The 112633-nt window shown below is 44.8% G+C and overlaps 2 protein-coding genes and 1 non-coding gene across 3 annotated transcripts; 1 reads left to right on the forward strand and 2 right to left on the reverse strand.

Moving 5' to 3' along the window:
- On the reverse strand, positions 2855-42597 carry CAGE1 (cancer antigen 1). The gene is made up of 11 exons (XM_018039048.1): positions 42505-42597; positions 37018-37538; positions 24373-25377; positions 21623-21770; positions 19285-19397; positions 13296-13376; positions 12997-13104; positions 9438-9542; positions 8767-8837; positions 4116-4184; positions 2855-3536 (listed from the first exon to the last, which is right to left on the reverse strand). Exons 1-11 carry the CDS (start codon positions 42515-42517, stop codon positions 3488-3490), a joined length of 2283 nt encoding a protein of 760 aa, XP_017894537.1. The 5' UTR covers positions 42518-42597; the 3' UTR covers positions 2855-3487.
- On the forward strand, positions 43030-67332 carry RIOK1 (RIO kinase 1). Its single transcript, XM_005696894.3, has 17 exons — positions 43030-43246; positions 45918-46122; positions 46879-46969; positions 47824-47893; positions 49260-49302; positions 51046-51138; positions 52320-52432; positions 52539-52619; positions 53825-53911; positions 54286-54423; positions 54828-54931; positions 55141-55247; positions 55500-55565; positions 56792-56911; positions 58995-59048; positions 60267-60419; positions 61455-67332. Exons 1-17 carry the CDS (start codon positions 43176-43178, stop codon positions 61563-61565), a joined length of 1707 nt encoding a protein of 568 aa, XP_005696951.1. The 5' UTR covers positions 43030-43175; the 3' UTR covers positions 61566-67332.
- Positions 106298-106371, reverse strand: TRNAP-CGG. The gene has a single exon. It is a non-coding gene; the product is annotated as a tRNA-Pro (tRNA).

Consider the following 112633-nt stretch of genomic DNA (forward strand, 5'->3'; position numbering starts at 1 on the left):
GATTTCCCTCAGCATCATTAGATGCTGTCTGTTAAACCCTGGTTTTTGTTCTGGGGTGTTCCCCCAGGTAGCAGAGTAGCTAAAGAACTTTCTCCTGGTCTTAAGCCTTAGCTCAAGGACCACCTCCCCAGTGAGGCTCACCCTCACTCCCAGCTTAAAATTACTCCCCCCAGCCCTTCCCTTACACTCTCAATTTCTTTTCTCTGTTCTCTCTCCTTTTTTTTAATAGCTCCTTTTGTCTTCTAACACAATATACAGTTTATTCCATCGCCTGTCTGTCACATGTTGGGACCAGGGATTTTTGTACCTTTAGTCAATGATATAGAACAGCCTGACACTGTGGTAACTCAGAAAATACCTGTTGCATTTGTTGTACTATTACAAGTGACATCTTTCCTTCACAAATTTGCAATCTAAGTTCAACTGTAGACCTAATAAGAAGTGAAAAACTATCAAGCAAAAAAAAGTTACGTTTATTATATGCAAGCAAAGACTTCTGTGTTCTTTCACCCAGCAAGGACGTCCTAACCGCCTCCCTGTTTCACTCTCAGAGCTAAAGATCACCTGTGCTTTTCATTGTCTTTGAAATCGCTTTGCATACGTAACTTCCCTTTTGCTTCCTCTGTCACTATTTTTGTTTCTGGCCTCCATTTTTCTTGTAGCATCTTATCTGGTACTTTGGTTCTAGCATCACCCACCATCACTACACTTCATACATCACTATCCAAAATGCATAATGTTTTTTTTTTTTTTGGCCATGCTGCATGGCTTGTGGGTCTTAGTTCCCCGACTAGGGATTGAACCCAGGCCGTTGGCAGTGACAACGTGCAGTCCTAACCACTGGACCGCCAGGGAAGTCTCTCAAAATGCATAATCGACTACATTACTCCTCCACGTAAAATCGCTCAGAGCTTCTCACAAGGACAAGGTTCACACTTCTTCAAATGGCACGGGAGATTATTGATGATCATGGTCATCTCCTGCTGTATGAAGAAGGCAGGTTTTAGATTTTACCTGTGGTTCAGAAAGTATCACAGGGTACCTCGGGCTGCTGTGCTATGTGAGAGGAGCTTCCTCTTCTGTCTACCTGGGGAACATTTAGTCAGCGAGAAGGATCGGGCTCAGGCATCATCACTTCTGTAAAACCTGCCCTGAGGTTTTCTCATCATCTAGTCCAGGGCCAATTCATCTATGCTTCTAGAGCATCCCAGAGGGTCAGACCCATGTGCCAATCCAGAGAAGAATCAATATCCATCTCCCTCATACATCGTGTGGTCCTTGGCCATCTCTGCCTGGCTTTTCATGGTACCTTTGGCATCTCTCAGTTGGTAAAGAATCTACCTGCAATGTCGGAGACCCCGGTTTGATTCCTGGATTGGGAAGATCCCCTGGAGAAGGGAAAGGCTACCCACTCCAGTATTGTGGCCTGGAGAATTCTATGGACAGTCCATGGGGTCGCAAAGAGTTGGACATGACGGAGTGACTTTCACTTTCACTGTGGCATCTAACACAGAGGGTGTTCACATGGTTTGTGGAAAGTCACTAAATGTTTATAGGGAGAAGCCCTGGGTTAGATGCTACATCCCTGAGCCATGTGCCAAAGGAGGTGTGTTAGCTGTGAGACAGCCTGGAGGTAAAGGTCATGAGCACCTAATAGCACACGTGGCGAGTGCAGCACTTGGGCACACAGCCCTGCTCGTGGACAGCCTGTGTTAACCCGTCCCTTCCAAAGATCTCACCACGTGTGTGTGCAGATTCCAGATGCTTTGTTAGCCATCACAATGTTTGTCTTTCTTGTAGCACACCTCAACTTTCCCTAGAGAACCCCATGGAACTAATAATAATGTCTCTTTTTAAGACTTGATCACTTCCCAAGTTTTCAGGGCTTACATTTTTCAAGTGAAGCATGATTGTAGCTGCAACTTCACGGTTTGTCTTAAAGTGCATTGCAACTTCTTAAACTTGAGAAATTAACTTTGTTTCAACATTCATATAAGATATCTTATAAAATTCCTCAACAAAAATAATATCAATAATAATACTTTTTAAAAATTATTCATCACTTCCTTTGGGGCCAGATATAGATTCTCCATGTATTTCCGCCTTGTACTTACCTGCCTAATTTAAGTGCAAAGCCAATTTCAGTGAGATAAAATAATTTCTTCCCCTCCATTCAAGGTATATCTTCATTCAATAATTATACCTCCACCCTGGCTCTGGGATTTATCAAAAAGATAATATATTTGTTATGTACATTCATTTTTCCAATACATATTACAAAATCAGCTTCTCTGGTTCATTTTTTTAAACTCAGAACTAATTCGTCAAAATATGTTAAGGTAGAAGTTACAAGGGTGAGATCTCCTGTCACCTGGGTTTTAATTCCAAACGATTTCAGCGTTAGTCTTTTTAAATTTGATTGATAGTGGGGAGAGTGTGCCTGGCTAGAGAGGAAAAAAGAGTTGGGATGAGATAAGAGAACAATTTCATAATGTTATTAAAGGCCTGGCAATAGGCTTTCCTGGTGGCTCAGTGGTAAAGAATCCGCCTGCCAATACAGGAAACGTGGGTTTGATCCCTGGGTCAGGAAGGTTCCCTGGGTCAGGAAGGTCCCCTGGAGAAGGAAATGGCAAGCCACTCCAGTATTCTTGCTGGGAGAATTTCATGGTCAGAGGAGCCTGGCAGGCTACAGTCCATGGAGTTGCAAAGAGTCAGACATGACTTAACGTCTAAACAACAATAATACAAGACTGGTGTGCTGTAAGAATGAAAATTGGCAGATATTCAGAAAAGAAGACACTGTATTCACTTGTTTATGTTATATTAGAATCTATTTGATTGTTCACAGGAAGAAACTAGAAGAAAAATAATCACATTTTTTTGGATTGTAAAGTTTCACTACTTATACAGATTTTAATGTATCATTTGTGTGGATTGATCTGGGTACAGTACTCAGTAATGACTCTGCTCCTGGAGAGGCTGACAAAAATGATTAACTGTTAATCTTCAGTTCTGTTTAATCTAAATCATTTCTATTTCCTTCTAAAATAACTGGCATCTAAAAATGAAAGGAAAAAAATGTTTCTTAAGTTTGCAGGACAGACATTTGGGAACAGAAGAGCTAACTCTTGATTACACGTGGAATTCTTGATCACATACAGAACTCCTATTCCATAAACAGTGCGTTCTTGATTACATACCAAAAAACAGGTGTGAGGAAAACCTACAGATAAACTCCACAGATAATACTAATACTATATTTTAATCAACATTTTTGTTTCAAACCGTTGGGACATCGAGGGAACTAATACAATTAAGGGAGGGGCTTCCGATTGCGGGACCAACTGTAATCACAGCCCAGAGGCCCTTATCTGGGGAAGAGGGGTAAGCTGTGCTGAACATTACTGAAATATAACTTTAGGAACTCTTATTTAATCTTGTGTAATTTGACAATGACATGGAAATATCGCATTCTTTATAATGATCATCAATCAGTATGACCTACCACGGTCAGGAGCTTCGGATGACTTCTCGGTCTGCAGGAAACAGAAAGAATAACGTCAAACAAAACAGAAACAGGTGGGAGTGGAGGAGGGTTAAAACAGAGAACTGGTAAATGTTGAATTAGCACCTTAGGAATTGGGCCAGAGAGAGTTCCATTTTAACATCCTACGATGGTCCTAATCAACCCCTTAGCGTTTGGGCATACACCTTATAGCATCGAATACTGAGAGCTGAGGGTCTTCTATTAATAACATAACAGATTATGAGATTTCATATCAGTGGAAGAAAATCTGATCATAAGATCTAGGTAAGCTGTTTTATTGTAAACTAAATCTTAGTTCATTATCTGTATAGTATTTTTCTTAGAAATGATCGTACGTTCTCTGAGGGCAGTGAACTTTGCTTTGCAATTCAGGTCCTACAAAAAGACATGGAGCAACTATTTCATGCCAGGCAAAATACCAAGCACTTTTACATAATTTATCTTGTTTGTCTCAAATTAAGACAAGGAAAAAGATGTTTTTTTAAAAATGTTTAACATTATTATGCATATATTCTAAAGTTAAAGACATGATCTTTAACTTTAGAAAGAAAGAAAAGAAACAACTTACCTTGGTTTTCTGACTCTCTCTCTGGACCTTCTAATGAAATCTTCCAACTGTTTATTTCTCTCTTCTAAACTGAAAGAAGAAACAACTGAAGTTTATGATTAAAATGGACTTTTCTAAGCTAACTTCACTGGAGGATTTGAGTAGATAAATTTAATGACGGTCAAGCTTTCTATACATCACCCACCCATCTTGTGTCTGCTCAGGCGTTCAGTTGTGTCCAGCTTTTCGGGACCCCATGGACTGTAGCCCATCAGGCTCCTCTGTCCATGGGATTTTACAGGCAAGAATACTGGAGGAGGTTACCATTCTCTCCTCCACATTTTCCCAACCCAGAGGTCAAAACTGTGTCTCCTGCCTCTCCTGTTTGGCCGGCAGATTCTTTACCACTGAGCCACCTGGAAAGACAGCTATATGGGAACATGGAATTCTTTCCTAGCAACTCAAATTATTTAATTAATTTTTCCCTTTAAAGTTTCCAGTGGTGAAGAAGGAGAGTGATCCCTCCTTCTCAGCCCTCTTTGCCCCCACATCCTGGACAACCACTTATCTGCTTTCTCGCACTATAGTTTTGTACCATCTAGAATTTGCTGTAATGAAATCTTACACTCAGCCTAATTATTTTGCAATTCACACACACTGTTGCACCTACCCAGAGGTCATTCATTTTTTTATTGCTGTATAGAATTCCACTGTGTGGCCAGGTCACAATTTGTCAGTCATCTCACCATTTGAGGGACATTTAGGTTGTTTCTAGGTTGGGGCTATTACAAATAAAGCTATCTTGAAATCCTCTTTTGTGTTAACACATGCGTCCTTTCTTCTTGGATCGATACACAGGAGTGGGTCGGCTGAATCATACATTGGGTGTATTTAACTTTTAAAGAAGGCACCAGATTGGTTTTTAAGAGGTTGTTCCATTTTACACTTCCACCAGCAGGCTATAAACATTGCAGTCGCTCCATGTCCTTGCCGATACCTGGCATGGTCAGTTTTTCAGGCAAGCTGATAGGTGTGTAGCGGTCTGCACTGGGGTTTAATTTGCCTATTAATGATGCTGACTGTCATTTCATGTGCTTACTTGTCATCCGTATATCTGTCTTCTTGGTGAAGTGTCTGTTCAAATCTTTGCCCATTTTAACGGGGTTGCTTTCTTATTCTTGGGTTTTGAGAGTCTGTTATATATTCTGGTTACAAGTTCTTTACCAGATATATGACTTGTACATATTCTTTCACATTAGTCTTTTCATTCTCTTAATAATGTCCATGGAAGAGCCAAAGTTTTTAATTTTGATGAAGTACGATTATCAAAATTTTCTTTTATGAATCATGTTTTTAGTATCATATTTAAATCACTGCCTAACCCAACATCAACCCAACATCAGAAATTTTTTCCTATATTTTGAGAATTTTTTATACTTTAGCTCTTTCATTTAGGAGAAGGCAATGGCACCCCACTCCAGTACTCTTGCCTGGAAAATCCCATGGGTGGAGGAGCCTGGTGGGCTGCAGTCCATGGGGTCACTAAGAGTCGGACACGACTGAGCAATTTCACTTTCACTTTTCACTTTCATGCATTGGAGAAGGAAATGGCAACCCACTCCAGTGTTCTTGCCTGGAGAATCCCAGGGACAGGAGAGCCTGGTGGGCTGCTGTCTATGGGGTTGCACAGACTCGGACACAACTGAAGTGACTTAGCAGTATCCATTTTGAGTTACTTTTGTATGTGATACAAGGTATAAATCAAAGTGTTTTTGTTGTTTTGTTTGTTTGCAAATGGATGGCCAACGATTTCAGCATCCTTTGCAAAGAATGTGTATATATATATATATATATACATACATATATGTGTATATATATATATATGTATAACTGAATCACTTTGTTGCTCAGCAGAAATTAACAGAACATTGTAAACCAACTATATTTCAATAAAACGTATTTAAAAGGTAAAAATAAAATCTAGATCAGCTTGGGGAGAAATAAGTCTTAACAATATTGAATCTGAAGATTTCTGAAATAACTACGCCTCCTTATATATTTGTCTTTATTTTATCTTTATATTATTGAATATATTATTTTGTATTTATATTGTCTTCTTTATTTTTTTTACACATCAAAGATAATTGTTTTATTTAAAAACAGAAATATTTATATGTTTGTTTGTGTTGCAGCCCTTATGGAAAAAAAATTTTTTTTAAGTCTTTTGATTTGAAATTCAATGTAAACAAGTATACAATCTTAAACCATAAATTCTATTTTTTTTCCTCTGTGTTTAAATGATTTGAAAGCTTTTGTTCTGTTCAAAGGGATCTGTGTATTTGAATTACAGTAACTTCTCAGTAACTTCTTCACTGGTTTTGTTTGTTTAGTCACTAAGTGGTCTCCAACTCTTTGGCGACCCCATGGATTGTAGCCTGCCAGGTTCCTCTGTCCGTGGGATTTCCCAGGCAAGAATACCGAAGTGGGTGGCCATTTCCTTCTCCATTCTTTATTTTTTAGTGAGGTAAAATTGGTATGCCAAAGAATGCTCAAGCTACCACACAATTGCACTCATCTCACACGCTAGTAAAGTAATGCTCAAAATTCTCCAAGCCAGGCTTCAGCAATACGTGAACCGTGAATTTCCAGATGTTCAAGCTGGTTTTAGAAAAGGCAGGGGAACCAGAGATCAAATTGCCAACATCCGCTGGATCATCAAAAAAGCAAGAGAGTTCCAGAAAAACATCTATTTCTGCTTTATTGACTATGCCAAAGCCTTCGACTGTGTGGATCACAATAAACTGTGGAAAATTCTGAAAGAGATGGGAATACCAGACCACCTGACCTGCCTCTTGAGAAACCTATATGCAGCTCAGAAAGCAACAGTTAGAACTGGACATGGAACAACAGACTGGTTCCAAATAGGAAAAGGAGTACATCAAGGCTGTATATTGTCACCCTGCTTATTTAACTTATATGCAGAGTACATCATGAGAAACGCTGGACTGGAAGAAACACAAGCTGGAACCAAGATAGCTGGGAGAAATATCAATAATCTCAGATATACAGATGACACCACCCTTACGGCAGAAAGTGAAGAGGAACTAAAAAGCCTCTTGATGAAAGTAAAAGAGGAGAGTGAAAAAGTTGGCTTAAATCTCAACATTCAGAAAACGAAGATCATGGCATCCGGTCCCATCACTTCATGGGAAATAGATGGAGAAACAGTGGAAACAGTGTCAGACTTTAGTTTTGGGGCTCCAAAATCACTGCAGATGGTGACTGCAGCCATGAAATCAAAAGACGCTTACTCCTTGGAAGAAAAGTTACGACCAACCTAGACAGCATATTCAAAAGCAGAGACATTACTTTGCCGACTAAGGTCCGTGCAGTCAAGGCTATGGTTTTCCCAGTGATCATGTATGGATGTGAGAGTTGGACTGTGAAGAAAGCTGAGCGCCGAAGAATTGACGCTTTTGAACTGTGGTGTTGGAGAAGGCTCTTGAGAGTCCCTTGGACTGCAAGGAGATCCAACCAGTCCATTCTGAAGGAGATCAGCCCTGGAATTTCTTTGGAGGGACTGATGCTGAAGCTGAAACTGAAAGTCCAATACTTTGGCCACCTCATGGGAAGAGTTGACTCACTGGAAAAGACTCTGATGCTGGGAGGGATTGGGGGCAGGAGGAGAAGGGGACGACCGAGGATGAGATGGCTGGATGGCATCATGGACTCGATGGACGTGAGTCTGAGTGAACTCCAGGAGATGGTGATGGACAGGGAGGCCTGGCATGCTGCGATTCATGGGGTCGCAAAGAGTCGGACACGACTGAGTGACTAAACTGAACTGAACTGACATTATATAAATCTCAGGTGTATGGCATTATAATTTGACCTCTGTATGCATTACTACAGAGCATTACCACCGGAAGTCCAGTCACCATCCATCACCACACAGCTCACCCCCTTCACCCGTCTCGCCGGCTCACCACTCCCTTCCCCTCGGGTAACCACCAACAGGTTCTCTGTATCGATTTTGCTTTTGTTCTGTGTGTGTGTTTTATCTACACTTTCTTTCAGTTATCTTGTAGTGAGTTAGCACTGTTTTAGGGGGTGTAAGATCAGACCTTTTGCTTAAGCTCTAATGACAGCAAGCGCTGTACAAATGAAATTGGGAGAAAGGTGGAGGAAAGAGCATGTAAGAAATAAAGAGAATAAATAAGTGGAAAAACTTTGCAGAGTTAAAAACACTATATTTGGAATATTTCACGCTGAATCTCAATAAATGAGAAAGTCTATTTGGTACGTGATACATTTCATTTGGGGTGCATTCAAAACCTTATGTGGATAAATTCTAAGGATAGCAAGGTTATTTTACTTGAACACTGCGGTGATAATCTTCTAAAATTCTTGGATGTTTCTCACTAATTCCTTAACCTCGCTCCCCACCCACCCACCCCCACGTCAAAGGGAGTTCTGAGAAGGAAAAGGAAATTCTGGGTATTCAAGTAATCCAGACATTAAACAGAATACATACATTATTGAAGAATGGTCTTTTTGACTTACAAAATGGCACATTTCCCTCTTTGTAGGAGTCTAAAAGATGAACTCAGCAAGTCAGAAAGTGACATACCAGCAAATGTTTACAAAGTTAAACATGCAGTTTTGGACTCACTGTGCAATCCGGGAGTGGGATATCACAAGCCTTTGGTCAGCACATTTGATGATTTCCTCATAAGATGTAACCTTGGGAAACATTAGCTAAGACAATTATTCTGTGATCGATTCTAGGATATTTACTTAGTTTTGTTCATTTTTTTTGCTTTTTAAGAATCTGCACAATTTGAAGTTCAATTATATGACTCCTGTGAATGAAGGTTTTACCACTGGCAGAACATCTTCCTTGTATTTTGAAATCAGGAATATGGATACAAATAGAACTGAAAAGTGCCTGTTCACCATGCTGGAAAAGTATCAAAAAATGGACAACTGTAGTGAGACAACTGTGATCCATACAAGTAGTATATGTGCCAACCCAGGGTCAGAGTCCACAATGCAGTTTTAAAAGGTAAACCAGAACACTCTGTTGGCAAGATTTAGAAAGACCCTCCAAGTGAAGTGGTAAGGCTAAGACTAAGAAATTGCTGATAACAGAAGGCTATATGCACACATACAGTTCTTTGCTAGCTTTTAACTAAAAGGATAATAACACAAAGTCATGATGAAGTGAATGGAATTGAGACAAATGTGTTATGTCATCCCTCAGATCCCTTTTTTGCATCCAAATTCTAACATTTTAATATTTGACATAGTTTAAAAAATATATGTGCGTAAGAAAATCTGTACCTTATTTATTAAGTTGCCTAAATTTCTTTGATACTTGTCATTTTCTTCAGTGAGTCTGTTGTAGTGGTCTTCTTTTGTCTCTAGAAGATTTCCCAACTTTGCAATCTATGGAGCGACATTGGCAAAAATGATAACTTGGAAACTGCCGTGAAAACCATGTATTGATGTTAAGAACAATGAGACCAGTGAGCTATACTTTATTTCAATATTCCCTTATGCTGATTTGTACCATAGGTGAATTGAGAGAGGCTGTTAGTTAGACTGCAGTTAGAACACATGAACAGAAATTTAAATGCTGTTTCAGCTTTTCTACATTTTAATACAATGAAATAGCTTTGCAAATAATTAGACACTTGCTAGTTAATACAAGTAGTTATTAGTCCCAAGTCTTTTCTTTCCGTTCATAACCAATGGATAGACTATCTTCCTTCCATATGTAACCAATGGATATTTGATTCTCTCTGAAGCACTGATGCGCTGCTTGATGATACGTTTTCAGGTTTCATCAATATTCTCACGTGTATAAATGAGAGTTTTTAAAAGGTCCAGCTCAACGTGTGTCACATTCTGACTTACGGTCCAATTTTTTTTCTTTGTTTTTGGGGTTTTTAAATTTTGGGGGGGGTCCAATTTTTATTTGCAAAAAATTAACATTAACAATTTAGACATTGTATTCTTGCATTAATAATTTAAAATTTGTATTTCTAAAAATGATATCTAGGATAAATTACCAAGAAAGAGTATTCACAAGTTCCCCCGCAGTTACCTTAATTTTCAAAGCAATTATAGAAGAAAAAGAACAGAAATGTCCCCTTTAAATAATAATGTTAAGAGTGGCCATTGATTTTCTAATGTTTATTTAAACATATTTATTTACATATGTTTACATGTCTGCCCTACAGGAAACAATGGCGGAACAAATTTTCTGCAGACACGGCAGCTTTCTTGCTCTTTCCCTTTACATAGATGTATTAATGGCGACCATATCAAATCGGGGTCCCATTCCTCTGCCTGCACATGTTATTTAAGGCAGGGAGTACAGATATTAACTCAGTTTAACAGATAAACCCAAGGTGACGAGAATTTAAAACGCTTTTTAAAGGACATGGCTAGAAGTAGAGAGAAGAGGGCGGCAGAGGCTGAGATTGTTTGCATCACTGACTCAACGGACATGAACCTGAGCAGACTCCGGGAGACAGTGGAGGACGGGGAAGCCTGGCGTGCTGCCGTCCATGGGGCCGCAAAGAGTGGGACACGACTTAGCGACTGAACACCACCACCTTGAACCTCTGTGTCTAGAGCAGCTCTTCCTTTCCTCTCCCTCCCTTTCCGTGTGCCAGTTCTTTATGGATTAGTATTTCTCACGCTTGGAGTTTTTGTCACGGTCAGCTTAATGTGCTTCTTTATCCTCTCAGGACTTGTGTACTCTCAAAGCTTGCTTTCAGATGGGTTCAGGTGAGACACCACGGACAGTGCCCGTTCCATGCCTCATGCAGTCAAGGGCACACCTCACCAATGCGGTTAAGCTGGACAAGAGGGCGCTGGTGTGGGTCATTAAAAGTTTCTTGTAAGTCTTGAACTTACAGGTTTTAGCAGCCATTCCTTATTTTATTCAGGGATGCAAGATGCAATTTTCTATAGGTGTGTCTTTCTGCTTTCTTTTAAGATTTTTTTTTTTAATGTGGACCATTTTTAAAGTCTCAGTTGAATTTGTTACAATACTGCTTCTGTTTTCTGTTTTGATTTTTTCGCCCACGAGGCATGTGGGATCTTAGCCCCCAACCAGGGATCCAACTGGCACCACCCTCATTGGAAGGCAAGGTCTTAACCACTGCACCATCAGGGAAGTCCCTCTTCTGCTTTTAACAGCTTACATTCTCCAACGAAGAACTCTCCCTCATCAGTTATTCGGTTCCTCTGAAATACCGTTTGTACAAGAAAGTCTGCAGCACATGTTAGAGGCAACATAGTGTGTCTGAGACACTGCCATTTGTGAGCGTTTTCTCACTTCAGCTTCCCACCCCAGGGGAGATCGGGTCCACTCCAAACCTCTTTTGTGCCTGAAGCTCAGAAGCTGCCGAGAGGGCCTGCCACCATTTCATCCGCTCCCTGCCAGCCCGTGAGCTCTCCTCTGGGCTTCTCCCACCTGGATGTCATGGGCTCCTCCTCTTTTTAAAAAGGTCCCCTTTAGTCCTTGCAAACAGCTATCTACATATCGCACCTTCTTTTCTAGATTCCTGGGAGGCAGGGCTTCTGTTTGATGTAACTTTCCATCAGTATCTCCATACTGACTAGCCTTGCTTACCCTTTCAAGGAAGTCAATAATTACCTATATAATGAAGAACATTAATGAAGCAGAAAGGAAGGAAACTGTAAGCCCTCACAGCATGGGCTTTTCCCTCTCTCTTATGCAATGAATTTAGTACAGAATGCTGACCTGTAACAATTTAGAAATACGATAGACTTCTCTAACCATGAAAAAAGAAATTATGGGGGCTTCCCTAGCGGCTCAGTGCTAAGAATCCACCTGCCAGTAGCAGGAGACACGGGTTCGATCCCTGGTCCGGGAAGATCCCACGTGCCGCGGAGCAACTAAGCCCGTGAGTTGCAACTACCGAAGCTGTACGCGCCTAGAGCCCGCGCACCTGGAGTCTGCTCTGCAGCAGAAGCACCGCCGCTGGAGAGGAGGCCCCGCTGGCCAGGACTGGAGGAAAGGCTGCGCAGCAGTGAAGACCCCGCGCAGCCAGAAAGAAACGAACGTTCCCAAAACAATTAAGTTAATTAACCTCTTTTTCATTATATAGTGGGATCCCATGGCAACCCACTCCAGTGTTCTTGCCTGGAGAATCCCAGGGATGGGGGAGCCTGGTGGGCTGCCGTCTATGGGGTCACACAGAGTCGGACACGACTGAAAAGACTTAGCAGCAGCAGCAGTGGGATCCAAATGGATTGTCACTTTCTAGATACCAGGATGTTTTAATTTTCTTCCCACAGATTTTTCCTCTTTTATCTGCTTTTATCTTCTTTTTTCCAGCTTTATCGATATATAGCTGATGCAACCGTTGCATAAGTTTCAGGTGTACAGCGTGTTGATTTGATACACTGATACATTGCAAAATGATTACCGCCATTAGCTCCATCCCTCCCACAATCACCACTCCCCTGTGATCGCTTTGGGTGCCATCCAAAGGACGTGTGCCGTTTCCCTGGCACCCCCTTAATCGCGATTGCTGTAAACACCTACTGCTCTAAGAATGGTGGTCGTATGTGCCACAATATAAATGTTCTTCATTCACTATTGGAAACTTGCACATACTTGAAAATTTCTGCATTTTGAAAGAAAAAAAACTTCTAAACAGAAATCAGGCGGGACAGTATCTAAAATTTCAAAACCCGAGAGTGCAAACTTCAGTTCTATATTTGTGGGGGTGAATAATACTGCTACTATGCCAGCATGTGACGGGAGCAAAGTTTTTGAAGGCAGATCATTTCCATAACTCGTTATTAAGACAGTGTTGTGAATAAAAAGGCTAGCAAAGCAAGGAAAGGTGTTCCTTACCAAAAAATCAAGCTCCTTGCTTAGGTTGTGGTGCCGGTTCAGTTCGGCTGCCAGGGCAACAGGCGCGTCTCTGACGTTCTTGGCTTCCTCGGAGTCACATCCTGTAACCTGCGATGAAACATGCCTGTGTTAGCTTCCAATATGTTCACTTTCCTTGGGACGTTTGACAGCGAATATGCTATCAGTGAAGCCATCAGAGAGCTCTCCAGTGGCTTCAATAACAGAAAGCTTTCAATGTAAGATCTAAAATTGCATTTTTGTATGTTAGAGAAACAGGACACAGTGAATGTTTAACTCACCCCAGGAACCTGATGTTGACATGATTTTTCATTAGCAAGTAACTCTCTGAAAGCTGAGATTTTGTCTTTATGTTTCAGCAGCTAAGGAAAAAGGCATTTTCTATTTCAGAGACAGAGAGGAAATAAGACTACATTCAGTAACATTTCTAATAAAATCATCAAACCATGCACAGCCCAATCCCCGTCTCAAAGGTGTCTTGTATTTTGAGCTCCTGTGTAGCAGAGTTCATACAACATGCCTGAGACTGCTGTCCCCAGAAAGGCCTGCTCGCCAAGGTGCCCCCTGACTGGCTTCTAGGAACCTGGATTGTGGGAGGGTCTCCATCATTTCCCGATATGAAGTCTCACTGTGTCTAAGCTATTTGCACAGAGAATGTGGTTTACGCTGAACGTCTCTTTCCGCTGGGAGAGTCTGGGATTTCGGTACGTGGCAGGCAGAGGGTGCCTGTCTACGCGACCAGCCTCCGATAGAAACCTTGGACACTCAGTCTCCAGAGAGCTTCCTTGGGAACACTTCACATGGGCTGTACCGCTCACTGCCAAGGAAGGGAAGGGCACCTGGTTTCCTCTGGACTTTGCCCCACGTGCTTTCCCCTTTTGCTGGTTTTGCTCTGAATCCTCTCGCAGTAATAATACCTCATAACTGGGAAGATGACTGTGTGCTGAGTCCTGTGAGTCCTGTAAGTCACCAAACATGAGGGAGGGCTTGGGAGCTCCGCAGAGCTTATCCTAATACCCAATTGCTTTTATAGCCAGGCTATTAAAACTCTGCTTTAAAGAAAAAAATTAGCCAATTTTTTCTAGATACAATTTTGTATCATCTCTTGTTTGTTCCATATAACAATGATAGATCTTTAATATTCAATATCCTACCTCCTCCATATATCAGTGATAAAGTATGCTGTACAGAATTTTTTTTTATTATGAACAGTTTCGAAAAAACTTTAATGAAGCCCCATGTAACTATTACTCAGCTCCAACTATTGACAGTTAATGATCAATCTTGTATCATTTAATACCCCAAGCATTTGCTCCTCCCTGCAACTCCCTTCACTCAATCAATGGCACATCACATTATTTTGTCTGCCAATATTACAGTGCTGACACAGAGATTCACCAGGAGAACATAAATATCTGAAACTGTATTTCTGAAACATCCCTCTTGGGCTTCCCTGGTGGCTCAGATGGTAAAGAATCTGCTTGCAATGTGGGAAACCTGGGTTCGACCCCTGGTTTGGGTATGGCAACCCACCCCATTATTCTTGTCTGGAGAATTCCCATGGACAGAGGAGCCTGGCGTGCCACAGTCCATGGGGTGGCAAAGAGTCAGACACGACTGAGCAGCTAAGCACAGCATCCCTTTTGAACCCTCAACTAGGCTTCCTTTTGAAGGCTGGTTTAAGAAGTGGAGACCAGTAGCTTTTCTCCGTGCCTGTTTATCCTTGGTCCTTTTCTCCGTAGGTTAGCCAGAAGGTAAGTTCCCCAGAGCACTTGCAACAAATCTCCTGTCCACCTCACAGTTCAGAGAAGTCATTTCCTGCTAGTACAGAATTGAAATTGAATCCCAGATTTACTATTCAGTCAAGTAAACTGGTCACTTCTGTTTTCCTCTCGATTAAAAATGGCTCCTGTTCCAGCCCTGTTATCACTTTCCCTACTGAGAGTCACAGCATGCTGGCAAAAGTCCTTTAGAAAGAGGTTACCATTACAACCATTACCCCGACCGTGGTTTGGCCTCAGGCTAAACTACAGTGAAGGAACACAGCCCCACCTATCAGCAGAACATGGGATTAAAGATTTACTGAGCATGGCCCCGCCCACCAGAGCAAGACCCAATTTCCCCACAGCCAGTCCCTCCCATCAGGAAGCTTCCACAAGCCTCTTATCCTCATCCATCAGAGGGCAGACAGACTGAAAACCACAACCATGGAAAACTAACCAAACTGATCACACGGACCACAGCCTCGACTAACTCAATGAAACTATGAGCCATGCCATGCAGGGCCACCCAAGAAAGACGGGTCATGGTGGAGAGTTCTGACAAAACGTGGTCCACTGGAGAAGGGAATGGCAAACCACTTCAGCATTCTTGCCTTGAGAAACCCATGAATAGTGTGAAAAGACAAAAAGATATGACCCTGAAAGATGAACTTCCCAGGTCCACAAGTGCCCAGTATGCCACTGGAGAAGAGCAGAGAAACAGCTCCAGAAGGAATGAAGAAGCTGAGCCAAAGAGGAAACAAGACCCAGCTGTGGATGTGTCTGGTGGTGAAAGCAAAGTCCGATGCTGAAATGAACAGTATTGCATAGAAACCTGGAATGTTAGGTCCATGAATCAAGGCAAATTGGAAGTGGTCAAACAGGAGATGGCAAGACTGAACATCAACATTCTAGGAATCAGTGAACTAAAATGGACCAGAATGGGTGAATTTAACTCAGAGGACCATTATATCTACTACTGTGGGCAAGACTCCCTTAGAAAAAATGGAATAGGCCTCATAGTCAACAAAAGAGTCCAAAATGCAGTACTTGGGTGCAATCTCAAAAATGACTATGATCTCTGTTCATTTCCAAGGCAAACCATTCAGTATCACAGTAATCTAAGTCTATGCCCCAACCAGTAATGCCAAAGAAGCTGAACAGTTCTATGAAGAACTATAAGACCTTCTAGAACTAACACCAAAAAAAGATGTCCTTTTCATTACAGGACTGGGATGCAAAAGTAGGAAGTCAAGATACCTGGAATAATAGGCAACTTTGGCCTTAGAGTACAAAATGAAGCAGGGCAAAGGCTATCAGAGTTTTGCCAAGAGAACCCACTGGTCACGCAAATACCCCCTTCCAACAACACAAGAGAAGACTCTACACATGGACATCACCAGATGGTCAATACCCAAATCAGATTGATTATATTCTTTGCAGCCAAGATGGAGAAACTCTTTTTAGTCAGCAAAAACAAGACCGGGAGCTGACTGTGGCTCAGATCATGAACTCTTTATTGCCAAATTCAGATTTAAATTGAAGAAAGTAGGGAAAACCACTAGACCATTCAGTTTAGTTCAGTTCAGTTGCTCAGTCATGTCCGACTCTTTGTGACCCCATGAATTGCAGCACGCCAGGCCCCCCTGTCCATCACCAACTCTCGGAGTTTACTCAAACTCACTTCCATAGAGTCGGTGATGCCATCTAGCCATCTCATCCTCTGTCGTCCCCTTCTCCTCCTGCCCCCAATCCCTCCCAGCATCAGAGTCTTTTCCAACGAGTCAACTCTTCACATGAGGTGGCCAAAGTACTGGAGTTTCAGCTTTGGCATCATTCCTTCCAAAGAACACCCAGAACTGATCTCCTTTAGAATGGACTGGTTGGATCTCCTTGCAGTCCAAGGGACTCTCAGGTAAGGTAAGGTGAAGTCGTTCAGTTGTGTTCGACTCTTTGTGACCCCGTGGACTGTAACCTACTAGGCTTCTCCGTCCATGGGATTCTCCAGGCAAGAATACTGGAGTGGATTGCCATTTCCTTCTCCAGGGGATCTTCCCGACCCGGGGATCGAACCTGGGTCTCCTGCATTGGAGGCAGATGCTTTAACTCTCAGGTATGACCTAAATGAAATCCCTTACGATTATACAGTGGAAGTGAGAAATAGATTCAAGGGATTAGATCTGATAGCCAGAGTGCCTGAAGAACTATGGACAGAGATTCATTTAGAAAAGGCAGAGGAACCAGAGATCAAATTGCCAACATCAGTTGGATCATAGAAAAAGCAAGAGAATTCCAAAAAAGCATCTACTTCTGCTCCATTGACTACGCTAAAGCCTTTGACTGTATGGATCATGACAAGCTGTGGAAAATTCTTAAAGAGATCAGAACATCAGAGCACCTTACCTGTCTCCTGCAAAACCTGTATGCAGGTCAAAAAGCAACAGTTAGAACCAGACATGGAACAATGGACTGGTTTCAAATCGGGAAAGGAGTACGTCAAGGCTGTATCCTGTAACCCTGCTTATTTAACTTATATACAGAGTACATCAAGCAAAATGCTGGGCTGGATGAAGCACAAGCTGGAATCAAGATTACCAGGAGAAATATCAGTAACCTCAGATATGCAGATGACACCACCCTTATGGCAGAAAGCAAAGAGGAACTAAAGAGCCTCTTGATGAAAGTGAAAGAGGAGAGTGAAAAAGCTGGCTTAAAACTCAACATTCACAAAATGAAGATCATGGCATCAGGCCCTATCACTTCATGACAAATAGATGGGGAAACTATGGAAACAGTGACAGACTTTATTTTCTTGGACTCCAAAATCACTGCAGATGGTGACTGCAGCCGTGAAATTGAAAGACACTTGCTCCTTGGGAAGAAAAACTATGACCAACCTAGACAGCGTATTAAAAAGCAGAACAGAGACATTATTTTGTCAACAAAGTTTTGTCTGGTCAAAGCTATGGTTTTTCTAGTATTCATGTATGGATGTGAGAATTGGATCATAAAGAAGGCTGGAAGTGTTAGTCGCTCAGTCATGCCCGACTCTTTGAGACCCCATGGACTGCAGCCCAGCAGGCTCTTCTGTCCATGGGATTTTCCAGGCAAGGATATTGGAGTGGGTTGTCATTTCCTTCTCCAGGGGATCTTCCCAACCCAGGGATTGAACCTGGGTCTCCTGCACTGCAGACAGATTCTTTACCGATTGAGCTACAAGGGAAGCCATAAGGAAGGCTGAGCGCCGAAGAATCGATGTTTTTGAACTATGGTGCTGGAGAAGACTGTGCAAAGAGATCAAACCAGTAAATCCTAAAGGAAATCAATCCTAAATAGTCACTGGGAGAACTAAAGCTCCAATACTTTGGCCACTTGATGCAAAGAACTGACTCATTAGAAAAGACCCTGATGCTGGGAAAGATCGAAGGTGGGAGGAGAAGGGGACGACAGAGGATGAGATAGTTGGATGGCATCACTGACGCAATGGACTCGAGTTTGAGCAAGCTGCGGGATCTGGTGATGAACAGGGAAGCCTGGCGTGCTGGAGTCTGTGGGGTTGCAAAGAGTGGAACACCACTGTGCAACTGAACAACAACACTTAGCTGGCTCTCCTAATTCTCTCTCTCCAGCTCTGCACCACTAACCAAGAAAAGACTGAGTGAAGAAGTCCCAAGGGCCTTTTCCTTACTTGTCTCACTTGAGAAATAAAATCTGTTTCCAATGTATCCACTATTCCAAGTGATAAAGTTTGTAATAACTGTGTGCTGTGCTTAGTCGCTCAGTAGTGTCTGACTCTGAGACCCCCAGGCTCCTCTGTCCATGGGATTCTCTAGACAAGAATACTCAAGGGTTGCAATGTCCTCCTCCAGAGGATCTTCCTAACCCAGGGATCAAACCCATCTCCCGCATTGCAGGTGGATTATTTACTGTCTGAGCCCAGGAAAGCCCACGAATACTGGAATAGGTAGCCTATCCCTTCTCCAGGGAATCTTCCTGACCAAGGAATGGAACAGCGGTCTCCTGCATGGCAGGTGGATTCTCTATCAGGTGAGCTATGAAGGAAGCCCTCTGCTGCTGCTGCTGCTGCTGCTGCTGCTGCGTCGCTTCAGTCGTGTCCGACTCTGTGTGACCCCATAGACGGCAGCCCACCAGGCTCCCCTGTCCCTGCGATTCTCCAGGCAAGAACACTGGAGTGGGTTGCCATTTCCTTCTCCAATAGGAATGTCAAAATATACCTATCTTCAGGAATCAGTGGTACCATTAAAAGTGAAAAGATACTCATACCAGTTTTTGGGTAGATGAATGGGATTTTCTAATACATACTTAGGTCATAAAACAAGTCAAGTGTTGAACAAAAGGCCTTCTTAGAGTCAAAGTAAAGTTAATCTTGTCCCCTGAAATAATTATTTTAAAAAATCCAAAGTTTTAGGAGCCTCTTTATACTTTTACAGTAGCTTTTTTTTACTTTTTCACTAAAAATGATATAATTTTTAGAATGAAGAATACTTACCTCTTTATCTAAAATTTTCTTTTTAAGATGAAAACTCTTCAATTTTTGTGGCATGATATCACTAACTTTCTCATTCTCTTTGAAATGTTCAGCATCAGGATTGATGAAGTCCTAAGGGTAACATTTTGAGAAGCTCTATTAAAAAGTTTTCGGTAAAATTAAAAGGATGAAGAGTGGAATACAAATTAAATGTCCTGTGCAAAAGAAGAGGCCAAACAAAAGAAGGAAGAAAAATATTGAACTCAATTCTTCAGTTACTCATCATAAGACATCTAATAACAGGTTAATGCGGAAATAATTCATTTAGATTCACATTTGCATATAAATTGTAAGTGGGACAAATTCAGATAATTGCTGGAAGCTAATACACATCGATAATAACTATACATGACTACACACTCATAGATACATCTCCTCTTAGCCTAGTTAGTTTAAAAAATCCAAATTTTAGACTAATTGTTATACCTGACACCAGAACAATCAGACATCTTTAATAATATTGAAACTCTAGACATTTCAGTGGCCTCCGGAATGAAGATACTTGTACAGTGAAGACCCTTGTAACCTAAGGGGCAAAAGTGCACGCATTAGAGTCAGACTACCTGGGTTTGGATCTGAGTTCTGCCAGTTAGAGCTTCCCTGGTGGCTCAGTGGTAAAAAATCTGCCTGCCAATGCAGGAGTTACGGGTTCAATCTTTGTGCTGGGAAGATCCCCTGGGGAAACAAACGGTGATCCACTCCAGTATTCTTGCCTGGGAAATCCCATGGGCAGAGGAGCCTGGTGGGCTACAGTCCATGGGGTCACAGAGTCAGACACAACTGATAGACTGAGCACAGCAGAAAGCGTTTACTGCAGCTCTGAAATGGAATGGAAATTCATTCTGCCACTTAACTTATGCGAGACTTTGAACAAGAAACTCAACTATTCTAAGCCTGTTTGTTTTTCCATGTTAAAAAAAAAAGCCTGATAATATATATATTTTTTAATGGTGTAAGAGTTGAATGAGGTAACCCATGAAAAGCAGGGTCAATTTAAATGCCTCCAAGGACAAGGTGGGCAGCCAGCAAATATTTGTCCAGTGCCTATTAGAGGCTTACCCTGTATTAGCAGAGGGCATATCACATATCAAGTCTCTGATCTTGAAGCCTTGAGCAAACAGGTATTTGTTTGGCCTGGAATGAGATCACTAAGCAGAGGGCTGATGGATGGTTCACTCCATCACTGAGGGGTCTGGGAGAGAAGCAGCAGCCAGCAGATAAGACTGAGAAAGAACAGCAGCATCCACTGAGATGAGAGAAAATCAAGCAGATATGGTAAGAAAGCAGATGTCTGAAGGCCCAGGGGTGATGGAAGAGGTTCTAGCAAGAAGCATTGGTGACACGTTCAAATTCAAACATTATAATATAAGACAAAACTTCAGGTGGATACAGTCTTTGGGCTGTGATCTCAATTTGTGATCTCTGCTAAAATGACTTAGCTTGGTTTCCAGCCTTCAATAAAAGCTGGCATTCAACGAATTTCAGCTGAAAGACAATAGGAATAAAGGTTGTGTCAGGTCAAGAACACAGTGAACCCACATTGCCAAATTTTGGCTCAGAGGAGTGTATGTAAGATCAAAGAAATGTACAGTAATCAGAGGGAAGAGGAAGAAAGGGAGTTCAATGATTTGAGAAGCTGTTCCAAACATCATGCCCTTCAAATGTGCTCTCATTAAAATGTAGGGTTTGTCACTTCCCAGGGCAGCAGCGAATACCACTTCAGCTAAGGCTGAGAAAGGAAAATTTCCTTGGCCAGGTCACACAGCCAAGAGGTGGAGAGACCATGTCTGGAACTCACTGGACACTAACTTGATTTTTCATTCTTCCCGTGTACACAGCTCCACACTGCCCACCCTGCCCCAAAGCTGCACTTTAGATCAGACTGGGTAAGCAGCGCACTCACGGGAACTCATCACTAGGAGCAGCCGGCCTGGAGCCCAAGACTACTGCTCGGAGGGAGTTTTCCTAACATGTGGAAAGCACTGAAGAATGGGTTTTGCCTGAAGTTCTTATTTTTTTCAGTCCTCGTACGTTATCTTACTATTGATTTGTGGGAATTAGGTGATGAAAAAAGACAGAATGAAGCAGTGGGAAGAAGGAAGGGCTGGTTGGTTGGTTGAAGCATCTGTATCAGTCAGTTCAGTCGCTCAGTCGTGTCCGACTCTTTAGAACCCCGTGGACTGCAGCATGCTAGGCTTCCCTGTCCAATCTGTATCATTCCTTCCGTAATTTTTCTTTCATAACCTGATTGTCCAACCTTGATATTTCTAATAAAAATATGATTTTTGTATAATTAGCTGATGTGGGAGAAGTTCTACCATCAGACCCAGAAGATTGAGAATTCTGGATGTTGGCTGTGAAGTTCTTTTCATGTCTGGGGGGTTTGTGCTCCCTTCTTCACAAGGCGAGTGATTTGGGAACAAATTAAAATGTGTCATCTTTGTATCCTACATATACACAATTCAGACTTGTCACAATAAAGACAAAGAATCTGGATTACTTTTTAGGTAAAATGCTGAATAAAATATCACTCTTCAAAACTCAAAGCAGTGGTTCTCAAACTTTTTGATTTTCAGGATGCTTTCATATTCTTAAAAATTATTGAGGATATCCCAAAGCTTTTGTTTGCTAGGCTGTATCTGTCAATATTTATTGCATTAGAAATCACAGCTGTGAACATCAAAAATATTGATTTACAAATTCATTTAAATAACAATATTTATTGTATTAGAAATACAATATCTACATTTATAAATATTTATTGTTAGAATTTATTTTATATTTATCAGTATTCATTGTATTAGAAATTACAACTGAGAACATTCAAAAATATTTATTTACTAATTCATTTAAACAACAATAAATCTATTATGTCAGTATAAGTGACAATTTAATACAAAATTACCACATTTGTCAAAATGAAAAATTAGTGAAAAGTGGGAATGTTTACACTTTCTGCAAATATTTTTAATGCTGGCTTAATAGAAGACAGCAGGACTCTCCACTGTGCTTTTCACATTCCATCAGCCATGAAAGCAACTACACCGTCACACGGCACATGGCTTCACTGGAAAACTCCACTGTGCACTTGGGAAAGAATGAGAGTGAAAAAGGCAATGATGTCTTCATATTACCATGAAAATGCTTCAACATCAAAGATGCTCCAGAACACACATCGAGAAAATGGACCTAAAGTTTAATGAAAAGCAAAACTAGAAGTTAAAAAAAAAAAAAATGGATTAGTCAAGATGGAGCAAAAAAAGAAAAGTGAGTGAAAGTGAAGAGTGAAGTCACTCAGTCATGTCCGACTCTTTGCGACTCGTGGACTGTAGCCCACCAAGCTCTTCTGTCCATGGGATTCTCCAGGCAAGAATACTGGAGTGGGTTGCCATTTCCTCCTCCAGGGGATCTTCCCAAACCAGGGATCGAACCCAGGTCTCCCGCATTGCAGGCAGACGCTTTAACCTCTCAATCACCAGGGAAGCCCTAAAAAAAAAAAAAGAGAAAGAAAGCAAGCTCAAGAAAACACTGTATAGTGGATAAACTGCTGCACAGTTATACTGATTTATTCAGTGTTTACTAATTCAAAATTCGTCGTGGTTTCGTTAACAGCCAAACTGAAGGTCATCTTTGCTTAGGCTGAAAGTGAAAATGAAAGTGTTAGTCGCTCAGCTGTGTTTCGATTCTTTTTGACCCCATGGACTGTAGCTCTCCAGGCTCCTCTGTCCATGGGATTCTTCAGACAAGAATAGTGGAGTGGGTTGCCATTCCCTTCTCCAGGGGATCTTCCCGACCTGCTTAGGTCAGTAGTTCTCAAAGCATGACCCTGGGGCCAGGAGCATCAGTGAGACCCCAAGATCTTCCTGGAGATGCAAATCTCCAGGCCCCACCTCACACCTGCTGAATCAGAGACTCTGGGGTGGTCCCTGCAATCTGCATTTTCATAGCTGAGGCTGATAAATGCTAAAGTTTGAGAACCACACTGGCTTAGATAATCCTTCCTTCTTTCTGGAGAAAAGATGACAGAGAGAATTTTCAGTCCCATGAGAACAGTATTTTTCTAAGAGCCATTAAAAATAATAGGATCCTTGTCTTGCAAACAATACTTAATACTGATTAGAGATTCACAAAAGAAAGTCTTCTAAGGACATCTTTGAGCAACAAATCAGCTCAGTTTAAGTTATTATGACAAATATAAAAATAAACGTATACATTTTTCTGACTCAGATTAGCCTTCTAATAATTAATAAAGTTGCACTACAGATATTTTAAGGCAGGCCTACAAAACCGGAATAGAGCAGATGTGCTCTGGCTTGTGAGGATTATCACTACCAAGACAGGCTTCCAGTTGTCTGCCAAAAAAGCCATCTGAACTGCAAATACAAAATACAGGTTCTCCAAACACATTGATACGAGGCTCTCATGTTGTTCTTAACGATTGTTAATAGATATATTTGGTGATCATTTTGCAAGACATACAAATATTGAATCTTTATGCTGTACACCTAAAACTAGTGGAGTATGCTATCTCAGTAAAAATGTTTGTAACTTTACAAAATTACTGTGTGCTATAATGTAGATTTTGCCTTGTAAACCAAATATGCAGCTGTATTATCTATTTTACTGCTGAACAGGCAGACATGGCATGAAAAGGCTGAGATCCCACTCAGAAATTCTTTTCTCAGAGGAAGCTTTGGATGATCGGTCATGTATGCGTGCCTGCATGTGAGCTAAGTCGCTTCAGTCGTGTCCGACTTTTTGCGACACTATGGACTGCAGCTCACCAGGTTCCTAGGTACCCACAAAATTCCCACATTCATTTGCAACTCTACCAATATAATCGCAAGAGGCCAGGAATGGCTGTTCTTTAATGTGAGTATCTGAGACCCAAAGAAACTCGTCCAAAACTGTGGCACCTTCTCCATTGTTTCTTTTTGGTTAATTCTCTCCGCCAACAAATTAGGGTATGGGCCACGCCCAAATACGCCTCAGCAGACTATTAGAAACTCCTGAAATTCTGCCTTAGAGATTCTGAATTTGTGATAATACCTTGGCCACATCTGACTCTATTACATCCTCTAAGATCTCCTTGAGTTGAGCTATCTCACATTTAGGGACGCAATTTTGCTCCTCACTCCTTGCAACCTGCTGCTGACGTTTTGTGTTTTCATTTTTTACTTTGTCGATCTGCTGCTGGAGTTCTGCATTCTTAGCTTTTTCACTGTCGGATAGGAATTTGACCTTCTGAACCTGAGCGACCAATTTCTCGAGTTTAGATTTCAGATTCTCTCTTTCATCCAGGTGTTTCCTTTCACGTTTCTGAAATTCCTCCCGTAAAGACAGGAACTCTCTTCCGGTCTCTCTTTCCCTTTTCAACGAGTCCAGAGCGGCACTGGTGGCCTTTTCCAGCTCTCCTTTGAGCTGCTGCAGGCTTTCTATCTCTTCTTCTTTCTTGCTCAAGGCGCTGTCCATCTCCATGCAATGAGTCATGTACCTTTCCTGTAGACTAACATAATTGCCCTTGAGTTTCTTAAACTCTACCTGTAAGGTTTCCTTCTCACTCCTGCATTCCTGAAGGTGGTTTTGGGTGGTAACTAAAATCTCGTGCAAACTCCGCAGTGTCTTTTCTGTATCACTCTTCTCCAGCTTTATTCTGTACTTTTCTTCAATTAACTCTTCGACCTTCTCCTTTAGCTTATTGATGACGTCCACAAACACGTGCTGTTTAGTGGCATTCATCTGTAGTTCCTCAACCTTCTTCTCTAAATACGTGTTCTGACGCTCTAGGTCTTGGATCCGAGTTTCCTTTTCTTTGTTAGTACATTTTAATTTCCGTACGACTTCATTCAAAGCCATGTCCTGTTCCAGAGGTTGTAAGCTTTCCAAGCTCTGCTCTGAGTCAGGTATCACGCAGGCCTCCTGAGAAGCTCCACCGACCCAACAGATGCCTGTAGGAGCCCAGGCTGAGCCCGTCTGTGGACTCCACCCGCCTTTTTCTGGGACTTGCTTTTGGTGCCTGACTGACATCTCAGGAATATCCATAGAACCTGCAATCTGTAAATTAGAGTAAATAAAATAAGTCTGAAATAGTAGAAAGATCATGAGCTTTGAGGTCAAAGAGAGCTGCCCTTGAACCCTGGATCCCTAAATTTGGTTTTCTCAGCTCTGAAATAACAGGGAGGATGTGTACGTCCAACACTAATATCTAATTAACAAAAATACTTAAGTATTAATTGCTGAATGTTATGTACTGCACTTAGCAGCAGAGCAGGTATGGTGTATGTATTATACTTTAAAAAAAATTACATGTTGATATTCTCACCATCTTCTATGACACAAATTTTTCTGGATACATACAAGATATTTCCTTTGACTTCAAATGAATTAAAACAAAGTTATTCATTACCCTAAATCTGCAAAGACATTTTTAAAAAATTATTTTTGAGGTAATGTTGGTTTTCAACATTATGTAAGCCTCATGTGTACATTTCTACTTCTGTTTACACTACAGCATACTCATACTCACCACTAAACATTTAGTTTCCGTTTGTCACCATACAGTTGATCCATTTTACTCATTTCACTTATTTTGTTCATTTATTTCTTGGTTTTTATTTGCTTGGGTTTTTTTGTATCCCATACATGAATGAAATCATATTTGTTTTTCCCCATGTGACTTATTTTACGTAGCATAATACCCTCACAATCCACCCATCCATTTGCCACAAATGGCAAAATTTCATCTTTAAGACTGAGTAGTATTCTATTGTAAATATATGAAATATCTTCTTTATCCATTTATCCATTGATAGGCACTTAGGTCAGAGAAGGCAATGGCACCCCACCCCACCCCACTCCAGTACTCTTGTCTGGAAAATCCCATGGATGGAGGACCTGGTGGGCTGCAGTCCATGGGGTTTCGGAAGAGTTAGACACGACTTCACTTTCACTTTTCACTTTCATGCATTGGAGAAGGAAATGGCAACCCACTCCAGTGTTCTTGCCTGGAGAATCCCAGGGACGGCGGAGCCTGGTGGGCTGCAATCTATGGGGTCGCACCGAGTTGGGCAGGACTGAAGCGACTTAGCAACAGCAGCAGCAGCAGCAGCAGCAGCAGCAGCAGCAGCAGCAGCAGGCATTTAGGTTGTTTGCAAATCTTGGTTATTGTAAATAATGCTATGATGAACATAGGGTTGCATATATTTTTTCAAATCAGTGCTTTTGTATTTTGGGGATAAATACCCAGAAGTGGAATAGCTGGATCATATGTATTATTTTTTGAGGAATCTCCATAGTGTTCTCCATAGTAGCTACACCAATTTACATTCCCACCAACAGTATAGGAACATTCCTTTTGCTCCACACCCTCTCCAACATTCATTACTTGTAGACTTTTTGATGAGAGCCATTCTGACCAGTATGAGGTGATAAACTCACTGTGGTTTTGATTTGCATTTCTCTAACAATCAGCAATGTTGAACACCTTTTCATGCGCCTGTTGGCACCTGTATGTCTTCTTTGGTGTCTATTCAGCTCCTCTGCTAATTTTTTAATTAGATTTTTTTGTTGTTATTGAGTTGTATGAATTCTGTATATATTTTGGATACTAACCCCTTATTGGTTATGTGGTTTGCAAACGTCTTTTCCCAGTTGGCAGGTTGTCTTTGTATTTTGTAGATAGTTTCCTTCACTGTGCAAAAACTTTTTAGTTTGATGAGGTCCCATTTATTTTTGCTTTTGTTTTCCTTGCCTGAGGATATATACCCAAAGGTATTGCTAAGGCCAATTCACTAATTATACTGCCTACGATAAATTTCAGAGAAGGCAATGGCAGCCCACTCCAGTACTCTTGCCTGGAAAATCCCATGGATGGAGGAGCCTGGTGGGCTGCAGTCCATGGGGTCGCTAAGAGTCGGACACGACTGAGCAACTTCACTTTCACTTTTCACTTCCATGCATTGGAGACGGAAATGGCAACCCGCTTTAGTGCTCTTGCCTAGAGAATCCCAGGGACGGGGGAGCCTGGTGGGCTGCTGTCTATGGGGTTGCACAGAGTCAGACATGACTGAAGCGACTTGGCAGCATGATAAATTTATTGTTTTTATATGTCCACCTTTATCTCGTTACCTTTTTTGGTTTGGAGTTTGGAGTCTATTTTGTCAGATATGAATATAGCTACACTCCATTTCTTTTAGCTACCATTTGCTTTGGACATCATCTTCCATCCTTTCATTTTGAGTCTACGTTTATCTTTAAAGCTGAAGTGAGTTTACCGGAGGGAGTAGACAGCTGAATCTTGTTTTTAATATATCTCTTTTGGGGGCAGGGAGGTCTTGCTTTTTAATCCATCCAACCACTCTTTTTTTTTTTTAAGATTTATTTATTTATTTTTGACTGTGCTGAGTCTTATTTGCTGCACGCAAGATTTCTCTAGTTTTGGAGAGCAGGGGCTACTCTTTGTTGAGGTATAAGGTATGAGGGCTTCCCTCATAGCTCAGTTGGTAAAGAATCTGCCTGCAATGCAGGAGACCCTGGTTGGATTCCTGGGGTGGGGAAGATCCTCTGGCGAAGGGAGAGGCTACCCACTCCAGTCTTCTTGGGCTTCCCTGGTTCCTCAGTTGGTACAGAATCTGCCTGTGATGTGGGAGACCTGGGTTCGATCCCTGGGTTGGGAAGATCCCCTGGAGGATGGACAGGCTACTCACTCCAGTATTCTGGCCTGGAGATTTCCATGGACTGTATAGTCCATAGGGTCACAGAGTTGGACACGACTTGAGTGACTTTCACTCACGCTTATTTATTTTTGAGTGTGCTGAGTCTTATTTGCTCCAGGCAAGCTTTCTCTAGTTTCTCTCTGTTGAGCTGTGCTTCTCATTGTAGCAGCTTCTCTTACTGAGGTCCATGGGCTCTAAAGCACCTGCTCCACAGTTGTGGTATATGGGATAGTTGCTCTGAGGCATGTAGAATCTTCCTGGAGCAGAGGCTGAAACCACGTCCACTGCATTGGCAGGTGAATTTTCAACCAGCGTGCCACCCGGGAAGCCCCAACCAAGCTGCCTTTTGATTGATGAATTAAATCCGTGTACATTTGGGATGATTCCTGACAGATGAGTACTTGGTTTTATCTTTGATTTTCTGATTGCTCTGTGTCTCCACTGTTTCTTTTTCTTGTTCTTCTGTCTGCTGTTTTGGTTTCGTGGTTTTCTATGATGTTTCTCTTTTCATGTTTCACATCTTTGCTCTCAATCTTTATTTTGTGGTTATCATGAGGTTTGTATAAAACATCTTATAGATAAAACAGTCCTTTTTCTCTGCCGACAGCATCTGATCTTCACATGCCGATACAGGTTCTGTCCTTTCCCTCTTCCTCTTTCATCTTTGCTGTCTCAAATTATCCTTTAGTGCTGTAAATTTATTACCAATTTGAAGTAGTTATACTTTTCCTGCTCTTTTTCCCCTTGACATTTATGGTATAATACAGTGTTAATAATCTATTCTGACATAAAGTTGCAATTTTCTGACTCTATTTATCACCTTACTCAAAGTTTTGTGTATTCTGCATTTTTATTCTGGGCTAAGAGCTCATTTCAACATCTCTTGTAAGCCAGGTCTAGTGTAATGAACTCCTTCAGCTTTTGTCTGTCTGAGAAAGTCTTTATTTCTCCTTCATATATGAATGATAACTTTTCTCTATAAAGTATTTTTGACTGACAGTTTTTATCTTTCACTATTTTGAGAATTTTATTCCATTCCCTCCTGGCCTATAGTTACAGCTGAAAGATCTGCTGATAGCCTAACGGGGGTTCCTTTATAGATAACCATCCTTTTTTCCCTTTTTAAAATTTTTTATTTTTAATAAAACTTTTATTCTGGAATAATTTTAGATTCATGAAAAAGTTATAAGCATAAAGAGTTCTCTATACCTCTCACCCAGGGCCCCTGAATGTTAATGTCTTATATACCATGGCACATTTGCTAAAACAGTACAAATGTGATGCTACTAACTAAACTCCAGATTTTACTAGTTTTCCCATTAAAGTCCTTTTTCTGTTCCAACATCCAGTCCAGAGTATCACATTGTATTTAACACCTCTTTGTCATTGACTTTTGACAGTTTTAATACCACATGTCTTAGAGAAGATCTACTAGCAATGATTTCTTAGCTTCATAGATTTGTATATACAGTTCTTTTCTTAGGTTTGCTATTTTTTTAGGTTAGCTATTTAAAAAACAACCTTAATCTTTTTACATCTCTGATATGTTCTTGGTTTTAATAATCCTATTTCTATTTATTTTTTGGCCATCCCTTGTGACATGTCACAAGGAGTCAGACACGACTGAGCGACTGAACTGAACTGAACTAACTGTGACATGTGGGAGTTGGTGATGGACAGGGAGGTCTGGAGTGCTGCAATTCATGGGGTCGCAGAGTCAGACACGACTGAGTGACTGCACTGTGACATGTGCGATCTTAGTACCCTGCCCAAGGATTGAACCCATGCCCCCTGCACTGGAAGGGTGAAGTCTTAACCACTGGACCATCAGGGAAGTCCCTTAGCTATTATTTCTTTAAGTAAACTGTTCCCTTCTCCTCTCTCTCCTTCATCTCTCCCTCTGGGATTTCCCATTACCCTGCTGTTGTCCTTCCTAAAAGAGTTGTGCAGCTCTCACAGAATTTCCTCACTTTTAAAGATTCTCTTTCCTCTTCTACCTGCATCACCTCTATTAGATTTCTATCCCTAAGCTTGTTAATCCTCTCTTCCAAATAGTCTGCTTTATTTCCAAGGCTTTCTAATCCTTTCATCTTGTTAATTACTGAGTCCTTCAGCTCCAGAATTTTTTGGTTCTTTTTTCGGAGTTTCAACATTTTGGTAAAATGTTCCTTCTGTTAATAAACTTGATTCCTTAGCTCACTGAATTGCCTTTCTGAGCTTTCTCATAGCTCCTTGAGTTTCTTTATGACAGCTATTTTGAATGTACTGTCAGCTAGATCTCAGTATTCCATGGACGTTAAGTCTAGTTTCTGGAGAACTGCAGTTTTCTTTTTGTGGTAGTGTTACTGTGGCTAGCCCTTGGTGCCTTAGTTGTTCCTCAGCACAATGAATCTGAAGTAGCAAAAAACCCTCCTTCTTTAGATGAAGATGCTTTAATTTTTCTTGATTCTAATGACTCAATGGGTTAGAAATTAGAGGCCTTTCTTTTGTTTGCCAGGAGGTGGCATCTATAGTTTAAGTCTTTGGTTTCTCTTTCCTACGCTAGCTCTGGTTACCTTTGGCAGTTGGTACTGCCCACCCTCATGTCTCTGACAGGAGTCCTTGTTGTCACTGCCTGTACCTCTAGGGTGGCTGTGCCTTGCTGCTGTTGATGTCACCGCCTGGGCTCTGGGGTTCTTCTTCTGCACGGTCCAAAATCTCCTGAGTCACAGGCTCCACCGCATGCAGGGAGGGGGAGAGCTGGGAGGAGTCGGGTGTCATCAGATTCCCGGGTGCTGCCACTGTGGTCTGGATTGATGGGGGGAGTTATGGGTGCCTCTGGAGCTGGAGAGATGGTCTCAGGCCGCACTTCCACTGCTGCCGGTCATCCACGATTGGCTAGTGGCCAGGTCATGGGTGCCACCTCTCCTCCTGGTGCTGGGTTCTTTGAGGCTGTGGGGTCAGCTGCCACCCCGGGGGGATCAGGATCGCAGGCACAACCTCCACAGTCGCCCAGTGTGGCCTCCTCTGTGTGCTCCAGTCCACCCTCCTTTAGATGTATAGACGTGTGGAATTCTCCAGCATCCTGGTGTGTTGGGGAGAGCCACATCTGTTGAGCTGTGGATGTTTTACTAATTGTAGATTGAAGAGCAGAGACAGAGAGAGTATCTCAATCTACCATGATGCTGACAACCCTCTCTTGTGAGCCCTCTTTTTTCTTCCTCTCTAAACACTTATTTAAAAAATTAATTTAATTGGAGCATTACTTTACTAATTACTTTACAATATTGCAGTGGTTTTTGCCAAACAACGACATGAATCAGCCACGGGTGCACATGTGTTTCCCATTCAGAATCCCCCTCCCACCTCCCTCCCCATCCCACCCCCAAGTCATCCCAGTACACCAGGCCTGAGCACCCTGTCTCATGCATCGAACCTGGACCAGCAATCCACTTTACAAATAATACACACATTTCAACACTACCCTCTCAAGTCATCCCACCCTTGCCTTCTCCCACAGAGTCCAAAAGACTGTTATTTACATCTGTGTCTCTTTTGCTGTCTCGTATATAGGGTCATCATTACCATCTTTCTAAATTCCATATGTATGCCTTAATATACTGTATTGGTGTTTTTCTTTCTGACTTACTTCACTCTATATAATAGGCTCCAGTTTCATCCACCTCATTAGAACTGATTCAAATGCATTCTTTTAAATAGCTGAGTAATATTCCATTGTGTATATGTACCACAGCTTTCTTATCCATTCGTCTGCTGATGGACATCTAGGTTGCTTCCACGTCCAGGCTATTGTAAACAGTGCTGCAATGAACATTGGGGTACATGTGTCTCTTTCAATTCTGGTTTCCTTGGTGTGTGTGCCCAGCAGTGGGATTGCTGGGTTGTATGACAGTTCTATTTCCAGTTTTTTAAAGAATCTCCATGCTGTTCTTCATAGTGGCTGTACTAGTTTGCATTCCCACCAAGAGTGTAAGAGGGTTCCTTTCTCTGCACCCTCTCCAGCATTTATTGTTTGTAGACGTTTTGATAGCAGCTGTTCTCACTGGCGTGAGATGGCACCTCATTGTGGTTTTGATTTGCATCTCTCTGATAATGAGTGATGTTGAGCATCTTTTCATGTGTTTGTTAGCCATATGTATGTCTTCTTTGGAGAAATGTCTGTTTAGTTCTTTGGCCCATTTTTTGATTGGGTAGTTTATTTTTCTGGAATTGAGCTGCAGGACTTGCTTGTATATTTTTGAGATTAATTCTGTTAGTTGCTTTGTTATTATTTTCTCCCATTCTGAAGGCTGTCTTTTCACCTTGCTTATAGTTTCCTTTTTTGTGCAAAAGTGTTTAATTAGATCCCATTTATTTTTGCTTTTATTTCCATTACTCTGGGAGGTGAGTCAGAGGATCCTGCTGTGATTTATGTCAGAGGGTGTTTTGCCTATTTTCCTCTCGGAGTTTTATAGTTTCTGCTCTTATATTTAGATCTTTAATCCATTTTGAGTTTATATTTGTGTATGGTGTTAGAAAGTGTTCTAGTTTCATTCTTTTACAAGTGATTGACCAGTTTTCCCAGCACCACTTGTTAAAGAGTTTTTTTCTCCACTGTACATTTTTGCCTCCTTTGTCAAAGATAAGTTGTCCATAGATGCGTGGATTTATCTCTGGGCTTTCTATCTTGTTCCATTGATCTACATTTCTGTCTTTGTGCCATTACCATACTGTCTTGATGACTGTAGCTTTGTAGTATAGTCTGAAGTCAGGCAGGCTGATTCTTCCAGTTCCATTCTTCTCTCAAGATTGCTTTGGCTATTTGAGGTTTTTTCTATTTCCATACAAATTGTGAAATTATTTGTTCCAGTTCTCTGAAAAATACTGTTGGTAGCTTGATAGGGATTACATTGAATCTATAGATTGCTTTGGGTCGTATACTCATTTTCACTATATTGATTCTTTGGATCCATGAACATGGTATATTTCTCCATCTATTTGTGTCATCTTTGATTTCTTTCATCAGTGTTTTATAGTTTTCTATATATAGGTCTTTTTTTTCTTTAGGTAGATTTATTCCTAACTATTTTATTCTTTTCGTTGCAATGGTGAATGGAATTGTTTCCTTAATTTCTCTGTTTTCTCATTGTTAGTGTATAGGAGTGGAAGGGATTTCTGTGTGTTAATTTTATATCCTGCAATTTACTATATTCATTGATTAGCTCTAGTAATTTTCTGGTGGAGTCTTTAGGGCTTTCTATGTAGAGGATCATGTCATCCGCAAACAATGAGAGTTTTACTTCTTTTCCAAGCTGGATTCCTTTTCTTTCTCTTCTCTGATTGCTGTGGCTAAAACTTCCACAACTATGCTGAATAGTAGTGGTGAGAGTGGGCACCCTTGTCTTGTTCCTGACTTTAGGGGAAATGCTTTCAATTTTTCACCATTGAGGATAATGTTTGCTGTGGGTTTATCATATATGGTGAGCCCCCTTTTGAATAAAGACCTTTTGATTCCTCATCAAACCATTATCTCATAATGCTATGACTTCTAATGTGAACATCAGAAAATCTGATGAACTTATCTCATGACTGACTTTCTGCTCACAATACAGATTTGGGAGAAGGGGGTTAAAAACAACAACAGTTAAGTTGTAGGAAAGTGAAGGTGAAGTCACTCAGTTTTGTCCAACTCTTTGAGACCCTATGGACTGTAGCCTACCAGGCTCCTCCATTCATGGATTTTTCCAGGCAAGAGTACTGGAGTGAGTTACCATTTCCTTCTCCAGGGGAGCTTCCTGACCCAGGCATCAAACCCAGGTCTCCTGCATTGCAGGTAGGCACTTTACCATTTGAGCCACCAGGGAAGCCCTGGGAAGTTGTAGGAAACACTAAAATGAACATGACAGAATAAGCTAGTAAAAGATCTCTAAAGGGATGGGCTGAATAACTTTCCAAATAGAATTTAGGGATATTGGACGCTTATATTATAGTGTTTCTTCATCGTTCTGGGATAAAGACAACTATCCTTACTGAGGCCTGTAAGGTCCTGATACTGATCTTGATATCTAGCCCACGCTACCTTTCCATCCTCTACAACGTCCCTCCAACCCAGCAACACTAAGCTGCCTTCAGATCCATGAAGGAAGGGACCATGCTCCCTGCAGCCACAAGGTTTTCACACTCAGTTCAGTTCAGTCACTCAGTCGTGTCCGACTCTTTGCAACCCCATGAATCGCACCATGCCAGGCCTCCCTGTCCATCACCATCTCCTGGAGTTCACTCAGACTCACGTCCATCGAGTCAGTGATGCCATCCAGCCATCTCATCCTCGGTCGTCCCCTTCTCCTCCTGCCCCCAATCCCTCCCAGCATCAGAGTATTTTCCAATGAGTCAACTCTTTGCATGAGGTGGCCAAAGTACTGGAGCTTCAGCTTTAGCATCATTCCTTCCAAAGAAATCCCAGGGCTGATCTCCTTCAGAATGGACTGGTTGGATCTCCTTGCAGTCCAAGGGACTCTCAAGAGTCTTCTCCAAAACCACAGTTCAAAAGCATCAATTCTTCGGCACTCAGCCTTCTTCACAGTCCAACTCTCACATCTATACGTGACCACAGGAAAAACCATAGCCTTGACTAGATGGACCTTAGTCGGCAAGGTAATGTCTCTGCTTTTGAATATACTATCTAGGTTGGTCATAACTTTTCTTCGAAGGAGGAAGCGTCTTTCAATTTCATGGCTGCAGTCACCATCTGCAGTGATTTTGGAGCCCAGAAAAATAAAGTCTGACACTGTTTCCACTGTTTCCCCATCTCTTTCCCATGAAGTGATGGGACCAGATGCCATGATCTTCATTTTCTGAATGTTGAGCTTTAAGCCAACTTTTTCACTCTCCTTTTTCACTTTAATCAAGAGGCTTTTTAGCTCCTCTTCACTTTCTGCCATAAGGGTGGTGTCATCTGCATATCTGAGGTTATTGATATTTCTCCCAGCACTCGATTCCAGCTTGTGTTTCTTCCAGTCCAGCATTTCTCATGATGTACTCTGCATAGAAGTTAAATAAGCAGGGTGACAATATACAGCCTTGACATACTCCTTTTCCTATTTGGAACCAGTCTGTTGTCCATGTCCAGTTCTAACTGTTGCGTCCTGACCTGCATACAGATTTCTCAAGAGTCAGGTTAGGTGGTCTGGTATTCCCAACTCTTTCAGAAGTTTCTACAGTTTATTCTGATCCATACAGTCAAAGGCTTTGGCATAGTCAATAAAGCAGAAATAGATGTTTTTCTGGAACTCTCTTGCTTTTTTGATGATCCAGCGGATGTTGGCAATTTGATCTCTGGTTCCTCTGCCTTTTCTAAAACCAGCTTGAACATCAGGGAGTTCATGGTTCATGTATTGCTGAAGCCTGGCTTGGAGAATTTTGAGCATTACTTTACTAGCATGTGAGATGAGTGCAATTGTGCAGTAGTTTGAGCATTCTTTGGCATGGCCTTTCTTTGGAATTGGAGTTGCCATCAATACTTCTGCATGGAATGCTCCCCCACGCCCACCAACTAACTACCGCCACTCATCCTGCAGAGCTGAGCTCAGTCACTACTACACTTCAGGGAAGTCTTACCCAAACTCCCTGACCAGCGACAGGAAGACTCCCATCTTACTTTATTTATAGTGCTTACCACAGCTGCAAGTTTATATGTAATTTTATAATATATACACTTTATATGTAACTTTTATTTGCAGCACTTACCATAGTTGAAAATTCATATTTACTAGTGTGATTATTTGATTAATGTCTGTCTCCTCTATGAGTGTTCTTGTCATGAGGACACAGCCCACATCTTTTTGTTTCTGGTTTTGTCAACCATTCTATAACCAACACATAGCACAGGGCTTCAGACACGACAGATGCCTCAAAGTGTTTACTGACTGACTGAAGGGCTAGATGCAATGGAAATAGTTACAATCTTAAGAAATCCTAATTCAGCAGCTTTTTAAAATGTTATTTTCCAGAACTCAAGACAGGTAAGTAGACTTGTCTTTTAAATGCTGCTTTCAAATAAAATGAACCAAAAAATCCTGACTTTACTTGTAAATGAAATATAACAGCCATAGCTTTTCTCACCAAACTCACAGTGAAAAGGTATTCTTTATGCTATCTTTGGATTGTTATCTATTTGCCCACACCAATTCTTTTTTTTTTTTTATTGAGAGACTATATAGACTTTATACTGTTGACATCTTCAGTGCTCTTATGATACTACATACCAAGAATTAACAATTCAAAGAGAAATTCATGTTTTCACTTTGGTAGAAAAATATTTTTTTGCTGATCAGTAGAAATTCCACATAATAGAAAAATCATGAGCTTTTCTTGTCAAATAATTTAATTAACATCTCTGCATTTCTTCCTCTTCTCAACCTTTTCCTTAAACTTCTGAGTTCTAATCAATAAGATTCACTAGGTATAAAAACTTGAAAGGGAACGTGTTAGTCCCTCAGTCGTGTCCAGCTCTTTTGCTACCTCACAGACTATAGCCCACCAGGCTCCTCTGTTCATGGGATTCTCCAGGCAAGAATCCTGGAGTGGGTAGCCATTCCCTGCTCCAGGGAATCTTCCCAACCTGGGGATTGAACCTGGGTCTCCTGCATTGCAGGCAGATTCTTTATTGTCTGAGCCACCAGGGAAGGCCATAAAAGCTCAGCATTGATATACTCAAGGCATCATGCAGATGTTGGGGTGCATAAAAGGATGAGTAAGACAGCACCCTGACCCTCAAAGAAATTATCATGTGGTAGAGCTAATCTCCAAGTATGGATTTTACTTCATTAGAAAGGAGTGTTTCTAAATTGAGGAAGATCTCAGAAGGCAGTTCCTCCAGCGAAGCAATGTCCCTCATGCTGATGATTTAGGACTACTTCCAAAAGCCTCAGGTTATAAGCAGTAATGTTTTGTTTTCTAAAAACACTTCCTTTAATACTCTATGGATTATTAAACATCTTACCTCCTCTGTTTCATAATTAGCTCTCACATCAAGCAGGTTAAAGTTATTTTCTTTATAAAATGGTTGTTCAACACCACTGTGTACTTCTTTCTCACACAAGAAGTCTTGAGACTGACTAGGATTGAGGGCAGATTCCATGGCAGTACTATTAGCCAGTGGCATTTCCATGAATTTCAGTGTCTCTTCACTGCATTGGATTAGAGGTGGGCTTCTAGAAGGCTGTCTGACACACTCAAGAGCAAATTGATCTGTATGTGTGAAAGTGCTAGATCCCATCGGGTTTTCTTCCTTAAATGAGTCTTCCTGCATATTGGTGTCTTCTGCATAATCACATACATAATGCTGTAATTCTGGCTCCTCTGTGTAAGATAAGCTTTCCGTCAGATCTTGAAATGCTATTTCATTATTAAACGAGTCTGTCTGATGAAATTGGCAAAGGGGTTCAAATTGTCTCAAGGAAGAAATGCTGTTGTCAATTGGTTGAGTGAGTACATTCTGTGAGTAATTTCCAATGTTGACATCTCATTAGAAAAAGAAAGATGAAAATAAGATTAGCATTAAATTTATGCATTAACAGTTACATTCACATTTATGAAATACATTGTTGGACTATTTAAGAATTATAAGTTCAACATTTTTCATTAAGTTTATTTGTGCTAGCAGCTGCAATAAAACTTTTTTACATGAAGGAAAAAGTCATCAAGTGACTACCACAAAGAAGCTTCTTACAGTTCATTTTTGTCAAATACCATTGTAACAAATTCTAAGACATCTTCAAAATTCTTCTGTTTACTCTAATTTTAAAATGCTTCAAAAGAATAAAAACACACAGTGTACAGTAATAGCAAACACACATAAACATACTTAACTTCACAACAATCTCATGAACTAGGTACTGTTATTACCCATTTTTACAGATAAGGAAATGGAAACAAGAGATATTAAGTCACTTGCTGGGACACAGCTGGCAAGCAGTACAGCTGGGATTCTAGAATACTATTTGTTTCTGAATATGAAAAGTTATTCAGATTTAATATTTTTAAAAATCAGAAGCAAATAAAGACAACATGCAAAGAAGTGTTTCAAATAAATATCCCTTCCTTTCTATCTAAATTCCTTCCTCTTCCCCACCCAGAGAGAACTGCTATACTGAAGCTGCTGCTGTTGTTTCTTGGTCGGTCAGTGGTGTCCGACTGTGACCCCATGGACTGTAGCCCACCAGGCTTCTCTGTCCATGGGATTTTCCTGACAAGAATTCTGGACTGGGTTGCTCTGCCCTCCTCCACGGGATCTTCCCAACCCAGAGACTGAACCCACATCTCCTGTGTCTCCTGCACTGCAGGCGGATTCTTTACCACTGAGCTATCAGGGAAGCCCCATACTTAAGTTGGTGGGCCTGTGTTTGGGTGTCTTTTTTTTGGGGGGGGTATGAGGGGGTAATATCTAAAATGTCATTTGTGAAAGTTATTGGAAAAATAAAAAACTAGTCTGAGTATGGTACAAAGTCACAGTAACTTTATATGGTTGTTGTTGTTTAGTCGCTCAGCTGTGTCCAACTCTTAGCGACCCCATGGACTGTAGCACTCCAGGCTTCTCTGTCTTTCACCATCTCCCAAAGCCTGGTCAAACTCATGTCCATCAAGTCAGTGATGCCATCCAAAAATCTCACCCTCTGTCATCCCCTTCTCCTCCCCACTTCAATCTTGCTCAGCAACAGGGTTCTTTCCAGTGAGTCAGCTCTTCGCATCAGGTGGCCAGAGTATTGGAGCTTCAGCTTCAGCATCAGCATCAGTCCTTCCCATGATATTAAAGTCTGATTTCTTTAGGGTTGACTGGTTTGATCTCCTTGCAGTCCAAGGGACTCTCAAAAGTCTTCTCCAACACTACAGTTCAAAAGCATCAATTCTTCAATGCTCAGCCATCTTTATGGTCCAACTCTCACACCCATGCATGACTAATGGAAAAACCATAGCTTTGACTAGATGGACCTTTGTCAGCAAAGTAATGTCTCTGCTTTTTAATACGCCGTCTAGATCTGTCATAGCTTTTCTTCCAAGAAGCAAGCGTCTTTCAATACTATGGCTAGCAGTCACCATCTGTAGTGGTTATGGAGCCCAAGAAAATAAAGTCTGACACTATTTCCATTGTTTCCCCATCTGTTTGCCATGAAGTGATGGGACCAGATGCCATGATCTTCGTTTTCTGAATGTTGAGCTTTAAGCCAACTTTTTCACTCTCCTTTCACTTTCATCAAGAGGCTCTTTAGTTCCTCACTTTCTGCCATAAGGGTGGTATCATCTGTGTATTTGAGGTTATTGATACTTCTCCTGGCAATCTTGATTCCAGCTTGTGCTTCATCCACCCTGGCATTTCACATGATGTATACTCTGCAAAAGCTGTGGTACATATACACAATGGAGTATTACTCAGCCGTTAAAAAGAATTCATTTGAATCAGTTCTGATGAGATGGATGAAACTGGAGCCGATTATACAGAGTGAAGTAAGCCAGAAAGAAAAACACCAATACAGTATACTAACACATATATATGGAATTTAGAAAGATGGCAATGACTACCCTGTATGCAGGACAGCAAAGGAGACACAGATGTGTATAACGGACTTTTGGACTCAGAGGGAGAGGGAGAGGGAGAGGGTGGGATGATTTGGGAGAATGGCATTCTAATATGCATACTATCATGTAAGAATTGAATCGCCAGTCTATGTCTGACACAGGATACAGCATGCTTGGGGCTGGTGCATGGGGATGACCCAGAGAGATGTTATGGGGAGGGAGGCGGAAGGGGGGTTCATGTTTGGGAACGCATGTAAGCATTAAAGATTTTAAAATTATTAAAAAAATAAATAAATTTTTTTAAAAAGTTAAATAAGCAGGGTGACAATATACAGCCTTGATATAGTCCTTTCCTAATTTGGAATCAGTCCATTGATCCATGTCTGGTTCTAACTGTTGTTTTTTGACCTGCACACAGGTTTCTCTGGAGGCAGGTCAGGTGGTCTGGTATTCCCATCTCTTTTCCACAGCTTGTTGTGATCCACACAAAGGTTTTAGCATAGTCAATGAAGCAGATCATTTTTTAATTTTCTTGCTTTTTCTATGACCCAACTGATGTTGGCACTCTGACCTCTGGTTCCTCTGCCTTTTCTAAATCCAGCTTGAACATCTGAAAGTTCTCAATTTATTGAAACCCAGCTTGGAAAATTATGAGCATTACTTTGCTTGCATATGAGATGAGTATGACTGTGCAGTAGTTTTAACATTCTTTAGCACTGCCTTTCTTTGGGACCGGAATGAAAACTGACCTTTTCCAGTCCTGTGGCCACTACTGAGTTTTCCAAATTTGCTGGCATATTCACTGCAACACTTTCACAGCATCATCTTTTATGATTTTAAACAGCTCAGCTGGAATTCCATCACCTCCAGTAGCATTGTTTGTAGTGATGCTTCCCAAAGCTCACCTGACTTCAAATTCCAAGATGTCTGGCTCTAGATGAGTATCACACCATGGTGGTTATCTGGGTCATTAAGATCTTTTTTATACAGTTCTTCTGTGTATTCTTGCCACCTCTATTTTCTGGTTCTGTTAGGTCCATACCATTTCTGTCCTTTATCGTGCCCATCTTTGCCTGAAATGTTCCCTTGGTATCTCTAATTTTCTTGAAGAGATCTCTAGTCTTTCCTATTCTATTGTTTTCCTCTATTTCTTTGCATTGATCACTTATGAAGGCTTTCTTCTCCCTCCTTGCTCTTCTTTGGAACTCTGCATTCAGATGGGTATATCTCCATTTCTCCTTTGCGTTTACTACCTTTGTATGGTAGTAAATAATGATTTGTACAAAAAGAAGTATTGGGACCCAGAAGGTGAAAGGATCTCTCACTTAATCAAAAGATACTTACTATTATCAGAGACCTGTTAATCAAAAGACTTACTATTATCAGAGACCTGTCAGCATCTGCAAAACACTGTTTCTATGTACTTGATATTATCACCTCATTACCACGTGAAACCCAGCATTACACTTCAGTTTTTCCTCCCTTCCCTACACCATGCTTATCCTCTAAGGCACTTGGGCTTGAAAACCAGCCGTCTTTGACATTCTTCTACCTAATCACCCATGGGCTACTCAGCTTCCAGGTCCTGTCCTTTTCTCCTTTAAAGATGTTTTTCATAACCCATGCTTTCTTTCCCTCACTGTGGCATCATCCTGGTCCACATTCTCATGACCTCCTCAGGTTTGTCAGGGTATGAGAGTAGAAAACTTGCCCAATCACATTACCCGGAATCCAGTTCTTCTGTTTGACTTTCTAGGCCTTATGTAGCGGGAACCCACAGTACCCACCCAGTCTTCTGCTCCAGTCAGATCAGGCTTACTCTCCTGCAAACAGATCGTGCGCCTTATGACTTCAATAGTCTGCTCTGGCAGGTGCTTCTCTTTCTAAAACTTTCCTATTCATCATTCATCTAGTTTTAAAATTCCTACAATGTCTTTAACTTTCTATCTCACAGTTGAGCACATTATTTGTTTGCTATTTTAGTCTTCACCATTGTTTCAAGGGTATTAGTGTCGGAACTCACATATTATACAGACCTCAAGAGGAGTCCTGGAGAAGGAAATGGCAACCCACTCCAGTATTCTTGCCTGGAGAATCCCAGGGACAGAGAACCCTGGTGGGCTACAGTCCATGGGGTTGCAAATACATGACTTAGCAACTGAACAGCAACAAAACAAAAAGAATCCACTTAAGGTTTTTCAATATCCCCTTCAGTAAACCAACCAGTGTTTAGAGAATATGTTGACTAAATCCTGCACCCCAGTGATATATTTTTATCAACACAATTTAGTAATTTTCTTGGGTTCTTTTATTGAACTATCAAATTAATAAATAATTCATTGAGGTTTAATTTTTTCAAATCTGTCATCATTTGGTAAAGTATAAAAAAGCCAGTGAGCCAAGCAGCCTAGTAGGGATTGGTGAAAGATCCGACTTTATACTCACTTTTTCTACTGTGTTCCAAATATATAAATGCTGTGTGGGCTGCGGTGGAGGCGGACTAAAGCATCCTTTAGTTCTCCAAGAACAAAAAACTACCAGGCCCTTATTTCTTCAAAATTTTGTCTGCGAACCCAGAACTTTCAATTATAACTTTTACAACTCTGTTCCTATGGCATGATCTACAAATTCTTTTTTTTTTCCTTTTAGTTAGGCTTACTTTTTTCATCTTTCATTCTGTCCTCCCCCGACTTCTGCCACACATAACAAAAAAACTTATTCAAGTGATTGGATAGATATTCCAGAAATACTTCTAAGCTGTTTTAGGACAGGAATGAAAAGAGGTGTCACTGGGGTTATTGGCAAAAATCCTCAAGTTGAATTTTCAGTCAAAGTTTAACTTCTGAAAAGCACTCATCTTACTTTCACCTCACAACATCGTAAGAAACTTTTTAGGTCGCAAAAGTGTGCTCACTTTCAGGGTCCATAGAGTCTCGGATCCGAAATAAGGATTTCGGGCTTCCTCCCAGCGTACTGGGCTCTACCGCGGGGGAGAACGCTTTCAATCTTTTTCTTCAACGCCTGGCCGCCGGGGTGCGGACACGCTGGAACGCCCCTGTGTGACGTCCGCCCGGCCGCGGCTGCCCAGTTCCGGCCCTCGGACCTTCCGACGTCTCCTCAGACGTGCCCGCGGGCCCGGCGAAGGACGCCTCCAGGTCTCCATTCGCACAGTTGAGGGCTTACAAGGCGTAAGCCCTCAGGGTCAGCAGGCCCGGACAAGCTGACACACGTGCCTCCACGGGACGAGACAAAGCGGCAAGCCGACTCGGAGAGCTCCGGGAAGGAAGGCCAGCCCAGGACCCGCGGGGACCGACCACAGCAACACAGCCACACACCCGACGGCTTCCGCGAAAAGTCAATTTCCAGGGCTCAGCCCCCGCGCGAGGCGGGACTTCCGGCGGGAACACAGCTTCCGTTCGGGGGCGGAACTTCCCGTCGGGGCGGACGTAGGTCCGGGCGTTTGGCGTGGGGTACCCGCATGTGGCGCGCGCGTAGGGCGCGGCGTTCACAGAACGGTTCTGAGGCGGGCGTTAGCGCAGAGGCCGTTGGACCGGCTGGCGGAACCGTCCCTGTGCTGCTCCAGCCATGGACTACCGGCGGTTGCTGATGAGTCGGGTGGTCCCCGGGCAGTTTGACGACGCGGACTCCTCGGACAGGTGGGCAGCCGGAGTGCGCCGCCGCCGCCGCGGTCCCCTGGGGGCGTTGACCCTTGTTTGCGGTTGAGAGGGAGACCAGTCATAAGCATCTTCCTTGGGCATCTTTTCACAGCCGTTTGGGGCTTTCTCCATCCCAACCGGGCCTTTCGATCCAGGTGACGGCAGTTAGTTCGCGGCTCCCGGGTTGTCAGCATCCCTGAGGCGTTAGAGTTGGGGAGAGCGACAGGGAAGCAGGTGTTTGAGCTTTTAACTACCTAGCTTTAGCTTTTAGCATTCCAGAAATGTTTAAGCACCTACTATGTGCCAGTTCTGTCCTCGGCGCTGAAGACGGTGATGAACAAGACAAACTAAGCCCCTTCTACTTGGGAAGGAGGCGGAGACATAAGTTACATGGAGATTTTTTTTTTCTTTTAACCAGATGACATATACTATGCAAACAGTTGATAGAACTAAGCAGTGACTTAACGGTCAGGGAACGTGAAGTCCAGATGGGAAGGGCGAAAAGGAGCCAACCTCTGGAAGCAGAGGGGGAAGAGGGGACAGCAGGTGTGGTCCCTCCTGGCTGTGGAAGGAGGATCTAGAGGTCACTCTGCCCAGAGCACAGTGGAGGTAATTGAAGAGATCGGCTGGTGCAGAAGTGAGGAGCCAGAGCCTAAGAGCGAGGGTTGGAAAGGATCTGAGAGATTCTTCTTGATGCTGTAGAAAGCCACACTCTGAGCAGGGCAGTGACATCACCCAGCGTGTGATTGAAAGGAATCATTCTGCTATGGAGGAGATGGTTTTGGAGGGCAGGAGTGGACACGGTTTAAAAGGACTAAGAAAATTCAGTTCATAGATCATGGGCGCTAGACCGGGATGTTCTGGAAGTAGAAGGACAGGTTTCTAACCATAGAACAGATGTGAAGTGGGAGTCAAAAGAAATTGGGGATAACTTCTACTTTGAAAGCAGAATGAAACATAGTCTTCATTTTGGGAATTATGAGAAAATGGTTTTTACTTTATATACTTTATATTCATAGTAAGGATTTACTGTGTGCAGATGGTATTGCTTTATTTTTCAGTAAATACAGGTTGATCGCTTTCTGTGTGACAGATCTTATATCATTTGATCTTGATACATTGGTAAATGTTCCCCTGGGTGACAGAGGTTGCATTCTATCAGGGGCAACCTATTGAGTAACTGGACAAATAATTTGTATGAGTTTTGGGTAAGTAGTACAGAGGAGAAGAACCGGGCAGCCTTCCCTGAGCAAAGTTAATTACTGGAAGGGTATGTAGGATTTAGCCAGAGAAACGAGGAAGGCATTGCAGGTCAGTGTTTTCAGGTGAGCGTGCAGCGGTCCCTAGGGACTAAGTCAAGTGGGAGGAAGAAACAGAGCCCGTGCGACTGGTGAACAGTCATGAGTGTGCACTGGACACTGTGAAGATGTAAACCAGTGGGTTTTGCCGACTCCAGGAACTTGGGAGACATTGTCACAGCTTGGGGTGGTTGTGCACTCATGGCATCTGGAAAGTTCAGGCCAGAAATGCTGCTGCACAGGACCACCGCCCACAGCAAGGGATTGCCCAGCTGAGGTGGGGAAGCCGTGGTGCAAGTGACAGTATAGCTTTAACATGCCACTTGAGGTTGTTGGCAGTCTGAAGGATCGATTGATGGATTATGATTATGAAATTCTAATAAATAGCAGGGGGTTAATGATTATTTGTTCTCTTCCCAGCCATATCCATGGAGATTTGGAGCCCTCTAAGCCATGGCTAATTAATGAGTCAGGATTGCTCATCTGAATTTACTTAAATTCCTCTCTGCCTGTGTTAAAATGCATATCATTGTGTTTTTTACGTGATCTCTGTACTTGCTCTCCACCTGATGCCTCAAAACTGGTAGTACTGCCTCTTGGGAATCTGACCTGCAGACATGTTGTGTTGGTGTGCACAGTGGTTTGTTAAAATTGAACACACCAGTTAAGTGGGAGATTTTCCACAAAAGTGCAGAGTTCTGGCTTCTCTTGAAAAACTAAGAAGATTCAGTAACGCTGGTCTGAATTTTCACATGGCAAAAACAGACCCTGTTAGTTGTGATCCCTTACTCTGGGCCAGTTCTCTGGGTTTGACAATCCCCGCTTCTCCCTTTTAGTTATACCCGGCCCTCTTCTCCCATTTGTGCTGCTTCTCGTCACCATCCTTCTTTCAGGAGCAAGGGTGATTTGAAGTTCTTTGTGTAACACAAGTCTTGATAAAGCTTTTTTTCATTGTAGAGTGATAATTGAGTTCAAGGTAAGGCTTGAAATAAAGCTTTAGACTTATTCCCAAGTTTTGTCAGAAAGCCTCCCCTGTGTGCTCTTAGAGCAGCTTTGTGAGTGGTTTTCCTGGAGTTCAGGTCTGCTGTGCTGATCAGAGCTAATTCATTCAGCAGAGAAATAACAAAGGCAGGAGCGGATTTAATAACCTGATGAATATGACTTCTTTAGTCGGACCTGGAGAATCACCCAACAGCTGAAATAGAACTCAGAAACAGGGCAACTTGGTATTAAGTTTGAATTTATTGGGCGATACATGTTGTAACTGAACCTTTTTGATGTATCTGTATAGATTCGTCTACTCTCTCTTAAATAAATACATATGTAAGTCCAATTAAGAATGTGTAAACTGGCTAAAACATTGTTATTTGTAGTGAAAACATTGACTTGAAGACCATCAAAGAGGAAGGTGATGTTATATTTGAAGACCTTCAGAGTAACGCCAATGAGAAGATGGGTGAGAGTGAGCCGGAAGAGGAGGAGGACGGGGATTATGACGATGACGATGACTGGGCCTGGGGCGATGGAGTCGGAAAGCTCACCCGGTGTTTCGCTTCAGGTGGAGGGAGTAACCCTCAGGTATTTTATACACAGTCCTGTACGTCTTTGTGTTGTTTGCTTATGTCCTCTTGAGTTGTTTTCTGTTGTGGTAAAAGTCACATAATATAAAGTGTACCGTGTCTTCACCACAGCTAACTGCACAGTTCAGTGTTCAGCGGTGCTGCGCACTCTCACCAGGATCCGGCTCCCGAATTGTTCACTTTGCTAAACTGAACCTGTGTCCCCATTAGGCGCTAAGTGTCTCTTGTCTGTTCATAAGTGAAAACAAAGCACCTCTACATACTTAATGTGCTTTTCTTTATTTACTAGTTAAGTTGCACTTTTCTCTGTTTTGTTACTGTTTGCAGTAAACTGCATATTTGTGTCTTCTCCCAGGCAGTTTTTTTAAAGCTCTTAATCTTATGATGATTTAAATAATTTTTAAATTTACTGATTATGGAATGAATCCACATCATTATCAGCAATATGGAAATGATGAAGAATGAAAGTCTGTGTAGCCTAGGACTGCAGGGCAACATAGCCTGCAAATCTTTCAGTAAATTCCAGAGCCACAAAAAGTCCTTTTAAAAAAGAAGACGTCTCTGAATGTCTGGCATATTTCAAGTGCATTTTTAAAACCCTCTTGGGCAAATATAATTGATCCGTCCCTTCCCTTAGGGTACTCCCCTAAGTATTGATGCTTTAATAATTAACTATGAACCAAGGGAAGATGGGATGAAATTTAGGCTTGTATGTATATCTAGAGTTTTCATCTCTGGAACTCATTTCTTCTAGGCCAATAGACAGACTCCCAGCTTCAATGCAGCCAAAATGTCTACTCCAGCAGACAAAGTTTTACGGAAATTTGAGAATAAAATTAATCTAGGTAAGTTTTTAAGATACAGTTCCTCTCACTAGGTAATGAGAAAACTCTTCAAAGACAACAAAAAGTGTTATAAAATTTTATTAGATCAATCAATGGATATATTCAGTGTTACAGGGTAAATAATAAATTTTAAAGGAAATTAAAATTTAGTAATTAAAAACATGACTTCAAGAAAAGACTCTAGCTTACACTTTTTTAGTCCTGTGTTCTCTCCTGTTATGGAAATACAAAGGTACGGATACTCATTCAAGTTATCATCGGTTTTATATTAGATTTTGTAGTAGGGTTATCTTGTAGTAGAATGGTGAAAACACTTGAATATAATCAACTATTGAATGTAATCACATTTTGTTTGACTTTTGATGTGGCATTAATCATTTAATGACCCATCGAATCCAAGGAATCACAGTGTGAATTTGAAGCCTCTTGGGAAACACGGGGTCTTCTTTCTCTCGTAGATGAAGGCTGTTAGGAGCCTGGTATGACAGCTCTCACATCTGATCATCCTTAGCACAGACCTGTAATTGGAAGTGAAACTGACATTTTTAGAATTATAATATTTATGATAGTTGTACAAAATACTAAATGTCTGAAAGAGCAGATAAAATATTTTTTAGGGATTTCTGAATCTAGATTTCTCTGGCTGAGAAATGACACCTGTCATGATGAAAGTGATCATCTTTGTTAGTAAGTAAGTGCTTACCCTTAAAAACACAAAACACACTTTTCATTACTAAAATATATAACTACGTGTAATAAAATATTTAGAAAGTAGAGAAGGGAAAGGGGAAAAGTATCCTGTTTAGAAATTTTGTCTTATATGTTGTTTATGTTGTGGATTTTTTTTTTTTTAGATAAGCTAAATGTTACTGATTCTGTAATAAACAAAGTCACTGAAAAGTCTCGACAAAAGGAAGCAGATATGTAAGTAATATATCAAGTATATACGATAAAGTAAATAAAACGTGACTGATATGAACTAATTGTAGACAGATTAGTAGCATCTCTGTCATAATTCTTTTACAAAGGATGTTTCTTTTTATACCTAAACCAATTAAGTTTAAGTGAGGATATCCTGTGCCTTTCTAACTTGAAAATATTAGATGAGTTTTCTTAAGAAATCTGTGCTAAAACTATAATCATGTAAAATTCATGAAAGTGCTCTCAGGGTAACAGTGCTTGTAGATTTCAGTTTAAACTAAAATGTTAGAGTATAAAAAAATGTCCCCTTTTTAGAGCTTATTAAGGATTGGTCCCTTCCATGAAGTATTTTTTTTTAATGGAAAATGAAAGTTAGTTGCTCAGTTGTGTCCAACTCTTTGCAATCCCACAGACTGGACATGCCCAGCTCCTCTGTCCATGGGATTCTCTGGGCAAGAATACTGAAGTGGGTTGCCATTTCCTCCTCCAGGGGATCTTCCCTACCCAGGGATTAAACCAGAGTCTCCTGCATTGCAGGCAGATTCTTTACCAACTGAGCCACTGGGGTAGCCTTAAAAATGTAAGAGCAGATTTAAAACTAAATAGTTTAACTGAAAACAGTTTCCATTTACATTTCTGTTCTCAAAAACAAATGTTTAAGATTTGGCTCACCTCCTGTTGCTAATAACTCTAAAGCATTAACAATATGTTACAGAAAACAACACTAAGATCATAAAAATAGCAGTGTTAGAACTGAACTTAAAATTAAAACCCAGTTTTCTTCTGGTTTATTATTACACGTAAGGGATACCAGCTTTTTGAGAAACAGCACATCTTATTTCACTAAACTGCCTGTTTGGATCTTTCATTGGTTTAGGTTAGTCTGTGAATTGAGTCACATAGTATATGAGCCAAAGTAATCAGAGTCTGTGTTTTTGTGCAGTAGCTGTGTTGAAATGATAAAAGCTTGTTTCTTTGTAGAAAAGGACTCTGAAGAGAAAGCCTTATAAATTACTTTAATTCTGTACTGAGAAAATCATTAACGGTTTAAGAAACAGTACTTACAGACTTGTTCTCTTTTTCCAGCATAGTTTGTTTTACCCCACTAGTCTTATTTAATCCTTCTGAAATATGGACGAAAGTTTTTTTTTTTCTTACTGCTGATACGCTCCCTTTACCCTAGAGAACTGAACGGCTTGTTAAAGGCAGTGAAGTTTCACACAATGGTGAAACTACAACGAGGTTATGAAATGCGTTATTAAAGAACTACCTGCTTAGGAATATCATGGAATAATGTACATTTAGAATCTTTTGATTTTGGCTCCTCTGAATTTTGAATGTCACCTTTACTTTTTTGGTTTTGTCTTAGGTATCGCATCAAAGATAAGGCGGACAGAGCAACTGTAGAACAGGTATGGTGTAAATGAATGTGTTGCACACTCTTCAAAGTAGTGCTTCTGTCTTTGAATCATGATTTGCTGTGATCCTCCTTGCTTCATGCTAATATCACCTAGAATTTCTTTTGTGTAAAATTGCTCCTCCTCATAGTTTTGAGTTTAGAGATCTACATTTTGCTTTATTTCTGAAAGCACTTTAAATAGATAAATTAGAATCATGCCCTGCAGAATGGCCCATGAAGCCACCCAGCAATGCTTTCATCTTCTTGGGGGAAGCAGAACTGCCTGTAAGACCAGGAATCTTTTCTTTTGTCTTAAACAAGGTCTGCGGAAATTTTGTGAGCCTTCCCAGGAGATGAGTCAGGTATCTACCACAAAGTGTGGGTGTGGGTGTGTGGGTGTGTAGGTGTGTGTGTAGAGAAAAGGAGAGAGACAGTAATGCCTTCAGATATTCAATTAGAATCCCTTACTTGGTTTAGAAGTTAGACTTGTTTTATTCTTTATGCAGGAATGCGGGGGGAAACCCAACTTTCCCCACCACGTGTCAAAGGTTGTGATTGGATATTGGAATTGACCCAGGTATCTGATGGGAAGAAAGTGATGAAACAGGTCAGACCATCGCTTCTGCCCCGTGCCAGCCTCCCTACCCGTCCCATACGCATAGCACAGACACATTTGGAATAGTGGTATTCCAGAGCATTCCATGTATTGAACTGAAGCCCTGTTGACCTACAGTTCCATGTTAGTTCTGGTTGTGCAGCAGGGACTCAGTCCGACATGAATCTTCAGATTCTCTGCTAAGTTACTGAACAGGCATAACAGGCTTTAAATTCATTGCCTTCTGTTTGTTAAAGCGAATCTGAGGTTGCATTTTACTTGAGACTGACTGCTCTGACCTTGAAGGAGATGAGCCTTTCCCCGATTTACCCACCTCTAGCAGGGTTTGGCCAGCTCTTTACAGAGCTAAATGATAAACACTCTGGCATTGTGGGTCACAGTTCTCTTTTTTTTTTTTTTGACTGCACCATGCCACTTGAAGGATCTTTGTGCCCTGACCAGAGATTGAACCCAGGCCCTCTGTAGTGGAGAGTCCTAACTGCTGGACTTCCAGAGAATTCCCAATTTTTTTTAACATTTCAGTATGTAGAATCCATTTTCAGCTTGCAGGCTGTAGAGAAACCAGGCTGTGGCCAATTTGACTCATGAGCTGCAGAGTGCTCGTGGTCGCTTGGAGCTTTGTGTCCAGGGCAGCCGCTGGGCTGGCTTGTCGTGTGCTGGCATTGCACAGCACACCAGCCTTTGAAGACTGTGTGTGAGGAACAGGATAAGGCTCTCTCTGATAACTTCTTTCTTTGCCACTTGTTAAAACAATAGTGTTTTAGATATACCGGGTTATATAAAATAGAGGTTAATTTCACCTGTTTTCATGATGGCTGAAAAATACGAAGTTACCTCTGGTTTGATTGTATTTCTGGTAGGTGTCATGGGTCTGAAGTCAGTTTCTGCTTCCCTTGGACCTGTTGGCCTTTGATTTCCCCGACTGGGTGAACCTGCTGGTTTCTTGCCTCCCTGGCTCCTTTGGGTCTCATCTCACATTTTACTCACTGCGGATGAGTGATTGAAACTGTGCCATCGCGACTGTCTCTTCGCCGAGCAGATCGCACAGTGCGCTTAGCTCCAGGTTCGCGTCTAATGCTTCTGTGAGAGATCCTTGGTCCGCTGTGTCTGAACGTTCTGCTTTTTCGCATTTCTTTTTAGGTGTTGGACCCCAAAACACGAATGATCCTATTCAAGATGCTGACGAGGGGAGTCATAGCAGAGATCAATGGCTGCATCAGCACCGGAAAAGAGGTGAGCCAGTCTTTGGATGTCTGAATGTCTCCATGTTCGCTCGCTTACTTCAGATTCCATAGTGAAACTGAAGTGAAAGTGGCAGTTGCTCAGCTGCATCCTACTCTTTGCACCTACTCTTTGCAACTCCATGGACTGTGGCCCGCCAGGCTCCTCTGCTCGTGGGATTCTCCAGGGAAGAATACTGGAGTGGGTTGCCCTTCTCTTCTCCAGGGGATCTTCCCATCCCAGGAATCAAACCCTGGTCTCCTGCATTACAGGCAGATTCTTTACCATGTGAGCCACCAGGGAAGCCCCCCCCAAAAGTGAAACTCCGGCAAACTTAGTAAATAAACTGCCAAATCAGGATAGTTGAATCAGTGCCATTTCTTAAAAACGGCTGGGTTATGGCCGGGAGGAGCTGTGCACAGAAGTGTGCCTCCCCAGTGCTGTCAGCCCATCCTGGCATGCCCAGTGCTGGTTCAGATGGTCAGACAGTTATGCTGGGGGCAGGGGTGGGGGTCTAGTCTCTGCGAGTCAGCACACATCTTTCTCAGTATGGCTGTGGGGAAAGACAGGCATGTTACTTTTCAGTTAGCAACTTATTCTGTGAGAAGCAGTTCTCAGTGAAACTCACTTTACAAATCATGAGATATGAGAATGTCTTCAGATATTTTCCACATACTTGAAATATAAAAATGTTTGAAACTACTCATGTGTGTGTATATATATATGTAGGTATTTATTTAATTCGAAGACTTGTTTTTGAATTATTTTTTATTGAAGTGTAGTTGATTTGCCATGTTGTGTTAGTTTCAGGTGTACATCTCAGTGATTCAGACATATATATATCTAGTGGGTCCTTGTTGGTTATCCTTTTTATATATAATAGTGTGTATCTGTTAATCCCAGCCTCCTAATTAATCCTTCCCCTCACCTTTCCCCTTTGGTAACCATAAGTTTGTTTTCTTTGTCTATCTAACATATATTTAAATTGTTCTTTACTATATATGTAAGTAGGAGGTATAGTTACTATACCTTTTAGTATTACGTTGTATATTTTAATTCACATATTCAAAGGAGGATGGTATTCTTTATGCATATTATTTCAGTTTACTGGACTTTTTAACTTTCAAGGATAGAGTCAAATAGATTGCAAAAGTGAAACATACTTAATTTCTTTTGTTTTTGACTTAAAATAGGCTAATGTATATCATGCTCGCACAGCAAATGGAGAGAGCAGAGCAATCAAAATTTACAAAACTTCAATTCTGGTGTTCAAAGACCGGGATAAGTATGTCAGTGGGGAATTCAGGTAAGCTCAGATTTTTTTTTCCCCAAGTGGCTTAATTTCTATATCCTAAAAAGTAAAAACTAGAATAATGGAATGATTGAAATAACAAGTATTTTTCTCATTCAAGATTTCGCCATGGCTACTGTAAAGGCAACCCCAGAAAAATGGTGAAAACGTGGGCAGAGAAGGAAATGAGGAACTTAATCAGGTGACTGTCTGGGGTAGGGGGTATGTGTGCGCATGCATGCATTAGGTGACTTGTGTGTGTGTGGGGGGGGGATGTCTGTGTGTTCCGTGTCTGGCTGTCGGCCCCGGCGCTGCGCTCCCAGCAGACCTGCTGTGACTCTGCCAGGGCCAGGGACTCTCAGGGCACGTCCAGTCCCTTAGACGTGCAGGGGTAAACAGAGGAAATGCTTCTGAGCAAATAAGAACCACCTTCTCTCCATGTCGTACAGACCCATCACGGAAGAATTCTGCCATGACTCATGTTTACTGGGCAAGGCTGGGTCACGTGAAAAGCCTTGGGAGCCAACGTGAGGTTTCGAGTTTACTGTGAGGGTGATAGAGAGCCTGCAGGATTTGAAGCAGGCAGGTGACACGAGCAGGTTGGGAGGATGACGTGCCATTTTGTGCAGGTGCTGGCCTGTGAGGCAGTTTTGTTAGGCCCCGAACTCTCGATCGTAGTTTCCTCTTCCTCAGTCCAACTCTGGACACATTTGTATATTCTTTGCCTTGGCACCTTTGTATCAAGTAAAGGCATCTTTAGGCTTCCTCATTTGAAGTTTTAAATATACTTTAAATAATGAAGGTCTTCTTTCTCTCCTTCAAATATTTTTTAACGTTTTATTTGCTATATTTAGGTGTCATACACTGGATATTTTTGTACTATTAAGTAAAATCCGGGAGATAGTGAAGGACAAGGAAGCCTGACATGCTGCAGTCCATGATGTCCCGAAGAGTCGGACACGACTTAGCAACTGAAAGACAACCAAGTCTGCTTGTTTGAAAGTCGTGTTGAAATCTTATGCTCAATTAGCGACTGGCCATGAGTCCACTATTTGTATTAATCATTGTTCACACTGATCAACTCAAAAGAGAATCGCAAACATACCTTCTGTGTTGTCTTCATAGTTTCAACACCTCTGGCTTTGAACTGGGTGTTTGAGGCTGTGGGACCTAGTTCAGTTGCCAGTGCTTTGCCATTCTTGGTGATGTGTCACGGTGCCACTGACAGTCCTCGGCATCTTAGAGGTTAGGAAATGAAGTGATAGCTCAAGAGGCTGGGGTGCCATTTGCTCATAGCCTGTCCGTCCTGCACTGCGAGGAAGTGCACTGCCCGTTGTTTAGAGTAGAGGCTTTAGAGCGTTGCTTTCAGCTTCTCATTTGTCCTTTTCTTCTGCTTTCGTATCACAGGCTAAACACAGCAGAGGTTCCGTGCCCAGAACCCATCCTGCTGCGAAGTCACGTTCTCATCATGGGTTTCATCGGCAAGGACGACATGTGAGTGCCCAGCATTGTATTTTTAAGTGCTATGAATCATCCAATATATGAATATTTCCCGTTTAAATAGTTCGTTTTGTCTTGGAATATTTTTTAATAAGTCTTTCCCACTCTATTAGTACATAGGGTTTTTAATTTGTTTAACCTTTTTAAGTCTCAAAATGCTTCAGAGCAACAGAGCTCACCTCGTTTTTCAGGAATGTCTTATGCTGGCAGAGCACCTGTTTGTGGACGGCTCTTTAGAACCGTATCTCTAGAGAGAACTAAACTGATCAGTGAGGAACCATAGAAGAGAAGAGTGTGTAACAGTGTAGCAGGAAGCAGGAAAAACTTGAGTCTGCTTATCTGAGTTGTTCACCTTATTTTTGTCCAAGGCCAGCACCGCTCTTGAAAAACGTCCAGTTATCAGAGTCCAAGGCTCGGGAGTTGTACATGCAAGTGATCGAGTACATGAGGAGAATGTACCAGGACGCCAGACTGGTGCACGCGGACCTCAGTGAATTCAACATGCTGTGAGTGGGTGACCCACGTGACCCTCCACGAGTCCCGTCGGATCCTTTAGGGAAATGAACTAAATCCCAATCCAAGAAGTCATCTAAATTCTCAGTTTTCAAGTTGGCTTCCACAGGGTCGCAGGGTAGGCCGTGTTTGGTGGCCTCAGGCACAGGATTGAGTGCTCTGATTGCTGGTGGGGTTAAAAGGACTTTGGAAATTTTCTCAGTTTTCATCTCTTGTTAGTCACAGTGGCTCTTCTCCTTATCCACTTTGGTCACATTATTAGTGTCTTCTGTTGCTCTTAAAATAGAAAGTTTTAAACAAGATACAGGCAAGCAGCGGTGTGCCCTAGGCCCCTGTGCCTGGCCCCTGGGGCAGTGTGGTGGCAGCGTGGCTCAGCCCTGTGCCCTGGCCCACGCAGGTACCATGGTGGAGGCGTGCACATCATCGATGTTTCTCAGTCCGTGGAGCACGACCATCCGCATGCCTTGGAGTTCTTGAGAAAGGACTGCGCCAACGTCAATGGTGAGTGGAGACTGGGCTTCTCCCCAGCTTGTTTGCACCTGTAACTCCATGCTCCGCTAAGCTGTTGATAGAGAACCGTGGCACTGAATCGTTTGACTCAGTGGTACTGACACCCTTGGCTCAGTGATGGTGAATTTTATCTCTTTGTGAAGAGATTGGAATAGCAACCTTTTCCCTCGCAGAGCCCTCACAAGCATCTTCTCTGGCAGATTTCTTTCTGAAGCATGGCGTTGCTGTAATGACTGTGCGGGAGCTCTTTGAATTTGTCACGGATCCATCAATTACATCCGAGAACATGGATGCATATCTCTCAAAGGTGAGGTGGAGCTGAGACTGGGAGGAACAGGAAGCAGCGGTAGTGGTGGCATTTCTGTGTCACTTCTGAGGACTCGGGGTTTAGCATCATTTCTGTTCATCATGACAGCTTCCAGAGACCTTTTCCTTCTGATTTCACAGATGAGGGATCAAACTGTAGTAAAAAACCAGTGGTAAAACCAGGTTTCTGGGTAATGGATGTATGTTCTGTGGGTTGAATGTGAAGGAAGGTGATTTTTGTTTTCTTTCCAAGGCCATGGAAATAGCATCTCAAAGGACCAAGGAAGAAAGGTCCAGCCAAGATCATGTGGATGAAGAGGTAAGATTGATTATCTGTTACAGCCTTGGAAACACTTGTGTCTTGAGGTCTTTTTTTTTTCATATATTGCTGGGGCATGATCTTGATTTTATTAGATATGCAGCATTTTAAATGATGATGATGTTTCCTTGAGATGTAACATGTTACATGATTAAATTGACCCAAGTTGTATAGCTTACATCCCTTTATATCCTTCCATTCCTGGCCTGTTTGCCCCTAGTCCTGCATGGAGAATATTTTTACAGAACCCACTGGAGGATGTGATTCAAGAAGGAAAAGCCAGTTTTAGTTTGCTAAGGTGAATTTTTTAAAAACTTTTTATTTTGTATTAGGGCATGGTCGATTAACAAACAGTGCTGTAATAGTTTCAGGTGAGCAAGGACTCAGCCACACATATACACGTATCCATCCTCCCCCAGACTCCTGTCCCGTCCAGGCTGCCACATTGAGCAGAGATCCCTGTGCTATACAGGAGGTCCTTGTTGGTGATCCCGTTTTAAATACAGCAGTGTGTGTGTGTCCACCCCAAACTCCCTAATTATCCCTTCCCCCCATCCTTCCCCCCAGTAACCATAAGTTTGTTCTCAGACCATAAGTCTGCAAGTGTGTTTCTGTTGTTAATGTGAATTTTTAAGTGATCTAAGTGTTGATTCCCGTAACGTTATAGATTTTATATATTTATGTTTGGTAAAAAGAAAGACTTTTTGTAAGATGTTGGGAGTCAGTATGTTTTTTGTGAAAGTCATCCATCAGAGGCTTTTTAAAAAAAATAATTCTCAGAGCTCTTGGTGTGATGGGTGAGTATAGGGCAGCCCGTACTTCCCAGCTATAGTGCAGGGCAGACGATGTTCCCTCGGAAGACCTCTTCCTCTCTCATTCGTAGCCAGGCAGCACTTGCTCACAGCAGCTCCTTTCTCTCCCACTCGGAAATGCCACTTTCTGGAATACAGAAGGGAAAGAAGTGTTATTCCAAGGGTAACCATTTATCATTCTGTGTTATATCGTTAGTCACAATCTCCTGTGGCCCAGCACACAGCACGGGCCGCACCAAGTGTGCAGACAGCCTGCCTGAGACTGCGCACAGGCTGTGTGGCGGTGGTGATGACCTGCTATGTGACTGAGGGCGCCAGCAGGCTCAGTGCGCGTGACTGAGGGCGCGGGCAGGCTCAGTGCGTGTGGGGAGCCGTGACTCAGTCTCCATTTCACTGTTCTTCTGCGTCTGTTAGGTGTTCAAGCGAGCTTACATTCCTAGAACCTTGACTGAAGTGAAAAACTACGAGAGGGATATGGATATAATGATGAAACTAAAGGAAGAGGACATGGCCATGAACGCCCAGCAGGACAACGTGAGTAGCTTGGTTTGTCTTCAGCAAGCTCACCAGGGAAGCCGTGGTCTTAAGTGTTGCCTTTGAACTAGTAAGACGGCTCATTCCCTTCGCATAGCACGCCCTTTGTGTACGTTGCTTGTGGAGAACATCAATCCACTGGTCTTTGCGAAAGGAAACGAGTGAGGCCAGCAAGGCTGTAATCACAGGAAAGGAAGCTGTGTATGGAAGCCCAGGCTCTAAATGGTTGCCGTGCTAGATCCATCGACAGGGGCCAGGGTCCAGCCCCCGCAGGATCCAGGGCAACCTGAAGGAAAAACAGCATCGATGGATGATTTAGAGAGAGAGATAAGGAAAGAATATTATAGATGAAAAATAGAGAAGAGAAAGAGGCTGATATTCTTTGGTTTACATAGAAAGCCAATAAAACTTTGAGACAAGTTTGCCCTGTTCATGGAGGCCACAGGTGCCTTCCCGGTCTCCCGAGGGAGTGAAGACACAGAACGTCTTCTTGTTCAGGTCTTAGAAACCTGGGCAGATAAGTGAACGCAGGGAGCCTCTATGCTCCAAGGGATCAGCCTAAAAAAAGAAAGTAAGAGAGGAAAAAAGAGAAAAAAGAAAAACACGGGGTGACCAAGCTTCTTCAAGTGAGGCCCATTGTTTTTATTTTTAAAAGGGTCTTTTATACTTTTACTTGTACATAGAGGGAAATGAAAGATGCAAAGTCATACAGAGTCAGCCCAAACATTACATCTGTTTTGTCTTTATTGAAACCAGGATTTTTTCTGCAAACCTTTCCCATAAATAATATTGTGTACATTATCTTCTGGCCTTGGAGGCCTATGAACATTTTATGACCCTCTTTTGATAAAGGCTTCTCCATCAGAAAACTTATTTTCCCTTGAAATGTTTTTTCTTATATTTCTTATCTACGTCAGCCTCAAAAAGTATTAAACAGAGTTACATTCTCACAAAGGTGCAGTGAGTTACAAGAAAGAACCAATTAGCTCAAAAGTCTGATATGGTTAATTTCAAGGCTACACTTGTTTTTCTTTCTAACTATGTTAACTAATGCACTCCCAGGTGCACAGTGGATAAGAGATATGGGAACTTAGCAACAAGCATTGGCCCAATAATGAAATCCTACATTAGCACTACTCTAATAACTTTTAACTCTTTGAGAGGCTCTATGTTTTAGGCTTTCTGTGCCTCTCACAGTTGGGAGGCTGTAAATAATCACATGTGTAGCTGCAAGAGTCTGGATATATCTGCCAAGCAAGCTAAAATGCTAACAGAGGGGTTTTGATTGGAAATATTCCTCTCATGTCCAGGAGACTTATTAGCCATAGCCCTAAGTTAATTTTCTCCAGAGAAAGGTGGTCAGGGATAGCCCCCTGTTAATGTCAGAGGAGTTGGTGAAAGTCATGAAATAGTAAAACAGACAGATTCCGGTTTTGGGGTAGATGTTCAAGAAAGCTTAGGGAGCCCGTTGAGTTCTGAAGCCTTGCTTAACAGTTCTCTTCTACATGACTTTTGTCATGGGTGGGATCTCCCATGGTGGCTCCCGGCAGACAGGCTCAAGGTGTGGAAAATTTGTTTCTGCTAAAGGACCAGAGGGTAAATATTTAAGGCTTTATAGGCCAAGAAACAAAATTGAGGCTATTGTATGGGTCATTATGTAATGAGAGAAAAAATTTCCCCCAAATGTTTGATGACATAAAAAATGCTTATAATATTGAATACATAAAGCTTTTCATGACAGTGAGAAAGGAATGGAGTTATTTGGGGGAACAGAGAACGTTACACTTAGCTGAGCTTCAGAGCTAGGACTGCCTGTCACTGACTGGTTATAGCTGTGTGTCCATAAAAGCCCCCAGGCTGCAGGTGAGTGGAGGCCCCGGCGGGGTGTGCAGGCCTGCTGTGGTTATGGAGGAGAACCGCACCCATCCTAGGCGCTGTGTCCCGTGAGACACAGTTTGGACACCTTTTTATACTCCAACGAGGTATCATTCAGCCAGCAACAGTACCCTTTCTTAATATTGCAGCATATTTCAGTGCTCAGTTTTATGCTGATTCTTTTTGTTTTTGTCTCTTTGGTTTTAAGATTCTATACCAAACTGTCACGGGACTGAAGAAAGATCTGTCGGGCGTTCAGAAGGTATGAAGAACAAGTATTCATTTACATGAAAACTCAAAAGGATATAAAATTATGTGTCAGGTATTATTAGTGTTGAAGTAACAATGGTGCGCTGTTACTGGTGCAGATGCTTCCATGGTCCATGGGCATCATGTCCGTTCCTTTTACCCGTGAGACTGAGCTGTGGGCACGTGTCGTTTGTTGTTTACTCTGCCCCTGAATCGGTCTGTTGTTGTAGCTGAGGCGTCGATCTTTTGTGTATCCTATTTTCGCTGGTGAAGCTGTTAACAGTAACCATGTGCTTCTAGATGTTTCTATAAGCAGCTTAAAATAGCAGCGGGGTCTGGTCTTGCCCTAGCGCGCAGTCTGCTGAGGGCAGGGGCCACGAGTCTTGCCATCTCACGCTGCAGATTCCGGTAGTGATTTTTCTTACAGCAGCTTTGTTGTGTCTTAACATTTTCAAATAGCAGAGATTAATTCTAATTTAAGCAGTAATAAAGGTGGTTCTTACTTCTTTTGATGTTTTTAATGGATGTTCTTAATATGAAGGTTTGTGGTTTACATTTTGAAAGTTGACTGTCTTGTTTGTGGGAAGAATTGGACTAGGAGAATTCTTGGATTCTGCGTTTCTGGGTTTTTTGTGGCAGGTGTGACAAGGATAGTTGCGCTTTGAATTCCAGAGCAGGAAGATTCTGTTACCACTGGCCAGGAAGCCTTTTTGTACCATCACCATGTAAAGATCTGTTTTTTTTCTTCTTCTTCTTATGAAAACAAAGCCTTGTGCTTTAAAAAATGCTTCCTGCTGCTTTAAAAACTGCTAACCTTCAGGGAAAAAAGTGAACATGTTTTTTGTTTAAAGATTGTCTTCCCTCTTGGATTAACAAATGTTCCACTTGAAATTTAATCTGCAGGCCAACAGCTGTGAAGTTATCCAGATACGTTCACTTTTCTCTCTTGTCTGTGTTCCAAATCCCAGCTCAGCCCATGGGATGTGCTGCAGGGGGTGGAACAGTCCTGCTGTTGATCTGGGTGGCTCCCCACGTTGGGAGCATCCCCAGCCATCCTGGAATGGCTGCTTCAGGCTTCCTGCCAAGTGTGGATCCTGTTGTTTTGATGTTTCAGTACGGGATGTCATTTTCAAAGTCTGCAAGGCTGAAATCTGAATTCTGTCATTAACTCATCGAATGCCAGTAGGGAATTGGCTTGTTGAGAATAACATGGTCCTGTGATGTTTTCAAGGTCCCTGCACTCCTGGAAAGCCAGGTTCAGGAAGAGACTGGTTCTGATTCAGAAGATGCAGGGAGCGTGGAGTGCTCTGACACAGACTCTGAAGAGCAGGGGGATCACGCCAGCTCCAGGAAGCCCCCTGCCGACCTTGAAGTTGATAGAAAGGTTAGCTGAGAGCGCATGTTCCCACGTTTGTCAACACAACCACACAGTCCCGTGAGGCTGTGTGCTCAGATGTCTGGATCAGAGTAGCTGAAGTATCAATTTTTAGTTCCTGAAGTGTGAACTTTGCTTTGGTGGTAACATCATCTAGAGATTGGGCTTCTTCTAGGAGCCCTTGGGCACTGCCCAGGGAGAGGACACACTAGTTTAGTGCGTTGATTGAAAGTGGTCGTCATGCACTTGTACAGATGATGCTGGAGTGGCCCCTGTGGTGAAATACCAAAAAACCATTCCAGGGGCATTTTTACAGCCCAGCTCCCCATTTTCAGAATCTCAGAAATTTCTTCCACTGCTGCCTGTAGACATAAGAGATGCTACTGATGCAATGATCCATGATGGCTGAGTAACTGTTACTCTTTATTCTTAGCCTAATCCTTTAAACCCTGGAGAGTCTGGGTTCCAAGACTTCCAAGAGACAGCTCCCTAGTACACGTTCTCTCTTTGTCTCCTGGAAATATGTATTTTTTCTCTCATTCCAACATTTATTTCTGTTAGAATACGAACCACATAAAGAAAAGAAGTCGCACACATTTATTATAATAATGTCCCCATGGGCATCTGTGTCGATGGTCTTGCAGTGTTTGAAATAAATTGTAAAGACAGTTTTCACCCCCAGTTCCACCACCAAGCCATAATCATTTTCAGTGTTTTTCTGACACTCGCTTTTTATCTTCTTAACATTTAACAACTTAATATTTAACAACTTAGTTGTAATAATAATGTGACTACTCAGAATGAATGAAATTTGCAGAGTTTCTGCTTTTGGTTTTTTCCAAACTTTTTTCTTAAAAAACCACTAGTTGATTTGGCGGTGTTGGGTCTTAATGGTGACACACATCCCACGGGCCATCTGGCTAGGGCGCATGAGGGACCTTCGTCCCCAACCAGGAGGGGGCCCCCCACCCGGGGTCTTGCACAGCGGATCGATAGCCACTGGACCACCAGGAAATCCTCATACTTTTTATTTTTGTTTTACAGGAAAGAAAAAAGATGGTCAAGGAAGCCCAGAGAGAGAAAAGAAAAAACAAAATTCCTAAACACGTGAAAAAAAGAAAGGAGAAGGCAGCCAAGATGAAAAGGGGCAAATAGAACCAGAACCGTATCATGTACAGTAATTTTCCATCAGTTACGTTTCACACCTGCGCACTGAGCTGCCTCTGGAGGACGGGTTATTGATTTTAACCAAATGGTTTTTACTGCAGTGTCCCTGAGGACCAGTTTTCATGTAATTATGTAAACAGCTCTGAGCTCTGTTGTCTAGGTCTATTCCCTAGCTCTGTGTAGTATTGATAGAGGATTTATTTAAGCCACTATTTTAATGAACTTTATACAATTTTATTTTTGTATATTTTTATCTTTTGCAATGTTGCTTTTAAAGCACTGTAATTATTTAAACATATTGAGCATTCCCGCCCTTTGTGTAACGGCACTTTGGACAAACTTAGGCAAGTTGTTTTTGCTTTGTTTGTACCAAAGACATACCTGGGATTATTGGACTATAAGGCCATAGTTTCTACGAAAGGGAGATTTACTGATACAGAGAATTCAGTTGGCTGTTGATATCATCGTTCATTGCAGCTTCATTCTATGTGTGCTGATAATTATTTATAGTGTACTTACTCTTCATCTTTACTATTCTTCTCTCAGCTGGTACCTCCCAGTTCATAAGCTATTTCACATTCAAATATGTGGCCTATTCATTCATTCATTCATTCATCAATAGTTGGGTGTTTTAAGTATGGGAGACACAGCAGTAAATCAAAGGCAAGTTCCATGGATAATCCTAGTTTTCCTTAAGTTGAAGCTTGCACTGGCTTGGATCCGTGGGTTACTGAGGGACGAGCAGGGTCAGCTGCGTAAAGCAGCGAGAAGTTACTGCCTTCAGGTAGTTTGCATTTTCATAGGAAGACAGTGTATCAGCCTAGTAAATTCCATGGAAGAACTAGCACTGCTTGGGGCAGTGGAGGTATGCACGTTTAGAAGAGGCCGTATTTGGGCAAATACTTGAAGGCTGTGAGTTGTATGCCTGTCGGGAGAGAATAATGGTCCAGGCAAAGCAGACAGCAAGTGCAGAGGCCCTGAAGCAGAAGTGTGCCTGAAATGTTGCAGACACCAAAAGCTAGGGCATCGTAACCACTTGGGGGGTGGGGTTGGGTCTGGGAGATGGGACATAGTGGCTTAGATCGGGTGGTGGTAGGCGCCTGGAAGGTTTTGAGCAGAGGAATGATGTGATCTGACTTGTTTTTAAAGAATTGCAATCACTCTGACTTCCATGGAGAATTGACCAGGAGGCAAGGGGTAAGGGCCGGCTGGGTATTTATTGTGACCTGTGTGAGAGATGATGGTGGCTTGCTATAGGATGGTAGCAGTGGACATGGAGAGAAGCCTTTGGATTCTGAGTATAGGAGCTACAGGATGTGTCATGAGAAATGCTGATTTTAACTGTGGAATCAAAAAAATTTGTGTAGATGAACGTAGTTTCCCCTAAACTGGAGCTTGCCCCTGCTTGTTTGAGAATCAGTGGGTTATTGAGGGAGGGGCAGGGTCAGCAGAGGTCTTAAAATTTTAAGCAGACAGCTTAAATTTTGTATTCATAATAGCGTCCCTTCCCGACTTGAAAAAAGTTCAAATACGAAATTTCAGGAAAACACAGTTGTGTTTCCTCTGAAATATTCTACAGTGAACACAACAGAGGAGAAAAGACAGGTGGCTGAGCAATGCATTGCCCTTTTGAGGGGGTCACCTTCAGGACCCTCTGGCTTTGGCCTGGGGCTGGGGCCTCCTCCCCAGCCAGTGTGCTTAATCCAGGTGCTCAGGCTCCTCGGTGGCATCTCTGCTGAATCGAGTGTAGTCGCTGGGTTTGGAATCAGTTTCCCTGGGCAAAGCCAGTGTTGCCCGGCTGGCCAGTCCTCATCCCAGGCTGCCAAGAGGAAGTGGCTTGTGGTGCGCCCAGACGGGACCTGCAGGGGAATTCTGGCTCAAAGCGCCTTCTTCCTGACAATGTGCTGACGTGGCCCTTTCCCCATCTGGATTCTGGGCTGTAGCTGTGGCTGTGCGGGAACCACTGGTAGCCTTCTTGCGGGACTGATCTGATGCCACTTCCCTTGTTTGACTCTTGAGAGCTGATCTAGAAGAAGGAGCCCCGTCTTAGGTAAATGTCCCTTTCTGGCTCCAGTTGCAATAGAATTTGCGCACCTGATGGGTTTGGTGTCCCTGAATTTCTGGTGAGCTTTGGGGGTCTCTTGGCCCAAAGGCTGGGACATCATTTTGTCCACTTTGAACGTACCTGGTTTTCTGTCCTATTTTGTTGATTTTCTAATCCCTTAAAAAAGTGCAGGCGTTTCTTCTCTCAAAGTTGACTGTGAGGGATCTGGGTGGTTTCATGGAAGCGCGGAGTCGCAGTGGTCTCCTCTGTGGCTGGAGTCCTTATTTTTCCTTTGATGAAGCAGTTCAGGGACAGCCTCTTTCCGCCACCCGGGAGCACAGCCTTTGAGCCTGGTCTCAGAGTGAAGAGGTAGGTGGGCGCCACGGCCGACATCCAGTTTTCTTCAACTTTTGCTTCTCTTTTACAATGACGGACTCAAGGTTGGAGAGTTTTGTAGTTTGGTACCAAGAGTGGTTGGAGAAGATCTGTCCTTTTTGTGAGTTTCTGTTGAGTTCAGTGCAAGCAGCTTGCTGTTGCTTGGTTGTGGGCCCATCCTGTTTTGTGGCTGTGATTTCATTAACCTCTCGACTCAGAAAGTGAAGAGCTGAGAAAGTTCTTCTAGAAGCTGGTAAAATTCAGTCGAAGGGCATCTTGAGTGTCATGGGCTCTGAAGGTTGGCATTTCTAAAAGTCCTTTTTGTTTTCAAGAGCTTAACAGGTCTTCTAACATTTGGTTGTGTGTACACATACGATATTCAGGGCTTGACTTGGACTTCAGGGGCTTGCTTTTTGATGGCATGAAGGTCGCGTGAATCAGCAGCTACAGCAGATCCTCGCTGTATAATTTCCCGTGAAGATTTCCTATGACCGTGTCAGATAAGGTTTTCAACCACTGGTGGTCATAAAACAGGAGCGCTCCGTGTTTTCTGTCTCTTGAATCGGACTATGTCATTCATGCCCTGCATTTTGGTTGGAGGTTTTAACTTCCATATGCTTTGGGTTTGGGTTGCCTTGGACATAAGGGCATTTATCGGTGTTCCGGGGGCGGTTATAATGTTGGGTCTGAAAGCATCTAAGCTGGTTTCCAAAGGAGAAGACAGCTCTCCTACACCCCTGCTCTCCAGAGATCTTAGTCCCAGCGGAAGTGCTGTGGGAACCTCTGGGCTTGAATTTGAAGAAGGAAGACTTGTGGACTTTGTGACTTTGGTTTCCAGCTTTCCTTCACTTTCTGTATCACTCTACTTCCTGCTGTGATGGCTGGCAGGCGCGGCCGCCGGGAGGGGGCCCTTGTACCGCCTGGAGAGCCACACAATACCCTTTTGCCTTTTTTTCCAGACTAGCAAGGGTGTCATCTGTGTGAGCACAGTTGTCTCCAGCTCTCTCAGCGCTTTCTGCATTTCTTATCACCGGGTAGTAATTTCAAGGCCAAGCAACTTCATCATCTCGGGGTAAAATTTGACCCTTTACACATCTGCCACGTCGCTCTCCTGCGGTCGTGAACCCGTCGTGGCAAGGTGGCAGGTCCCTGGGCCTGGGTGCCTCAGCTGGAGCGGGGCGGGCAGGGGCAGGCAGTGAAAGCTGTACGGGAGTAGGCGCCCCTGTGGCTCACGTCTGTGGTACAGTGGGGGGTGTGAGTGGCTGCCTCGGGGAGCAGAGGGTATCGAAGGCTAGATGGTCAGGGGACCTAGGCCGGCGTTTTGGAAGGACTGTCCTGGGTTAGGACAGGCTTGGTTGTCTGTGAGAGACATGTCTGAGTCTCCATCAGGCTGGGGTGTGGGCCGGCCACTGATGGGGGGTGAGTGGTGTCTGATGACATCACTACCCTCAGGACAGCCAGTGTTTAAATGGGGCAAGGAGAGGGGGTCCCCCAAAGGGGCAGTTGAGGATACGAGGTGCTTTGCTGGCGTCAGATGCCGCACGGGTCCCACAGGGCCCTGAGAGAGCGCATCACGGTGATGAAGGGTTGGGAGCCTGGCTGCGTGAAGCAGGCACATGCCACCAGTGCGGGGAGCTCAGCACAGTGCCTGCTTCACGGGGCTCCTGTGAAGGATGCTGAGGGGAGCTCGGGGGAGCTTGGCCAGGGCTGGGTCAGGCCAGGGAAAGTGAACCCAGCCACTGACTCTTCGGTGTTCCCGAGGCGGTGTGAAAAGAGGTTCACAGAATCACCTAGAAGGTACCTTGCCTCTCCCCAGAAAGGCTGAACTGCAACCCACGAAGCCTCTCGCTGTGGTTGGCAGGTTACAGGAAACATGAGCTCACAGGAGCGGGATGCACGATGCTGGGAGGATGTGGTCAATGGAATCAAAAAAAGGGCAGCAGGGAGGGAAGAAGCCAGACGTCTAATAAAAAGGAAAAGAGGTCTAAGAGACTTGTCAGTGCTGTGACTTCAGCTGGACCCTGGTTAGATGAAACCAGTGGTAAAAATATGGGCTGTTTGGGGTTTCTTTTCAGACAAACAGGGAAAACTTCAGCATGGAGGAGGTGTCAAGTGATAGTAAGGGATCATTCGTTTCACCAGATGTGATAGTGGTATTTGTGGCTTGAAATGGTGCCCTCAGAGCCTGGACTAAAGTCTTACTGGGTGAGATGAACAGGATGCCTGTGATTCAAAATTCTCCATCCTTCCTGAGTCCCCAAAGGACAGCGGTGGATGAAGGAAGAATAGCAGGTCAACAGTTGTTGAGACAGAGTACTAATGGGTGTCTTGGGATTCATTACATTCTTTTCTCTCTTACAATTTCTGTAAGAAAAGAGCTGGGTTTTTTCTGAATCAAAGTTTCTATTAAGTACTTAAAACAGGGCGTGCCACATACTTGTACTGTATTATACAAGTGTCTGCATTTTTATTTTGTTTGCTCTTTTTAAGTAACTTTTTTTTTTTGCCTAGTCTTTAATTGTTTAATCATCTGGGCCAAAGAGGAAGGCCTCAGGAGGACTGTTAGTGCCTTCTGGTACCAGCCCAGCTCGGTGTCCCCTGACATGCCTTTGGTTCTGAGATTCCGGTTCCCTGGTGGAGGCAGCGTCAGAACATGTGTGCTGAGCTGCCCTGAGTCTCGGTTCTGCCCAGCCTGCCCGTCCCCTTCGCAGTGACCTGTCCTGGCCACTCCTGGCGTGTGGTCTGCCCCCTCAGCTGAGGCCCCTGCAGTCTGGTGACCTTTGCGTTGTTTTTCTGAAGCTGCTCTAACTGACAGGCTGGCCCCGTGTTACTGCGCTTTGCAGACACCGAGACTGTTTTACTGACTGAAGGGCTGTGGCAGCCCCGTGCGGCCCCTCTGACTGCCGTCCCTGGCTTGGCTCACTCGCGCCCCTGGTCATGTGATGGTGGTTCTTGCCGTCTTTCAGACCCTCTGCCGGCAAAAAGGTTACAGCTCGCTGACAGCTTGGGTGATGGGTAGCATTTTTTAGTGATAGCACTTGAGTGTGAGCATCACTCTTATATGCACTGGGAAACCACATACTCCGTGTAACATGTTTTCCCGCGATGGTCGCCCCGTGCTGCGGCCGGGAGCCGAGCACACAGAGCGTCCGAGCTCTGCCTGTGCATGTCTGAGATTGCCTTGCACAGGTCGTGTGTCTCTCCCTCGCCTCCCAGCTCCTCCTAGAATAAGCTCCACGGGGCAGGGGTGTTTACCTTTGTTCAGCTTTGTGTCCCAGCACCTAGAATTGTGTCTAAAATATCGTAAATGCTCAATAAACACTTAAGTGAATGATACACTGTGTTTCTTAAAGATGGGGCTGTGACATCAGTTGCACTCCTCTCCCCCCACCCCCCCGACGCGATGACTAGGAGCTGATGTGGGTAGACTCGTGCCCTCCAGCCCTCTGTTCGGTGAGCGGGTCTCGCCGCTTTAAGGTGACCGGCCTGAGCGAGGTCAGGGACAGGGTGGCCCCTGCAGCCTTCTGTCCCCAGAGCCTTGGCATCACACAGCTCCCCAGCCAGGGGAACGGGTGCATCTTAACCTGGGCTGTTGCTGTGACTGCCCACGCGAAACCGTTTGACAGCAGTGCTAGCCAGAGCGCTTGGGCAACTGTCGATCAGCTGATGCGTCATTCAGAAATCCCACGCCACCGTAACATGGGGGAGCAGGAGGCCTGGTCACTTCACTTCTCTTCCCAAGCATGAAAGTGGAGTGAAGTCACTCAGTCGTGTCCGACTCTTTGCGACCCCATGGACTGTAACCCACCAGGCTCCTCCATCCATGGAATTTTCCAGGCAAGAGGACTGGAATGGGTTGCCATTTCCTTCTCCAGGGGATCTTCCCAACCCAGGGATTGAACTCAGGTCTCCCGCATCGCAGGCAGACGCTTTACTGTCTGAGACACCAGGGAAGCTTGAAGATGTACTGATCACAAGAGGTGGTTCTGGTGGTGTCCTGTGAGAATCATTCCAGATACAGATGTATTTTTGTGGGGTGGGGTGTTAGCGCCACTTCCTACCTCCCCATCTTGACCTCCTCCTCAAGGGATGGTCCTAAGCTTGAACATGGCCTCCACTTCTTTGAGAAGCTGATGACTTCCCACAGTGAAACACAGGGCATACCCTAGCCCCAGGGGTGGGCGTGAATGTCAGGAGGCGCTTGGTCTTGCCCAGCCTGGTTTCTTTCACTGAATGATACCAACATCAGCAGTGACGTTGGGAGCCTGCCCCCTGCCACCCAGCCTGTGAGCATGGTCCAGGCTTGCTGGGGTGGGGAGGGGACGCTGGAATGGATAACCCACTTTGCTTCACAGGAGAAGTTCTCATCACACAAGATGGTCATCGAATTTCTTCTTTACAATTCTGTTATTTTAAAAACCGTAGCCTAAGTGGATGACTTAACGAAGGGAGAAGTGAAAAATGTATTTTTAGAAAAAGGGTCTCAGGAAGGCTTGAGGAAGAAGGAATGAAGCACAAAGAAAGTACGTGTGAGGGCAAATAATTAACAGCCATCAATTGTTAAAATAACTGTCTCTTATGAATCCTGGATATTGCTAAACAAAATGCTGTCGTTTTATCAGGATGACCAAATGCGCCTCGGATTTCATGCTCAAAGACGTCTCATGTTTTTTTCATGGATACGGCACATTTTATACCGTCTACTTGATTTCTGGCTTTATATAAAATTGATAAAGCAACTGACAAAGGAAAAAAAAGTGCAGCAGATCAGTAAGTTAGAATAGGTCCTTCAGAGGCCAAGGGACCAGGTTGCAATTACATCTCTTTAAGAGTTTGTGTATAAAAAACGCCATGAATGGGTTTAAGGCGTCAGTTACCACACAGGCCAGCTTTGCTTTTCACTTGTTTCATAATCCCATAAGGCAGGTTTTTCTGGGTTTTCCCGTGCACCATGTTTTGTGATGGGGATTCTGTTCATTGTCCTGCAATAACTTTTGCTCCTCTGGAGGGAGGTGTGCGCCTACGTTCTCGTCGTGAACATCCTGCAGAAACCTGCTGTGGGCTGTTGACTGCATAGGAAGCACAAGGCTGGTCAAGTTCACGTCTTTCCATTCCCCTTAAGGACTCAGAGCTTTTCTCATAGCTCAGTCGGTAAAGAATCTGGCAGCAGTGCAGGAGGCCTTGGTTCGATCCTTGGGTCAGGAAGATCCTCTGGACAAGGAAGTGGCAACCCACTCCAGTATCCTTGCCTGGAAAATCCCAGGGACAGAAGAGCTTGATGGGTTGCAGTCCACGGGGCCGCAAAGAGTTGGGCATGACTGAGGCACTAACACTAAAGAAGGATTAAACTATCTGATGAGGGTGCATGCTTGATGGTTGATGTTTAAACTAGTCCTTTGAAAGAGCTGCTCAATAACTTTTGCTGAAAGTCTTTTCAATCAGGAGTTGTTCGTTTTACTTAAAATTGGACACATACTTATAGAAAAGAACATCAACTGCACAAAGACTTCTCGAGTCTTAGACTAAAAATTAATAAATAAAGCAACTATAAAACTTAGACTAAAAATTAATAAAAATAAAGCAACTCCGATAAAAATTAATTGTAAAAAATGATGACCCAAACATAGGCACGTACTATTCAGTATTAAAATCACATTGTAAATGAAGAGCCTTGGGCTGGGAGTCTGAGCTGTGGTTAACTGAGAGGCTCACTTCGCCTTTCTGGGCCTCAGTCTCCTCATCTGTGCGGTGAAGCCCCTGATGGTGCCTGTGCTGTGCTTCGCACGTGTGACCACTGGGTGCTTGCCTTGGTGCCAGTCTGGATCACACCAGATTTTTAAGACTTAGTACGAAAAGAAGAATATAAAGTAACTTAGTAATTTTGGATATTGATTACTATATCAGTGTAATAATACTCTGCATATATTGGGTGAAATACAGTAAATTGGAATTAATTTCACCTTTGTTTACTTTTTTGTGGGGTAGATCATTTTAAATGGTGTATGTGACTGTGTGATGTGTAGGACAGAGCAAGGGATGAGCGAGGGAAGGAATGAGCAAAATTTTCCCCAGAATCTGTCTCAACCGATCGTCTATAAGGCAGTTCTAAAGTTTCATGTTCAAATGTGTGTGTGTGTGTGTGTGTGTGTATGACTTGTGAAAGTAAAATTGCCCTTCCAGTTGGCTTAAATACTGATCATATGTATAGTGTGTGAGGGGAAATAGGGCTCTTAAAAAATGTTAAACAAGTAAAAGGCGACATTAAAAACTTGTCCCCACCCCTCCACCCCAGGATTTTGTGAGCTTCTCGGTTTGCTCCTCAAACTTTTCTACCAAAGGGATTCACTGAGGGACCTCCCTGGTGGGCCAGAGGTTAAGACCTCACCTTCCAGGGCAGGGGGTGGAGGAGCTAACATCCCGCATATCTCCGGGTCCAAAAAGGTAAAAAAAAGTAATATTGTAAAAAATTCAAAAAATAATTTTAAAATGGTCCACCGTTAAAAGGGGAAAAAAAGAGGTTTCGCTGAAACAGAAGAACACAGCCCGAAGCGGCCTTCCTCTCCACCTCCAGACGGGACTGTTTTTTCAGATCTCTTGTTTTAGCTTAAAAGACAAAATCCATGTGAGTTTTGCATTCATAATAAATTTCTGTTAACGTTTGGGAAAAGTCTTCAATTACCATCAGGTAACATCAGTGCTCTGGGAAGTGGTGCCTCTCGTTTAACCCGAGGTTCCCTTGGTCCACATCAGGACCATCATAATTGTATCTGAGGACGATTGCTAGGACGGCCCTGGTGGTACAGTGGAAAAGAACCTCCCTGCAAGGGACACGAGCTCGATCCCTGGTGTGGGAAGGTCCCACCTGCCCCAGAGCGACTATGCCTGTGTGCCCAACTGCTGATCCCGTGCTCCAGAGCCCAGGAGCCCCAACTGCTGAGCCCATGAGCCTGTGCGCCACGAGAGATGCCACCACACTGAGGAGCCCACACTCTACAGCTCGAGAGGCTCCTGCTCCCTGCAACCAGAAAACCCAGGCAGCAGTGAAGACCCAGCGCAACCAAAAGCAAAGCACAGTTTAAAAAATTCGTTGCTAGTAAGGCTAGTGTAGGAGGACTGTTGCTTGTAGAGAAACAGTGTCCATCTTCTTGCGGTAAGAATTAAATGAGATTCAATGCAGACAAGTCATTTTGCACGCAGTGTCTCTAAAAATTAAGTATTAGCTAGTTGCTGATAGGTGGTGTTCCATATAAAATGAAGGATAGAAGCTGAAGGATTTGCTGAAGGACTTCTCCAAGAGGATCTGACTACCCGGCTGGCTCACAGCGAGTTATAACATTGTATCAGCACTGCCATAGAACCAACGGGAACACCCATTTCATTTACAGTTTTGTTCATGTTTAGGCAAGTGTTAGTAAGAGCCTACATGTTCTAACTGAAAAAGTCCCAGAGAAGAAACCCTGAAATTTAATCTGGGAGCCTCCTTTTTATTTATAATTTATAGCCTCTGAAGAATTGTTAAATGGTCTTTAGTAAACAGCATGTTCAATACTATCAGTAAAAAGAACAAAGTCATTTGGAGGAAGAGAGAAGTGAAATAACAAAAGCCTATAGGCGGATACGGGCTTCCCAGGCAGCTCAGCGGTAAAGACTTCACCTGCCAATGCAGGAGCCACAGGAACGCGGGTTTGACCCCTGGGTCAGGAAGATCCTCTGGACAAGAAAGTGGCAACCCACTCCAGTATTCTTGCCTGGGAAATCCCATGCACAGAGGAGCCTGGTGGGGGTCCATGGGGTCGCAAAGAGTGGGACACGAATGAGCAACTGAGCACGCATGCTTAGGCTGATATACCTGCTGCCTGGCTGGATTTCCCCGTGTTGGGCTTGGGAAAGTCATGTGACATGAGTCCTTGTCTCGTCTCCTTAATAAGGGTGGTTGCTAAGGCCTCTTCCAGTTGCAAGTGCTGAACTTGCAAGTCAGACTCTGATTTCAAATTCCACCTCCCTATTTGCTAGTTGAATGGGCAAACCAAACTGTCTGAACTTGCTCCTTCATCTGAAAAGAAGATAGTACTTAATAACTGGTTTCCTCTCAGAATTTGAGGAAACGCTAAGGCAGGTTCCCTGGCCATGTCTGTATCTTGCTCTGTTTCCCTATTCCAGAATGAATACGTTTTATTTCACAAGCAGGATAATTGGGAGCTTAAAAGATGAGGACTCTAGAGCGAATGGTCCAAGTCCATGAACAGCCTTGGGAGCAGAGAGGAGAAAATGGCCTTCACCACCAACACGTTGCTTCCAGAAGAGAGTCTTAAGAGCAGACGAGGGGTGGGACTTGCCTGGTGGTCCAGTGGTTAAGACTCTGAGCTTCTGCTGCAGGGGGCACAGGTTTGATCCCTGGTCGGAGAAGCAAGATCCTGCCCGCCACGCAGAGGCCAGAGGGGGAAAATCTAGCTATAAGCAATTTACTGGAAAAAGAGCTGATGAGGGATTTTATTTCATCTGAAGATAAATTCACACCAAACTGTATGTAGTGAATTTCCGGGGCGCGAACCTTAATGTCGGAGGGGTGGGGTGGGGTGGGGAGGGGAGCCAGGAGATGCTTAGAAAGGGGAGGGTGGAGGAGCCCGGCGGCCAAACTTCCTGACTTGGCAGTTCTGCTGGGCCGGCCCCGCCCCGGCTTAAAACGGTGGGAGGAGTCGGCGTCATCCTTGAAGGAAACCGCTCCCAGCTTTGGGGCCTGGGATCTGGGGCGTGCTGCTTGGGGGCTCAGGCAGAGCTGGTTTGGGGAGCTGGCACCCACACCTAGCACACGAGCCGGAGAAGCTGGCCTTCCCAGTCAGATGAAGGGGTGAGCGCTCCCCCCAGGAAGAGGGCCAGGGCCGAGGCCGCCCCTCCCCTGGGGGACCGGAGCACCACCGGGCAAGCTGGCCACGTAGTCTTAGGACTCTCCAGGAGATCCGTGGGTTGGTTTGCAGAGAGGTTGCTTTCTGGTTTTGCTCTATGGCTGGCTTTTGTTGGGTTGATTGGTTCGTTTTAGGCACAGGGCAGCCTACAGAGCACCTAGTTACTCAGCTTGTTATTGTTATTGTTTAGTCCCTAAGTCGTGCCCAACTCTTTGTGACCCCATGGACTGCAGCCCCCCAGACTCCTCTGTCCTTGGGACTTCCCAGGCAAGAATCCTGGAGTGGGTTGCCATTTCCTCCTCCAAGGGATCTTTCCACTCAGGGCATGTAACCCAAGTTTCCTACATTGCAGGGGGATTCTTTACCACTGAGCCACCAGGGAAGCCCTAGTTACCCAGCTTAGTGGAAAGCAAAAAGCTGGGGCCCTTGCTTTCCCTGGGAAACCCCCCTCTGTTAGGCCCTTCCCCGCCCCTCCCGCAGGAACTTCACTGCTGCTTCCCCAGTTTCTGACCAAGTCTGCTTCGTGTCTGCTGGGTTTTAGGCTGCGCCTGCCAGCCTAAAGAAAGCGGCCTCAACAGAAAAGCAGTGAGCAGCCCTGGCCCTTAGCTGGATCCACTCTCCCAGCATCTCTGAATACCCTTGATCTTGGGACGTGGCTTTGAGGCCCCAGGATGGTGCACAGAGGGCTGGAGTCTGAGCCTGGGGCACAGAGAGCGCGTTTTCTGGGGACAGCTCACCAGAATGAGGCACAGTTTCTCAAGGTGTCAGAAGGAAATCTGGCTCTCTTGACTGGAACAGGCTTAGCAGGAGTCCCCGGAAAAAAAAAAAGTAGGGGGAACTCTTCAAAGATCTTAACGATGGGAAAACAAAGAAAGGGCAAGGCCCTACGAGAAGGCAAATGCAGAAAAGATCCCTGAAAGGTTGCATTTGGAGTTTGAAATTTCAGCTGTTTCTGTCTTCAAGCCCCAGGAAGGCCCCGTCCAACCTCAGCAGGCGCTCCTGGTCCACCCGCCTCGGGTTGGGCTCCTGCCAGCCAGTATCAGCCGCCTGGCAGGCGCAGGAATCTGTTTTCCAGACCATGTGGATTGAGGGGAGAGCAATCCAAGGAGGCAAATTAGGGGTGCTTTGGATGCAGCTGTTGAAGGCTGGGTGTGTGTTGGGGGGCTGTCCGCACCTTAAGGCAGTGTGAGCCCCGCCTGCACGTGATGGAAACCCAGGTGTCCCCAGAAAATAAAGGACAATGAAGGAGGTCACCCAGGCTTCCCAGGTGGCGCCAGTGGTATGCAAGAGATATAAAAGATGTGGGTTTGATCCCTGGGTCGGGAAGATCCCCTGGAGCAGAAAATGGCAGCCCACTCCAGGATTCTTGCCTGGAGAATCCCATGGACAGAGGAGCCTGGTGGGCTACAGTCCATGGCATCGCACAGAGTCAGATATAACTGAGTGACTGACACACCTGAGACCCCAGTGCTGCCATTTCCCGCATCTTTTAAGGATGCCGGGCTAGAAGTCAGGCTGTGCTCAGCTTCCCTCATTGGTGACATTCAGCCCTTTCACGTCAGCCAAGTTGCTTACCACTGGTCCACCTGTTCCAGCTTCCAAAGTTTTATTTTGTCCCCTCTCTCATTCTCCCTGGTCCTGCGCCGGTTTTGTTTCTTTGGTTTTTAAGCATTTCAGGAGGAAGGAAATGAGCTAAGTGTGCTCATCATGGGTCTTTATTCGGAACTGCATCTCAGACTCTAACAGACGTGTCTGCTTAAGGAAGGATACACAAACACAGCAGAGGGGCCTGGACAGCTCTGACTTTGTTGGTGTGAGCGCCTAGGAGAAAAGGAAGCAAAAATGTTACATTTGGATGAATGTGTAGTTCTTTTATTGCTGTGTTATTCTAAAAGTCTTTTCAAAGCCTGCCAAGGAAAGTCCAGTTCAGTTCAGTTCAGTCGCTCAAAGGAAAGTCAAGGAGAGATAGAAATAACATGGACAGATCTCAGATCTCTCTTATTGATAAAGCTTTAAAGATCTTCACTTATGATAACAAAGACAAAAACACGAGAAGACAGGCTGGCTTGGTGGGCAGAGGACTGGCAGAATTTTGTTATTCTCATTGTTTAGAATTGCCAGCACCTGGCGATAATAAAGAGCAGTTTTTGTTGTTTGGTTGATCAGTCACATCCGACTCTTTGCAGCCCTTTGGACTGTAGCCTGCCAGGCTTCTCTGTCCGTGGGATTTCCCAGGCAAGAATACTGGGATGGGTTGCCGTTCCCATGACTGCAGCCTGCCAGGCTCCTCCATCCATAGAATTCTCCAGGCAAGAATAGTGGTGTGGGTTGCCATTTCCTTCTCCCAGGGATCTTTCCGAGCCAGGGATTGAACCTGTGTCCCTTCCATCTCCTGTGTTGACAGGCGGATTCTTTACCAGAGAAGCCCCAATAAAAAGCAGAGGGAGTTTTAATTGGCTTACTACTGTCTTTAAAATCATTGCAGACAGATCTGTCCCTTACTGTCTGCACCTGAGCTGACGTCTCCCTCTCCTAAGACAGCGCTGCTTGGAGGTTCTGGTTGAGGATCCTGGGAAAAGAAACCTGTTGTGATGATGTGGAGATTTCAGACTTCAGGCAGAAAATGGCAAGTTTCTGGGCTTTCAGAAATTTTAAAACTTCAGAAACTGTAAAAATTATTGGTGGTTCTTCATATTATTTCATCTCTGTAAAATCCTGCAGGTGGAAAGTGTGTTTCCTCGTGTTCAGCTTCATTTAGTCCTGCATTTGATGCCTATTTATGGAGACCCGATTGTGTGCCAGCTTTGTGCTGAGACTTGAGGGGGGCAAAGCTATTGGAGGGCCTAGCTGGAGAGAGCGGCATCTTTGTAAAAAACTCACTGGAGGCACAATGTGGCACATGAAGGTTTTCTCCACTACAAGGTTTAGAAGAGAGCCAGGGAAGAATGGTATTGATTTCGCCTGCGGGCGCAGGTTGCCTTCAGCTGGAGAGGGCATTGAGCGAGCCAAGGGCTCCGGGCAGAGACGGGTTGTCCCTATGGGAAATGAGATCATTCTGGACAGCTACTCAGGACAAGTGTCGGGGCTGAGGTGCGTCAAAAGAATTTAAAGTGGATTTTTAAGGCAAGTGATTTTCAAAATCAGGCCCAGGGCAGGGGGCTACCCTACCCTCTTACTACTCGATGGAGATCCCAACACAGCCTTTCTTGGATCCTCTGAATCTCCAATTAAAAAAAAAAATTCTGAGGTCCATTGACATACATACATTACCAGGTGTAAGACAGATGGCTAGTGGGGCGCTGCTGTAGAGCACAGGGGGCTCCGCTCGGGGCTCTGGGACGACCTAGCAGGCTGGGATGGGGAAGGAGAGATGTATACACATACACACAGCCGATTCACATTGTCGTTCAGCAGAAACAGTTAAACTGTAAAGCAGTTATGCTCCAATTAAAATATAAATAAAATTTTAAAACACTCTCAGGTCTATTAACCAGGTTTAGAAACCACTGGTTTAGGCAGTATAGTCCCCCCGAGAAGGCAATGGCAACCCACTCCAGTACTCTTGCCTGGAAAATCCCATGGACGGAGGACCCTGGTGGGCTGCAGTCCATGCGGTCGCTAAGAGTCGTGCACGACTGAGCGACTTCACTTTCATGCATTAGAGAAGGAAATGGCAACCCACTCCAGTGTTCTTGCCTGGAGAATCCCAGGGACGGCGGAGCCTGGTGGGCTGCTGTCTATGGGGTCGCACAGAGTCGGACACGACTGAAGCGACTTAGCAGCAGCAGTCTCCCCGAAGGAATTTACGGGGTCAGAAAACATAATTGGATTGTCATCTGAGAAATATCCCTTTGACCAACATGTGGAATTCAGACTGGGCAAGAGACTGGAGGCAAAGGAGCCACTTTGGAGGCTGACGAGGAAGTGGGCCGTGCAGAAGCAGTGGGGCTCAATGCAGAGGGTCCCGCTTGACAGCACGTGGAGATGCGGCTGCAGAGACAGACAGGGGTGGAGCATCTCGCTGACTCCCAGGACTCCGGCCCTGGTGGCAGGTAGCAGGGGAGACAGCAGTTCAAGCCATCAAGATGGAAAAGGAGGGCGGGATCAGGTTTGGGGGCACAGAATGAGATGCTTTGGGGGATTAATGAGTTTGCACGTGTGTGAAGAGATGTGAAGATCCAGGAGTTGCCACTTGGGGATGGGGGCAGGTGCGGGGCTTGACATTATAGGAAAAACTGGGGTATCTGACAGAGCGTGAGGAGTCGAGACTGGAAGAGAAACTGCCTTCAACCTTGAAGGCAGGTAGGACAGTGAGCGGGCCTGCAGGAGCAGTCAGCAGGGCTGGAGGAAGACTCCAGCTGCTTCAGCCAAACAGACGACGAGTGAGTGAGTGCTAGTGGTTCAGTCACGTCTGACCCCACGGGCTGTAGCCCACCAGGCTCCTCCGTCCATGGCAAATACTGAAGTGGGTTGCCATGCCCTCCTCCAGGGATCGAACCCGAGTTTCCTGCATTGCAGGCAAATTCTTTACCACCTGAGCCACCTGAGAAGTAAAGAGATGGAGGGCACCCTGAAAGAAGGGGGTGGTCCTCCCCGGGGCCGCCCCCCACTGCAGGCAACCCGGGAGCAGGGAGCCACAGATGCCCAGAGGAGAAGGGTGGGGAGCAGAGCTTTGGGTCTGCCACAATTACTTTTAATCTCCTTGCACATTCAGTTAGGACTCAGCAGCTTTTTCTCCCAGAGACAAAAGCTGGCGAGTGCTTGGGGCCTGGGTGGAGCGTCCGCAGCCCTTTGCTGAGTGAGAAGCTGCTCCAAGGCTTCGGTGTCCTGGCTTTGAAGGAGCCGGGCTCTCCAGCTTCGGGGAAGACGCCAGCCCTGAGCAGGGCAAGGCTGCGTACGTGTCTTGTGATTCTGGCAGCACGGCCCAGGACTCAGAAATCACTGCGCAGGCAAGCATGCGCAGTCGCCTCAGTCGTGTCCTACTCTGCAACCCCGTCGACGGTAGCCCGCCAGGCGCCTCTGTCCGTGGGGATTCTCCGGGCAAGAAAATTGCCGTGGGTTGCTATGCCCCACTCCAGGGAATCTCCTCAACCCAGGGGTCGAACCAGTGTCTCTTAAGTCTCCTGCATTGGCAGGTGGGTCTTTTACCGCTTACAGCCACCTGGGAAGCCTCCAGAAATCACTCTAGACACTGCAAAAGAGAGAAACGACATTTAAAAGGGGAACATACATTTTTACCCTTATCCTGTGCTCTCCTTTTTTTGTGTTTTCAGTTTAAATGAGACTTTATGGTTAGTAAAGGAGGGTAATCAAGGCCCCCTTTTATGAGACAAAATAAATTTTATGAACTTTTTTTTCCAACCACCAATATATGGTGGGGTTTATTCTTAATCATATATCAGGTTGGCCAACGAGTTCATTTGGGTTTTTCTGTAAGTATGTAGGGAAAAACCCAAACAAACTTGTCAGACAATCCAATATGTGTATTTCTATTGAAGTATAATTGCTGTGAAATATTATGTAAGTTACATGTGTACACTGTAGTGATTCACATTTTTTTTTAGTGATTCACAGTTTTAATAGGCCAATCTGTGGCTCAGATGGTAAAAAATCTGCTTGCAATGAGGGAGACCTGGGTTCGATCCCTGGGTCAGGAAGATCCCCAGGAGGAGGAAATGGCAACCCGCTCCAGTATTATTGCCTGGAAAATCCCATGGACAGTGGAGACTGGCAGGCTACAGTCCCTGGGGGTCACAAAAGAACTGGACACGTAGCGACTAAACAACAGCAGTATTCCTCGTGTTCTATGATGTGTCTCTGTAGCTTGTTTTGGACGTAGTGGTTTGTCCCTGTCAATCCGCTAGCCCTGCTTTGCTCCTCCCCCTCCCTCTCCCCACCAGTAACCATAGCTCTCTAGTTCTCTAGGTCAGTGAGCCTGCTAAAGATTTAGTGGTTTTGATCAGAAGAATTGAGGCCTCGTTAGGGACACAGATGAATGAATCTATTCAGCATTCCCTGTAAAATAGGGAAAAGCAATCCTCTGTGGTTTATGGAGCTGTTTTTTGGACAGATTTTGGATAGATAAGCAGGAGCTAGGAGGACACAGGGTTCCCCGGTAGCTCAACTGGAAAAGCACCCGCCTGCAATGAGAAGACCCCAGTTCGATTTCTGGGTCGGGAAGATCCCCTGGAGGAGGGTTAGGCTACCCAGTCCAGTACTCATCAGCTTCGCTGGTGGCTCAGCTAGTGCAGAATCCACCTGTAATGTGGGAAACCTGGGTTCGATCCCTGGGTCCAGAAGAGCCCCTGGAGGAGGGCATGGCAGTCCACTCCAGTATTCTTGCCAGGAAATCCCATGGACAGAGGAGCCTGGAGGGCCCCAAAGAGTCGGACACGACTGAGCACACAGCAGAGGCCGACATGCACTCATTTACTCATTCAGCAGGTATTTATTGGCTGCCTACTCTGTACAAAACAGCGTGTATGGAACTCCACCCTGCCCACAGGGACACGGAGAGCTGGGGAGGCAAGACGAGACACGCACACCAAGTTTAAAAACACTGCCCAGAACAAGGCTTGGGCCGCGGCTCCCCAGATGAAAGGCAGGAGGCAGGAGCTTCCATCCTCAGGTCTGGTCTGCGAGGCTGGGGGAGGAGGCAGCCTTGCAGGGCGCTGGCCGGCTGCTCGTGAGCTCGGGGCCAGGTGTCTGCCTCCTCTGCTCTAGGATGGGGGGGGGGGGACTGCGTCTCCCTAACAGTTGCTGACGGCAAGCAGTTCGGTGTGCCTGGTTTTTCTTCCATGTCCCCTCCACCCCAGTGATTTCTGCCCCCGAGAGCCCTGCTTCCCACGACACCCCTCCGCGTGCGTCACCTTTACCCCATCCTCACTGGCTGTGTCTCCCCACGAGGATGTGGTGGGGACTTTGTAAATATTTGTTGAACGGGGAAATAAAGAGCATCGTGGTGAGAGAGTGGAGTGTGGTCTGAGCGGGGGCTGGGAAGAGCCTGGAATGCTCAGAGGAGAGGGAGTCAGCCCACTAGGCTAGGGCTGGCGTGTGAGTGGAGAATGGGAAGGCAGACGGGGCGCCCGTCGGGGCACGTCGGAGGCGGGACGTTGTCCTGCTGGTCCCATGCACTGGGCGTGACTGACCGGGGGTGCTGAGACCAAGCTGGGGCTCCGTGCGGGGTGGACCGCCCGGGGCGCCGGGAGCGGTGAGCACTGTGGTGGGAGACCCGGAGAGGCAGGGTGCTGGCCGCTCCCGGCAGACGGGCTACAGAGGCGATGATACACGGTTGAGAGAGGTGTGTTTCTGTATTCCCATAAAGAGCACGTTAGCCGCTGAAGGGACAATGGTGAAATTTAAAATCCAGAAGGTTTTATTCAGGCTGTACCAGCATGACCTGAAAGCCTGACCTTTGGCCCCCAAGGACCCCTCTCCAGTCAGCCAGGCCTGCCCTCCTAGGAAATCTCTCCGGAGGCCGGATGGACGAGATGGCATCAGACTCAGAAGCGCCTGAGCCCTTATCTTTGGTGTTTACTCTGACTCCCAGGGAAGACTCTGGGCCCAGAGGTCGCTCTGAAGGGAGCGTGTGTGTGTGTGTGTGTGTGTGTGTGTGTGTGTGCGTGCGTGCGTGCGTGCGTGTGTGTGTGTGTGTGTCAGAGACTGTCCTGCTTCTCCAGATCTTATCTGCAGCTGCACACAGCCTAGTTGCTGCTGATCCTAATCTCCAGTAAGAGAGTCTCCCGAGCCCAGTGAACCTGGGCTTGAACAGACCACAGCTTCAGACTCGTGAGAACCGCGGGGCAGGCAGTTTCAACAAACCTCTTGGCCTGCAGGTAAAGAGTAAATGGTAAATGTGACTATTCAAAGACGGCTCCTGGGTGCCAGCTTTTAATTTTCTTTTTTCCAGGATGAATTAATTTGGAAATAATGATTATATATGTTGGCAAACAGAAGCAGAATGAAAAAATGCCCAGTAAAGGAAAAAAAGATCAGGGACTCCCCTGGTGGTCCCAGTGACTAAGCCTCCAAGCTCCCAATGCAGGAGTCCTGAGTTTGACCCCTGGTTAGGGAACTGGAGCCCACGTGCTGCAGCTAAGACCTAGCATAGCCAAATCAATAAGTAAATATTTGTTAATAGAGGAAGAAAATTTAGTTATTTCATTGGGGATGGGGGAGATGGGGAAGGACTGGGAATTTGGAGAGAGAAAGGGTGGCAGGAGACAGAAGGGAGGAGAGGATAAAAGAAACACGGCAGGTGGGTGACGATGCGTGGGACAGAAAAGCAAAGATTTGACTTCAGTGACATTTTGACCTTTTCACAGTTGCACTAGAACTTATTTTAAATGTGTATTAAATGTGTACAGAAAACATTCACTTTGTAGTTGGACACGCTGCCCAGTTTTCATATTGAGTATTAGGCAACCTTGGACTCAGTGTGGGCCAGAACTGTGCATTTCTGCAGTGTTATTCATGACACGAGATGGTTGGATGACATCATCAACTCGATGGACATGAATCTGAGCAAACTCTGATGGTGAAAGCTGGCGCGCTGCAGTCCATGGGGTTGGCAAGGAGTCAGGCACGACTGAACGACTGAACAACATTCAGGACATCCCCAAAGTGGAAAAACCCAGCTGTCCATCAGCAGGTAAACAAAACAAGTATATCCATAGCATGGAATATTTTTCAGCAATAAAAGGAAATGAAATTCTGACACGTGCTACCACATGGAGGAACCTGGATGTTTTGCTGAGTGAAAGAAGCCAATCAAAAAGAACCACGTGTTGTATGATCCCATTAACACAAAATGTCCAGAGTTGACGGATCCATAGAGACAGAAAACAGGTTAATGGTTACCAAGGACTCAGGGGAAGGGACCCAGGAGTGACTGCTAACAGAGAAGGGGTTTCCCTTTGGATGAAAATATTCCAGAATCAGACAGTGGTGAAGGTTACACAGCTCTCCGTCTGTACTACACATCACTGAATTGTACACTTTAAAATGGTGGATTTTATATGTGAATTACACCTCAACTAAAAAGACAACAGAATTTTGCAATTCTGCAGCTTCACTTCTCAGTTTCGGCCCTACTTTTTGTTTTGTTGCTATGTAAATCTTTTCCCCCTGGAAACAGTATCAGTCACATGTTTCGAAATTCAAAAGACATAAAAGAAAATCTTACTCCCCTTCAATCCACCCCCAGCTATTCAGTTCCCCTTTCCAAAAGTAAACTTAAAAAGCATTTATTGCCAGGAATTCCCTGGCGGTCCAGCGGTCGGGAGGATTCCATGCTTCCAATGCAGGGGGTGTGAGTGTGATCCCTGGTCGAGGAACTCAGATCCTACATGCTGAGGTGCAACCAAAAATTAATAAATAAATGAATAAAGTGGCACTTTTTTTTTTTTTAAGGGCAGGATTACCAGTTTCTTGTGTGACTTTCTCAGGTTTTGTATACACAGGCAAATATATATGTAAACCTTCCCCCTCCCCACTTTAAACAGATAATGATATTCTGTGATTCTGTGCCTGGCTTCTTTCACTAGACAGCGCATCTGGTTGAACTCTTTCCCACCTTAGAGGGAAATAGCTGAGCTCCTTCTGAACTGCCAGAGGTGCCTGGGCACCGTCAAGGGAGAACGGCAGTGGGGAGGAGCAGCAGGCAGGGCTCAAGCAGAGACGGGGAAATTGAAGGTTACCAAACACTGATGGGGGGCTGGTCAGTGGAAACGCCGTCAGACCCGCTGTGTCCACTAACTGGCATTTCTCGGCGAGGCTTCTCCCCTCCCCCAGACACTGGGGGTCGCAGGCCCTGTTCTTCTTGGTGATAACACTTAAAAGGAATGGCTTTTAGGTCTTTGAGAAAATTTGCCCTGGGTTGTAATAGAAACACCTGCATCTCAGAAGGACAGGGGAAAGATTTACAGTTGCAAGCTTTGCTGTTTTGTTTTGATGTTTTCAGTAAATTCGCCAAGAAAGAGAGGTCATGAGCCTATCAATAAGGGGTTGGCTGGGTAAATGGTAAATTTCTTTGGGCAGCTTTGAGCTTTTCTAGAGAACAGCACAGGGGTGGGTGGGAGCGGTGGGGTCTTTCCAGGGATGGGGCCTGAGGCTGCCATAGCCGGCTAGAGTCTGGGCAGGTCACTGAGGGGGCTGAGTGGAGTCTTTCCTGTGGAGAGTTCTTGCAGGCCTCACGTCAGTGACGTTGGGTACCGTCACACTGTTGTACAAACACCACCATCACCTCCAGAACTTTCTCATCTTCCCAAATGAACCTCTGTCCCCATCAGACACTAAATTCCCATTCCTTCCTCTCCACCGTCTCTGACAACCACCTTTCAGCGTTCTGTCTCTATGAATTTGACCACTCTAGACTCCTCATTTAGGTGGAATCATATAGTATTTGTCCTTTTGTAACTAGTGTGTTTCACTTGGCATAATTGCCTCCAGATTCATCCATTTTGTAGAATATGGCAGGTTTTCATTTCATTTTATTTTTCTATTTTTTTGGCTGTCCCGTGTGGCATGCTGAAACTTAGTTCCCTGACCAGGGATCAAACCTGAGCCTCCTGCTCTGGAAGCATGGAAACCTAACCATGGGACCACCAAGAAGTCCCGAGTTTCCTCTCTTAAGGCTGGCTAATTCCGCATTGTGTGCATAGACTACATTCTGTTATCCATTCATCCACTGATGAACCCTTGGCTTACTTCCGCCTTCTGGCTTTTGTGAGTAGTGCTGCTGTGAACATAGGTTTGAGACCCTGATTTCAGTTGGTTTGCTTATTTTGCATTTTCAGGGCTGGGCACCTGTTATCTCCTCAATACATGCTTGCTTAAAATCTTTTTTGAGGGAGTTCTCTGGCGGCCCAGTGGTTAGGGCTCTGCACATCCACGGGAGGGCTCTGGGTTCAATCCCTGATCCCTGGTTGAGGAACTAAGATCCTACAAGCCATGCAGTTCAGCCAAAAAAAAAAAAAAAAAATCTCTTCCTGGGATGAAATGATGCAGAGTGAGGGCTGTGAGAGTGTCCCCCCTGGCCTCCCAATTCTATTTTAGTGTGCTTTCCTTTTATCAATTTAATTTTCACATTAAAAGGGTAGAATGAATATGGTCAATTTGGTTACCTCTGACTGTAGTCTAAACGGCGCTGGGGAAGAAGCGCTGACACCCGCCTCCCCGCCCCCCTCCCCCAAGACCCTTGCCATCTAAGACCTCCCTGGCCTGCAAGAGTTCCAAAAACTCCCTGGAGCAAGCCACTGAGTAGGTTCAGGCAACCCGGCGAGGGGGGGCGGGGCAATATGGGGAGGGTGTCGGAATCAGGCACAGATGCAGCAAGGCCCCAGGCTTCCAGACTGATTTCAGACACAAGGCTTCTTGTTAGAAGAACCAGTGAGAGTGGGCAGGACTCTGCAAGAAGACCCAGACTGAGGCTGGAGCCGTGAGTCGGGGGTTGGGCCCAAGGGGAGCAGACCTAAGAGCCCAGTTAGTGGGCCCAGGAGGTCAGGTTTGAGTGAAATCAGCCAGCTAGCCTGACTGCTCGGGTTTGAGCAGGTGGGCTTAGAGCCAGAGTTAGGTGTGAACAGCCTCCACGTTATGATTTTAGGACAATAGGAACCAAAGATAGGCAGGCCACTGCAGCAAGCGTGATAAATTCAAAAAATCATGTTTCATGGGATAAAAAACAGAAAAGCACAGACCATATAGGAAAGAGTAAAAAAAAATGAATGAGTTAAAACTTGAAAAGAAGGAACTTACCTGGCAGTCCAGTGGTTAAGACTCTGCACTTCCAATGAAGAGTTCGATCCCTGGTCAGGGAGCTAAGATCCTAAATACCATGCAGTGAGGCAAAAAAAAAAAAAAAAAACAAAAAAAACCTAGAAGAGAGCTTAAACAAAGCAGGGACTCAAACAGATATTTGTGTACCATGTTCACAGAGGATTATTCATATTAGGCAGAAGCTGGGGACACCCCAAGTGTCCAAGGACAGGTAAATGGGTAAAGAAAACGTGCTGTGTGTACCCAGTGAGTATAATAGTATTCAGCCTTGGAAAGGGAGGTACGGAGAGTTACGGTTTAATGTATAGACAGAGCTCCAGTTCTGCACACTGAGAAGAGTTCTGGGATGGATGTGTAACAGTTATACAACAAGGCGAGCCTTACCTTCCTTCCAGTGCACACTTACAAATGATTAGAATGGTAAATTCTCTATTATACGTATTTTACCACAATTTGAAAAACAGGAAGGAAGGAAATTTCGACATATGCCCCAACACAGGTGAACTGTAAAGACTTTATGCTGAATGAAATATGCCAGTCACAGAAGAACAAATGCGGTTTGACTCCACTCATGCGAGGTTGCAGAGTAACCAAATTTGCGGAGATAGAAAAATAGATAGTGCTTGCCGGGGGACTGGGGGCAGGAGGAGGGGGACTTCGTGTTCAGCGGGTGCAGGGCTTCAGTTTTGGAAGATGGAAAGCGTCTAGGAATGGATAGTTCTGAGAGTTGATATTGCATAACACTGAATATACTGATGCCATTGAAACCTACATTAAAAATTGTTACAGTGGTCAATTTTATGCGTGTATATTTACTACAACGAAAAAAAGAAAGGATAGCATAAACAAAGGGCAAAGATAAGCTGCAGACCAGGAGAAGAGATTGGTTAAGGTTTTCTTTTTTTAGTTAACATATGTGTTCTTTATTTGTTTGTCTTAGCTGGGCCAGGTCTTAGTTGCAGTGCTTGCGATATTCCCATTGTTGGGACACGTGGAATGTAGTTCCCCGACCAGGGATGGAACCCGGGTCCCCTGCATTGGGAGTGCAGAGTCTTGGTCACGGGACCAGCAGGGAAGTCCATGGGTTAAGTTTTTATATCTGTGTTCATTTAGTACCCTGACTGGAAACGTGAGGTTTCTGGATCAGAGAAGAGACGGATGATCTGCTGACGTTGTCAGTCTTACTGCCAACTCCCAGCAGGCCACACACCAAGGGCAGATGGGCCCGGGAGGGGCTGGTACCACCGGGAGGAGCTGGAGATCCAGGGCTCTCAGAGCTGGAGATGCCGACGCTCACCAGTCCCTCCCTCCCACTCTGGACACAGAGGGAGAGACCTTTGCTCTCTGACCTAAAGCATTCCACTCTAGGGAGAGGAGAGGACGCTCTTTGGGATTTTACAACTACTTGGAATGTAAACAAATGGCTCTGGGCTTATCACCTTTAGAAAATGAAGAGAAAATGAGTCTGGGGAGAAGGGAGCCTTTTCTACCCTCATAACATGTTGCTCAGAAAGGTCCAGACACTGCAGGGAACCCTGAGAAATCCAGGGAGCATTGTCTTCCAACAATATCGGCAGTATATAGAATCGAAGAGGATCCCTGTGCAGAATATTGAGGGGCTTCCCAGGGGGCTCAGTGGTAAAGAACCCGCCTGTCAATGCAGGGGACGAGGGTTTGATCCCTGGGCCAGGAAGATCCCCTGGAGAAGGAAATGGCAACCCACTCCAGTATTCTTGCCTAGGAAATCCCACCGATAGAGGAACCTGGCGGGCTACAGTCTACGGGGTCACAAAAGAGTTGGCCACAACTCAGCAACTGGGCGCACATATACACAGGAGGAATATTGAAGTAAGTCCTGCAAAAAAACAAGGATAAGGGAAGCAATCCTATTTAAAAATGGATAAAAGGATGTAAATATGCAGTACCAAGAAGAAGAATCCCAAATAGCCAATAAGCTTATGAAGACGTTGTCTGTATTACTAGCAATCAGGAAAATGCAAATGAAAATGGGCACCAACCACATGCTGATATCTTCCCCCAAATTAAAGAAAAACACAAGTAAAATGTTGTGTGGTCAAGCTGTAGGAATCTGTGGAAAGAGTGAAAATGTGCTTCCACTCGTATGAAAGGTCCAGACCAGGCATATCTACAGGGACGGAGAGCAGGTCAGTGGTTGCCTAGGCTTGGGGAGATGGAGAGGAGGGAGGTATGGGGGGGACAGCTGAAAGAAACCGGATTTCTTTCTGGGGTAATGAAAATATTTCACAGGTGTTTTTTGTTGTTGTTGTTGTTGTTCGGCTGTGCTATGAGACTTGTGGGATTTTAGTTCCCTGACCAAGGATCGAACCTGTGACCCCTGCAGGGGACGCTCAGAGTCCTAACCACTTGACTGCCAGAGAAATCCCCCAAATATTTTCAGTTGACTGTGATGATGGATGCACAACTCTGTGAATAAACTCAAAGCCATTAAATTGCACACGTTAAATGGATGATTTGTATGGTCTCTGAATATATATGTCGATGAGGCTGTTTTTTAAGAGGGAGGAAGATTCCATTTTCTTCCAACTAGATGAGCAGAAACTGTGAAGTCTGACTATTCAAAATGCTGGTAAAGACGTGGAGAAATAGGAGGCCTCGCCTCTGCCGGTAGAAGCATAAGCTGGTTCACTTTGGAAAGAAAGTTATGCCGTTCTGTGTCCCAGCAACTCTGCTGCTGGGTAATGAATCTAGGCCTTGCGCACAAGGCGACTTCACAAGGATGTTCACGGCATCCTCGTTTCCAAGAGGGGAAATTGTGATTGGCCTCAGTGCTCTAGGCCAGGAGAGTGGGTAAATAATTGTTTTTAATTCATGCAGTGGAATACTGTACGGCAGATTAAAGTGACTGAACCAGCGTTACACAGGTCAACATGGACACGTCTCATAAACACAAGTTTCGGTGAAATAAAGTTTTTTAAGAAACTGCATACAGTGGCATGCATTTATATAAAGCCAAGCAAAAGATAACATATTTGTATTATCACTAACCACTGAAGTCATAGTAAACTACCCAGGAGAATGACAGTGAGCAAAGTCATGGTCATAGTTAGCTCTGGAAAAAAGAAGAGAAAAAGGATTGGGAACGAATACTCACAGAATACCAACTCTACCTGGATGTTGGTTTCTTTTGAAAACATTTCATGTCGATATTTGATAAAGCTAGTATCTACATATTAGCAAAATCATCTGCACTTTTCAGTACATTTGAAATATCTCTCAATATTAAAGAAAAAGTTGAGTGAAGTTTTATGTTGCCGGGGTGTAGGCATTTGTGGACAGAGTTTGCTGTCTAGCGGAAGTCAGAGCTGGGGAGGGTGCCCCCTAACCCTCCAAGCCAGCCCCTTCATCCAGCTGGGGAGGGGGCAGGGAGCGTGTTGGGCGCAATATAGCTCCATCTCACCATCCTCCCCTCCCCAAGGCCGGTGTTGGGGGGCAGGTTGGGGAGAGGCAGGGGGTGCAGGGAGGGGCAGGGGGTGGGGAGAGGGGCTGGTGGGCAGCAGTAGTGTGTTAGCAGACCCATGTTTGTCCCTGTTCTTGCTTTCGGGCCAGTATAGCCCAGGCAGGGTTCCTCCCACAGTGACTGTCTCCTGTTCCTGGAGGCTGGGAGTTGAAGTTTTAGGTCTGGGAAGGTCCTAGACTCAGCAGTACCGCTGCTGCTGCTAAGAAACTGTGCCTAGAGCCTCAGCTGTCCCTTACTTTATAGCGTGACCAACTGGAAGGCTTCAAACTGAGTCTGCTCCGATGGCTTGGGCATTCCATGGATGTTGAGAAGTCACTGCTGGTTATCAGCGTTGCCTTGACAACCACTGGGCACATGAATAACTTGGCAGAGGTGAAGGGTCATGTCAGACACTGATAAACGTACATAGTAAAGTTTTCTGTGTGCGTGGACTCTGTTCTTGACATGCGTGGATAGTTGGTTTGAAAGGTAGTTTCTTTTCACTCAAGTGACCTCCTACTAATTTTATTCCCTTTTTCAGTCCATTGCGTTGCTTAGCAGACAGTTTTACCCAGTAGCATTCTTCAAAGGAGCATGTCTTTTAATTCTAAGTACAATCGGAGATAAAACCACCTCCCTAGTGTGTGTAGGCTTTAAACAACCACAGCATCACCATCTCCCTCCAGTACTGTGCTAACGTGAGCATGGTTTGCAAATCAGACTCTAAAGAGACAGAATAATTAAACTCAGAGTTATTAAAAAGTGAAAGTCGATCAGTCGTGTCCAACTCTTTGCAATCCCATGGACTATACAGTCCTGAAATTCTCCAGGCCAGAATACTGGAGTGGGTAGCCGCTCCCTTCTCCAGGGGATCTTCCCAACCCAGGGGTCAAACCCCCGTCTCCTGCATTGCAGGCAGATTCTTTACCAGCTGAGCCACAAGGGAAGCCTCAGAATAATTAAAGGCTCAGATAATTAAACTCCCCTAAAGGTGTTGAGGGCAGCAATGGATGGACTCCATGTCTGATTTTTTAAGATATGCGGTGTCCACAAGTGGCTTTCTCAGCTAGGTCTCTGGTATTCAAAGTGTGGTCTCTGGACCATCAGCAGCAGTTAAGAGTTTACCAGAAATCCAGAGGCTCAGCCCCCACCCAGGCCTATCAGATCAGAGTCTGCATTTTAATACGGTCTCTGGGTGATTTTTCTGAGTGTTTTTTCTGAGAAACACCCCATCATATAACCTGAGGAGCCTGCCTTCTGAAAAGACACTGGTATTGTAAGAAATAAAGCTTTCAGAGGAGGATACTCCTGGGAGAGTGTAGGAAGCAAAGCTATTATGTTTCTTAAGGGGTTTTTGGTTTGCTTTTTTTTCTTTCTTTTGCTGTAACCACTTAGAAAGTCTTTATTGAATTTGTCACAATATTGCTTCTGCTCTTTATATTCTGATTTTTTGGCCATGAGGCACGTGGGAATCTTAGCTCCCTGACCAAATATTGAACCCACACCCACTGCACAGGAAGATGAAGTCCTGAGCACTGGGCAACCCAGCAAGTCCCAGGGCTGTCCTAAAAGCCATGCAAACCAAGGTGCTCCGGGCTCTCCTCAAGCTTTGGCTGCTATTTGTGTATTTTGTACAAAGTTGTTATTCCCTTTCCCCTCCACTGAGGTTATGAAAAAACGTTAGTCACTCAGTCATGTCCGACTCTTTGCAACCCCATGGACTGTGGCCTGCCAGGCTCCTCTGTTCATGGGATTGCCGTTTCCTTCTTCAGCAGATCTTCCTGACCCTGGAATCGAACTTGGGTCTTCTGTGTGGCAGGCAGATTCTTTGTCGTCTGAGCCACCAGGGAGGCCCCTGAGAATATGAAATCGATTCCCAAAAAATAGCAGGACGAAGGGTGAGAGAGGAAGGATTAAACATCATGTGAAAGTCTCAGGTCCTTTGTTTTTGTAATTTTACTTATTTACTTTTGGCTGCGCTGGATCTTTGTTGCTGTGCCCAAGCTTTCCCTGGTTGCGGTGCTCAGGCGCCAGGGCACACAGGCTTCAGTAGATGAGGCACATGGACTTAGCTGCCCCGCGGCACGTGGGCTATCCCTGGACCTGAGATCAAACCTGTGTCTCCCGCATGGGCCGGCGAATTCTTAACCACTGAACCACCAGGGCAGCCCCCAAGTTCTTACTGAAGCATCTTCTTACGGGATGTCCATCATGATCCTCACTGTGCCTCAGCTTCCCTGACTTTGAGAATAGCCCAGTCATTTCCCAGGGCCTTCCTGGGACTCATAAGCCAGTGTTTAAGGCCTTTGTGGTCCCCGATGAGAGGCGTGGCCCCAGCTGGAAGCATCACTGGGGCCTTTGCGGCCAGCACCTCGCTCAGCAGCCTCCTTGTTCTCTGGCCTGGACTGCCCACTTTTATCTCTGTCCCTGGCTTGTCTGGGAAAAGACCAGCAGGACACGAGGGTGGGGCAAGGGGGATAAAGCCGCTTCCGGCACGGATGAGTCAGAAGAAGCCTCATCTGTGGCTGGCAGAGCCACGCTACTCACAGACCCGAGGGTGAAAGGGGCAGGAATTTTCCCCTGTGCTTCTGTGATGAGAGGGGGCCCCCGGCCTCTGGGCCCCAGCCCCGGGGCACGGTCGGGCAGCAGGTCAGTATTCACACGCCTGACATCACACAGCGATGGAGGTGAACAAACGGCCGTGACCTGCAAAGTGGGTTTTAGACACAGGCATGGCATGAAAGGTCTGTACCTCAGGGGCTTTCACAGAATCTCCTGGAAGAAGTGATTGCAAACGGGCAGCTCCCAGAGCAAAAGACATCGCAGGTGCGCCTGGCTTCAGAGAATTTGGTACACGCAATCTAAGCATCTCAGATTAGTGAGGGGCAGGCGGTGTGATGCCTGATGTCATTCAAGAGACTTTGCTTTACAGCAGGACTCACCTATGGCTCTTTTTTCAATTGTTGAAAACATGCAATAACTTAAACCGTCTTAACCATTTTTAAGTGTACGGTTCAGCGGTATGTAGTCCCTTCACATTGCTGCCGTCATCCCCACCATCCATCTCCAGAATCTTTCTATCTTCCCAACTGAATGTTGGGGGCTTCCCAGATGGTTCAGTGGTAAAGAATCTGCCTGCAATGCAGGAGACCCGGGTTCGATCCCTGGGTCTGGAAGATTCCCTTGGAGAGGGAAATGGCAACCCACTCCAGTATTCTTGCTGGGAAAATCCCATGGACAGAGGAGCCTGGCAGGCTACAGCCCAGGGGGTCGCAAAGAGTCAGACACGTCTTAGTAACTGAACAACAAACTGAACCTCTCTTCTCATTAATCACTAACTCCATCCCTTTCTCCCCCAGCTTCCAGCAACCTCCCTTCTTTCTTCCTATGAATCTGACGACACTAGAAAACTCATATATGTGGAATCATACAGTATTTGTCCTTCTGTGACCAGCTTATTTCTCGGAGTATAATATCTTCAGGCTTCAGCTGTGTTGTAACGTGCCAGAATTTTGTTCCTCTTTAAGCCCAGATAATATTATACGCCTTTATGTGAATAGACCACATCCTGCTTATCACCCGTTGGTGGACACGTGGGTTGATCCACCTTTTGACTCTTGAGAATAATGCTACTGGAAACACGAGTGGGCTTCCCTGGTGGCTCAATGGTGAAGAACTCACCTGCCAGTGTAGGAGAGGCAGATTTGATCCTTGGGTCAAAAAGATCCCTTAGAGGAGGAAATGGCAAACCACTCCACTATTCTTGCCTGGAGAATCCCATGGACAGAGGAGCCTGGTGGGACACGACCAAAAGAGTCGGACACGACTTAATGACTAAACCACAACAAAGGAACAAGAGTGTCCAAATAACTGAGACCCTGCTTTCAGCTCTTTGGGGTAATACTCAACACTGGAATTGTTGTATCATCTGGAATTTCTGTGTTAAAATTTTTGGTTGAAAGCATATCACTTTGGTTTCAATTTATCCACTTCCTTGTACTCAGTCGCTCAGTCATGTCCAACTCTTTGTGACCCCATGGGCTGTAGCCCACCAGGCTCCTCCATCCATAGGATTTTCCAGGCAAGAATACTGGAGTGGGTTGCCAGTTCCTTCTCTAAGAGATCTTCCCAACCCAGGGATTGAACCCGGGTCTCCGGCATTGTAGGCAGACGCTTTACCATCTGAGCCACCAGGGAAGCCCCTGTCTTTGGAAACTCTGGCATTTAAAAGAGGCAGAGTAAAACTCAAGATTAATTTCGAAAGCATCAAAAATAGTAAAGCGTGTAGATTTAGTAAAGCCTTACTTGCTTTTTGTTATATTAGGTGCAAAGTTGAAGTGTTGCTTTTTCAATCCATCTTCCCCAGGTACAGCACTGAAAACAAGTAGTCAAAACCCCAACCTGGAGTCCTGTGGGATCCTGGCCCAGGGGCTCAGGTCAGGTGGTTGGAGCACACCACAGACTGTGACGGGAGCACCCAGACTGGTGGCACTGTAGGACAGGCTTGCCGCCAGGCCTACATGGTGTTATCCCACGTGGATGTGGGTCAAGAATGAGAAAACTGCTTTTGATTTATCTGCTAGGTAGCTTTTGAGGGGAGGGAAAATGACTTTACATAAAAACTCTAAAGAGAAATTCACGAAAACTGATACTGGCCATTACATTATCAATTTTTTTAAAGATCTTTCTTGATGTGGACCATTTTTAAGATCATTATTGAACCTGTTACAATACCGCTTTTGTTGTTTACATTCTGGTTTCTTGGCCCTGAGACATGTGGGCCATCTTAGCTCCCTGGCCAGGCATTGAACCCGAACCCTCTGCATTGGAAGGCAAAGTCTTAACCCCTGGACCACCAGAGAATTTCCTAAATTATCTCTTGGTAGAGGGATTGATATGTTTCATAACTTCTTCATATTTTAGAATTTTGTAATGAGCAGTACTAATTTTATAATCTGAAAAAGATGCTGTTTTTAAGCATAAAAGGAAATATACCAAAAAGGCAGAATGGTGAGACTACTATTGCTTCATTCAAAAAGATAGTGGAAAATAGAATATTGGCAGGCTTAACATTCAGAAATGACCCTGGAGAGCCAGGATCACACGCCACGTTTAACCCTGTCGCAAACTGGGGCCGGTCCTCGGCATTTTCTGTAATCCATCATACACTCGAGGAAGAGAGGATCTGAAAGAGATGCTGTGATAGCGTGCCGGCCCTGCACACACCATCTCAGGAAGGGACAATGACTTGCTCAGACTCACTCAGGATCTATTTTTTTCCTACAGTGTGAGCTGTCCTTCTATCTTGAAAGTTTTGAAAGTCTCATGTAGGAAGTAGCACATGAGGGCAGATAAATGTTGAGTTATAATTCTTAGGTGTGACATTTTAATTCATCAAAAGAGAAAGATTTAATGCCTCTGATGGGAGCATGACACATTCTAAAACAAAGGAAGTCACTAAGACCTGAAATAGATGTTGGAGGTTTGGTTGGTTTGGCTGGGAGGAAGCTAATCTTCTAAAAGACACGCATGGCTGCTCTGAAATTCAACCTCCATGAGTATTTGTGGGTAGGCAGGGAGAGAGGTGGAAATTGTGTTTGGGGTATATATTCTTGTTTTTAATAAAAGTTCTTTTTTTTCCCCCTATGCTCCTGAATTGAAATGTTCCTTCCTCAAATAAAAGATGCTGCTTATCTATGGCCACACCTCATGGCCTGTGGGATCTTATGTCCCCAACCAGGGATCAAACTCATGGTCCCTGCAGGGGAGGCACAGAGACTTAACCACTGGACCACCAGGAAAGCTTCTAATGCAGTTTCTTTATATGGGCCTCATGAGAAGGGGGCCTGATTGTCTGAAATCTCTAGACGAGAGAAGTGAAGTGTTGATTCTGCAAGCTGCGGCTTGTGTTGGCAGGTGAATAAATGTGCTGCCGCAGGTGGGGGACAGAAGCTTGCTGCGTCCCACACCCAGTCCTGATTTGCAAGAAAAAACCCTACCCAGAAGCTGGAAGGAATCCAGAAGACATGGACCAACCCACAGCTGCTCCCTAGAGAGAGGTGTGCCTGCTCCCTTCTCAGGCTTACTGAGTCTTAAGATTAATGAGGGGTTGCTTGCCCAGGAGGCCGTTCACGGAGGCAGGCTTGGTCCTGACCAGCAGTGTGCCAGGCCGTCAGGACACACACGGGGCACTGTGAAATCCCCTAAATCACCTTTGCTGATAAAATTTTGTCTTTTCGGGCCAAAGGAACTCAGGAGCAAACACTCCCAGGGAGATCTTTCTTTCCTCATCACATCTTTGGAATAAATTGGGTATGTGTGTGCCCAGTTGTGTCTGACTCTGCGACCCCATGGACTGTAGCCCACCAGGCTCCTCTGTCCATGGGATTCTCCAGGCAAGAATCCTGGAGTGGGTTGCCATTTCCTTCTCCAAGGGATCTTCCCGACTCAGGGATCAGACCTGCCTCTCCTGCTTTGACAGGCAGATGCTTTACCACTACTGCCATCTGGGAAGCCCCTCAAAGTAAATTAAGGTGAATGTTTTCGCTAATCTGGCTAATCTCAAGGTCCCTTTTGACTTTACCTCACTTGGGAAGAACTGCCTTCCCTCAGTTGTAATTCAGGGTTATGCGCATTGCCGGTGGTTCTGAAGCTTGGCGATAGGTAAGAATAACCCGAGGAGCCTTTTAAACTGCTGGATAATGGGCGTCAGCCCAGACCAGTTAAATCAGAACCTCTAGGGTGTGAGGCCCGCGTGTTGGTAGAAGAAATGCCCAACTGAGCTCAGCCCAATTTGCCGACCTTCAGAATCATGAGCAAATAAAATGGTGGCCGTTTTAAGCTTCAAGATGATTTGTTACACGGCCACAGATAGTGTTACCAAAAAAGTGTATGTTCTGGGGTCCGGCTGCTCGCCCCCCAGAAAGCCAATAAACAGGCCAGGTTGGTGGAAAGGAGAGTTTGTTTTCAGGTGCCGGCACCTGGGGGAGGCAGGCGGACATCTGTCCGAAGGTCAGCTCCTCCCGCCCACTCTGGCAACCAGAGGGGCAAGAGCTCTCACAGACGGAAGGAGGGGCCACGTGCAGGAACAGACGGTCGGCTCTGCCAGTCAGCTTCAGATTGGTCAGCGGTGGTCTGACCAGGGTCATCTTGTTGTTTTAGGTACAGTTCATCTTCGGTTCCAGAGTCCACGGGTTCCCATTTCTTTGAGGCCAGTTCTCAGAATTGTGGCAGCTTGTGTCATGGATATGGTCTGGTCACCATGTAGCCAGCTGCTTCCACCTGGGGTTTTAGTATCTAGAAGACAGCTCACAGGTTATGGTTCTGAGTATTACCCGTAGCCCTTGAGAAAGAACTGAAGGTCCTTGAGGATGCTTAATGGCTACATTATTACTATTTGGTCTCCTTTGACTGTTTTCCTTTGTTTCTGCATTTTGCATTTCTTTGATTAAACTTATTCTTCGGCTTAAGTTTTCCACAGACAGAAGGCAAGCAAAGGACATGGAGGGGTAGGGGCAAGACCGTAGGGTCCTGCTCCGTTTCAATTAACTGAGATAAACTGTATCTCAGCTGAGAAAAACTGAAAGTTGGTCAGTCGTGTCCAGCTCTTTGCAACCCCAAGGACTATACAGTCCATGGAATTCTCCAGGCCAGATGCTGGAGTGGGTAGCCTTTCCCTTCTCCAGGGTGTCTTCCCAACCCAGGGATTGAACCCAGGTCTCCCACATTGCAGGTGGATTCTTAACCAGCTGAGCCACCAGGGAAGCCCAAGAATACTCAAGCTGGTAGCCTCTCCCTTCTCCAGGGGATCTTCCCAACCCAGGAATTGAACTGGGGTCTCCTGCATTGCAGGCGGATTCTTTACCCAGTGAGCTATCAGGGAAGCCCATCTCAGCTGAGAACCCCTATGTTAAACTTCACTGCAGGGTTTTGCTCTTGCTCTAGGAATGTAGGATATAGTTTCTGCTCTATCATGAGTGGGGTGGGTGGAAGCTGATTTGAAATTGGGTATGAGGTATCTAGGTATCTCTTTTAGAGCCAATTTTTTTTTTAAAGGTGTTGTGCTGGGTTTTCGTTGCTGCGGGGGCAATGAAAACAGGAAAACCTGTTTTCAGGGGACCCGGTTTCCCCCTTTGTGTTGGGGGATGATAATAGCAAGACTGGAGGCAGAGAGAGCAGCAGCATCCATTGCCCTGTCGTGATTTCCTGATGGAGCGGCACTCGCCAGCCGTGCATCTCTAGCTGTGGCGGGGGGATCCTCCTGGCAGTGGCTTCTCTTGTTGCAGAGCACAGCCTCCGTGGCGTGGGCTCAGTAGTTGCAACACACAGGCTTAGTTGCTGCGCGGCCTGTAGGATCTTCCGGATCAGGCACCTTAACCACTGGACCACTAGGGAAGTCTGCCACGTTTTGATCAGAGGGAAATGGGAAGTGAGAGGCGAGCCCCCCCGCCCCGTGTGGCCCCCATCAACACGGGGCTGCTCTGTGCAGTCTCAGCTCTGTGCCGCCTTGAGCAGCAGAGGTCCCAGAAGGCGTCAGGAGAGGGAGTGTTAATAGATTCCAAGGTGGGGAGGCGGTCAGGGGTGTGAAGAAGATTGCCAGCAGCAGCTCCTGGGAGATGGGGAGCCGTCCGCCCTGCAGGGGCCTGGACTCTGCGGCCTAAACACTGCCCGTCCTGCACACTGCTTTACCAAGGGGGTCACGTCCTGCCTGTCACCCACTCTGCCGCTGCACCTTCTCCTCTGGACCCAGGACACCAGCCGCCCACAGCAGGGCCCAGGGGCTTTCAGCTCCACCTCCGACTGGCCCTCTTCTGCCTGGCTTACTTGTGACAAACTGAGAATTTTTAAGTTGGGGGTTGGGGGAGTGGCAAGAGAGACTCTTGTTTTAAATGATCAATTAATTAATTTATTAATTTGGTGGTGCCGGGTCTTAGTTGTGGCCCGCGGGATCTTTGGTCTTCGTTGCAGCCTGCAGGATGTTTTGTTGCAGTTGGTGAACTCTTAGTTGCGGCATGTGGAATCTAGTTCCCTGACCAGGGATCGAACCCAGGTCCCCTGTATTGAGAGCAGGGGGTCTTAGCCACTGGACCACCAGGGGAAGTCCTGAGAGACTCTTATTTTGATACTACTGGTTCTCTGAAGAGTATCCCCACGCATTAAGAGTCTCCATTCAGTTCCTCTTGGGACCGCTCATTCTAACTCAATTGTCTTTTACAATCCAATAACTCAACTTATGTTGTGTATGTTAAGATGAAGATGAATTACCTGTTATTACATATGATGATAAAATATAGAAATCCCTGGCGCTAACTTGTATTTTCAGTCTCATCTGCCATGAATTCACCCTCACCTTCATAGCAAGATAGATCTACAGAGTCGTCCCAAACCCACTACTCCTTATTGTGTTTGGGGTTCCCTTGCCCATGCTGTTTGCTCTTCCTGGAGTGTTTGCTTGACTTCTGTAAGCCATGAAAATGCCTATTCATTCTTCAGTATTGGGTTTTGATTTTTCCAACCCCATGAAGACCATCACCGTCCTTCAACCCCTACTCACTTCTTTCTGTGCCTTTATCAGACTTTATTTTAATGGCCTTCTTAAATGCCAGTCTCCCATGCTATCTTATGAGTGCCTTGAATACAGGATTGTATCCTTTATTGTTTATATTTGTTTTTCCAACACAGGACTGTCCTTTGTTCATGTGAGTGTGGTCAACATTTCTGCAATTTTACATTGAAAGACAAAAAAAAAAATTTAATGAGGGGAATTTCTGAACTTATTTTACTCCAACAGGTTAATGTTCTTCTCCTAGGGTTGTTTCCATCTTAGTTATTGGTTAGAATGAAAATTACACCCTTTTGGGGACACTCCCAGAAAAGCTAGTAAATGTTCTCAAAGTCTTTGTTTATCTATAGGATGGCATAATGCCATAAATGAATAATTATACATGTGAAGGATATAATATGCTGTATAATTAAAGACGTGATGCTAATAGAATCTACCTCCCTACAAGAGCTGCCTCTTAGCAAGTCGTCTTTGGGGCCAGTTGTGCAACGTTTCTGCGGAGTACATTCCAAGTAGAACAGAGAAACCATAAGAAAGGAAAATCGAGACTTCCCGGGTGGTCCAGTGGTTAAGACTACGCTTCCACTTCCGGGGGCATGGTTTTGATCCCTGGTCAGGACACTAAGATCCTGCATGCTGTGCAGAGCGGCCAGATAAACGAATCAAACAAAATAAAGGAAAATCAAGCAAAGTAGCCATCATAAGAAATCTAACCAAACATCACTCATGCAGAAGTATGTGTATTTATTTTCATACCCATACGAAAGGCTCTCTTTTCATTTTTCATTTGTGCTTTTCAGGAGGACCTTTTTCATTTAGGAGGTTTAAATATTCAAGGACATGTTCTATTTGCAGGCAGCTCACTCTTAAATTCAATCGTACAGATCCCTGAAAATCAGCTTCCTGATCCAATCGGAGGTTTAGCATCATCCAAATAAAATCACAGAGATATTCCAAGAGGCTGGAAGTACATAAGGACCATACATGCTCTCTTTTAAACATGTCTCTCTTTGAAAACTGAATATAAACTTCTTCAGCATCTGGCATGTCGTTTTCTTTCCTCCTCCCCATCCCCTCTTCACACTTATTTGTCCATCTTACAGGGAGCTGGAATTCTCTGTATTTCACAAACACATTTTGAGCATCCACAGTGTGCCAAGCACTGCCTTGTACATGACCTCAATACTCATGCTTTTCTAGCGATGGGTCAGACCAGTGTCGTGGGGCAAGGGGCAGTCGAGGGTGCAGGCGGTGCTGTCCTGGTGCGTGCTCAGTTGCTCAGTCCTGTCCGACTCTTTGCGACCTCACGGACTCTAAGCCGCCAGGCTCCTCTGTCCCAGGCAAGAATACTAAAGTGGGTTGCCATTTCCTACGTACAGATGGTGAATCCCCGACACCTGAGGAGGAGGGTTTGAAATCAGATCCCTGTGCAGAGGGAGCACAACTCTCTGAAGCTTTTTCTCTCCCTTGTTTTTTTTTTTTTAATATCTATTTATTTATTTTTGGCTGTGCTGGGTCTTCATTGCTGCGAGCAGGCTTTCTCTGGTTGTGGTGAGTCCAGGTTACTCTCTTTTGTGATACACGGGCTTCTCATTGTGGTGACTTTTTTTTTTTTTTTTTGCAGAATCCGGGTTCTACTTTATTTACAAAATAAAGGAAACCCTGCCAACTCTTTCTTTTAAAAAATGTGTTGGTATCAAATATATTTACCAGAAAATTTGCCATGCTAACCATTTTAAGCATACTGGTCAGTGGCGTTAAGCACATTCTCAGTGTTGAACAAGGATCACCACTGATTTCAAAACTCTTTCACCACCCAGAGCAGAAACTCTGTAAGCATCAAGGGTAGAGTGCTACCTGAACAGTAGTAGTCACTTAAGGCTGTGTGGACAAGGCTGTGTGTAAACCAGAGCTTCAGAGATGGACAGGATTTCCACAAACAGGGAAGAGGGGAGAGGCAGCCTGGTAGGTGTATAAATGGTGTGATGAGGGATTATTGTTCAGTCGCTAAGTCATGTCCGACCCTTTGAGGCCTCAGGGACTGCAGCACACCAGGCTTCCCTGTCCTTCACCGTCTTCTGGAGTTTGCTCAAGTCCATTGAGTCAATGATGTCATGCAACTATCTCATCCTCCAAGACATGGTGGAAGTGAGTTTAATGCCTTTGTGAACAAGAAGAATCTATCTTGGTGTAACTCACCCATCGGGGAGAGAAGAGAGGACCCAGCTACAGAGCAAGGATGGGGCTGAGTTGAAAGGGCCTTGAAGCAAAAGGAATTGTCTGGATTCACTGATGTCCCTGGACCTACGAACTCACGTTACATAGCTTCCCAGGTGGCGCTAGTGGTAAACAGCCCAACTGCCAATGCAGGAGATGTAAGAGACGCGGGTTCCATCCCTGGTCGGGAAGATCCCCTGGAGGAGGAAATGACAGCCCCCTCCAAGATTCTTGCCTGGAGAATCCCATGGACAGAGGAGCCTGGTGGGCTATAGCCCACAGGGTCACAGAGTCAGACACAGCTGAAGAGACCTAGCATGCATGCGCGTACACAGCTTTGGTAAGCACTGCCTTTCCAGTTTCCAGAGGACGGATTGTTCTCTAGTTAGAGGTGGAATGTGGTCCCCAGAGACGCATCAGCTGGAGCAGGTGCCTGGAACAACGGCACAGCCCTTCGTCTCCAGCTTTTATTCTGTGGCCTCCACCCTGGTCAAGGCCCTCATCACCGCACACCTGGAACGACTGCTTTAGGCTCTCATCTGACCTCCCTGCCTCCAGCCTCACCTCTGCGCCACCCCACGGGCAGCGCCGCCATCTGATGAGCCTGAAGCGGTATCACCCACAGGGCGTTCCTTTGCACCAGCGTCCGAGTGCTGGAGCGGGAGGTCTCTCCCGGGGCTCAAGGCCCTCCGTGGTCTGTCCTACAGAGAGTGTCCCAGAACTCCCCGCCATGGCCGCAAACAGGGCAACTGCGTTTGCCTCACTCATTCGGTTCTTCAGCCGCTTTCTCACCATTCATTACACCTCAGATGTAGCCAGAGTGGTGGCTGAACTGTGCCCCTTCTAAATCCATAAAGTCTTTTTAAAAAATAAACGTTACTCAGTCGCGTTCAACTCTTTGCGACCCCATGGACTGTAGTCCGCCAGGCTCCTCTGTCCTTGGGATTCTCCAGGCAAGAATACTGGAGGGGTTTGCCATGCCCTCCTCCAGGGGATCTTCCCAACCCAGGGACTAAACTCAGGTCTCCTACATTGCAGGCAGATTCTTTACTGTCTGAGCCATCAGGGAAGCCTCTAATGTTAGGTCCATGAATCAAGGTACATTAAATAATATATAGATATATTATTAAAATATAAATATTTTTAAAATATTTATTCATGTATTTATTTGGCTGCATCGGGTCTTAGCTGTGGCAAGTGGGATCTTTCAGTTGCTGCATGTGGGATCTGGTTCCCTGACCAGGGATTGAACCCAGGCCCCTGCATTGGGAGTGCAGATTCTTAGCCTCTGGACCACCAAGGAAGTCCCTAGAACTCACACTTTCTGTGGGAAGGACCACAGGAGCCACCTGCTAGGACTCCCAGGTTTTAGAAACGCAAAAACAAAGGCCTGGAGGATTTAATGACCCCTAAGATCATTCTCAGGGATCAGATTTGACCTCTGGGTTCGGAAGATCCCCTGGAGGAGGACACGGTAACCCACTCCAATATTCTTTCCTGGGAAATCCCATGGACAGAGAAGCCTGGCAGGCTACAGTCCATGGGGTGGAGAAAGAGCTGGACAAGACCGAGTGATGACTGAACACACGCGTGCTCGCACACACACGACTTAGCAACTAAACAAGAAGACCATTCCCAAGGTAAATGCTCAAACCAACAGAAGAATTCAAACCTCCAGGGTTACCCTCTTTCTATCTCAGCGCTGCTGAAATGCAGGGACCACCAGGCCCTCCCCTGGTTACACGGGTTCTCTTCTGTCCAGTCATTTTATTAATAAGGAATCAAAAAGCAGAACTAAGTGTAACCTTGGAGGTCAGTGGATCTAACCTCATCTTATAGATGAGAAAACCAAGGACCAGCGTTTTCTGGAAGGGTTCTGCCTGCGATCAATGTTTCCTGTACCTGAAGTCACGCACAACGTGTGGGCTTTTGTGTCTGACTTTTTATGAAACGTCAGTCACATTGTCTCCTTCAGTCCCTATTTCACCCGCAGGGACGCACACGCTCCTTCCCACGGCCTCAGAGCTCCTCCCAGCTGCCCCCCAGGCTCATTCTCTCCCCTGCTCACAGCGCTTCTGTCGTCTGCATCGAGTTTTAGATTCCACTTCTGTTATCGCATGGTACTTCTCTTTCTCAAAGTTCCCTTAGTTCAGTGATCTCTAGGTCCATCCACGTTGCTGCCTGTCCTCTGTGCTATTGCTTAAACAAACCAGATAATTTTTTTTTTGTTTTAAATTTATTTTTATCATATAGTACATACAACTTAGTTTATCTTAGTTTAACTTAGCTTATTGAAGTATAGTTGATTTACAATGATTTAGATATAGAGCAAAGTGATTCAATTACACCTACAAATATATATTTCATTTTCAGCTTCATTTCCATTATAGGTGACTACAAGATTGAGCGTAGTTCCCTATGCTATAGAGCAGCTCCTTGCTGTTGATCTGTTTTACACAGTAATGCGTTTCTGTTAATACCAGGCTCCTAATTTATCCTTCCTCCCTCAACCCTGCCTTTCCTCGTCGGTGACCGTAAATCTGTTTCCTGTGTCTGTGGATCTTTTTGTTCTGTATATAAGTTCATTTGCATCATTTTTTTAGATTCCACATATTAGGGACACTTGTTTTTGTCTGACTTATTTCGCTTGGTATGATCATCTCTAAGTCCATTGCAAATAGCATGATTTCATCCTTTTTTAAGGCTGTTATTCCATTGTGTATGTATATGCACTGCATCTTTTTATCCATTCATCTGTCTATGGGCATTTGGGTTGTCTCCATATCTTGACTGTTGTAAACAGAGCTGCAATAAACATAGGGGTGCATTTTTTAAAAATTATAGTTTAGTCTGGATAGATGCCCAGGAGTGGGATTGCTGGAGCATATGCTGATTTTGATTTTTTAAGGAACCTCCAGGCTGCTGTCCACAATGGCTACACCAGTTTGCATTCCCACCAACCAACAATGGACGATTTTTAACGCCTCAGCATACACCCAAACCTAGCTGACCGCCCTCACTGAGCGCACCAGTCCTTCGGCATCCTGATTACAGCTGGCCTTGCTCCAGGTTGGGAGTGGTCTGCCCTCTGAGAGGGGCAGTTCCGCTCAGCAGGCCTTTGGACCAGAGCTTGCTCTGAGACCTTCACGGCTTCTGGGTCAAGAGCCCGGGTCCGGGTGCTCCCAGAGTCCTGGTGGAGCTGTGGCTGGCTCCCCTGGAGGGCTCCAGGGGGCCGTGATTCACCACCACGTAATTCCAGCCCCAGCTTCTCTGGGAGCCTGGAAGCAGGGAAGGCCTGAAAGGCTGAAGCAGACGAGGGGAAAGCAGCGCGCCCAGGGTGGGGCCCCGCGGGGAGGTGCCCGGCGTGACTCAGCCCCGGCTGGCCGTCTGCAGGGACAGCCACGCCTTGTGCCCAGGTTCCGAATGCCAGGTGGGGAATGTGCCTGTGCCAGTCTCCCTCGATCAAGTCGGAACAGGTGTCCTGAGAAAAGCGTTCCCATTAAAGTGAATGGAGTCAAAACAGGCTGACCTCTCCGGAAACATAATTTACTTTCTTTTCTAAATGTTTCCTAAGTGCTCGGGAGACCCAGGTTCAATCCCTGGGTGGGGAAGAGTCCCTGGAGAAGGAAATGGCACCCCACTCCAGTACTCTTGCCTGGAAAATTCCATGGATGGAGGAGCCTGGTAGGCTACAGTCCGTGGGGTCACAAAGAGTCGGACACAACTGAGCGACTTCACTTGCAGAGAACCCTGAGAGTGTAGAAGAGAGAAAAAGCAGCAGACCCTGACATCAAGGAGGCTGGGAGCTAGAACGACGGGGAGGTTGTATATGATCCATCCTGGCAACCTAAAGAAACAGAGCTGAGTGCAGAGAGGAGTGGAGTGGGTGTGAAGCCTCACAAGTTCCTGCATTGTGATCAGGATCTTCCCATTGTGTGTGTACTCATGGGTGCAGCTGCTACTGACTTAAGAAAAGTTCTGGAAGGGAAAGACTTGATATACAATTAATTTTCAAGACCTGAGGGATGGCTGCTATTAAGAAAAAAAACAAACCTCCAAACCTTGAAAGCAAGTGGGACCAGCATGTGGACAGATTGGAACCCTCTTGCCCTGGTGGTGGGAGTGTAAAATGATTCAGCCCCCGGGAAAATACTTTGGCAGTTCCTCAAAAAATTAAGCACAGATTTACCATATGACCCAGCAATTCTGCTGCTGGATATATACTCCAAAACAAAGCAGGATCTTAAAGAGATGTTTGTACACCCATGATCATAGCAGCATTATTCACAGTAGCCAAAAAGTAGATGTATCCCATGTATTAATAGGTGAATGGATAAACCACATGTAGTCTGTACACACAGTGAAATATTTCATGTGTACTCTGTTGCTCAGTTGTGTCCGACTCTTTGAGACCCCCATGGACTGTAGCCTGCCAGGCTCCTCTGTCCGTGGAATTTCCCAGGCAAGAATCCTGGAGTGGTTGCCATTTCCTTGTCCAGGGGATCTTCCCCACCCAGGGATCAAACCCATGTCTCCTGCACTGGGAGGCAGATTCTTTACTGCTTAGCCACCTGGGAAGGCACCATGGAAGATTATTTGCCCTAAAAAGGGAGAATATCCTGACACGTGCCACAACATAGGTGGGCCTTGAAGACATTCTTCCAAGTGAAATAAGCCAGTCACTAAAAGACAAATACTTCATGATTCCATTTGTATGAAGTACTCAGGGTAGTCAAATTCAGAGAGACAGAAAGTAAAAGGGCTGGGGGAGGGGAAATAGGGAGTTAGTGTTTGATGGGGACAGAGTTTCAGTTTGAGAAGATGAAAAATTCTGGAGATGATGGTGATGATGGCTGCATAACAGCGTGAGTGTGCGTAACGCCACTGAACTGTACGCCTAAGAATGGATACAATGGGCAATTTTATGATATGTGTATTTTACCACAGTTAATCTACACACACACACCTTGGGGACATACCTTCAGGATTTGAATCCCTGTTTCATGGTTTGCCAGAAATATGAGCTTGGTCAGGTTACTCAACGAGCGTGAGATTTTTGCCATCTGTGAAATGGGCTGTTTCAAGGTCTGAGTGAGACACTCAGGCAGGGCACTTGGCACAGAGCTTGGCAGACACTAGAGGCTCAGTAGCAGTGGCTATTGTATTGTTGAGGCTTCGGGCATCGTGGCTGAAGGTCAGCGAGAAGCTAGCCACGGGCAGTCTTGTTTAACGTGTCCTTTTGAACTTGGTCGCCCAAATGAAACAATAAATTCCCACCACATCTATGTACACCTGTGACTACACGCACCTTGAAGACCCACGTGGAGAACAGATGAGCCGATATCTCTAATCAGCACATTTGCTGCGTGTATTCCAAGTCTGTCTTCTCTGCTGATGTATCAGAGTCTTGCTTTACCCTCAGGTACACATGTGTAAGGCAGAGCTGTCTTGCGATTATGGACATTTGTTTTCTAGGAGGAACAGCTGGAGTCGTGTCGTACGTGTTAAGGTGCTGTCCGCATAAGTCTCAGAGCGAGGCCTGCAAGAAGGAGCCAGGTGTGCAGTTAGGGTGGCCACAAGGGCAGAACCCCACCCAGCCCCTAGACCCCAGAATCACACTCCTGGACCCCTAAGGCCCTTGTGTGTGCCCTGGTGCTGGGGGAGTGTCCGGGAAGTGCATCTGCTGGAGGCCCAAGAAAGTCAGGGCAAGGAGAAGAGCAGGGAGGATGCTGAGGAGATGCACCCTGTCGGCCTGAGGTCTGAGACACTATTCGGGGTGAAGTATGAAAATGTGCATGTATGATTTTGCAATTCCAGTGACTATTTCCAGAACAGTGGTTCTTACCTGAGCTCGGGGGGCGTGTTATGTGGGGACTCTCCTTCTGCTCTGTACCTCCAGGGGACATGCAGCCAAGTCTGAAGGTATTTCCGTTTATCACAATGGGTATCAGTGGTGAGGGTGACAGGGTGTTGGGGGTATAGGGGAGGGTGAGGGTGCCCCTGGCATCTAGTGGGTAGACCAGCTTGTTGTTGTTCAGTCACTAAGTCGTGTCCGACTCTTTGCAACCCCAAGGGCTGCAGCATGCCAGGCTCCCCCGTCCTTCACTATCTCCAAGAGTTTGCTAAAATTCATGTCGATTGATGATGAGATGAGAAGTGAAGTCTCTCAGTCATGTCTGACTCTTTGCAAACTCATGGACTGTAGCCTACAGGCTCCTCCATCCATGGAATTTTCCAGGCAAGAGTACCGGAGTAGGTTGCCATTTCCTTCTCCAGGGGATCTTCCCGACCCAGGGATTGAACCCAGAGCTCCTGCATTGTGGGCAGATGCTTTACCCTCTGAGCCACCAGGGAAGCCCAAGGGAAAGGCCTCGCTGGGATTCGAACCCAGGATCTCCTGTTTCCGAGACAGACACTTAAACCTACGAAGCCATGAAGCCCCCGTTGAGTTGGTGATTCTATCCGGCCACTTCATGTTCTGTCATCCCCTTCTCCTGCCCTCAGTCTTTCCGAGCATTAGGGTCTTTTCCAATGGGTCAGCTCTTCGCATCAGGTGACCAAAGGATTGGGGCTTCAGCATCAATCCTTCCTGTGAGTATTCCTGGTTGACTAAGATGCTGCTGAAAACCATACAATGCTGAGGATTCTCCACGCTACGTTGTCAGCAGGGCCCAGGTTGGGAAATCCTGCTCTACAACAGCCAGAAGGGATTAAAAGAAATCACTTCCTAGCTGAGAGGAGGAAAGAAAAGAGCTATTAAAATTGGATGATTAAAGGGAATTCCCTGGCAGACCAGCTGTTAGGACTCTGAGCTTTCATTGCTGTGGGCCTGGCTTCCATCCCTGGTGGGGAAACTAAGGTCCTGTAAGTCACGAGGTGCAGGCAAAAAAAGAAGAAGAAAAAAAATTGAATGGTTATAGAGGAGGCCCAGAGACAAAGAATGCCTTTTGGATACAATTTGGTGTTTTTAAACAGTCTCACCTTTTTCTTAACACACAAACATATACACATTGCTGGCCAGAGGCTATGTATTACATTGACTTATCTTCTATTCTGCAATAGAGGTATTAACATTTAAAACTGCATTTGGTTAGGAGGGGAAATTTTCTTTATAAACTATTCAGGGCTTCTTTATTTAGACTTTCATTGTATTAGTCAGAACTTGTTTCTTATCTTGCTCAACCTTCAAAAGAAATTTGTCCAAACATGAAAGCCTTTTAAGCTTCACAGTGAGTTATACCTGGGAAACTGCTTTATAAGCCACAGATTAAAGTGTGAAAAAGGTTTGGAAAAAGATGTGCTAAAATATCTGTGGAAATTGTGATGGAATATGAGGCTCCCCCGTGGGGTGGGATCCGAAGACATGTCTTCACACGTCCTCCCAAACACCACCTTCAACAGAACAAATAGCAAGACAGAGGCAGGTTCTGAGTCTGACTGCCTGGGGGGTCTCTGCTGTTGTCAGGAGACAAGCTGGGTGACCCTGGGCAAGTTACTGAACTTTTCTGTGGTTTTCTCATCAAAAAATGGGGATAACAATAAAATGTGCCTCGGACTTCCTTGGAAGTCCAGTGGATAGGACACCACACGTTCACTGCAGGGCTCGGAGAAATAAGACTCTGTATGCTGCATGGGGTGTCAAAACAAAGAGCAACCCCCCCCCCCAAAGCCAAACAAACAAAAAAACCCCAATAGAATGTGTCTCACAGGGCTGTTGGGTAGATTAAGCGAGACAGCTACCACAGCAATGCACTGAGCCAGCGCAAGCCCGCTGCAAGAGTTAGCTGCTACAGATGGGATCTGAAGGCAGGACAATGAGACCTTTCTAAAGGCTGGAGGACAGAAGAGATTTACTTTTAAATATAATCAGTTTTTGCTGTCTCTCTGGTTCAAAACAATCATTAAATTGTTTTTTTTTTTTCCTAACTCTTCATTTTATTTTTTAAAATGTTAATTATTTATTTGGCTGTACTGGGTCTTCACTGCTTTGTGTGGGCTTCCTCTGGGTATGGCGAGCGGGAGCTCCTCTCTACTTGGGTGCTCGGGCTTCTCATTGCAGGGGCTCCTCTTATGGCAGAGGACGGGCTCTGGAGCACGGGTTCTGTAGTTGCGGCATGCAGGCTGAGTCGCTCCGAGGCAAGAGGAATCTTCCCAGACCAGGGATCGAACCCATGGCCTCTGCACTGGCAGGGAGATTCTTAACCACTGGACCACCAGGGAAGTCCTATGCATCTTATTTTACTCGATTTTATTGACATATAGTTGATTTACAATGTTGTGTTAGTTTCAGGTGTACAGCGTAGTGATTCAGTTATATATATATATATATTCTTTTTCAGATGCTTCTCTCTTAAAAGCTATTACAGAATACCGAGTCTATTACAGCATACTGGCTGGCTATCTGTTGATATCGTAGTGTGTATATGCTTAAGTTGTTTTAAAACTGTCAAAAGGTAATTAATTTTCTTTCCCGCTCTCAGAAAATAATAAGCCATTGTGATAGTGGCAACAATGAATGCTTACAAAATTAGAAAAGGGCATTTAGATGACTTACTGCAAAAGGAAGTTAAAGAACAGGTGTTGTGTTTATGCAAATTCCAGATGTTCAGTAAACATTTATTGGCAAATAAAGTTAGGAGGTACTTCTTGGAAGAGCAGAAGAAATATGATAAGGGAAGGCTGGGTAATAAAAATGAGAGAAGTCACTGTGTAGGTGAGATGCTGACTTGCAAAGTACTGCAGGAGTTTTAACGTGCTCCAGCAAGGATGCCGAGGGAATGGTTTTTACCCCTGGCTGCACACTGGGGGCATTTTAAAGAATCCTAAATCCCAGACTGATAAAATCAGACTCTTGGGGCTCGAACCTGGGAATCTGTATTCTGGAGCCCCTATCAGTTCCAATGTGCAGCCACGGCTGAGAGACAATGCTCTAGATGAATTCTTCTCAAACTTGAATGACATGAGAGTTACCTGTAGATTTTAATTAAAACTGGTTCAGTGGGGTGTGTGTAAGGGGAGGGAGCAGAGGGAGGAAGCAGGAGGCTACAATGCCCCATTTTTAAGAAATTCCCAGGAGAGGTCCATTGTGCAGTTCTGGGGGTCCCATTTGGAGCGCAAGTCTCAGAGGCTTTGAAAATGACTCCATGTAAACACAAGTATGTTATCATTCTAAAGTGCTACCGTTCTTCTTTGAGAGGAAATTCATTCCTTCAACAAACGTGTGAAAACCTCACGTAGCTTCGTGCTTTTGGAGGGCTGCGAAGATGAATAAGTAGCTCCCTTCCTGTGAGTTGTTTACCTCTCATCTTATAACAAGGAAATGGCAACCTACTCCAGTGTTCTTGCCTGGAGAATCCCAGGGACGGGCGAGCCAGGTGGGCTGCCGACTATGGGGTTGCACAGAGTTGGACACAACTGATGTGGCTTAGCAGCAGAAGCAGCATCTTATAACAGATGGCATTTAAGTTAAGCAGAAAAGAGAACTTCCTGACTGTGTGGTGTTCTGATGGCAGTGAAATGGGGTGAATATTGAGGGATATTCGGGTTGGAGGATATTAGGAGCAGGAGCTTCATTTCAGAAAAGTACCAAATGAAGAATATCGGTGCGAAGCAATAGCAGAGGTTGGAACATTCAGGAACGAGGTGGAGGCAATAGACAGGTGAGGAGACTGAGTATTTAGGGTCTTTTAAAAGGAGTCTGTAGATGGTGGTGAAGATTTGGAGGTATCTGAAGCAAGAGACCTTGCATTTGAGGTTTCATTTGGAAACCTCCATTGGCCCCTTTTATTCATGGGGCTTAGCAGGTAAACCAAACACAGACGCTCAACAGTAGGATTTCTCTAAAATCTCATCCATGTGTCATTTGCAACTTCTGACTTTCAAACCACGTGTTATTTGCATCTGATTTACAAATGCCGAGGCCAACTTAGTCACGTGCCAGTGCCCAGGAAAGCTAGAGCGTGAATCTCTCTAAGCAATCGTCCCCTCACATCCCCACATATTTAACACTGTCCGAAAAATGATGGCTACCCAGCATGAAGAAGGCTTAATTCAGGGACTTGCCTGGTGGCCCAGCAGTTAAGACTTGGCCTTTCAAGGCAGGGGGTTTAATCCCATCCATGGTCTGGAAGCTGAGATCCCACATGCCTGGCAGCCAAAACACTAAAACATGAAACAGACGCTATATTGTAATGAATTCAATAAAGGCTTTAAAAATGGTCTACATTTTAAAAAAAGTTTAAAAAGGTAATATTTGTACTTGACAAAACATTTAGGAAACATTGAAAAATATAAGGGAGAAATAAAAAGCACCACAGCCCCTTTCTACCAAGATAGGTCCTGTGAATATGTTGATAAATTTCTTCCCTGCCATGTTTATTCCAGATGTGGGATTATGCAGCCTTGACGGCTTGGCTAGCTTACTTGTTCGCTTATTGTTCTTGTTAAATAATATAGAAGGGGGAAATTGTTTTCCTTAGTCATCTTCTCTGATGCTGGGAAAGACTGAGGGCAGAAGGAGAAAAGGGCATCAGAGGATGAGATGGCTGGACAGCATCACCAATGCAATGGAGCTTGGGCAAATTTTTGGAGATGGTGGGGGACAGGGAGGCCTGCTGCAATCCATTTGGGGTCACAAAGAGTTGGACACAATTGGGCAACTGAACAAGTCTTCTTAAATACGTTCAGGAAAATATCTCTCCTTGGGTATGAACTCCGACTGGTGGGCCATATTCTCCACGATAACATCCTCGGTTTCTTCCCTACAGAGCACAACATGTGGTAACTTAATGGTCCTGTTCTCCAGAGCCCTGAGCCCGGATTACTGTTAGACTCAGTCAAGAGTGATTCTGTCTGTGATAGGAATTAGTTAAGGTTGGTAGACTTTGTTCATTCCCACTCTTGAAACATCTTTGGGTCTATGGAGATCCCAGGCTTAGGGGGTAGCTTCTATTGCTTCAAAAGGGCCACCTGGGCGTTTGCAAGATAAGGTAACATTTGCTTGACTGACTGTATCATCCACCCTCGGGACCTTTTCATACTAAATGCTCATTATTTCTTAGGCTCGCCCTTCCCTTCTCACCTGTCCCTTAACACTAAGCCTCATTAGCCACATCTATCAGCAAGCCTTTATTGCCCGTTGTTAGCTCTGGAATTTTAAGAATGGCCATGAGCAGGTCCCTGAAGCTTCCCTGAGAGGTGACTGAGACTAGAGATTTAGGGTTCATGGAGCCCACGAGCAGTGGTTCTCATCCATGGTGACAGGTTGGAGTCACCAGCTTTTGCGCTGAGGCTGAGCCTCAGACCAGGTGAATCAACATCTGTGACGATGGGATTCTGGCTTGTAGCCTTTGAAGCTCCTCGGAGTGACTCCAGTGGGCACCCAGGCTGGAGAACAAGAGCCGTAGAGAACTGATTTTCATCTAACTGGCTGCACCTGGGGATATTATTAAAACATTTCAATGCCTAGGCCCCACCCCAGAATGAATGAGTCAGAATCCATGGAAAAGGAGTCCAGGAAACTATGTTTTCCCAGCTCCTTCAGATGAGGTGGGAACCATTTCCATCGGTGATCTAGTGAATGAGGAAAATCTAGATTTGCAAGCCATGCCTGACTGTAAGGTGATGAGTTTGCTCCAGGAGGCCGCGTGGGGGAATGGACACAGCCCTGGGCTGGGTGGGAAGGACCCCAAAGGCCATGACTCACACCTTGCTGTGTGATGTTGGACAAGTTCCAGAACCTCTCCGGTCAGGAGCCCAGATCGGCCTCCCTGTGATTTCTACCCAGCCTTGTGTTTTCAGACTTTCTTTATTCTTTAATTGGTGTCCTATTGGTTTTCATTTGGAATCAGCATATAGCATGATGATCAATTTCTATACGGTTCTTAGTATAAGTATTGATACATTTTAAGGTAATGTAATTATTATTCTTCCAGTTATCCTGTTGACTTTCCAGCTGAAAGTTCGGCAACAAATTGTTCTTTAAAAGAGGCTCTCAGGACTGCCCTGGTGGTCCAGCGGTTAGGAATCCTCCTTACGGGGCAGGGGATTGGCTTCAGTCCCTGGTCGGGAACTAAGATCCCACATGTCGCAGAGCAACTCAACCCGAGCACAACACAACGAGAGTCCGTGGGCCCCAAGGAAAGATCCACGTGACGCAAGGAAGATCCTGCCTGCCAAACCTGAGACCCAACGCAACCAAACACAGACACACACAGACACACACAGGCACACACACACACACACACACACACACACACACACAGAGGAAACAAAAACGAGGCTCGCAAAGGACCTTGAGGGTGTTCTGCTGAGTGCAATAAGTCATACAAATATTGTATCATCTCGCTTATCTGTGGGATCTTAAAAAACAAACTTAGAGAAACAGACTAGCGTGGTGGTTAGCGGGGACTGAAGCGTGGTGGTTCCTGGGGACTGAGGAGTGAGGGAAATGGGGAGCTTTTACTCTGAGGGTACAAACCCCAGGTATAAGATGAATAAATTCTGGGAATCTAATGTACAGCATGGTGACTGCAGGTACCAATCCTGTATTATAGGTTTATTGGCAACAGAGATGGGATCGTCTCTGGGCAGGCAGTGGGGAGTCCTGCTGTGGAATTCAGACACATGTAACTTGAAAATCTCAATGCTTTTTCATGCAGTGATGCAGAGACATTTAGTGCGGAGAGTGAAAAAGTGACAAGA

The sequence above is a fragment of the Capra hircus genome, chromosome 23 (genome assembly GCF_001704415.2).
Source record: "Capra hircus breed San Clemente chromosome 23, ASM170441v1, whole genome shotgun sequence".
Classification (NCBI taxonomy): Eukaryota; Metazoa; Chordata; class Mammalia; order Artiodactyla; family Bovidae; genus Capra; species Capra hircus.

What these genes read in the sequence shown, in the direction of transcription:
- CAGE1 (XM_018039048.1), bottom strand. An exon ending in CTAATTATGAAACAGAGGAG is followed by an intron (nt 25,378 to 37,017) that starts GTAAGATGTTTA and finishes TCTAATTTACAG; the next exon opens with ATTGCAGGTTCTATGGATAT. An exon ending in GGTAGAACTTCTCCCACATC is followed by an intron (nt 19,398 to 21,622) that starts AGCTAATTATAC and finishes AATGTTACCCTT; the next exon opens with AGGACTTCATCAATCCTGAT.
- RIOK1 (XM_005696894.3), top strand. Translation starts at nt 43,176, where the DNA reads ATGGACTACCGGCGGTTGCTGATGAGTCGGGTGGTCCCCGGGCAGTTT. An exon ending in GCATCAGCACCGGAAAAGAG is followed by an intron (nt 51,139 to 52,319) that starts GTGAGCCAGTCT and finishes GACTTAAAATAG; the next exon opens with GCTAATGTATATCATGCTCG. An exon ending in ACCTTGAAGTTGATAGAAAG is followed by an intron (nt 60,420 to 61,454) that starts GTTAGCTGAGAG and finishes TTTGTTTTACAG; the next exon opens with GAAAGAAAAAAGATGGTCAA.